The 125,153-nt window shown below is 40.7% G+C and overlaps 2 protein-coding genes across 3 annotated transcripts; both read right to left on the bottom strand.

Moving 5' to 3' along the window:
* Positions 1–9,801: 9,801 nt before the first annotated feature.
* FXN (frataxin) lies at positions 9,802–19,095 on the bottom strand. The gene is made up of 5 exons (XM_088523381.1): positions 19,009–19,095; positions 18,064–18,161; positions 16,734–16,854; positions 13,143–13,240; positions 9,802–10,102 (listed from the first exon to the last, which is right to left on the bottom strand). The coding sequence occupies exons 1-5, from the start codon at positions 19,093–19,095 to the stop codon at positions 9,949–9,951; spliced, it is 558 nt and encodes a 185-aa protein (XP_088379507.1). The 3' UTR covers positions 9,802–9,948.
* Positions 19,096–22,313: 3,218 nt separating this feature from the next.
* PIP5K1B (phosphatidylinositol-4-phosphate 5-kinase type 1 beta) lies at positions 22,314–120,216 on the bottom strand. 2 transcript variants are annotated; one of them, XM_010226316.2, is made up of 15 exons: positions 120,165–120,216; positions 86,916–86,997; positions 85,663–85,731; positions 74,001–74,131; positions 66,284–66,401; positions 62,140–62,292; positions 59,787–60,086; positions 49,205–49,416; positions 46,409–46,492; positions 46,252–46,300; positions 45,663–45,747; positions 40,336–40,491; positions 39,476–39,620; positions 28,825–28,942; positions 22,314–22,439 (listed from the first exon to the last, which is right to left on the bottom strand). In XM_010226316.2, the coding sequence occupies exons 2-15, from the start codon at positions 86,916–86,918 to the stop codon at positions 22,437–22,439; spliced, it is 1,626 nt and encodes a 541-aa protein (XP_010224618.1). In that variant the 5' UTR covers positions 86,919–86,997; positions 120,165–120,216; the 3' UTR covers positions 22,314–22,436. The 2 variants fall into 2 exon arrangements, with proteins under 2 accessions (XP_010224618.1, XP_088379500.1); XM_088523374.1 differs by lacking the exon at positions 120,165–120,216 and having other exon boundaries at positions 86,916–87,126.
* Between the last annotated feature and the right edge of the window lie 4,937 nt (positions 120,217–125,153).

Raw genomic sequence — 125,153 nt, 5'->3', positions numbered from 1 at the left:
TTAATTAGCTGTGGAGCACATTTCACATGGGAGCTGATGACAGACACGTGATTCCATCTTCAGTCACCTCAGATCCAGCTTCGGAGGAGAGAACCACTGCCCAGAACAGCCACAAACAAGTGATTTCCAGTATTACTTACAGGGCATGTGTGTTTTGTTGCTTGGGCCATACAGCTAATAAACACACACGCTGAGATTGTTCTGTTGGAATAATTTTGAGGCAAAGGACCACTAAGGATCAGATTTTTTTTTCCCCTCTGCGGGAGAAGGCTACTTGAAAAGAGCAGGGGAGGACATGGGAACCCTGTTTGCACCACTTTGCCAACCCTCCTGGGGGAAGGTCCCCTGCCTGCGTGGTCCATGTGTTCCTGGAGATCCCCAGGATCAGCTTATACGAGTTGTGCTAGGGAGGCTAGAGACACCAGCAGCCAAATCTGCTGGCTACTAAACAAAGCGGGACGATGAAGCAGATGTTAGGAGGGAGCACGCCAGCCCAACTAGAAACGGCTGCTGCTAACAGTGACGACATGCAGCATTTAGGGGTTTTCTCCAGTGACTTCTCTTTAAAAACGGCTAGAGCAACAGCAGAGGGTCTGAACAAACTCGTGGAACGTGGCTGCGGTGGAGCTGGGCACTGCTGGGCTCGGCCCAGCTCATCACTAACGCGGTGCGGGCCGATGTGATAGGAGTGCTCTGTCGTGACAAACCCAATGACATCTCACCCTGCTGAGAGAGGTATTGCTGAGCCGCTCTGAAGAATAATCCAAACGGACCCAAAATACCTGAACTGGCTCATGAAAACAGGTCGACGCTTCAGGAGAGATCCTGAATCATTCCCATACATATCTAGGCCACACCTGAGATGATCTGCAAGCCTCTAAGAAGTGAAAAAAGCACTATTTCTCAAAGGCAAGTCCAGATTGCTGTGGAAAATAGAAAATAGTGGCAAAGATGACAGCAAGGAAAGCGAGAAGGCACTGGGAAAAATCCAAACAAAAAGCAGTTCTTAAAGGCAGACCTACCTTTATAATTTTGTCATACACTTATAATTAACCCTACTATTATGTTGTGGATTCTTTTTGTTTAAAATATTGTACATATGAACCCATGAGTTTCCTTTTCTCCTCAGGTCTAAATTAGGGACCGTGGTAATCTCTGAGGTGCTAAGATCCAAATATACAATGACAATATTGACCTAAATTCAGGAATACTTGAGTAACTTCTGTTTTCTGAAAACAAGATGTGCAGCTGATGAATACACACCTGGGAAACACAAAACAAGATTTTCTCCTACAGCTCACGCCATTATTTCTAGACTTGGTTCACAGACGTTATAAATATGTTCAGAATCTCAACAGTCATGCAATGGTGGATAAAAAGGAGTTGCTGTGAAGCCTGCATCCTTATTCCGAAAGGAACAATAAAAACAAACAAGCAAAGCCCCTAAAATATTCCAAACACTCTGAATTAAAAAAAAAAAACTGATGAATTATTAACGTGCTGGATTTTCTTCTTTGTTCTTAATGAAGTGACCTGTAGCACTCACTGCTGCATGAGCTGCTTAATTCCCACACTGCAGTCAGCATTGTGTAATTATGCATTGCCTAAGCCAAAACAACCTCGGCACTTTAATTGTTAAATGCATTTTTTTTAATCACTTTCCAAAGTGGCGCATAGCTGTAAGGAAATCCTGAGTCCTGGTGAAGTGTACTGACTGTTAAAAGGCATCAGAAAAAGCTGAAAACCCTGGGGAAAGCAAATAAGCTTGCTTTGTAAGTGAAGAGACACAAAGGATCCAACACAGGGCCCTTTTTCTAAGGTAGAGGCTAGGTTGAGATGTTGAGAAAAGCACCCTGCGGTTGGAACAATTTGGCTTTGACAAAAGCTGCAAGCAGAGAAACCTGCCTGGGTAGTAACTCTAAACCCAAGTGCTTCTCTGAGGTTCACAACAAAACAATTCCTACTTACGGGCCGCGGGACTGAAACCAAACCTCAAGGTGGCTGCACGGGTGCACCTTGCATGGGCACAGGCGTGCAGATCCTGCAATATCCGCTTTGCAGCTCCTTGCTTTTAAACACCCTGCGCTGTGGCAACATCCAGAGGAGAAGACGGACCTAAAAAGCACTTCTGTATCCTTGTTGTCATAAATATTTTGTTTTATAAATGAACTGTTTTTGAGAAGCCATCTAAAGTTCACTGAAGTTCACTGCAATTTGGGATTAAGATTCAGAGGCCTTATGCAGTTATCTGCTACCAAAGATCTGTCGTCAGATTTAGTGAATTCATTTTGTCCCAGTAATCTTAGTGCCTTCCTACCTCTTTGAAAAAAATCAGTTTGAAAATACCTAATACTGTAGCTGTTTGACCAGGTCTGTGCTATGTTTTCCCTGTAGCAAACCTTCAGGATTGCTGCAACAGGATGAAACTGACTCAGCCGAGACATGGCACAAGTCACACTGTCCTTACGTATGCAAATAATAGTATTTCAGCAATTACAGAGGAATAGTCTTGTAATAAGAGATTTCCTTTCCCCTGGAAAGAGGTTTTGGAGATAGATTAGCATTGGTAACTATTAAAACACAAACATGCATATGCACACACACACACACACGTGCAGTTCTCAGGATACTTCAAGCTATATGCAGATTTGAAGTAGTATTGGAAAACATGTCAATACTCCGTTCAGTATTAGTACGACACATAAAACTTCTAAAGCATTTAAGCATCTATATTTTATAGCTGTGTAGCACATCCCATTTTGTGATCTATGTCAGTACCTACATACTGTTTTAACGGCCAAGGAAGATTTCTTGGTTGTCCTTACAAGAACCAGGAAATGGGGGATTAAGCAATCGAAAAAGTATCTGGCACTTAATTACTTGGAGATCTACTGAGATTATACTTTTATACAACATATTGGATCACTCTAACCTTACTCGGTAATTCACAATACACAGTCTACAAAAATCCAGTACAGTTGTGCCGAGTACAGTAGCAGTTATTGATACTGCAGTACAAGATAATAAAAGTTTGATCCGGTTTCAGTGTGACTTCAGCTCATAAAGGAAGGAGTCACTAGAGTCACTACTGCTACTTGGATGTGATACTGGGGACATGGCAAGATGTTGGCATATAACAGTCCGCAAGCAGTTACAGCAGTAAACTCACCTGAAAGTCAAATACATGCAGCAAACTTCCTCAGAAGCTTGAAGAAAGCGCTCATAAGGATTAGGTTAGAGAGCTAAGCACAAGTCTTACTGCCTGTCTCCAAACAGTGCACACATGCAAGCTACACGCAAACACCTGCAGAGCTTTTCCCGTTACCCCACACCCTAGCAATGAAGCTTACAAATTTAAGCAAACTCTCAGCACTTTCTAGTCTCCACTGCTTGTCACCCAGATCTTGACAAGGATCATTGCCCAGAAAAGTTTACAGACAGAGCCTCGACCCGTGAATTTTCCGTAAATAAATAAATAAAAGCAATTTTATCACTATTGCATCTGCGCTCTTCTCTTCCCCCCCTGTTTTTTGACCTTCCGCTGAACCGCAGCTGACTCACAGGTCAAATATTACCTTTAAAATCCAGTTTTACCGGGCGAGGCCGAAGGGAAGCCGCCCTAGCACGTCCCAACGCCGCCCTGCACAAGGGAGGCCGCACAGCGCAGACCTTTGGTGGCCTCTGCTGGAGCGGAGCCGTGGGGCTCAGCTCCCAGCTCAGCCCCAGTCTTTTAGAAAGAGAAGCTGGTGCCCAGACGGCTCAGAGGTTTTCGCTGTTTTATGTGGAGGAGGGAAAAAAAAGAAAAAACTACTAGAGAGCAATTACATCTTAGGAGCATCCCGACAGATCTCCGTTTGACGCAGGTAAGCTCGGAGAGCGAACAGAGTCTGGAAAAACACGCGGACGGAGCAGGTTCGGGAGGCGGGGGGAGTTCAGCCCAGACCCCTCGGTTCGGCAGCTCCGCGTTAACGCGAACCCCCGGCCCGGCTGCAGCCCGCGCAGGATGCGCCAGCGCGAGGGCTTGGAGAGTTTTGTGCGCAACAAAGAGCGCCCCAACCCCAACGAGGAAAAAAAAAAAAAAAAAGGAAACACAAGTAAACAAAAACCCTGATTCATCGGTGACACCTCTCCCGCGTCCCACGTAGTATCGTCCGGAAAGTGCTCGGCATGGAGAGGAAAGGGACCCCGCTCGGCGCCTTCGCAGGAAGAGGGATGCGGGCGGCAGCGACGCGGGAAACCCCCGCGTGCGCCCGCCCCGGGAACCGGGAGAGAGGGACGAAGGGGAAGGGGGGAAAGGGGCGGGGAAACGGGAAAAGGGAGGGAAAAAAAGCGGGGGACGGGGGGGGGGGAGAAAATGAATACAGAAAATAAGATTAAAAGAATAAAAATGAGAAAGAGTGAGAGAAAGAGAGAGAGAGAGAGAAGGAAAAGGAGCAAAAAATGAAAAGGGCAAAAGAAAAGGAACAAAAAATAGAGGGGGGAGAAAAGGGGAAAAAAAGAGGAAAAGAGAGAAAAGAAAAAGAAAGAGAAAAAAAGAGAGGGGAAGAGGAAAAAGGGGAGAAAAGGGGGAGAAGAGAAAAAGAAAAAAAAATGAGGAAAACAAAGAAAAGAAGAAATGGAAAAGCGGAAAACAAACAGGAAAGGCCGGGGCCGCACCTGCCGTGCTGCCTGCTCGGCGCGGGGCCGGCGCTGGAGCCTGCGCTGCCGCCGGCGACGCTGCGACTGCGGCCGCGCCGCTTCCGCCGGGGCGGGCGCGACGGGCCGGGCCGGGGCGGCGCGGAGCGGGGCGGGGCGGGCTCGGCCGCAGGTGCCGCCCGCGCCCCAGGTGGGGCCGGGGCCGGCGGGGCGGCCCCTCCGCGGCCGCGGGCGGCCAGCAGGAAAGACCGGTCGGGCGCGGAGCGCGGCCCCCCCGCGCCCGCTGAGTCACCGCGGCCCGGCCCGGCCGCCCGGCCCCGCCGCGAGCCGCCCTCCACCTTCCCCCTGCTCTGCTCCGCGTCAGCAGCTCGGTAAATTCCTCGTGCTTTCCGGAAAAAAAGGAAAAGAAAAGGAAAAAAAAAATAAAAATAAATAAATAAATAAAGGCCCCCAGCACACATGGTGCAGCCCCCTGCACACTCCTGGCCCTGCGTTTCACTACCTCGTGTCCGCGGTATCTCCCCATGGTGCGCACCGAGGTGCTCGGGCCGTGCTGGCTGCACGTGCCATCGCTCGCAGACAAAACGCCCGAGAAGCGCCAACTAGACCCGCAGCCCAGGCCAAAACACACAGAGCCGCTGGGAGAGTCTTAACCAACACTGAAACCTGAACTTACCGAAACCGAGCCAGGAATTCCGCAGCTATCGGCTTTCTGGTTCAGCCAACGTCCTCCAGCAGAGATGGGAAAGGCCAAACAGCCCCAACTGGATTCTCCAGAGCCCCTTGCAAAGCCCTAGATCCACAAAGAAATCCTAATCTCCGTGGAAAACCCAGCGTGAGCCTCTCCAGGAGCCACCACAGGGCTGTCTGCAGAACCAAGTCACTTTCACACTCAGGGCTTTCCCGATTATCTGTTAGTTATTAACCACAGTTAATTATTAATTAGCAATTATAATTTAGCCAAACAGGTGGGTTATTTTGCTACAGATTTTAGGTTCCTAGAGCTCAGCCTGAGCGTTTCCCTCCCTGCTAGGCGAGTGTAGCGGCTAGGTGTAGCCGCGATCGAGATAAGGAAGGCAAACAGCAGCGTGGGTGAAGCCGCTGGACTTTGGAAGCAGGCAGGGCGGGCAGAAAGCGCCTGCTTTACTGACAGCAGATACCAGAACACGTTCAAACGTTACTTTGAATGTTTGCCTGTAGCTCCGGCTAATGATCAACCCTCATGTGCATTACAGACCGAAAGTCCCAATCAGAAAAAAAAAAAAAAACAATAAAAATCTCAATTATAGGTAAGATCTATGATCAATAAGTCATGCAGTATTAAAGCATACAGGCTGAATGAATCACGGCATGAGAAGTTGAAATTCAGTCTTACTTTCAGGTATGTGTCACCTTCCTTCTTTCTTTCTTTTTTTTTTTTTTTTTTTTTTTTGCTTTACATGGTGCTGAATCTGTTTCTTTAATGAATAATAAAACTCCATGTATTACTTCTCTCACTACAGAAAAAAAGAAAAACCTTTATGACGCTTAATTAATGCTTCTATAATACTCTGAAGAGGAGTATTACTGTTGACATATGTAAGGTATTTCTTTTTTTAAGTATTTTGGTGGAGAACACTAATGAATAATAAAAAGAACCTAGACCTGGAAACCAACAGTGCTTACAACATTATTCATTGTAATACTGATCACATAGCCTAATTACTGAGAATAAAACTGCGAAAATTGGAGACCGGAGAAATCCAGCAAATTGGAGAAGGCAGCAAAAGAAGGAAGTAGCTTGTTTTAAATACCTTTTTTAATTTAGTCACCCCTTAATATGAACACCATACAAAAAATAGTATCACTTACAGAATTCTCCTGCCCGTTCCCAGCTCTGCATACTCTGTGCCTAGGCAAGGGTCTCCTCCACGGTTATCTTCTTCCACGGAGGTCATGAATCTTCTCTTGGTCCATGAAATTTGCAGAAAAGAGAGTTTGCAATAAAGGGTAGTATCGCTCTGAACAACTTTGTTTTTGCATATTTATATGGGAATTTAAAACAAAAAAACATCCCGGCAGAACCTCAGACAGGTACATGCGTGTGACTGGTAGCAAGTGGAAGCAGTGGTGGGCACAGTGCGCCTGAAACAGCAACCCTGAAGGTGTTGGGCGCTGCTGATCCCTCCTGATGGCCTTTTCTTCTGCTCTCTCATGTTTCCTCCCTCGTTTTGGATGTTCTTCCAGACATCCTGGCAAGTCTCCGTCTTCCTCGCAAGGACTCACCCCTGGCTGCAGGACTGCTCCGCACCTCGGGACCGAGCACCGCGTTCAGCCCTGGCTGAAGCCAAACAGCAAACCTGCGTCCAGCAGTCAGGTACGGGCCCCCAGGTGCCCCTTCCCTTACCCAGCTATCGCTCTTCAGGACAGGTCTTCATCCTATTTAAGTAAGTGCTAAAGCACTTACGGGTTTTGAGGAAAGACAAGCTGGGATGACTCCACTAGAGAGCAGCTTCGCTGGGAAAAGGTAAAACCCCTCAGGAGAGGGAACAGAACCAGCCAACCCCAGGAACGGAGGCACACGGCTCCCGGGAACGGCAGCGTGCTCTGTGACAGGGGCAGCCCCAGGGCAGTGCCGGGGAGCTCAGCTCAGCTGTGGGGGCCGAGCAAAGGGCGCCGAGAGCCCGACCGCGCGCGGGACGCGCGGCCTCGTCTCGGGGAGAGGCGGCAGGACGGGCGCAGGGGCCGGCGGACACCCCAGCACCCGCCCGAGGGTGAGGGAAGCCCCGGTGAGACCCGCTTGTTGCGCCAGGTCCCTCCTCTGAACGCCCACAAGAGCTGCCAGTGCCCACACTTGCCTTCAAGGGCTTTCAGCCCGCTCCCCTGGGCTGAGGAGGCGGCAATTTGTTTTGTAGGATAAATGCTGCCAGAACTGTGACAATTCTCCTTGTTACTATTTGCATCTTTCAGGTCTTTATTTTTAGAGAAGCCAAACCAAGAAAAACCCTGTCATGATGTCAGGTGCCTAACTATGGAGCAATTTGTTAGCGCAGAGATGACACAGAAGCATAAAACACTGCGGAAGACCTGTCAAAATCTGACACCGGGATCAGAGCTCCTCTTGGCTGACGGAGTCCTTGCCCACACTTACAATCTGATGCAAGCCCTGGAACAAGGCAGATTTCCTGCCAGATTTTTTTTTCATATTGTGCCTTGAGATGAAATCCCGACATTCCAGTTTACTGAATTCACCTCCATCATCTAAATCAAACCCACTTTTTACTCAGCTATCTAAACCCAGGAAACTTTTTGCATAAATCACAGTAATATTATTGTTGAAGGGAAAGCATCTCAAAAGGGAAGGTCTAAAAGCTGGTATAAAATCCATGTTGCCTAGCCAAATTTTGAACAGATTCCTTGCAATAAGCCTCTTAAGAGACCGAAAGAACTCGAAACAATATGCACGGCTGCAGTGCTTTTCCTTTATCATCACAGACTGAAATATCACTTCTATATAAACGAATTCCAAATTCTGCATGCAACTTTATTGTGGTGTAAAACAACTGTTCAAGACAAAAGGGAATTGCAAATGATCCTGCAAATAAGTGTCAATCATTGTAAATTGCATGCAAATCATGTAACAAAGCAGTTTTTGAAAAGTCAGTCACCAAAATAATTGCACAAGTTACACGTGACGAAACCAAGGAGGAATAAGGAAGTATCCTTGTTTCAAATATAGTTAATTTCTATCTATAAAGGTGTCTAAGTAAATCTTGCTTTTTTGAATTACTGTTTTTCACATGCTGCAAATTAGTCTTACTGTTACAAAGATAAATTAAAAAATCTGATTTTAATCTTGCTTTGTAAAATGGCTTCTTTTACTCATATCAATTGCTAGTCATTTCAGTCCAGTAGAAATGACTTTTCAGATAACTGTCATATTTTTATTTTTTACTGAAAATCAGGCAAATATTGTGTGCAGAATTAACCATCGAGAGCTGGCTCCAAAGCAGCATTGCTTTTGCTGTAATTAACGGTGGGAAACAGCTGGAAACAGGATTTCCACGTACTGGGCAAGGACACTGTACAGCTATTGTTTATCTACAACAGATTATTGCACCTGTAATAATTCTAGCCAGTCAGCCAAGGTAAACACAAACATCAGAGAAATCAAGAACTGGGGAAAAAAGTCTACCCCGGATATCTTTCCATACAATGATAAAATTTAAAAGAATCCGATTTAACTATTTTCTCAAGAATCGGTGAAAAACTTTGTGCTCCCATTTAACAGGCATTAAACCCACCATTGGTGATACTACAACAGTGCCAAGTGCTATACTGCTCTTTCACAATCTTTTTAAAAGCTGGAGTATATAATTTATTCCATCACTTTTTCTAAACAGTCTGGAGCAGATTCAACTTCATCAATTCTAACAGGCAAAAAGGCAAATGTCTCTCCACCAGCATGGTACCAATGGAATCCTTGCATTATGGTAAAGGAAAAAAAATATACACTCAGTTACTTATGAAAAACAGCAGTACAAAAACTAATGCAATTTTTTTGCTATCCTGAGAGAATATTCATTTTGCTCAACAGTAAATTTTGTAATTTTACTCTTCAAAAAAAAAAAGAAGAGAATATAAGAAATTCACAATAACAGAGTAAAATGTTTGTAAAGTTGTTGCTGCACAGATAAAATGTGACCCAACAGCTTTTTTTCAGTTCCACGTACTGCTTACAACCACACAGACAAAAAGGAAATTGAATAAGGGACTAAATTCTGCAAAGCTGAGAAGAAAAACTCCTACTATGGCCATTACCCAATGTGAAAAAAAAATCCTCCCTGCCAGGCTCATTTCCTTTACCCTGTGCTGGATTAGGCCGTGGTGTCTTACTGGCCTGCCTGCAGCAGCCTCCCTTCCCACCCTCCTGCCCGTCACAGCGCCGCAGCTCCGGCCAACGCGGCCCCTGGCATTCCTGCTTCTGGCTGAAGAGGTCTGGCCACAGCCATCTGGTCAGGAGGGACCAGGCAGCCCAAACAAACCTGCAGACGACGGAAATTCATGACTTACTTTTTAGGAGTAGGTTCCTTAGGAGTAAGAAATGCAGTGATAGGAATGGACACCTGAATCATCTGTCCTCCACGGGCACAAATTGAGGCAGAGACACAGAAACCCAAACACTGATCGCTAAAGAAAAATATATTATTTTTCATGTTGTTACACAACACAGTGATGCAAAGAAAAACAACAGAATTAAGCTTAGGTACTTCGGAAACCTAGCAAGGGCTCCTGGTTAAAGTCTTTCAATTTCCTTGAGGTAGAAAATGATCATCAAGTATCTTCTTTCCCAGAATATATTAAGCAGGACAAATCTAGTTTTGTTTTTAACGCTGTGGAAAGTTCTTTTGATAGAAGCTCATGAAGGGAGACGCTGTCGTGGGAATACACCCAGCTCCGTCCAGTCCAGTCGTAGCGCTTGGGCCCACTATAAAACAAAACACATCATCTGAGTGCAGATCATCACGGGGAGCTGCCGAGGGCAGTACGCGCAACGCAGCCGGGACGGCGCCCAGGAAAAGGGAATGAACTGCACAGAAAAGGGAACAAACTGCACAGAAAGGGCGGGCGGGCAGCGAGGGAGGGCGAAACCCACAGCCAGGCCTGCCAGGTGCTGCCGCGCCACCCGACCGGTGCATTTGGGTGAAGACAAGACCTATCAGTCACTCCCGGCAGGCAAGACTCCCTCCTTCCCTTCCTCCTTCCTGCGCTGCTCCCCGGCGTCTTCCCCTGCTCTCTCATACTCTCAACCCATAATTCTGTTACACACAGGGAGTAACAACAGCGTTTGTACGAGGCTGAATTAGGGCTGTTTATTAACTGCAACAGCAGCGTCGCATGCAGGTAGGCTGAACAGAGCCACAGACCGGCCTCCTCGCTTCCCTCTCCAATGCAATAAAGGGATTTGACAGCTGAAAGCACAGGTATTCCCGGCTGGGAGCCTCGTCCCTGGAAGCCTAACGTGCAGCTGCGGGCGGCCAGACTGATCCTTCCAGCCCACGGTTACGGATCAAGGCAGACCCCGCTCCAGACCCTCCCGTCCACCTAATCAAAACGTTCACCAGCTTCCACTGGAGCCTCACTTGCTGCGGGTGAACTGGCAACTGTTCTGAATCCAGTTTATGTCTGCAGTTACTTTGTTATGCATTTCTTACTCTTTCTTGGCAGAAAAACAAACAAACAAAGGCATGTTCACACTGTCCTCCTCCTGGGAAATGACAGAATGGGAAGAAACTACAGAGATATTCAATCAGCACATATACAGAAAAAGAATGCACTGATAAGTCATGTCAACTCTTTTTGTGCATTTTTTAGTAAATACCAGTGATATGACTGACATATTCAATAACTTAGTTCTCTGAATCTTCAAAATGGTGGACAAATACGATTTTCTCAAATTTATCATGTCAACAAGGACCTTTGGCAAGTCATTTTACAACAAATGCCTACAAAGATTAAATACAAAGTAAATATATTTCTCATTGAAAGTCTGAATATCCTTTTAACATAAAAGAGAAGAACGAAAATAACACATGAAAACATTATCACAGGCACTGTGTAATGTTTAAAATGCCTTTTTAGTTTAATGAGCCACAAAAAAATTAATGTAACCACAGTGAAGGCAGGTTACACACCTTTTCTATTGTTTTTGTTTTGTCAGCTAAATAAAGCTTTACTCACACAGGCTTTATTTCATCTGAGTGTATACAACAAAGTGGAGCAAAGCAAAGGTTAAAAGGATGCATGAGAATTTCTGCTTTTCCCACCTGAAGCAGTTGTCTTCCTCAGGCTATGTTCATAAAGACTCAAAAATTCTACATTTACCATTCAGTTTTCCCAGATATAACATTGAAACCCTTCTAGTCACTGTCAGTAATGTTTGTTTCTTTCACTTTTTAGAACACTGCATGTAAGAAGCATGTCACTCTGGAGTCACATGTATTTGATGAACTATCTGATGAAGCTGGACCATACATTTTCACAAATTAGTAAATAAGTGCACATTTAGCTGTTTCTTCCAAGAAACACCAATATTTACCATACTACCAGCCAAGAAAGCACAAAACTGAATGTTTGTTGGCAATCATATCCCACCACAGACACTGAGAAAACCCTTAAAGAAAGTTCAGCTTGTTTATTTTATTGTGCATTTTCCTCAACTGCAGGAGCAATCATAAAATGAAAACAGCTGACACTTCACACAAATGCAGTATTCAGGGCTAGAGTTGGCTCCAAACATATATAAACTCTCTGAACTTTGGTTTCCAAAAGTAAATTAAAACTTTGTTTCAATGAAACAAAACCCTACAGGCTACTTAAGCAATATCATGGTTCTTGATATTGCATCAAATTATACTTGATGCAAAAAAACCCAGAGTGAATAAATCATGATAGGCAGCCTCCATCTGTCTAAACATAACTATTTATTTATTAGCCCAGTGCCTTGTCAAGTCAGACGCCTGTTAAATAAAATATTTAATAGGGAAAAAAAAGATTCTATGAGGAAAAAAAGTTAGCAGTGAAAAATGACTTATCTAATATGTTGTGCCAGTATAAAAGCATACCAAGACAGAGTTCAAATTTTATTCGGGTGATTTTTATTTCCTAAAATTGTAATTTCCTCAAATTGCTTATCTTGGAATCTGGAGTTCTGTTGAACTTCTTTTTTTTTCCCCCCTACTTTGAAATCCTGCTCCTGCAGAACGGCTCCTGGTGTGGAGGCACCTCCCGGAGGTGTCCCTGCCGTGAGGGCTCCTCCGCCAGCAGCTCTGCTGGGCTCCCTCTCTGCTTCCCCCGGGACAGCGGGAAAAAAACACAAATCTCGGGGGGAGGCAGCTACTTCCACACACATCTGGCTGCCCTCCCAGCTGAAACCCACCAGAAAACCTGGAATGGACTCAGCCACAGAACTAGGGAAGGCAGCGGGAATGGCAAGCCCAGGCTCCTGTGGAGCACAGCAGCTCAAGAAACAGCCCATCAGAGAGCACATAAACACATGACAGCAGCTCAAGAAGCAGCCCATCAGAGAGAGCACATAAACACATGACGCAGGAAATCCCACAGGCTTCAAGGGGAAGGAGCCACCCTGCTTAAACACAGAGAGGTTTAGATTGTAACATCATCACCTCCCTTTTCCCGACAGAAGTTTTGTTTTGTTCTTTAATTATGACTGTTTATTCTTCATGTGAATAGGCTCCCTGTATAGAGGTTTTGGCCTGGAACAGAATGTGAAAATTCTGTATTGAACATTTACTGGATTAATTAGGGTATACCAGTACACTGCACTGTGTGACGAACCGCCACAACAAGGCCTTGTCACACAGTTTGGATAGATCATGTTTTGAATATATAGTGAGGGAAAGAGCTATTTTTGAAAAGGATTATTACATAGTTCCAAGGCAGCCTGAGGAAAAGAGGAAATACATTTTAACCCAGTTTTCAGGCATTACATACGACACATAACTTACCTAGTGGGTGAGGAGAGCCAAATCTGTCGGTTTGGTGTTTGCTTATTGATTACATATGTTCCCATGTCTCCACCCAGTTTAACTGTTAAAACTCCACTCTTGAATTACAAAGGAAACAAACAGATGAGAAATTAAGGAAATTACTTGACAAGAATGACATCATCCACAACAGGCAAATAGAAACTCACATGCTTGCATCATATCCTCAACCATTTTCCAAGCACTATTAGTTTGGGAGAACTGTCATCAGATATCAAAAGCTTCCATTAACACCTGTGACACCCTGCCTATTTTTGGGTCTGATCTAGACTTTAATCCCTTCTGTTCAGGGTATGATTTGGTGTGTTTGCACTAGTCACAGCAGCCGTATGTAAACAATACTGTTCAGTCCTGACCTGTCATCCTGAAAGGACAGACAGCTCATTCTGCAAAGGCTACAACACCACAGCCAGTAACAAACCCTCTGTTCTTGTACACTGCAAACTCGCTGTGCTTCAAGGTCAAGAAGCTTCTCGTGTCACGACTGAATTTGTGTGCCATGCAGCTCCACCTGACCTCAAGCAATTGTAAGAGTTTCCAGGTGAATAAGCAAAATCCCTGGTCCAGTAATTCTGATCAAGTGTGCAGAGGGTGAACTGTTCCTCAGGAATGTTTCTCACTGAAACTCTTTGAGCTCTGCTTTGTTATACTTTCTGCTAACTCTCGACCACTATTTTCTCTTACTCACTTTCTTAGCCACAACATGATTAGTATGTTTACGGTATTTTCATAAGTGTATTTTGCAGAGCATCTTAACTCTGACAGGGATATTTCTGTCCTATTTTGAAGAGTAAAAGAATGACACTACTCAGATTTCAGTTAAACTGCAGATGATCTGAAATACGCTCGTTAAAAATTACATAACGTAATTTGATGACTCAGGTGATAGGTTAAGTCACATTTAATCTACAGCTTCCCAAACACATCACACCCGGCAGCATGGCACAGCACATTTTTGAATCCTCCCTGCCTTAGTCAGAAGATACTATTGTGAGAGCTGCAATTATTGCTAGGGTCACTTTCTATGTATAGACATTTAAATGTGGGGAAAAAGATATTTTTACTGATGACTACCTACTACCTGCCTACAATTTTATTCAGCAGCACAGGCAGTAGCTTAGACCTTGGCTCCCTTATGAAATAATCCAATCTTTTAGGTTTCTGCCATATCTCAAGAAGTATCGGCAATGAAGTAACACTCCCAACGTTTGAATTCTTCGCTCCACTCTCAATGCTGTTCTGTGCTTGATAATGGGTTTACATGCTAGCAATAAAAAAAAAAGCATCCTTCATTAATACTGCCATCAAATTGTCCTGCAGGGTGCATTAAATGGATATTATTTTAGTCTAAAGAAGAACAAAACCAAACTACTTTTCTGACTGCCAAAATTCAACCTTTTCTATAACTCAGCAGTCTCTGATCTGCAGAGACAAAGCAAAACAGGAGATAAGAGTGTGTTGGGAACATTAATCCTGAATAGCTGAGTACCTTCATAATGGTGTTAGCATTCTTTTATGTGCTAATTAGAGCCACACGCATCAACTCAATATGATTAATGTTATACTGCACATTCAATAAGCACTATTTATTTATAAGTAACAGGCTTCAAAAGCATTAACAAAAAAAGTTCACTGTTGCTTATATTATATGTCAGTGACTGGACAGCATTATTGCTCTATCAAATCTAATTCAATAAAGGTTAACTTCTAATGCAGGGTAAAACATTTATCCAAATGGTTTCCAATACTTTTGAAATATCAGAAAACACAGCTGGAAGTTTTAGAAACTAAAAATGTATGACATTTTAACCATATTTTGAGGAATAACTCTGCAAGTTTCTTGTGCTGTTTTTGAGTGCCTGTTGGTTATAGCACTGTAAGTTAATGAGCGCCTGTTAGTTACTGGTAAAAAGAATACTTTTCACACCAGATTTCTTTCACCTGTATATTAAGATATAAGTATCTGCACAAAGAAACAAAGTTTGCAAGACCTCTCAGCAGAAGTCAACCTTTACCAAGCTCGCCACCTTGTGGCTTTCTGAACAGTAACTTCCTTTTGTTTGCAATTAACTTTGGTAACCTTGGCACCATTAAATCTTTTACTCTGCACAGAAACTACAACCTATTTCCAGGTAATCCCACAACCTGTGCAACACAGGATGACTGACGCAAGCTGGCTGTAAAAGTAATTCCCCAGAGCCTCACAGTGACCAAACATCAAACACAACCCACTGTAAATTTACCAGAGATAAAGTTATGATATTACTCCAGACTTTCATGTAATGAAGTGTATAAAAATATTGAAAGGGAAAACACTTATCTTTGGTAACTTTCGCGGTAAGATCTTTAAGCCTGCCTAACAGACACTTAAGTAGTAACAGATATAGATGGTGATGGTTAAACAATTTATGGCTGTTCATCAGCTAAATAATTTGCTATAACAGTAATTCTGTATGTAATTACAATAATTAATGATATTTGCTAAGCGCAAAAATAGGTTGCTGTCTTCTATTCTAGTCATATGAAATAAATAAGAATGTTACAATCATGCAAAGTTATACATGAGCAGCTCTGCAACATATAGCATTTTTTTTGCACAGTGCAACCCCAAGCATCTGCTGCCCCTGAGCATAAACCCACACCTGACAGGGCCAGGACAAGCAACCTCCCCGTGGTACCACACGAACTGCAAGTCACGTTTATTCAGTTTATGAAAAGAAAATGCGTTGCAGACGGCAGCAAAGGGAGAGCCTGCATCCCCTTCCATGTCATGCAGCGAGCTGCAGCATGTAACCAGCCTCAGGAATTTTACTCAAGGAATTTATTAACTTTATATAAATAGAATTGTCACTCGTTTGCTTTCACAGGGCTGTCAGATTCATTTTATGATTATAATCTGAGTATTATTCAGATTATGAAATCTCATGTGAAGCACTGAACACTGTTAATGCTCAACTATCAGGCTCCCCACTGTGACAGCAGCCTTCACCCCCAGCATGTTGCAACCTCTCCTCCAAACATCACGGGCTCTTCTGCTGCTCTGCATCACAGCTGGACCACCAGTGAAGCCAGGACAAACACAAATGCTGCCTGGCCGCCTCTCAGCACCCACGAGTACCAAGAGCTGCTCTAACAAATGTACCTAAGCTATATGTGACACGTGGCACATGCCTGCCCTTGCATTTTTCTAGAGGGAACTCTCTGCTGGTAGCAGAACTCCAAGCAAGAGTAGAAAGTTTTAGGGACCACAGTGAAGTCAAAAAAGTTTCCACCTCCTCTCATGCTGCTCTATTAATCAACATTATATCCTTGTCTACGCACTACACATTTTGATTTTCAAATCATGTAACAGTAGGTGTCACTTTTTACCAAAGTAGCTGATACACTAAATAAAACCAAAGAATATTTTTCCTCAGCATATTTTAGTTTTTAAGTAGTAAAAAAACTCACTATAATTTAAATGTAGGCACTAAGATGACCAGTTTAAAATCCTCTTGCAAAGGTATGATCTACCATAATCATAGTGATAATAACAGAAACTTAAAAACATACCCCTAAAGATACATCATAATCTTCTGGGGTAAAAGGCTTATCTGTGAGATCCTCAAAGAAATCTGCTAAGGAGTCCAGCGTTTCTTCAGCCAGTTTTTCGTAAGTGGTCTCATCTAAACAGCTGCAAATGACATATAATCCCATAATTAGAAAAGCTTTCTTTTGGAAGACAGTATTTTCTCTGTAATAAAAACAAGACAAGTCTGTGATCTTGGAGGAAGGAGAGGTGACCTCATGAAACACAAAGTTATTTCTTTTAATATAATGTAGATAAGAAAGCATCTCAAACAGTGGCGAAATTTTGAAGTTAGATGGTAGTAGAGATCACCAACTGAAGAATATTCCCTTCTGTTCTTAGATATACAGACTGCTGAGTACAAGGAAGACAGGGCTGGTTCAAAATCAAGCGTTTTTATAGAGGGGTGCAAGAATTGCTTCATTTTGAAACTTCCTGAATACAAACACTTCCCGTGCAGAGGGTACATGCAGAGGGTATGCCACTTGATTATAAGAAAACAACTTAACTGCAAGCAGAAGTTTAGAAACATCCGTGTCTGCCTCGAGTGCCCTGTCTACATACAGCATTTGACTTCTCAGCTGGAGTTCCCAAAGCAGTCCAGTGCATCATTTAAAACATGCTTATGAACAAACATGTCTACGATTAGCTTCTCCAAAGAGCCTCAGCGCACCGCAGTGGCCATTACACAGGGCTTAATACAGCTGTGAAACCACATTATTTTTGCAGCCATACAAATGTCACGTTTTAACACTGCGTATGCAGGTGTGTGACTCTAGCAACACACAGTCAGGTGACATCATTTCAGTTTTTGTTAACAGGTAGAGCAAGACAACATGACTGCAATTACTAGTTGTACTAACTGTACTAATAAAATACAGCGATGTTGTATTTTCCAGCTGATGATAAAGAAAGCTTCCCGCAAGGGAATACACTCCACATCATCTGTGTTAGGGCCACCACAAAAACACCCACAGGTGGGAAAGGCCTGAAGACCCTCAGCCTAGGATGCAAGATGTGATTCAGGTATTTAATGAACAACATCCATGGGAAGTGTCTTTCAGGTACCCTGTCAAGTCCTGCCAGCCCAAGGCAGGAACCTCATGCACCCTGAGGCTGCTTAGACATCTCTGTTTAGCTACATGAACTATTTCCTAAGGGACTTCACAAATTCATCCAAAACGTTCTCCCACAAACCAATGCTTCTCTACACCATGATGCCAATATTCATATTATATTAGTTTCATGGCCTATTGTGCTGTACTTTAGAATGAACAGCAAATGTTGTTGTTATGAATATCTCATAAAATTTACCTTTTGTTGTTCAGAGTTCCTGTGCTTCTTAAATTCATAAACTGCACGTTCTTGCTCTTTATCTTCAAAGCACGTTCTGACTGCTGTAGCGAAGGATCCTAGCAAGTAAAATAGAGTTACACGCTAAAAAATCAGTTACATATTATATGTCACATAAATAGATTCTTGAAGATCGTTGCATCCTCAAGTCAGTTATTAACACTACAGCGCCAATATATGCAGCAATAGCCCCTGGGTGACTGAGGCAAACTAATATCCTAGCCTCTGTAATGAAGAAAAACTTTTAAAAAAGAAAAATTAAAAAAACTATTTTGTTCATAATGAAATAGGAAAAAAAATCCCTTTTGCTCTGTCACATAATTCCAGAGCAGTCTTGCAAAACTGGTAATGGGCCAATAATTTCACCAGGACCTGTATTAACTCAGGTGCTTTGCTAAGCGCAAATCAGGCGCTGTGTTAGAGGTTCATGAGTGTTTATTTATTTATTTACTTATTGGCTTAAATAAGCTGAAGCCTTGAATGCTTCTTACATAGGGAAACCAGGCACTAGCCTAAGGAGATGCCTTCCAGTTATGATTTTGGTTTAGCAAAAAAAAGGGGGAAAAAAAGGGAGAAAAGGCGAAAGAGAGAGAGAAAAAGGGAAAAAAAGAACTGAAACAAAATAAAAAGGAAAAAAGAGGGGAAAGAGAAAAAGGGGGGGAAACAGGGGGAAAAAAAGGCCAAAAGGGAAAAACAGCGTAAAAAAAATGAAGAAGAGACGAAAGGGTGCAAGGGGGGAAAGAAGCAGAAAGCGCGGGCCGGGAGGAAGGCAGGAAGGGCTCCCGCTCCTCGGCCCGGGGCTCCGGGGCTCCGCGGCCCGCGCGGGCGGAGGCGCCGCAGGCACCGCCAGGCCCCGGCCCGGGCCCGGCCGCGCTCCGGGCCCCGCCGCCGCCGCGCGCCGCTCACCGCCGCCCCGCGCCCCCGCGCCGCCAGCGCCGCCGCCGCCGCCCGCCGCGCGGCGCCCAGCGCCCGCGCCGCCCCCGGCCGCCACATGGCGCCGATGCCGCTGCGGAAGCGCCCGCGCCGCGCCGGGGCCGAGCCGGGCCGAGCCGGGCCGCGCCGGGGCGGAGCCACGCGGCGGCGGCGGGAGGCGCCTTGCGGCAGGGGCGGCCCGCGGCGCGCCGGGCCCGCGCGCAGCAGCGGCGGGAGCGAGCGCGACTCAAAAGTAGCCACGAAAGAATCAGAACTAAATAAGTAAATAAACATATAAATAAAATGCTGCCCGCTCCCCACCTGAAATCGTGAGGCGCGCGGGAGCTGAGCAGCGCGGCGCTGCCGCTGCGCGTGCTGCACGCTGGCACTTGCGCAGGTCTTGCCCGTGAGGGAACTGCTGCCACCTCGCAGCTATCAGGCAGTAGTTACTGAAATTATTTTCAACTCCACCCCCCCAAAAAACAAACAAACAAACAAACTTGTCTCTTCCTAGCAAAGCCTGCACTTGCTTCACGGCCCTGGTCTTGCCTCGGGCCGTGGTGGGTCTGGGCCCTCTCGGCCTTTGATACCGGAGCTCGTCTGCACCCAGCGGCTGTGGATCCCCGGCCGTGGTCCGAGGGCAACCCTGCACTCTGACCGCTTATGGAAGAGCTCAGTTACACTATTTGAGCTACAGGGGCCTGCAAACCGAGCTGGGGTCTGCACGGAGAAACACTAACTCGTTTTTATTTCTTTATTTCTCTCTCTTCAGACCAAAGAAAATATCAGTAAAAATCTAGTTTTTGGTGAGGAGACGGCATGCACTTTATATTTGTGGAAAAGTGTCATGCTTGCTTCCATATAAACAATCCATTCCTATAAAAAGGCTATCAGGTATTTATTTCCTTTGCTGATATTTTCTGGGCAGTTCCATATTGATTTTTCTTTAATCATTAAACATCTTTGTAGGTGTACAGAAGTGTTCGTTTCTCATGTTTCAAAGATACTGACAGATCAGTGAGTTCCTGTAATGAAGTATTAGCACTTTCTAGTATCAGGATTTCTGCTCCCCTTTTCCCCCTCCCCCCAAAAAGTGGACCATGTTAGAGTTAATGAAATTTACAAGATAATCATAGCCAAGGGAATTGTTTCCACCACTTCCGAAGGGCACGAGTTACTGGATACAAGCTTTAACAGTTACTTCCTCATGTTTTGCATCTGTTTTGCCGTCCCTTGGGCAAATGCTGTCCCTGCTGCAGCTCTTTGGTATCCCTTGGCACTGCTGAAGACAACAGGCGGGCAGCAAGGAGCCCAGCTGCAGAGCAAGGTCAGGTCCCGCGCTGTCCGTCTGGGCAGAGCTGGCACCTTCTCGCAAACAAACCCCTTGGCAGGGCTGCAACGGGAGCCCGCGAGCGGCTCCCTCCCACGGCAGGAGGCAGAGGGCACCACAGACTGCTCCTCAGCGCTGTGCTGCGCGCGCCAGGCCGACAGCGAGGGCTCCAAAACCAAGGCAAGCTGCCTGAAGGGTAAGAGAAGGACCAACAAGAGAAAAACATGTTTTGGGATAGGAATTAGTAGTTTCACAATGCTGGATTCTACTAGAAGGTCTCTCCCCCTCCGCACCCCCCACTTAAGGAAGACTATTGCAAACTATTGCAAACAAAGGCAAAGCTCTCTCTCTGAATGTCACTGGATTCAGTTACAGGATCAGATATAAGCAAATTTAGGGTTATGCTGTTTATTTCTATTCCCTATATATTTCTTAAGTGGGCAGCTCAGACAGCTCAAGTTTTGCACACTGATAGTCCACATGCCGATGACCTAATTCTTCGTATTTTGCTCCCTGTGGTGAGTTCCATCTGTTCAGATCTAGAGAAATATACCAATACATCACTTTAATACCACAGGGAGTTGATTACTTGTACCCATGCCTTCTGTGTGCGTTTTATTTTTACTTGACAAGCATTCCCTTACCAGCTTAGAGATGTCTTTGAATGCACTTAAATCCTCAAAGAGCCACTACTGATGCAAACTAAAGAGAAAGCAAATTGCTGCATGAACCATACACATCTTTACAAGTCTCCTGTTCTCTTGGATGCTTGGATTTTTACACCATTTTGTCCATAAGGGAAACTGTCCTTAACATTGCTTAGCTGTAGTCATTGTTCTCTCTCAGGGAAAGCATATATTGATAAAAATTAGTAAATGGACATGCTTCGGAGGTGGATTTACCTCTAGGCTCCATAATCTACAGTGGATTTCCTTTAGAAGTATTAAAGTTTTCACTTATAAATGACCTTTCTTTTCCAAGAGGACTGTACACAGAGGATATTTCCTTCTCTGAAACATTTAGTACAGACACTCTGTTTTTGGACAAAATGGTCACATTAAGTGACACATGGTTACTTAAGTTTTTCATCTTACGGATTCCTGCTAAGGATAAATAATTAAGGAAAACAGACCAGTTTCTATATTTATCTTAACACGATTGCCTGTACCAAAAATCCTGAAACGTTGTAGCCAAGCAGTGCCTGCTGAGTAAATGCCTTTAATATTGTAGTTTAAAGATTCAAGACAGATCCTGTGTGGTTCAGTGGGTTGGTCCATCTCTTAAGGACTTTCTCTTGAAGGTACAGAAATACCAGAACAGTACATCTTGTACGAGTCACAAACAGGCTGATACACCTCAGAGTCTTGGGAACAAAATATTTTATTTGCCAACAAAACTATAGTTTACAGTAGTATTTACTAAATAAATTATATAATTTCTCTTTTACAAGCAATAAACTATAAATCAAAAAATATTTCATAGACTATATACACCACATAAGGCCCTGTTATAAATAACAACTTTCTCTTCACCAACAGTGAAAACAGCTTCAGAGGCTCATTTCATATAGGATGTGCAGAGACTCACCTCAACCCTTGCATGTAATTGATTCCAGTTTCCACCCACATGAACTTAAATGATTAGAACTGAAGGGTGAAAACAAGTTAAGTTAATTTTACTCACCACTGTGCTGATTTTTAAACAGGTAAAGCAGGCACTATACTTTGCTTGTGCATAGTTACAGAATGCATGCGGATGAAGCCACCGATGATAGGTCGATAAGAAAATACCACTTTTGAGTCCAAGAAAGGTGGTTGGCAGGACACGAGGAAACAGCTCTGACAGACAGTTCTTCACAGTTCAGCCAGCGGCAGCACAAGCAGTGTGGACTGGGTCACGTCACATCTGCCAAGTCCATCAATCTTTTCCATGTCTCAAATATCCTGGTGTATCTTAGAGATAAGTTCATTATTTCTCTTTGTCTAGTAGGCTCAGGAAATTCAGCCTTTTTAAACCATGGGGGCAGAGTGAGCTGGTCATTCACTGTGGTTGCTTCTCATCCGCTGTAGTTTTATTCTTCATATATTCTTTATTACTGAAAAGAGAAATAAGAAGCAAAATAGTTGCATGTGTTTTCTTTCTTAAAAAGCTTTAAATGAATCAGCCTGAATCAGAGGTTGAGCACAGTTCAGCAGCATTCTGCCTCCACCTTGCCTCCAAGTCAAAGTTGGCATCTGGTCTCTGCTCTTGTACAATGGCCAACCCCATAGCTTCTGCAAATTTCCCAGCTCATTTTTAACACATGAAATCCAAACATTTGCTGCTGAAAACCACTAAACATGAGCCTATCAGAGAAGAATCAACACCGCTCCCAGCTTGGCAGTTCCCAGCACCTTTTACTAGGTTTACTATGTTACTACCAACCAAGGCTTTTGTTACCTGGAGTGTGTCTGGGAATAAGGGCAGTCTTACTGCAGCCACCTATGAAAGTCTGCTTAGCTTCCTCAGGATGCCTTTCCCTGGATATGAAGTTACTGCTATCTACCAAGTTTCAGGCACAACCAAAGTTCGAATCAAAGTCACAGGAATCATATTCCATCACTAAAAAATTACTTAATGAGTTAGAGTTTTCTACAGTATATCCTCCAGAAATAGTTGTTACACAAAACAAAGGGTCGATCGCTTCTTGGTATCTTTATCGAGTCAGAGGGGAATCAGCAGCGCTGTTCTTTACTAACACACACTTCACCATCATGATTCAAACTGAGGATAAACTGACTCCTGAGCAAATTTTACAGTAAAGTCAAATGCACCTACAGCTACTTTCCAGCTTGGAGGACGCAGAAACAAAAATCAGGTATCAGAAATGACCTCACTCTAAAAAAAATATGTATATATATATATACACATATATATATAAGGAAGGCACAAGTCCCCATTACTAAACTGATTTTTTAGGTCACCTTTAAACTGTATTTTCATATATAAGCGTTTAACTAACCTTCAAACAACTCAACAACAATCTAATCTTGACTATGAACAAGTGTGTTCCTAAGCCATTTTGAATGCTTATCTTAAAAAAATGAAACCAGTAGATTTAAATCAACATTTTGGTTATGACTTCTAGCTCTACACCTTGAACCCTGAAGAACTATATTAAACTGCTGCTGCATGGTGCACTGCTGGCACGAGCAGTTAGGGACTCACAGCCACCAATGGTCAGTTGGCAAAGCACACATTTCTCCAAAGCTGTTCACTTGCTCTAGATAGCTGCGTTATTCTGGCCATGATAGCCTGTGTACACATAAAAGTGCCACAGTAATACAGTGCCACAGTAAAAGTAATACATCCTTAAAGGATGCAGAACAATTAACAGCTAAAATGGATTTGCTGGACAAATCAGTAAAATTAAAGTGATATTTTAAGAATGGAATGAGGCTGAGGATAACAAGAGTGTATATATATTTTTAAAAGAATCAAAGTAGTAAAGAAAGGTTGTAAAATGCTAGTATTATACATGTATATAAGTACTAGTGGAAAGGTATATATAAAATTAATTTCCTCATACAATGCATTAAAAGCTAGGCATACCAAAGCCTATAGTTTAGTGACAATATTATATGCTGTCTTTTTAACACGTCGCTAAGTCAGCTAATGTAATAATTGTAATCTGAAATGACATTTTAGTCTAATGCAGGACATAACTGCAGTGTCTGATTTTGCTGCACAGGAAAATGCCATGCTGCTCATATTTTGTTTCCTAAAACTTCAAAATAAACAATTCTCTATGCCAAACTACATTTAAGCATTGGAAATTGTTTCGCCTTATGCCATGCTTTCATATCTATGGCAGAATTAGACTTTTTTTCCCCTCATCTCTTTTTTAAGATCCTAGGAAGAAGGATGGATACAGGGATAAAATGGTTAACAGAGAAAAGACATGGTAATATCAGTAACGTGAGTTACTGTGACAGGAAGCTCTTTCATAAAACTACCAGGTTTCCTCCTAAGCCTTACTGAGTGTTTTCAGCTTTAACTAAGCAGAAGCAGAATTCTGCTTTGAGGAAAGAGCATTTTACCTAATTCAATGTGTGCACATAGCTGTGATGGACATTTTAGGGATTTAAGATTTGGTTGTCTAACAGACTTTAAAATCTATTTATTTTTCATATTTTTCATACCTCTTTCTCAACAGGTAACTTATGGACCAAATTGATAGTCTACTATCAATATATCTACAGCAATTTTAAGATATGGTTAGTCTCCAATTATATTTTAAAACCTCAAAATGTTATAATAAAATTGGCCTTTAGACATAAAACCACAATGAGTAATTCTGCCTGCAACTGTGTTATCTACACAATTCATCTGACACAAATCACAGTTACACTAACCAGACACTGAATAAGTGGGGTTTGCTGTTTCACTACAGTTATTCCTGTGTTTTTGTTTTGTCAAAGCCATTATCAATCCTTTGACACCAAATTTTCAGTGGTAGGGATTTCTTAGAGATTTCTCTAGCCTGGAGAAGACAAGATTGAGAGGGGTTCTTATCACTAGGTACAAATACACAAGGGGCACATGTAAAGAGGATGGGGCCAATCTCTGCTCAGTGGTGACCAGCAACAGAACAAGGAATAATGGGTATAAATTAAAATTCGATCTCCATGTGAGGAAGAACTTCTTTCCTGTGAGGGTGACAGAGCCCTGGCACAGGCTGCCCAGAGAGGCTGTGGAGTCTCCTTCTCTGGAGATCTTCAAAACCCGCCTGGATGCCACCGTGTGCCGTGTGCTCTAGGTGTCCCTGCTGGAGCAGGGGGTTGGACTAGATGACCTCTAGAGGTCCCTTCCAACCTCAGCCATTCTGTGATTCTAAATTGATAAACACATTGTGTATCTTTCCTCCAACAAAAAGAGGGCAATGCTGTTTCCACATAACTATTTCTGTACCACCAATCTTCCATTATAATCAATATACAGAAGGACCCTTCAAGCAAAAGAGCTTTTCACAGAAAAGCTGTAGGTAAGGAGATAGACAAAGTCCTGTATTTGCTATCAGCTGATTTAACCTGCATAGCATCACCACAGAGCAAACTTTTGAGTTTGTCACTGTGCTATTTACACAGGCATGCTCTGCACTTATGCATAGGAAATCAAACTTACTCTGAACCAATCCGCCTAATGCTTAAACCTCACTACTCTGATTTTACTGACAGTGTAGTTTGTCACAATAATATGACAGCTGCCTTCCTATCAATAACTTATTTCAAGAGTAGGCAGACAAAACAGTCCATAATTGTACTTGCTGTTCCTTCAGAGATAGAAAGCTCAAAAAAAGCTCGAACTTTGTTGTGGAACAGAAGGAACACAGGAACTTCAAGTCATTCTTACTTTCCACATGCAATGACTACTTTTAGGACTCAGTTTTCCTGTTACTCATTTATCACCATGTATTATGATGATACCTTCTGCCTATCTTAAATCACATCTTTATGTTCTCAAACATCTGTTTTACATTTTCATAAACGAAAGAAACCTTTAATGTTTGAGTTCTCTAGAGAGTAACTTTCAAATTTGAAATTACTTTGTACATCTGCATCTGTCCTTTTGCAATTTTAACTTAAATAGTTATAATTAATTGCAACTAGAGTATTTAGTATTCATTTATCACTATATTTCTTAACATTGCTAGAATATTTGGAAATAATTTTGATTGCCTTATACTTACTGCTTTGTGTAGAACATAAGTATGTTTTGTTAATGAACAAGACTTCTTAATCTGATTTAAAACATTTAACATAAAATTAGTCAATGGTATTTTGAAGTAAACTTGGATCTGATGAAGCTCCTAACAATACTGTTTAGAGGACTGGATGCAGAAAATGCTGTTTTGCTGAACTCCCACTTTGCTCAAAACAGTCTTTAAGCTGGAAAATCTAGTAAATTCTGACATAAGTGTCATGTGAACTGCACTTCCTAACATATCATCTTCAAAATTATTATTATTACTTGGAAGAATTTAATTTTTACAGTCTGTCCCCCCACTTTACTAGACTCTCTGAATTTGTACATAACACCATTCAGCTAAAGGCCATTTAAAAGTTGTTTTCAAATAGTAAGTTAAGATAAGGTCATTTTATTACTATCTTTTATTCATTCATGAGATGAAAAGCACATAGTTCATATTTTACTATGGGATAAGAGCTATCGAAGAACTTCAGCATATCAGAGGCAAAGACAGCAAAGGATCAGTGAACTGATTGAAAGCAAGTTAAGGCACTATACTATTCATTATAATATCTATCAGATAAGACTGCAGCAGCTTGTCTTGCAGTAGAAACACAGATAAGGATTATGAACTATGAGCTTAAGGGAGAACTTGGGAAAGACATGTAAGGCTATATTTTTTCCCTGATGCTCTTAAAAGGTCAAAATGTGTCTGATAACGTTTTCAACCAAGGCTGAACCAGCTAATGTAATCACACTTGCATTTGCTTTACTTTTGAGACAGATGTATTAAAAGTCTCTTGATGTAGTTAAGGATGGCACAGGACAGCATGGGGGGCAGGAGCCGTAAGTCAGGGATAGGTCATTTCTCAAGTGGTTTTGCCACCTAAGTAACAACTGCTTAGCCACAACACCCAGTTTCCTTGCAGAGGAAATGGCCCATGCAGGTATGTGCCACTACTTTGTCCCTATGTCTGCATGTTGGGTTTGGGCTTGTTGGGGTGGAGGGAAAGAGCGCTGCCAGGACAAAAGACAAGGTATAATTTCTCCTCTTGAGACCTATTTGTTCTTTCACATCTTTGATCTGGGTGGTTACATCCCTCTAAAGCAGCGTTGTATTCGTTTTTCCACTGATAGAGAACTCTCTGGAATATACACCTACCAGAGTCTCTCGGATACAATAACAAACGTGTTAAAAGCCACAAACTAGCTAAAGGGTCACATTGCACTGAGCCCAAAATGGACAGGACCTCAAGAGGGTACCTCACAGTGCTGAGCAGTAATAATGGTAACCACATTTTTACTTAAAACAAAAATTGTCAAGAAGTTGTGTCTGTGTAGACTGGTAGGCCCAAAGATAAGACGCATACCCATACCATTTCAGGCTTTACAGACTATTCACATCAACATCTTGGTAGCAACGAGCCACACAACGAATACAAGTCCGACAGGAGCAGGTTGGTTCAAGGGGCTACATGAGGTCACAGTTAATTAAATTAATTTCATACCTAATTGATCACTGCTGCTTGCTACGGTGTTATTTCCATGGAGGCTGTAAAGACCCCTCCTTCCCTAGCTGAGTTGAGCTATTAAATTAGTAGCTACTAAGTGGGTACTGCATATATTCAAACATTGCTGGCTTAACAACCTACAGAAAGAATAGCACAGGGACCAAACAAAATTGTGATATATCCTGGAACTCATTAAACAAAATCAGGAAGCTTACAGGTCAGGAAAACAAAGAATACTATAGACCTTATCTAAAAAGAAAGCAATCACACATTTACAAAACATTCATTAGAAACATAATAAACAGACTTTCCTTTTTCCCTCTTCTCTCCAGGGTAATTCCAAAAAAAATTGACATTTCTTTAAGAATACAAGAGGAAATAGGATAACCAGGCTTTTTAAATTTCTGCTCAAGGAAAACAAATGTCAGAAAAACAAACAAACAAACAAACAAACAAACAAACAAACAAAACCCCAAAAAACCTTAACGTGGCTTCCTCCTATTTTTATACCATGATTTTTCAGAAGGGTCCCAAACTGCATACTTGCACTACTGCAAACTGAACTGCATACAAATGCAACTGCATTTGGGTGCCTAATGCTTTTACATATGTGGAACAAGACCTGTATACTTCAGAGGAATACTAAAACACCACCACAGATGATACAAACACAACCAACGATGTGGGCTTGATCTTATCTTTCAGCTCTCAGATAACCTGATTAGTAGGACAAAAACAACAAAGGAAAGGTGGATTTTTAATCATATTCTTCACACTACAAGATAATATACAAACGGTAGATATTAATATGCTCCAAATTCAGCTGTACTTAACATTAATCAATGGCTTCAAAAAGATTAATGTAAACACTAGACTTTCCTCTCTGAGAAAATTTACTTTCTCTATTGTGTAACCTTCAATACAAAGAGGAAAAAAATGTGCTTGTTTTAACTCTCTCCTATATGCATGATAAATAAATAATAGGGGAAAAAAAAAGCTACTGTCAAGGAAGAATTGAAATTAGTGCTGGCATGCTTCCAAAGCATAGTAGTTAACAATCACTTAGACCCTTGTAGGATGCGGTTTGGTGAGGTACTTAGGCATGACATTTAAGTAATACCTAAATAAACTTTTGATTCTTGAAATTCTGCAAGCACTTAAGCTTCTTGCTGAGCCTGGATCAAAGACACTGCTGGGGGAAAAAAAAAAGCCCACAAAACTTAGATCAGTTTGAAAACTTACTAAATAGACATCCAAAACTGAAGCGTTATCATTCTCCATTTCCAGAGTGCTCTGCTCTGAGGTCAGGTAGATGGCACTGTCTTCTAGAGTGAACGTAGAGCTTGAGGGCAGCCCTTTACTGGAAACAGAATGGAGAACACAGTCAACAAAAAATACCAGCGGCAACAAATTCAAAAATTTATGTATTTTAGAACTCATCTATGGTTCTCTCAAATGCTTTAAATACTAGGTAAAAGGAGGGAAAAGGAAATGGGAAACTATAAAATACATAAAATTGTTGACAATTCACGGCTAGATAATGGGGGCTCATTACACTAGCAAGCACAAACTGCAGTGTCTACTGATTTATTTGCATTAACTAAAATTCACATCAAGGAGGAAAACTCCATTGCTCACTGGAAGATCAAAACTACACTACAGTAAACATGGAATAATTTCATTAATTTTCGAAGAAGATAGTTCCGCATTATGGTGGCATAAATTTTGGTGGCATTTTAAAATGTAAAATAGATTAAAAAAAAAAAAAGGCAGCAGTATTCAATCACAATAGCACTGGACTTTCTTATGCCTAGAGGGGATTACTTGCAGCCAAATCTTCAGAAGGAAAGAGTCCAGAGAGGTGTAAGGAGAAAAGTAATTAGTGCAGCTGTGCAAAGAAGGAGCACTTGCAAAACACTGCAAAAAAAATGTATTATTTCAATTGTTAACGTGATTTTCACTATTACAGAGAAAGCATCTGCAGATGGACAGGAACTGAAAATGCAACTGCACAGACTTTTTTTTTTCTTTTTTTCTTTCCTTCTTTTTTAAAATTTTTTTTTGCAAACATGCTTGGAACCTCAAAACTGAAACTCTCAGCTTTACAGGAAGGTAAAGGTGCCCAGTGTGACAGTTATCTTCATTAGTTACCAGAAACAGACTTCCGGTTGCCCTGAAAATCCAACAGTCAGTTTTGCTAAGCCTTTTATTTTTTTTTAAAGTGTTCTTCCTATTTACACACAAGGCTAAAAGCAAACAATTCTGCATCATAACAGAATATGAAAACATGGTCACAGCCACAAGAGAGTTAATTCCCTCCTCCCTCCGCCCTTTGGAAGGCTTCATGGCTTAGCTGTATTTCAGATTGGGGATAGTTTCAAATAGACATCAAATTAAAGTGCTTAACAAAACAATGAGTTCTGGGTGCATTTGGGGAAGCTAATATAAAGGAGAAAGTATAAAGGAGAAACTGGAAGCTCTGAGTCACTGTCACGTTGTGGCTGAAGCCTGCATTGGTGTCAGAGCGAAGGCAACTGCTTTTGCCAGGAGCCGGGCCCTGCCGCGCGTTAAGCTGCAGCGTACTGCTTATGTGCAATACTGTAATATTACAGCTTAGACACACCACCAGCGTGCAGCAAGTGTACACAGAGATATCCTCCAAGCCAAAAGAAAAAATACAGCCTATGGTCAGACAGGGATCACTTTCATGTCAAAATACCACAGCCATCTTGTTTACTGAAATAGCTTGTAACGACATCACTCAGTTGGTTACGTGACTACGAAACACATGAAGGTAGAATTAGGAAGAAAACCAAACAAACGAAAAAAAGTGTCACTTTCCCCCCTTTTCATAGGAAAATGGGAAGTCTTGTTAAAAGTCTCACCCTTAGTGTGAATGCATATCCTATTTTGAGAAGCACTATATTTACTGTCCTTATGCTGAAGTGAGGAGAAAAGCCATTCTCCAACCCCTCCTAAATCACACATTCCAACACATTTAGTTAGAAAACAGGTTCAAGATTTTTCTCTTGAGTAGAAAATAAAATCTTCCTTTCCCAAGGTCCTTGCAAAATGCTCTGATGGACCCTAAGAGAAAGAACCTCATTCGAAGACAAGACAAGAAGAAATTGCCAAGACAAGAAAAAATTACTCCCTGTGGGAGACTACAAACTCCACAGCACTCAGTTACTTCTAGGCCTTAAAAATGGTTCAAGAAATGGAAATTACCCTTGATAGTGATAGTTATTTCTATTCATGGGCAAAGCACTCTACCAAGATAAATGAACATCACTGTAGGTCTTTACAGACTAGGAATCCAAGTCGTAAAATCAGTGAAGTCTGGAAGAGAAAAAAAATGTTTTCTCGCTATGCCATGGGACTACCTACCTATGTAGCACTATAGAAAAGGAAAGATGCAAAAACAGGAGTGAAATTTCTTGTTATTCACCAGATTTTTTTATCAAGAACTTTACACAGTACATCTATATAGACACTATGTAGACATGGTGATGATGGGTGTATGAGTGAACTCGATGATCTTGAAGGTCTTTTCCAACCATAATGATTCTATGATTCTACTGCCAGGCTTCCTTGTTTGGCTGAGATTACTGCACCTGCTTTTAATTCTCACTTGCCATAATATTTAATATTGAACATAAATACCTATACAAAAGGCTATGTAAAATAATCTATTATAAATAGATTCACATGCTTAAATAGTTCAGCAGAGCAGCATTATAACCACATGGTCTAATTAAAATAAATCTTATAACAAATCAACATTTTTTTCAAGAGTGATACATTATTAATTATCTTCTAATGAAATCTTACTGACTAAAGGATTAAGTGCAAGTGGTTGAGAACACTTTACATGGAGAAAGAAGTGGATTTCTTTTTCAGGATATATAAATGCCTCATCAACGCCTTGGTACCAGCAAGAAGGCCTGCTTTTTCACAATTTAAACTGAGCTTGGAGATTACTCAATACTCCTCTATTTTTGAAAGTAACTCATCATACAATCCAGATGTTATTTGCCAGCTATTGGGCAAAACACACTTCAGATTAATCTTTCTTGAGACTATAAACTTTGCAAGATAGAGTTGATCTTACTTGGTATTTGCCTGAGGCATGAAAATTCCACTGGAAATTTAGACATAGAAAAAGCATGAGACATCATCAGTAATATTTGCTTTATACTTCACTTTTGAAGCCAGAGACTGAAATTTTGATTTTGACCTATGTCTACAGCAAGTATTTAAATATGTGACACATTTTCTCTTTGGCTTCCACAAATGCTTCCTAAGACTACTAATATAAACCTGAGTGCTAGCTTTCAATTTCACTGTAAAGGGAAGAATTCTGTTAATTTAGCTAGCTTTATTCTTCTGATGACAAATAGATCCTTCTAACGTAGTCAAGCAATTAACAAACAAGATCAAATTAAATTTATATTAATCTTTTGTCCAGTTTTTTTTAATCTTTATTCAGGACTGTGGGTAGCAGTGTTCAGTTCTTTAAAGCAGTGGTTTCAAATTCACTCCTATGCTAAGCTGACTGCTCTGCTAACATTATTGCAGTATTGTTGTGCTGGAACACGCTGGATAAACAGGTAAGTTTTTACTTGACTAAGTCTAATGGAAACTTTTAGACATTGTGCCTCAGTATGTAGATCTTTGTAACTAAGTACTGTAACTTTAATCCTACATTTGGAAAGAAAACAGAACATTGCAAGTCTTTAAAGCATACAAAGCTCTGCAGGTAAGAAAGAATGTAACCTCGACCATCACATTAATGATGCTGACAAACTACAGCTTTTTCTTGGCAAAATTAATAACTTACAGAGCACCAAAGGAGAGAAAAACAAACAAATAAACAAAAAGCAACAACAAAAAACACACTTGCTCCAACACATATTGGCTGTCAAGCAGCTGGTAAGTGGAAGTTCAAATTCCTGCAGCAGAATCTTCACAGCTGCATTGCTAATCATTCAGTTTTAATGCAGACTTTTGTTAGCATGTTAGAAGACAAACTGGCTGGGGAGACAACAGGAGAGAATGATAGAATATATATATATATAAAAGTCATTCCATGAGAGCAAAACTAAGAAAACTTGGTTCTCTTTGAGACATTCATTACATAACCCTTCCATCATAGTCAAATTTATTTATTTCCCCTGGGGATTCCTCAGTGTCCTGGTCCACCCATCTCTACCATCAGAGCATTTATTTATTCTTTTCCGTTTACTTGGTTGCTTATTTTCATGAGGCCTGCATTAACTTAATTCTCTCTGAATTAAATTCAACCAAATCTGTCCAACAGTTTTAGAAGCTGAAGAGGGATGGGTGGACAGCATATTTAAACACACACAAATCTACTTACCAACTAAACTAGACTGACAGAAGCATCAAAACTTCAGGAAGTTTTGATTGTGTAAGAATGAAAGAAAAAACAAACAAACAAAATCCCCCAAGCCTTCCAGAATTTCTAGTGATTTGCACTGAAAAACGGCAATGAAGAGGGAAGGAAATAAAACAATTGAACAATTGAAAAATACATAGAAAATCAGGGGGGAAAAAAAAGGAACAGGGCAATTCTATAGATAAATTATTCCAAAAAGTGTATGAAATATGGTAAATGAACAAGAATTAGATTTTATACAGATCATTTTCCTGCACTTAAACACAGCAGAATAACTTGTCATGTTATCCTCCCACTGCATCACAGGTTTCTCAGCTCTACAGGCAAGGGTGCAAAGAACTCCCTAACCCACCACACGATGTTATTTGCATTTGTGACTGGAACCTATGAGGCACTCCTGAAAGATATTTTGCAAGGAAACTTTCCGTTGTATCCTCAAACTCCTGTATAAAACATTCTAGGAAGCATGTTTGAAGACAACAACTTTTCTCGTCCCCTCACAATTGCAAAGCACTGTTGATTGACATGCCATTCATACATTGCGACCTTCCAATTTGTCATTTTTAATATAATTCACCAGTATTCATTATGAAACCCTTACCATGGGGAAAAAACCTATAATTTCTGCTACAACAATATTGTCTGATGCCACATACTAACTGTTGCATTACTAGGTTAAAAAGATCTCAAAGAATTGCGCTTGGATCCAAAATGGAACATACACTCTAGCATAAAAAGGACCTTTTGAGTAATAAAGTAGCCCTTCGCCAAATGTAACCTGACTTGAGGAGGAACAGAAAGGACAGATCCACCTAACTATGAAACAGCTTTATAAAACTGAGAAGTCAGTTGTCATTCAACAGAGAAGAAATCCCAAATAAAATACATTGCATGATGTTTGTCTGCATTTTCATTTTATTTCCCCTTTGCAGATAAAACTTCTTTGTGTTGAAAAATATGGCCACCTTCCCTTTCACCATACCCGTTCATTTGCTTTTGCCACTGCCTCTTCATACCACCTTGCCAACATCTCAAGTTTTCTTCCAGTTTTACAAAGCCTGAAGAACAACTTGGCTCAAAACACGCTCCCCCCCCACGCAAAATAAAACACAAAATCAAAGCCCCATATAATCAGCTGGCAATCTGCAGAAACGCTCCTGATTAGTTATACATCTGTGACTGCTGGCGCTGCCTCAGGACCAGGCTGCAGCTCAGCTTAACTGGCCTCTGCTTTGCTACGCTTGCAGCTTTGCCATGGCTGCTGAACCAAGGCCGCCCCAGTGTAAGTCCCTCACCCTCTACCCCACAAGCAGACATGGTGTTGAGCACCTTTTCCATACACAATGGTTTTTTTCCCCCTCCTTAGAAAACGATTGCATTTATGCCTGACAGAGAAAGAGGCATTCCAGAGAAGTGAAAGATGAAGATGCAATCCATGCCTCGAAGCAGTCAAATGCTTTACTACTGCCTTTTCAATCAGGCAAGCAGCAGCATTTGTTGTCTCGCTGATACAGGTGTGTGCTGCTCATTAGCATTACTGGGAGTTAAGGAGCTGTGGTTACAAGGAAGCATTTGTATTTTCTACCTTATGCCAGGATACTGGAGAAGTGGGGGAAAATTCTGTCAAAGAGGATGCCAAGCTATAGTTCTGTTAACTTCAAGTAGATCTTCACAGTCTGTTACATATTTAAACACTAAAAAGCAAGCTTGCATTTGTAGAAAAATTATTAAATCAGGCTTTGTTTTGGAAATCTGCCATTTACCAGAGAAAAACTGCACAGTGATGGGTCCTGCATCATAGCACTTAGTAAACTTCAACAGGAGAAACAGAAAGCATCTACCACTCAATTTGTTGCAGTAGGATGTTTATTCCCTGGCAACATCTTTTTTGGCAAGATAACAGCATCTTGCAACATCTTGCCATTGCAAGATAACAGCAAAACATGAGAACCACCAAAGACCCACATGGTCAAGTTACAGCTGCCCCAGCTAGAGAGAGAGGCACATTGGTTGCCCAAGGGAAGAGGGATGCCCAAGGTGAATTGGAGATGCATGTGCGACTGCAGGGCCATGATCTCACTGCAGTTACTGAGACACGGTGGGACAGCTCTCATGACTGGAATGTGGCCATGGATGGCTTTAGGCTTTTCAGGAAGGACAGACCAGGAAGATGAGGTGGCAGAGTTGCTCTTTATGTGAGAGAGCAACTGGAATGTATGAAGCAGAGGAGGACAAAGCGCGGATCGAGAGCCTGTGGGTGAGGATTAAAGGGCAGGCCCACAGGGTTGAGACTGTGATCTCCCAGTGTGGTGGGAGGCCTCCTGACCAGGAAAGGACATGCATGAGACCTTCTACAGGCAGTTCAAGAAGCCTCAGAATGCCAGACTCAGGTCCTTATGAGGCACTTCAACCACCCTGATGCCTGCTGGGATAAGTACCCAGCTAGGAACTGGCAGTCCAGGAGGTTCCTGCAGAACATTGCAGATAACTTCTTGATGCAGGTGGTAGATGAGCCAACAAGTGGAGGGGCACTGCTGGATCTGATACTAACAAACAGAGATGGTCCAGTGGGAAATGGGAAGGTTGGGGGAAGTCTTGGCTGCAGTAACCCTGAGATGTTGGAATTCATGATTCTGCAAGGAGGAAGCTGGGCAAGAAGTAGGATTGCAGCCCTGGACTTCAAGAGAGCTTGAACCTTTGACCTCTTCAGAGACCTCCTAGGAGGAATCCCCTGGGCCACAGTCCTAGAAGGACAGGACAGGACTCCAGGAGAGCTGGCTAATATTCAAGCACCAATTTCTCCAAGCTCAGAATTGGTACATTCCTAAAGAATGAAGTGGAGCAAAGTGGGCAGGAGACCTGTGTGGATGGAAAAGGAGCTGTTGGGTAAACTTGATGAGAAAAAGAGTATGTAGAATAATGTGGAAGAACGGCCAGGCCACCTGAGAAGAATATAGGAACATTGTGAGAGAATGCAGGGATGCAACAAGGAAGGCCACAGCCCGTTTGGAATTAGAGTTAGCAAGAGATGTCAGGGACAGCGGGAAGGGCTTCCACAAATACAAGAGCTGTGAGAGGAAGCCTAGGGAAAATGTGGGTCCCCTGCTGAACGGGGAGGGTGCCTTGGTGACAGAGGATGCAGCGAAGGCAGTTACTAGATGTTCCTAGTTACTAGTCTTTACTGCTAAGGCCAGTCCCCATGAACTACAGAGCCTGGAGGCAAGAGGGAGAACCAGGAGAGAGGAAGACTTCCTGCTGGTCAAAGAGATTGGGTTAGAGATTATTTAGGCAAAGTGGACACCCATAAACCTAGGGGCCCAGATGGGATGCACCCAAGAGCGCTGAGGGACCTGGCGGCGGTTATTGCTCAGCCCCTCTCCATCGTCTTCAAGAGGCCGTGGAGAGCCAGGGAGGTGCTGGAGGACTGGAAGAAACCAACGTGTAACTTTGGTCTTCAAAAAGGGCAAGAGGGAGGAACCAGGAAACTACAGGCCGGTCAGCCTCACCTCCGTTCCTGGGAAGGTGACGGAGCAGCTCATCCTAGAGACCATATCCAGGTATGTCAAGGAAAAGAAGGTGATCAGGAGTAATCAGCACGGATTCACCAAGGGCAAGTCATGTTTGACCAACCTGATAGCCTTCTACGATGGGATAACTGGCTGGATGAATGAGAGGAGAGCCATGGATGTTGTCTGCCTTGACTGAAGGAAGGCTTTCAACACTCTCTCCCATAACATCCTTATGGGGAAGCTGAGGAAGTATGGGTTAGATGAGTGGACAGTGAGTTGGACTGAAAACTGTCTGGATGGCAGAGCTCAGAGGGTCACGATATATGGAGCCGAGTTATATGGAGCTACAGATTAGGGGTTCACCTGCTGGAAAGCAGCTTCATCTGTGGAAAGAGATTTGGAAGTCCTGGTTGACAACAAGTTAACCATGAGTCAGCAGTGTGCCGTGGTGGCCAAGAAGGCCAATGGGATCCTGGTCTGCATCAGAAGGAGCGTTGCCAGCAGGTCAAGGGAGGGGATCCTGCCCCTCTCCCCAGCTCTGGTGAGGCTGCACCTGGAGTACTGGGTGCAGGTCTGGGCTCCACAGTATCAGAGGGACAAGGAACTTCTAGAGAGGGTCTAGCATGGAGGGATAAAGATGATTTAAGGGCTGGAGCATCTATCTTGTGAGGAAAGACTAAGCGGGCTGGGCCTGGTTAGCCTGGATAAGAGAATATTAAGAGGGGATCTTATCAACATGCATGAATACTTGAGGGAAGGATGTAAAGAGGATGGGGCCAAAATCTTCTCAGTAGTGACCAGTGACAAGTAATAGGTATAAATTAAAACACAGGAAGTTTAATCTCCATATGAGGAAGAACTTCTTTACTGTGAGGGTGACAGAGCCCTGGAACAGGCTGCCCAGAGAGGCTGTGGAGTCTCCTTCTCTGGAGATCTTCAAAACCCGCCTGGACACCACCCTGTGCCACGTGCTCTAGCTGTTCCTGCTGGAGCAGGGGGGTTGGACTAGATGATCTCTAGAGGTCCCTTCCAACCATTCTGTGATTCTGTGAACATTCAAGTTCCTCATAGCACCATAAAAATACATTTATAACTTAAAGTGTGTGTATTTCCTTCCATCAGGAATGACAGTCTCCCCTGCACTAGTGCAGAAAGCAGGGCTGGGAATGAAGCTGAAACAGCACAGAAACATCTTGTGGAAATCAACCAAAAACACGTAGCAGCTCCCTTGAAGTGTATCCAGCATGCTTAGACTTTGACATTAACCAGAGTGTGGTAAAGAGAAGAAAATTAGTCTCCAAGGCCTAGGGGACTTGGCTGAAAGGCCAGGAAAGATGTTGGATGTGAGGGCTGAGCCACCGGCTGTGCGGCAGCTCTGCTGGCTCCCAGGCAAGAACTTGTGTTTTGACACAGGAGATGGAGACGCGCATGTCGGCAAACATTGCCGCACATCTGCCGTGTCAGAAGTCCTTGCTGAGCAGGGCTCAGCATGCACACTTAGGCTGCAGACCCTTCGGCTTATTCTCATTTTATGGCATAATGATGCTAAGGAAACTACATAACTGAAAACATGAGGAAGGTTTGCAGAGTCATACTCACTTGAGAGTACAGTTGTTTCAAAACTGCCCGATAACCAGGGGATCGGGCCCAGCCAACGGCAGGTCCTGCCTCATCAAGCTCATGACCTTCTATGACCAGGTGACCCACCTAACGGATGAGGGAAAGGCTGTGGACATGGTCTGCCTAGACTTAAGTAAGGCCTTTGACACAGTCTCCAACTGCCATCTCCTGGAGAAGGTGACAGTTCATGGCTTAGACAGGTGGACTCCTCCCTGCATGAAAAACTGTCTGAATGGCTGAACCCAGAGAGTGGTGGTGAATGGAGGTGGTGACTGGTCATGAGCAGTGTTCCATAGGGGTCAGTCCTGGGGATAGTCTTCTTTAATACCTTTATCAATGATCTGGATGACGGGATTGAGTGAACCCTCAGCAAATTCGCAGACGACACCAAGACGGGAGGAGGAGTTGATCTGCTTGAGGGTAGGAAAGTTCTAGAGAGGGATCTGGACAGGCTGGATTGATGGGCTAAGGCCACCCATATAAAGTTCAACAAGACGCAGTGCTGGGTCCTGAATGTCGGTCACAACAGCCCCCAAGCAATGCTACAGGTTTGGGTGAGTGTGGCTGGAGAGCTGGTAGTTTTTCTGGAGAAGAGATCAACCAATAACTAGCACTAGGACAAGCGGAAATAGTCTCAAGATGCACTAGGGGAAGTTCAGGTTACATACTAGGAAAAAAAGATCTACAAGGAAAGAGCAGTAAAGCATTGGAAGAGGCTGCCCAAGAAAGTGGAGTTACCATCCCTGTTAGTGTTCAAGGAACATGCAGATGAGGCACTTAAGGACATGGTTTAACAGGCATGGTGTTGAAGAGAGTGTGGTTGGACTCAGTGATCTTGAAATACTTTCCAACCATAGTGATACTATGATTCTAAAAGAACCACTCAGCTTTACATATTGAAAGATAACTTGAAAGTAGATCCCACCAAAATTATGTAAAACTTTAGTCCTGTTTATTCTGTAGTCTTCTTTTGATTATTATTTTTATGGTGCAGAAAAGTTACAACACGTATTTAATACCCTGATCTCAGGGTAGCAGCTTGGTTTGCAGCACAGACTAAAGTGAGAACACACAGACCTGGAAAATATTGATGTCCAATCTAGTTTTAGAAAGTACTAAAAATTTCAAACCATACAGTCATGCATTTAATTTTGGGACCACAAAACAAATACCAAATCTCATGGGTTAACAGCATCCCTCCTTCACTGGACATACTCAACACAGAGTTACAGGGACATGGTCCCTCCTGCTTCTTCAGAGCCAATTTCCACTGAGCACATTGCCAGACTCCTAGCATGAGGGTGTTTGTGGGGAGTCCTCTGCCACATGTATATACAGCCCTTACCTGCTAGAGAAGGGCACACTTTCGTCACGTTGACAGGGCTGATCTACATTCAACGAAGAAGCAGAAATTGTAGTTGCCAAGGAAGCTGCTTCAAACAGCGATGGAGTACTGGGCACTAGGTCCGGCCGGTGTCGTGAACTGAGCACTGCACAGGCAAAAGTAAAGATGAGTCTTAAGAATTTCACTTCAAAATGTATCCAGGGGTGGTTACGGAGTCACATGGTTTTCCCCAAAGTTTTCCTGAAACCCATTAACATCTATGAATTGATGAGGTTGTGATATTCACAACCACACGCCTCCTTTCTCAACAGCAGGCAAATTTCATCTTCTAGGCAGTATATTTAGCAGAATACAGAACAACGTAAGGGTCAGAATACTGGTAGGAATATTTGGTGAATTCATCAAGTATCAGGATCTGTCTCACACCACTGAGACCTGTTTTTCAGGTGGGATTAGGTGGTTCATTTTCCTTTGGGCCCAGCTGCAGAGCAACTCTGAAAGGGGCAGAGCCTGCATCACCTCCAAAGACTCTGGCAATCACACGTTTGTTCAGAGGGTAGAGAACAGGAATGCAGGCTCTGACTGTAAACTGCTACCTGCACTGCACAAACTATTTTAGCATCTCTCCCAAAACACGGAGACAATTAAGACCATTTCGTAACTGTGATTCTGAGCTCTTCTTGCTCTTGGAGATCCATTGTGCCGTGCCAGAGCAACAACTCACTCCAGGAGTAGTGACCAATAATAACCCCACTTGGAAGTTTTAAAAGACCAGCCAGATTGTAAGCCTTTTATTCAGGGCTTACACTAAACACCTTTAAAACATTTAATGTAGGTTTATCATATTCCAAGGACATTACCTTCCTCGTCGAGGCTGGAATAGCTCTGCCCTTCTGCCAGGATGCCATGGCTTTCATCCTTCCACTCTTGGCTGGCTGTAGATACTATCTCTTGTGATGCTGCCTTAAGGGCTGCAATGGAATTGCACCGTTTCTTGGAGGGGGAAGTCCTTAAAGCTGCATCAAATGAAAGTGAGCAATGAATTCAGCTGCTGAATGACATCAACCTGTCATCTTTAACAGCATATGCCAATTTTAAACCGAATAGAAAAGGGAGCTAGCTGTAAGGCTAGAGTTTCTGAATATATACCAACAACATGTCAGATATTAACACATTTATTAAAAAACTAACTTAGAACTAGAGCTGGAGGCATCAGCATCTCAACTATAAACAAAAGCATTTTTGTATTTTATTGTTTTTTGTTTTTTAAAGTGTTCATACAACAAAACATCAGGTCAGTTAACCAATTTTGATATTATTAAGTTACAAATCTCCCACTGAATACTGGACCATGTAGTCAGAGACAGAATAGTATAGAAAGGAAAAAAAAAAACAAAAACAGGAAATAGGAAAACTGAAAGATGTTTTGGACTACTCTGACAGGTTAAGAGCTGTGGACTTGTGCTATGGAATGATACAAGTGGTATACAAGATTTCCCATTCAGTGGGGCTTGTTAAACATCACCTGTGGGTAAAATAAATATTTTGAGAATGTTGATGGCTTATCCTCAGGTAGGATTGCACCTCCTCTGCAATTTGTTACAGGGGTCTGCCCACATCCAGCGGCATCTGGGTGAAACACCATGGTTTGACCATTGTTACTGCTACCGGCCTAAGACCCCTTGTTTGTAGCTCTTCTCCCAAAGGGATGCCAACTACCTTATCCACTCCTTTTGAATTCATGAGCACTAACCCCTGTGCATTGACTGCAATTTTACCAGAACTGTAATACGAATGCTGTGATACGAAATAGAAATTAAAAGCATCAAGAACAGTTGGCTAAAAATTGACATATGCTTGGAAGAGATTCAGATAAAACGCCTCCAGGATATTGTTAAAAATGATGCAGTGGATAGCTGTTGAACTGGCCTCTCACTCAGGCTGAATCTGCTTATTGCATTTTTACTGCTTATCATTATTTATGGAAGCTTTTTTTGTGCTTTAAGGTAAATGGCTACGTTCACAGCAGAACTTAAGCGTTCAAACTGAAATGTCAGACTCAAATATAAAAGCAATGTCCCTGAAGACAGCAACACTCCTATTTGTTACTTTTTAAACCAATGATGTTTTTAAATTACTAATCCATATAAAAGTAGACTAATAGTCTTGTATGCAGAACTGATCAATAAAAGTGCGATAATAAAGCAGATCAACAGTACAGAAAAATGAGACAGACAAATTGATTTCAGAAAGAAAAATAGAAAATTCTTTATTTTACATTGTAGTTTAAACCATGGAAAGCAGCATCTTGTTCAGCTGCGAAAGTAATATATCTCACGCCACACACTGGAGTTTTAAGTTGTCTATTCCTTGCTATCAGTGCAGAAGGGTTCCAGGAAAAGCCTACAGGAATTGCCTCGAACAAAGGAGCTCCCACCATTTCTCTGGGAAGAGGCCATTGCTTTATAGCTTAAGCAGTCTCAGTCTCAGGAGGCGGCTTCTCCCACCGCTCCCAACGCCGCCTCGCCGGGCCAGGCCGGGCTCGCGGCGGCTGCGCAGCAGGGGCGGCAGCGGCGGCCACGCGGCCGGCGCGTGACCAGGCAGCTCATTGGGCGGCCGTGCGCGCGCGGCGCGTGACCAGGCAGCTCATTGGGCGGCCGTGCGCGCGCGGCGCGGGACCCCCTTGCTGATTGGCTGGTTGGTTGCCGGGCTCGGCAGCCTGACCCTGAGCGCCGGCCTGGGGCTGCCCCGCCGCGGCGCGGGGTGCGCATGCGCCGCATTGCCTCACTATTTCATCCTACTAATTGAATTCCTACTACTTTGATATTAATCACCATGTTGTGTCTAAAAGGGTTAATTCTGATTATGACCTTATACGTGGTTTGACTATTCCCCAAGATATTAGTGCCGAGTTCAGTAAGTTGATAGTCTGTAAGTATTTGTTGTCACTTTTCTTTAAGTCCCATTTGGCATGTTTCTCTTTCTGGGCAATTGATGGCAATGTTAAAATAGACCAACCTAACACTGTCAAGAGAGTAATTCGATAAAACACGCTTCATCAGTTTGACACAATGCCATGGGCTCATGCTGCTTTGCTGTGGTCTTCGAATCAGGGTCCATTCAACATTTCAACATTGATACCCAAACCAAATATAGTTACAAAAGAGGATTATCATACCAGACTGGCATCCATTTTAGAGCATCCATTTCTCTATTAATATATATTTGTCAAGCACTGCACTTGCAAGCACTATAAAGCTCTGAAACTCCCAGAAGACATTTTAGAGGGTAAATGTCAGAAAAGTACCTCTGATTAGAAATAGTAAAGAGGGCAATGTTAGAACGTTTAATATGGATGCATATTACATAAACTAACTGGTCTTTATCTTTTAGATAAGGTTTTATAATACCTGGAGTAACTTGAAAATACATCATCACTCATATAGTTATAGGCTGCTCTGTAAGAAAAAGCTGCTAGTCACAGTGAACTCGACCATTTCCCTTTGCATTACTGGTATATTCATCATATGCCCTGCAGACTGCCTTTTGGTGCATACATGGAATTGGTCTTGGAGGCCAACACCATTCTCCTCTGCACCTGTGGTCCTTTAGACCAACTTGCCTTTCACTAGCATGACTGATCCGTACATAAGTTATCAGCAAATTCATTAACATTTTTAAGACTCCCTGAATAGCTGTCTTCATACATACGGAATCACTAATAAGGGTTAGTTCCATTTTTCCTCTTTTCCCACTCTCCTTTAAAGACCTAGTTTCTTTCTCTCTCTCTCCCTTTTTTTTTTTTTTTCTTCATTTGGGCTACTATCAGCCCTCTTTCATCAATTCACCCCTATTCTTATTCATCTTATTTAGAAATTTCGTTAAGTTCCCTAATTACCTATCATCTACTCCTCTGATTTCTTGTTCTTCTTGATCGTGATCGTTTTCCCCTCTTTCCCCTTTTTAGACCTAATCACATATGCTGTTCTAAATTATCATTCTCTCTCCCTTTTCATGGGCAGGGTCACAGTTTAACAAGCTCTCTCCAAACAAGTGGGATATTTCAAAGAACACTTTGGATACTGTTCTTCAGATAGGTGTTAATATTATCTTTAGAGAAAATGCAGAGTAACATAGGCAAGTGCAGTCTGAGGTTTAGCAGTATAAAGCAAACCTGAGCTTAAATTTTGATCGAAGAAGTCTGTAATAAATTCAATCTACAACTAAGTCTTTCCAGTTAAGCTCTTGCCCTAACAATGAGTTAGTGATGATGCGAAGAATGGTTTCAGTTTTACATAGCCCTAAATCACCCCCTAGGATATAGCTGCAAGTAAAGAGGTTAATCAACTCAAATATAATCCTAGAAGAAAATAATTCAGTGACAAGAAATTGGGGTTTTTAGGTCTACTAAATTTTGACTTTGCTTGAGAATGTGTAGCATTCTAAAGTGATTCGCAATTTTTCTCATGTTTCCATAATTATAAGATAGCAAAAACCTATAATTGAAATTTTGTATAGCCTTTGGAAAACAAAAAAAACAAACAAAAAACTCAAACAAGATCCTGACATTTAATTTGCAAAAGCCTTAAGCTATCCTTAAGTACTTGGACAGATATGAACAAATTCCAGCCTACTCCTGGATCTCATGCAACTCATGCAGCTATATATTATAACATCTTCAATTTCACAGGGTATACGAGATAACAGACTTTTGGTTCTTGTTGGAAACTGAAGGTTAGGACATTTAGTTTCCAAACACATTATTTTTGCATACTTCAGCAAATGTGTGGTTCCATCGCAAAGCTACAACTACTCTTTTGTTTTTAATTGGATTCAAATTATTTTTAGATTCTTTTAAGAATAAAAAAAAGAACTAAAATGAACTAATGACTAATGAACTAACCTTTGTGTCAGAATGAGGCTATTTTGATACTACTTGGAAAACCTAAAATATTGGAAGGTCAAGATTGCACTGCATTGTGCTACTCAAGTATGATGCTCCCTGTAAGATGCAGCTATACCAGGATTCTCCTTCAAGGATGGCAGGGAAAACTGTACACTCAGCTGGGCACAATAACTAGCTATGAACATATGAACTTATATTCAAGACATTTTCACTTGATAGCTATTTTTTCCCTGCTGTTTTTTCAGAAGCCGACTTGATGGAGCAAGACTGAAAATAAATCGCTTCCTTAACTATTACAAATTCTTTTGTTTTACTCAATAGCTTGGCCCAAGTTCTGAGAAAAGATCTGTCCTGCTGGCTTTGGCAAATGGACAGGGCTACAGTAGTATTCAGTTGCTCTTTTCAATTTGGAATCAGGTCACAAAATGCAATAGCTATTTGTTTAGTCCTTTTCCTGGAATTTAACTCCATACACCTATACAGAAAGTAGTTACTGCAGCGTTACTTATCTAATACTAAATACTGCTGCAGTTTCATCTGTGACCTCTTGGGAAAATTCAGGAAGGCAACATGTACCTTGAATTACTTTTCTCTCATTACCTATGCCTTAAGAGTATTTTCAGAGTCTATTTTAAATTTTATAAATCAATTCATTTTATTTCACAGAAGTGGCAATATTAATAGAGCTAATAATTATTAGCTAATTATTATTACTGAAATACTTTCTAAGTTTAACTCTTTTGACAACTTTCAGCGAAAATGTTCAATTACAGTGACTATATACTTTTTTTTCTCATTCCTCTAAGTAGCTAATATTAATATATATCTTACCTCTGAAAATCAATTAGAAGATGATGAAAAGGAGATACGCAAAGGTAAAGTAGAAACTGGTGATAATCACAAAGACATAAGATCTTAATGACATTGAACTTCCCTGTTTTTTTTTCCTGATAAAGCACAGAAGAAATCCCTACCAATGGGACAAGCATGCATGTCCTTTCAAACATGCTGAAGTTGGTAGGCAAACAGTCTTTACTTATGAAATACTTACGAAAATAAATCAAATCAATGGGTGGTAATCCTATTAGTTACGCAAACAGGACAGGAAATTTAATTAACTCATTGAATTTATCTTTGTACCAATGACAAAAGAGTATAGCCATTAGATGCTCTTGGTGTGACAAGAGATACATGGCTATATGAATACATTACCAAGACAGCAGTGTTATAAAACAACAATTATTGTACTACCTAGAAAAGTAACAAGGACAACTTTCTTACCTTGAACTTTTTTGAAAACTCGTGTACTCATAAACTTCAAAAATCTGTCAGCATAAAAGCTTGGTCTGTGAACTGAAACACTATCCTACAAGATTTAAAAACGTCTCAGTTACATTCTTTATAAGAAAATCAAAATTAAACTATCAAGAAAAAAAGCCAGACATCTCAGGTAAACTGAACCATGCATTTCAGGCATACTCAAAAATAAAACCTCAAGGCCTTTTCAATTTTAAAGGTCAGCTCTTCAAGATAATTTAATTTACTAAGTTATAAGTTTTGAATTATAAAGCTGTGTTCCACTAAATCTTTCTAGCATTTATGAAAATATCATAATTTGTGTATAGTTTTTAGCTACAGATCCACGGTGTTCTGCTAAATAACTACTGGCCTGTTTAAATAAGGATAATTTGATTGTTATATTTACTTTTTGAAAGCTAAAAAAATAGAGTATGTTTCTGTAAATGTGCCTAAAAAAGTCTCGCTTTCATAGCATTTTGTAGATTACTAAAATATCTCATTTTCTGGTCAGTGGAAGTCAAAGTTCCATTATCTAAAAAAAAAAATCAACAACTAAAAATAATCTACTTACCCCATCATAAACAAGAGCTTTCCAGGAATGTTCCAACTTCTTCATTAACCTAAGCATATAAATATAAGATATGGAAGTTTTGTAGGGCAGTTCTTATATGTAAGTAACATCAAATTAGCTGATTGCAGTAAAAACTTGATATACAACTGCCACTTACCTATAAGACTGCAGAATATCAATAATGCCCATAAATAGAAGCAACTTTTCCCCTTTATGGCTTTTAGCTGGAATACCTCCCATTCTGATGGAAACAACAAGAAACATTGCAGATTATCCTTTAAGACCTCTCTTGATTATCACTTAGCAGATGAACTGCACCTATTTACAAACCCAAACAAAGAAGCACTAGGTGCTACACTATAAAGTCAGCTGAACATTGGTCACTTAGCACATAACTGATTTTAAGTGACAAAAAATGAAGTATGTGGGATAGAGGGGTAAATAATCACTATAAGGAACAATGTTTTGGGATAACTTTTAAATGGAATTATAAATACTCAGAGCTGAAATACTTAGACCTGAAAAATCGAAAAAGTTTAAATCAGTTATTAATAAAGGATAACAAAAAAAAATGCCTAGCTGAAGAATTACCTTGTCCTTTTACTGGCCATTATAATAAAACTGTAGAGAGCCTACTCTTCAAGTTTGAAAATGTTGAGTTTTGCATGTTTTTTACTAAAAATGTACAAATGTATTTCCAAGACTTCCTTACAGACAGATTAGTGATGGAAAAAGTAAAAGCATCAAGTTGGGAAACCTGATTACCCAGATTCCTGCTTGTCTCAGAGCATTTACTTAGCATGACTTTCAAGCACTGATTATTCGTCCTGAGACCTTCTCTACCCACTAAGCATCCCCACCCCCCTCAAAGAACCAAAAAAAAGATGTCCAGCTGCTTTAAGGACCAGAGATTGAAATCTAGTTTTCAGTTTACTTCTGCTAGCTTCTGGTTCACCTTCATGTAGACAGGAGAAAACAAGATGAAAATATTGAAGATGCAACACGTTCAATACTTCTACTTTTCTAACAGTTCGAAGAGCAAGCTCACCTGAGGCTGTTAGCAAAAACAGAATCGAGTGTCCACTCAGCAGACAAAAAAAAATCCTAACTCCCCCAATAAAAATCTCAAACAACTATAATTTGCTAAGTGTCTCAGGAAAACATACATACAAGGCAAGCATTATTTTCCACCACTGTTGATTGTTTCTCAAGTGTGACAATCAGTAAACAGTTGACAGTTCTGTAATTCCCCTCTTGCTGAAGGAACTTGAACTTTGTTAATCATGTTCCCCCAAACTACTCATTCTGCTAAAAAGCACAGGAACCTCCACCCCCCACAGAATAGGACTACTATCTCCTAATTTTTAAAAACCTTGTAAATATTTATTTCAATTTTAGGCACAAAGAAGACTGTGTAAGAACGAACGGAGTCCGACTGGTTGTAAAGCCATGTTAACCAGAAGCTCCAGCTGAATTCACTCCCCAATTACACAGAAGAGTTAAGAGTTAAGTTTAAGTTAAGAGTTAAGTTAAGAGTTAAGTTTAGAAAACTAGCTGCTTTTCCTGAAAGCCATGCCATAGTTTAAACAACAAATTCAATCCAAGAGAAGCAGCATTTCTGGCCATTGCGTATCCATTTACTGATTTACGTGTGTATGGCCCTTCAGTGAACCAAGGCGGGAAAGGGATCGGTCTCCAGTTCATTTATTTATTATTAAGACTTAGGTTCATTTTAACTGACACGTCCCTCAGTGCAATCTGTTGCGCTACCAGTTGTGTGAGCCCAGGTCAGGACACGGCACGAGGGCAGGGAAGGACGGGGCTCTCCTGGTACCGCACTGCCGGAGGAACGCGCTGCGCCCCGTGACGGGGACACGCGCGACAGGTCCCATGCGTGACATCACCGGGACTTTTTTGGATGAATTGTGCAAGTAGCTTAGCTTTTACTACAGGAAACCGGCCAGCACAGCACTTACACTACCATGCAAGAGCATACCATGAAAATTAACAATACTAACTCTTACCATCTTCTATGTGAATGAGAGTGTTACTGAACAAAATTGGCCAAATTCAGCCCTTTTGTCTAAATTTATAGTCTAGGGCTCTTAACAGCTGGAAAATCTCTATAAATATTAAGCATGATCATTTATCCATTTGCTTACATTTAATCACTTTATCATTAATGGTATTTACCTTCCTTGAAAACCCGCAGAAGAATAAATCCTTTTAACGTGAAATTAAATCCTCCTTAGTCCTTATTATCAAAGACTAATTATACACAGAATGAGAATGGTGATCGTAATGGTAACATTGAATGTGTATCAAAGGTAGTTGGTTAACTGTGGTCTATACAAATAAATTTCTACCGTGATTTCTGCTATGCAAATAATATAAAAAATTGCACTTCTTAAGAAAATATCCTGAAATGCAGAACATAGATATCACCGCACTCCAATAGTTGATGATATAGTTCTATGTATCATACTCTATGGAGTCTACTACTCTCAGATGAAAATAACTCCGGCATAAATATCCATTTCAACACTAACAAATAGTATTTGCTTGTGGCTCATAAGGTTGCTTCCAGTTAAAATTAGATGATACATGGAGCTTGTGCAATGTCTGTCTCATAAAACTCATTTATAAGTGAATATACTTGTGCCTACATAAGTTATACTGAACTAATCAAATTTGCTATTCCATCTTTCAAGATGATCAAGCTACTAATCTTTTTTTTTTTCCCCCTGGGTCTCCAGCAAATCTCAAAAAGTGCAAATTTGAAATCGTTACAAAATATAAACAAGCTCTACTCAGCTTAATCTTTCAAATCCTGAAATGCTGAATATTCTTGAACGGTGTGCCAATATCAGGCCTAATATAAAATGGGACAGGACTGAAGAGGTGGAATGTACGAATTTTAGCAGCAGCTTTAGGAGCAGGTTATGGCACTTACGTATTTGTTGCCTCTGTGATGACAGAGTCTCCAGCCTTGCCGGGACCCTGTATAGACTCCATGGCTGTGGAATAGAGAACCTTCTGCCCTCCAGGACGCTTCGCATCAGATGTGCTCTGCGAACACTCCCCGTCTTTCTCCTTCATGTTACTGTCCAGTATGTGGATTCCCAGGAGCAGACTATAATCCATGATCTTAAAGCTTTCTAATACCTATCAATAAAGAAGAACTGGTTGTACTGAAACAAGAAAAAAAAAAAAAAAAAGACTACAGCAACTATCAACTATATAGCAGCATCTTGAGAACCTTGACAAACAAGCCCTAAAATAGAAGTTTCTCTCATGAGAAAAAATAGAAAAACAGTAATTATTTTTTTTTACCCCTACATGTCAATGTGGGGGGTAAATTAGTGCTAAAATACTAATTACCTCAATACACTCTTTACAAGTGGGAGAAGAAGATGCATAGCTGAAATGAGAGCTAACATACTTTGGAGTTAACGAAGATTTCTCTAGTCAGCAATTCTTTTTACTTATAGCAAATAAGCAATTTACAGGTTCACTACATATGATATAGCACAGAAGCACTGTATTAAATATTTTGCATGGTAGCAATAATGAAAAACTAAACCAAATTTTGCAGGAACAACAAGTAAAGAGCAGTACCTTCATGTATGCCAGTTTGTGAGTCAAAGAATAAACATCTTACTGGAAACATTAAGCTGACCTGTGAGCTCTAAAGCTCGTTTTGCAAATCTGAAATGAGATTTGGTGACAATCAGGAGAAAAGTATTGAATGGTTCATGAATTTGTATGAGGAGGAAAAGTAAGTCCAGGGAGACTTAACATCCCTCCCCATCAGAGATAATTTTAACTACTGTCTCTGTCCAGAACATAAGCAAAGAGACGGGAAAGACACAGTCTACTCTGCCTGCATTCCTTATGTACTCTTTGCAGTAAGTACAAACCAAACGTACAATACAGCTGAATTGTCTTCAAGCTCTCATGCTGCAACATGAACTTTTTTTCCTGAATTTCCTGAACTCATTTTTGGTATTTATCTTTCAAGAGGAAAAAGCAAACTACTCTTAGCACCACTTTTTATTTTATTTTTAGAAATGCTTGTGGCTAATAACTTTGCATGTTATGTTGATCATGACTGGCAAAAATTGCACAAAGAATGGATGTAAAGGTGCAGGTTCTCCTCTTTGCTGAATAATTCAACGAAGTTTTACTCAAAATTTCTGAAAAAAATAGATGATGCTGCCATTCAAAATATGTCACAACAGAATGTGCGCAACCACATATTGTAAGTATGTGCTGAATACACTGTAAAAATGCAATACAGTTCAACCTCTCAAAAATACATCCTTCAATAGTATAATCAATAATACTGTTTATGCAATGCAGATTTCACCTGCCGATCAGGCTTGGAAAAAGCACTATCATTTTTATTTTAAAATTACAAAATATCAGCTTGGCCTCTGGCAGTTTTGCATTCGACCTTCTCTTTAGCTCCTTTTTAATAGGAGAGATCACAACTTTATGTACCAAATATGTAACCAACATTTAGGATTGGATGTAGCTTCTTAAATATAATGTGCTGGTTCTTGCCCAGGGACCTCCTTATGACAAAGTTCAGCTTTCCAAATACACATCAATACACTGATTAATAATAACTAACTAATGTCTCTTAAAACCCACTACTTTCACTATTCATGACTTTGTTCTGAGGTCACTGAAAAGCCTCATAAAAAAAACAAGAAGTATCCGTTTTGTTATTCTGGTGCATTATGAAGCTGAAACACCCACATCCTCCCTGGATTAATTACAGCACATATTCCTGCAAGCGGCCTGCAGCCCCTGTCCGCCCACCTCATCCCCCAGACACCCTGTTCTGGGCCCTGTTCACAGGCTGCAACGTACAAGGCAGGGTGCTTTTAACGTGGCCCCTCTTCCGCCTACTGACTGCCTTGGTATACATTTCCAATTTCCTCCCTTCAATAATTTGATAATCAAAATAGCCACTCCTAATGCAAATACTTATCTTTAGGTAGATCTGTGCTATACTGTACACCCCTGTTTGTTTCTACGGAAAACGCTGGTAGGGAAATGATTAACACACACACACACACACACACACCGATAAAACAAACTTCAAAACATCAGTGTTGAACACAAACATATTTTGTCCAAGTTCTTCAGTCTATACAAAGACTTTTATCTCCGTCAGACTTTTACCCAAGCCTTTCTTTGTGTCTAGGGCTTCTTATAATCAGTTCTGCTGATTCTAGATTGAATATCTTTTGAGGAGCATAACTTTCTGTTATAAAGTAACAAGGTAAGGTATAAATTAAGGTGGTGAAACAAGTCCCTGATCTTACGAAGGGAAAACCCTCAAGAGGGTACTACAGCACTGTTCGGTACCATAAGAGCATTCATTCATAGCAAAAATAAGGCAGCCTTCTAAAAAACCTTATGTCAGCCCTGTGGGATTGCTAGATATGGACATTATTCCCCCAAATGCATGCTTGGATAATTAAAGTCAATCTTTAACATGTAACTACCCCAAAATGCACTTTGCTAGCATAACGACACTGGAAGCTTTCAGCAAGAATATGCTTGTTTGTCAGTAGACTGCATGATTAAGTGTTTGTTTTTAACAGAGATGAATGAATGTTCAGTTCATTAACTCTGCATTGCATTGCTCTTCTTGGTATTTGTATAAGTGCTTTTTCCCTAGCAATTTGTATTTTATGAATCCTGCATTGTCACCCAGGCACCACATACTACAAATGGACAGTTTTAGCTGCCTTGACAATTTCCATGGGAAAAGCCTCTCTTACTCCCTTATCTTTGACTCTACTTTGCTCTCATACCATATAAAAATAAAGTAGCATCCTAAGATATGTTATTTTGAACAGGGAAACTCCTTTGACCAGATTTTCTGTCTTGGAGCTAGTCAGATACATTCTGTGAAGCAACTTAGATACATCTACCTTGAACAATCACAACCCATGACTAACAGAACAAACTAAGTATTTCTGCCGTGGGACTTCAGCTTTATCTTAGGTGCATCACAAGCCATACTTGCGCTGTCTGCAAGTGAAATCTGCATTCACATCACTAACCATAAAAAGCAACTACAACTCAGCAGGCCATTTTCATAATGTAATCAAGGAACACATTACTCAACAAAAGCTAATTTCAGAAGTTTATGAAATACAGAAATTTAAACGAATAACTGTGCAAGCAGACATTTCCTCTAAAAACATTTTAGGAAAGAGAAACAGGAACCAACATAAGCAAAACAAGATGAATTTTACTGTGAATCAATAATTAGGCTGCAAAATAAGGAAATATATAAAACACAAGCTAGAACCGTTTGTTACAAAATAAGCATTTCTTAAAATACAGGCCTGATTGAGCAAATATGCCTGATGTTTGATTTAAAAGAAAATCTACTCCAAGAAAGCAAATCCACAATCCTCTTCAAAACACATGGGCTGTCACTTCTGATCTCAGCAAATTTCTGGCAACTTACTGTTAACTAATTGTCCAAAAAATTACAATCCAGTTTCTGATTTTAAAAATAGAAATAAAGAGGAATTTTGGATTTCAAACGATTCTGTACAGGTTGTCATATACACAGACACAAGAGATCTGCAGTGCAGATAGATGTCCATTCTCCTCAAACAAGCTTTTCTGCAGAGACCTTTACCTAAAATCAGTACTTCTGCCTGCTCTGTGTTGTGCATCTGCTGGGTCTGACCTAGGCTGCAGCTCAGCACTCCCGCAATATGGGACCTCTACTGTTTATAACAAGACTCTGTAAAATTAATCACTGAAATTATCCCAGTTAAAGGATAACCTACAATTGTTAAAAAAGTTTTAAAAACCTGTAAATAAGTTCAACCATACCAGTTCTTTATCCCTGTTGCTTCAGTACAACAGTGTTTCACACCATAAACCTTCAGATTTTTGCAGCAATTGTTTAAAATCAAAGTGATGAAAATACCACCTGGACCTGAAATTTCAGAGAAATGACCCTCTTTGACCCTGACACTAAATATCTGTGTCCTTACAGACTCCAGTCAGGCCATCAATGCCACACTTGAAATATAATTTCCTTAGAGAAGTCCATCGTGTTCTTTGCTAACATAATAAAGGGGAAAAAAGAAGCAGAATGTAACACAGAATTTGATTCTCACTAGTAAAAATAGCATGAAATGATTGCCCTATTTTTCAAAGCCACTTGTCACAAACAGATTCACTTCCACTGCTTCTGTGAAAGATATTTTGAAATATAGGCACCAATAAATTAATTGTTCCAATGTAAATTTGCAATGAAAATATGTAACCATCGACTTGTTTAGAATATTTCTCATTCATAAAATTCCTACTAGCATAGAGGGTGCACCTATGAAAAGAAACCTTTTTGCTTTGGTAGATCCAACAACAGGAGTATTTCCAAGGATTCCTGCTGAATGTTAGAAAAGGGGAGAAAACAAAATTGAACCATAACAGTGTTGCACCAAACTAAATAAAAATCATCCTGGATAAAATGGCTCAAATTCCATTGAAATTATTAGTGGGAAAATCCCATAATGCATAAGCGGGACTCGGTTGTTTGGTTTCAGATACTAACTGAGAATCTTGACAGCAATATATTTTCATTCCTAATATCTAGAAAAATCTTGGGCAATGAAGAAGAAAATATTACTCGAACCCTGTTCCAATCACTGAGCCAAAAATTAGATTCGCGAATTTTAATCCTCCTGATTTTGTTTACATATAGCATATATATGTCTTCATACATCAGGAAAGACTTGGGTTTCTTCAGCTGCAGTAAGACATGTCTTAAGGAAAGAGATGAAGAAAGGACTAAAGACCATTTGAATTCACTTCTTAGACATAAGTGTATACAAAGAGAGAATGAAAAACTTATCTGCCCACCCTGCTGCCACCCCTGAAATGGGATGATATATCCTCAATAAAAAGCATAAAACATGCAACATCGCCTAGAAACACTTTGCTTGTTTAATGTCATTAGATCTGTTATTGACAACTTGGAGAGAAAAACAAAACAAACCCACGCAACTCTTCTTATTGAAGCACAATATCTAATTACTTAACACAATACAAAATTCCTCATTTCCTCCACTTGAGTTTGTAAGCCAATTATTAAGTATGGTTCATCAAGAAAAAAAATGTTATCCTAAAGTAACAAATAAAGACCTCTAGAACTCTTATTATAAGCTCTGGTTTGCTTCTGATTAAGCAGAAGTGGGGGGATAAACTGTAACTTCAGTTTTGGGCTGTGACATGTTTGCAATGTCCCTGCAACGTGTAGATTCTATTCCAAATCTCAAGATAAATGGATGTTGTTCACCTTGCATCATTTCCTTCCTCTCCCTTCACAGGTACTTATACACTTCAAAAAAAGTTGCACTGGAGACAAGACGAACGCTAAGAGCTGAGCATTGACTGACAAAAAAACTAACCCACTGTTCAGTCAAACAACCAGCAGCAAAGTAAAGAGCGAGGGGAGCAAGACATGGGAATCCTCCCCATTTTCCTGGGGATGCTGTGTCTGCTTGTAGGTGTGAAAAAAAGATTTACAAACACAAGATCTTGCCACTGTCTATTACCTCAGAATTCAAGTTTCTCCAGTAAAGCTATATTAATTCACTTTGCTATGTAACTAATTGAGAGAGAGTTTGTAAGGCCTCAAGGACTTGTGCTTGATAAAGATTCTCTGTCTGTAGAGTCGTGACACTGACAGATCTAATCTGGGATTTCCTTTTTTGCCCTTTCGACGAACAGCTAGTGCTTTTACCTCTTCTGCACTTCAAGGGACTACAGGGAAGATACTGAGGGTGCTTTCATAATTAAAACACTGGCCACATGCTGATGTTCTGATATAACCTTCCCACAGTAATTTTCAGCAAGTCCTTCCCTAGGCCTCTACCTTTGTTTTCCAAGGGTCTATAACAGACAATCTCTGTTACCTGGTGCTTGAACCACAAACTCCTGTCCCAGGGAGCCCTCTGGGGCCTGTTCCTATGGCTTATGCCCAGAACAGGGTAACCTGTATTTACAGCATTGCTTAGGAGCTCCACTAAAGAGAAGTGAGTAAGTAACAATGAATGCATAGCTTTCCTTGGTTGTATCAACTATAAGAATAAAGCACACTATACTTCTAGTCTTTCTCATATAAACTGGGTTGTGCTGAAGTTACTCTTGCACCTAACACATCACTTCTTCTCATAGCCTACTCTTTAGTCTTATGTCAGCATTCTTCCACACACAAATAATTTCTGCAGGATTCATTAAAAATGCACTAGCATTTAAATTTGACTTTAATTTCAATTTGACTTTAAATTCAATTTCCCAACCTTAAAAAAAATATTAAAAAGTCCTCCAATGCACTTTAAACTGTCCTCAATGCCTTAAATGGCTTTGTGTTTATTTAGCATTTGCTTAGGTGATGCAAAAGCTTTAAAATTCTTTAGTTAATTAAGCTTTAAAATAATTTGTAACTGTATGTGATCACAGTAGTTAACAGTGTGATTAACAATGAACAATGAATGATAAACAATGAAATGTATCTGGTTAAATCAGAGTTATTGAAACAGCACCTTCCAGTGTTCTCAGTATTTACTGTTACACGAGACAGACACATTATGGTTTTACAAACTTCTTTCTTGCCTGAACTGAGAAAGGCTTCCTTCAGTACAAACATTTGCAAGAACTATATTCAGATGACGTTTTTCGTACTAGTACTATTTACTTGTCTTTTCCCCTCAAGCAACTATGATAGCACACACTGGGAACAAAAGGATAAGTTTCAGTGACATTTTGGAAATTGAAAGCTAGTTCAGTTTTCAGTTGTCTGCACCAAAACAGAGGACTCGGAGCAGCTACTGCAGGGATCACCCTAAAAGGATGACCATGAGGAAGCCCTCAGCGCCATCCCACTAACTATAGATCATTTATTCCCCACGCCTGGGGCTGCAGGGAGTGTGTGGCCAAGGGGAACGGATACTCCAAGAGAAGCATCACAGGAGCTGTGATGAGCTACCAGGAGGGAGCCTTTCCCCATGGAAGGGGAAGGAGCAACTCTTGATAAAAAGGATAAGGAAGAAACAGATTTCAACTGTAAAGGAATTAGTTTTTCTATTCTGACATAATATCCTTGTGCTTTTACATTTTACACACTAAGTGATTTCAACAAAAGGAGAGGAAATAACACGATAAGGGACCTAAGCATCACTAGCTCATAGAGGGGTTGGGACACAAATAGCACTGAATAGCATGAAATAGCTGAGCATGAACCCCTGAGGAAACTGAAATACTGTGCCAGGCGAGCACTGAGCAGAGTACAATGGTCACAGTCTGCAGCACATTTTTAGTTATTTTTAGCTCAGTAACACATAGCTTTTAAATGCTACACTTTTAAATTCATTCCTTTTGATTTTTTTTCAAAATGCTAGAAACTATTTTTTTAAATAAAAACTGTTTTATTTAGAATGTAGGCTTTGAAGTTTGCTTCAGGTTACTCCAACAGGAAAAAAGGAAAAAAGGGGGAAAAAAAGTCTTTTATTTGTGAATATACTGAAGAACTCCCTTGGAAGGAAATCAGTTCCTAGACAACCCCAACAAGAGTCCTGCTGGCTTCAGGTCTGCACTGCTGAGCAGTCAGCACTTTTTCCTTTTAACACTTTAAGCTCTAATGAAAATACAATGCTTGACCTCATCCTTGACTTTGCAATCATTTCTCATCGTGGACATGTATTGACATTAGCAACCATGCAAAGGAGAAATCAAGTTCCTGAGGAGAGTAGCAGAGACCAGTCTGCAGGAAAGCAGATTTTGGCTTATCGAGGAACAAGTAGATAGTTCAGGGGAGACAGCTTTGAAGAGCAGAGTTGCTCAGGAAAGCTGGGTTTGCCTTCAGGAGAACATCTCAGGCATGGAAACTGTCCATCCCAATACTCAGCAGATTCAGCAGGTCCTGCTTCCCCAGCAGGTCGTTGGGCTATCAGGGAAGTCATGGCAGAGCTCCAACGTGGAAAGACCCCAGACAGGAGGAGAAAAGAAGGCCAGGCTATAAAGGAGGAAAGTAGAAATGCTGCCTGGGCATGTCGGTGTGGTACCAGGAAAGCCAAGCTCAGATGGAGCCGAGATTTGCGAAGTATGGCAAGGGGTGGCAAGAAGACCTTCCATGGCTCCATCAGCCAGCAAAGGCTGAACAAGAAAAATATGAGCACGGCAGGATGGGGCTGGTGATTCCGTAGCGTTGTTCACAGGTGAGGCTGGGATCCTTGCTGCCTGCTCTGCTCGCTCCAGCAAGGCCTGCCCAGCCCCTGTGCTTGGCCTACCTGGGTCTCGTGATCAAAATTCAGCTCTTCTTTTCAGATAGACATTTGGCTGACAAAACTAGTTTCTGCCTACAACAAGCACAACAAAAAGTTATAGATATTTTATAACCTATCTTTACTAAGGTATACATTACTGAAAGAGAGGTGCTGCACTTATTTAAAGAAATTTGGCCAAGGTTTCAGGAAGATATGTCCATATGGAAACAGACACAGAAAAACAGCCAGTTGTTTCCTAGAATCTCTGTTTACATTAAAACAAAAGCAGGGAGAGAGAGAGAGAAAGACAGAGAGAGAAGTAAGTATTCTTTACTGATCATGACTGTAGAGAATACAAAGGAAAATATAACCCAAATTTAAGTGATGCAACTCAGAATGACTTTGTCCAGAAATACTATCAGGATTAATAATTTCTTCTCTTTCATTACTATTTCATTCCAACACATGCTGTCACTTTCTCATAAGTTTCTCATTCAAAGCATAAGGAAAGAGGCAGATAGACCTTATCATTTTAAAATTGAAGTCAAGTTAGTTATCACTTATGTCAGTTAGTGACTCACCTCCACACAGTCACAAGAAAGCAGTGACAAAATTTGTGTTTTTTCCATGTAAGGGCAGGACACTGGTTTTCTCATTTTTTTTTAATTTGTGAAAGACATACACAGACCAACCTGATTTTTGTCATGTGACAGAAAAGAGTCTGCTACCTTTGCTCTACAAATGGGGGTAGGCTTATTCAAATAGGGGATAAACTGTAAAGGATAAACAGTAGTTTTACTTTTTATATATATTAATGAGATTTAAACTTGAATATTTAAAGATGATTTCCTTTAATAACAATAAATTTTATCAGGAACTCTGAAAACCCCAGACTGACTTCAGAGTTGTTAATTTTATATTAAAAACACTGAAAAAGCACTCAAACAACATATGCCAGGAGTCTACCCAAGCTTTCAAGCAAGGAACCTGCAGGAATACCTGCATCACCTAAATGTCTGATTCTCATTTTGTCTCCTTTTCAGACAGGCTCCCTCTTTTTGACTGTTCACCCGTTTCCACACAAGGGGTCTGCCTGTGCAAGCGGCCCTTGGCAAGCAGGGGGAGGTACAGAAGGAGGCCGGGACTCCCAGATGTGCTGGCCGAGGCCTGCAGCACGGGCTGGAGCTCGGGAGAGGCTCCCAGGAGAGGTGGCAGGAGAACAATGCCAGGAACAATGAGAGGTGGCAGGAGAACAATGCCGGGAACAATGCCCCACGCTGCAGAGACCTCCCCGCCGGACGCACAGCTGAACATTATGTCACTCGGCGTCACGAGCCGAGCACGAGGCACTGGGGACCTCCTCTGTGTTACTCAAACAAGAGGTACCATTCACGCGCAGTAACGAGGCTTTCCATCGCGCCGCAGGTGGCGGAGAGCAACGCGCCCCCGTGCCCAGGATGCCCTTCCATGGATGGGGCTTACCCTGATAGCCCATGTTTTGCTCTCAAACCCTTTGGATTTCCTCCGGTAAATCCAGTCTTTTCTCTCTGTATCCTCTGTGAATCTTGTGAACCTCTGAAAAGCCTGCATAACTCTCTTTTCTTCTTTTCCTTATGGCCTCCTGCTTCTTTCACAGGGGAAAAAAAAAGAAGGCCGTCTGCAGAGAGTTGCTGATCGCCTTTGTCAAAGTCTTCTTGAAGAACAGTGGCAGCCACTCTCTCTTCCCTTGGGAAGCTGGTGCGTGCACCCAAGCACTTCATCTTCCAGCTTAGGAAGAAACGGCTTCGCTCCAGAACCAAACTTGTGCCTGCTGCCTAGGACCCCCACCCATACATCTTGTCAGCTCCTGCTAAGTTACCAAGAGTGGGACTTACCACAGCAATACTGAGCCTGCAGATGCACACACTTTGACATGTCTGCTGTGCCCCAGAAGAATTTATTGAAAGTCTTTAAAATTAAGGGAAAACAAGAATAAACACCCTTCTACCAATCTACCTTCTCCCTAGACAAAAATGAGCTTTATTTCCACAACTGGATCTGATATCTCAACAACTTAACTAAACTACAATCCTTCATCAGTACTTTGACATCTATAGTATTCCTTAATTAAAATGCATGAAAAGATTCAGATTAAGCAATATACGGAGCTATACCCTGCTCCCTGATTTTCTGAAGCAAATCCAGAAAAGGTGTGAATACCAAAAATCATTAAGTTTTACTCACTCTACAGTCCCGCTGCAGCGTTTTCATTAGTGCGCTGTGAGTTTCAGAGTCAAAATACAATGCTTCATGCATGTCTTGCAAGAAATCCAAGTCTTTGAACGTAGGGTTGGATTTCTCCCTCTCTTTTCTTGATGCCCTCCGTTTGTATGTGGAGCCTTTCAAGTCATAGGTGAAATGCATTCTCAAGGCTCGTGGCAGAACATTGTTCATTACAACAATTCTGATATTAATGCCTCCTGACTGAACGCAGTACAGCCCGTAAAACTTGGGTAGGAGAGTCCTTGGATTCTGGTTCAGATTCTAGAATAAAACACATATTATTAAATATGACTTTTTAAAATAAAGTCATAAAGAAAATCCTTAAGAAAAGGATTTGTATGCCAAAGGGAATTAACAACAAGAATACAGCTCATGTTCTCCTATTCTACAATTTCTTCGACCAGTTGCTTATTTGGGAGCCTGTACTTCAGAAAGATCATATAACCATAGGGAAGAGACCATGCCGAAGAGAAACAGAGAAGTCAGAATTGCCACAATTCTAAAGTCACAAAGCTCAGGCCATCTTTCCAGCTTGAAGAGTAAACAGAAGCCCAACAGCAAAAGCAATAGTTTGCTTCCACCATTTGCTTTTAGGCACAGAGTTTCATTCCTGTACTTTAACACGTACTTTAAGCTCCTGCCATGACCATACTCCTTGGCATGCACTGTTCTGACAAATACTACTGAATATTCAACTCTTGTACACCAAAGGCTTGCTTTTTTTTTTTTTTTTTTTTTTTTTTGCCAGGGACTTATATGTGACAGTAGAAGAGCAATAATTGCATTTTTGCCAAATTTCTTTCCTGTGATAAGACTAAGCTGAAACTAGAAACATTGTGAAGAATTAGTTTTCTTATTTTGATTTGAATGTCCTTCTCATTTCACCTGTTGGAAGCAGCTTAAGTCAAAATGTAATTCTCATTACCTTGGCTTGGGTTCTGAAAAACAGACCCCTTGCCTTCATGACGCTTTTCACTATGAGGGTCTGTGCCAAATGACCAAGTTGTCTCAACATGAGTCCAAGGTCCTGACAGAACCTCACTGACCATCAGAATAGAAAGGCGTAAAATGATCCAAATTCCACAACAGGGGAAAAAAAGAAAAAAGAAAAAAACTACACACACACATGAGGATAGAGGAGAGGACAGAGAGGTGAGAACAAAAAAAACCCTAGTTCTGTCCTTTCAAACACATATGTTCTGGTTTTGGCACAGGTAAGAAAGAGAAAACTTAACTTTCCTCCTATAGCTGTATGTTGTGACTTAGTAATTATGTAAGACTTAAAACATTTCCATAAGACACAATCACAGTGATCATACTTCACATTTTTTCAGCCTTTGCATATAGTCACATTGAAGTAACATTCAAGGCAAATTCTCATCATGTTTATTTGGAATAATGGTCTACTCAAACCTGATCATCACAATAGGGAATTAAAAAAAAAAAAAAAAAAAAAACAGCACCTGCCCTTATTATTCTTTTTGATGCTGTCAGTGCACAAAATTCCTTTAAATAAACAGTGAATCAGAGTTACATTAATATAATGCAGACAATACTGTCCATTTTCAATACAAGCAGCTTTTCCAGTGTTTACTTAAGAGAGCACACTCAGAAATCAGGCCAATAGTAACAGGTCTAGTACTCCAAAGTCGACTTATACGAGTCTCTGTTCAAATTACTTCGCTAAGTCATTTGCTTTTGTTAAAAAAGAAAGATTTGTTCTATTTGCTTTGGATCACGGGTCATTTTCCTCACTTTGTGATGACTGATACACATTAAAGCAAGACAACCAACACCGCCTTTCTCCCTCAAAAGCTCTACTTAAACATAGCTTTTGAACAAATTAAAAAGGATAAAAGTATTTTTAATACATCTTTGTTTAATACATGAGAAATGGGGATTAGTAGTCAGAAACAAAAGTGAAACTGACTGGTCTAGTTTCTTTGTCCACTCTGAGTGAATGGCAAAAGCGTAGACAAACACAAATGGAGAAAAAAAAGTGGAATTAGAAATTTTAATAATTTTAATTACGAATTTATTAGAAACAAAATTTGGTATCCAGTCAGAAGATGATCCTTGTTTTCATCTTGAATGCTTAAAAAAAATAATGGCTATCTTAAAATTTATGCTTGAGATATATTCTTTTTGAAGGGTGTAGGAATGCAAAATTGCACAAGGGGAAAACACTGTCAAACATATTGTGAAAAATATGGATGAAGTCACTGAAAGATTAGAGAAAACTAATGAAGTCAAATTTTGAAAAGCAAGATGTGAAATAGAAAAAATATAGGTTATGATTTATGAAGTTACTTACCATATAATACCCCGGTAAGAGCTTCTGAAGAAACTCGGCCTCTTTGTGCTGAACTGTTTTGATGATGAACTCATCATCACTAGTCACAAAAAAGAGGGACCCACTGGCACCTGGATTGGACAACTCAATCAAAGGCTCGCTGCAGATTGAATACTGGAAGAGAGACAGAGAGTGAAAGGGGAATTTGTAAGAAACACAAATAGATGTTATTTGACACAGAAGTTTAATACAAAGAATTGTGGGTGCAAGTGGGGATCTGGGGGCCTGCATCACCAGTCTGCGGCAGTCCCTACAGAGCAAAGCAGGTCCAGCCATGGTTTGGCTTGAAACTTTCACAACAACCACTTTAGTATAATTCTGATGTAGTTCTCTAACGAATTGTTGGATTAAAACAGAAAAAAATAAGTCAAGAGAAAAAAAAACGGGGGGGGGGGGGGGACTGGAAAATACTTGTTTTGCATATGTAGACAAGCTCTCTTCCACAGGCAGCTCTCTCCCAAACATCATGTTTAGTAGGAAAAGGACAACACTTAATGCTCTTTACTGGTAAAACCAGGTCTCACACACTTACATACATTTATTAAGCCTTCATTAGTTCACACTCTGCCTTCTATTTGAAGTAAATGGAAAAGAGATGCATTAAATTCAACAACATGGAAAAGTCTGTTTCTATTAAATGCAAGAGCTTGATTAAAACATACTAACATAAAACTTTTGTTCATAACCTCTTTTCCTCTGTTCAACATCAGCATCTTTCCACAATTGCAAATTTAGTGTACAGTCCAATACTCTAAAAGTTCAGTCTTTCAAAGAACAAAACTGCAAAAGACCTGACCTATGAGCAGCATAAGCACCCTGGAATTATTCTCAGCAGAACAGTATGTCTTTTGCTCTTCTTGCAACAGGAATAACGGTTTCAGTAACAAAATATCTGGATTATTGGGTCAGTGCCTAGGATGAATTGAGCAATTCCACAAGAAAAATCCCTTTATTTGCTGAAAGTGGCTTTTATTAACTTTAGCCAGTCTTGCCAGTGATTTTAGAGGGTGGTGATAGCAAAAAAAAAAAGGTATAAGAAAACAGATTGAATATGCGCTTTTGTGAGCACTTGAACTAATGAAGCATGTTTCCTACGGACTCAAATCAGTGCCTTGATGCGTTTTACTATACTGGCTCCAGCTGAGGTTTTTCCCATGCTTGGAACTTTTAAAAGGTTTTATATGGTATGAAAGTTTTGTTTGTTTCTCTCCTCGTTTCTCCTGTTAGATCAGTTCTGCTTAGTAAGAGACAGTTTTCCATTTAAGCTTACAGCTTCAATTGATTAAGGATAGATCATCATTAGTGGTCTATAACACGACAGGCCTTAAGTGCAAATCAGCATCTGTGTTACAACCCCAGGGTTTTTCTTGACGAAATATGTAAAGCTTCATCAACAGTTTTCATTGCTGTAGGCATTTGAAATCAATTATCTAAAGCATTCAAGCTCAATAAAATAGCATGAACTAGAGTTATTAATCTATACTGTGTGTTTGCCATTTTACAGTTGAGTTCATTTCGATAAAATAAAGCATACCAAAAAGGGCTGCAAAACAAGAGTCCACCTAATTTTGCCTGGAGATTTTTTTAAAAAAATCAATGTCCAAAGCAGTTAAATACTTCTTGAACAAAAAAGTTTCACTCCAAGACTTTTAGTGAGTGTTTGATGCTATTAAGTGTTCAAGTACATTTAGTCTCGTCATTGTGATCAATCCTACAGAGCAGTAATGCTCGGCCTTCTCGGAAAAGGTGAGGTTGTACCTGGGCTTAGTCAGTGCAAACAGTATAAACACCGCACGCGCTCGCTGCAATTTTTCCTCCCTTTCCTTCTGTTCCCTTTCTCCTCAGTCTGGATAATCAGTTGTCATATTGTTACACTGATGGGTCTGTTACAGATACTGAATTATAGTTACAATCACTTCATGACAGACAGTGGCAGATCCAGATTCTGGAAGATCCAGATTCTGGCAGATCCGGATATTGGAAGCATACCTTTAATTAGTTATTTTGGTAATAACCAATAGGAAAAGAAGCTTCCAAGCTAAAACTAGTTTTACTTCTTGATCACCAGACCCCTTTGGTCACATCTCCCTCTGGGCTAAACAGAACCAGTTGTGAACTGCCCTGCTTATACCATGTTGCCTATTTAGAGTCAGGAACTATAGAAATGGGTTCTAATTTCTTCGTAGAGTAGGCATAACCCTAACAAAGGGCTGTATCAATAAAAACAGTCACAAAGAGAAAAAAAAAAAACAAGCAAAAAAAAATCCCAAACCAAAAAACAACAATAAAACACCCCACTGAAATTCCAGCTACTATTTATTGAAGGAAATCCACTTTTGTATATGCAAGTAGTTGAGCTCAGTTTTAAAACTGCTCAACCCTCAACTCTGCAACTGCATCCAGCCTCCCTCTAACCTAGGGAAGAGGAAGCTGCTGCAGCTGGGGAAGCTGCACCCCAGGTACATTGCTCCAGACACGTGTGTCACACCACGATTTAGAGAGAGCTCCATTCTGTTGTCTCACCAATAATGAAAAACACTTTCCTAAAGTTTCTCAACAGCTGCCCAAAGCACATGCCCAGTTGGAAATAAAAAACATGCCCATCTGTGGTGTCTGTGTGCAGTTAGTGACCCTCCAGCTTTTGCCTAGAGACCTGTTCCACTGGTAGATCTTCGGGAGATGTCTCCCTTTCGTTGTGCAGGCATTGCTCTGTCACTGCGCTTAGCAGGGCAGAGGGGAAAAAATCTGCAACAAGTTACCTCTACTGGGAGTTTCCTCAGGGATTAGTCATCTTGTACTGAATGACACAAACCCCTATCAACTGCAAACAAAGTCTGTATTTAATATTTTCTTTTCACTGCTGCAAATGTGCCTTACAATGGAATAGCAGCTGCATATCTCAGTTGCTTTTCTTTAGGAAGTACAAATTTTTCAGCTGCTGACTACATATCCCAAATTCTCTATCTCCATGCAGGCCCATAAAAGGAAACACAAAACCCAACATAAGGGCATTTTTACAAAACACGAACCCAAGAGCATTTTATTGCAAATAACACTGAATCATTCTTTTTGAAAGAAAAGTTTTGCCCTGAGTGATAGTAACATCTAGTGGCCCAGAACATAACTTAGAATATTAATGTTCAATAAAGGCAAAATCAGCTAAGTTTTGTTTTTAGGCTCATTGCTCAAGAAGGTCTTAAAAAAACTCAAGAACACAAAAAACCACACTTATAATGTACCCCAAAATAACAGAAGTCAGTTCAAGATTTCTGTTAAGAAATATTTCAGTTCAAATCTACTTTTACTTCATACTCATTCAAATTATTATGTTTTTAAAGAAGCTCAGGTATCATCAAAACCAGAAATATCTAAAAAAACAGACTTATCAGTAAGCTTTTGAAGCACAAAATAGCTAAACTGTGCTGAGACTAAATCAGTATAACTATTTATTTAGCACTAAATTGCTAAATGGGACAGAGATTTTTGGGGTGGACTTGGATGAGATGAACTAGTCACCTAGCAAACAACCCAGCTCTTAACTTCCAGACTTCCTTCTAGAAGCAGAAAAACAGGAGAAGTAAAATAGTGGATCCTTTTCTCTGGCAGTGCACAAAGTGGTTCCACCAAGTAAAGCCTACTCTTCTGCCAAGTGCAAATTTTCCTTTCATGTAAGCACTTGTGTGTGGAGAAGCACCAAGGTCTGGGTTAGGAGAACAAACGAGATACTTTGTAAATGCTTCTTTCCTAGGCCTGCCAACTCTTACCAAGACTGCAGGAGTGAATGTTTGAAGGCAAATGTCTTTCTAATAAAGGGACTAAATAAAAAAAGAAAAAAAGAGGCTCTGTTAGAACTGAATCAGTAAAATTCACAGTTAATTAAAACTAGCAGAAAGAATGGCCTGAATAAGCAGTAACAGTCATATTCATCTCACAGTTTAACAACTACAAAGTTTAGTCAAATGCTAAAAATATTCAGTAGTTACAAACCAGTCTGCAGAAAGTCTACCATCTCCTGGAACATCATTAAAGCATCTTTCCTATTGCTATGAAACTGGTATTTACATTATAATTATTGGTAACTCAAAGGAAAAATGCAAGCTCTTACCAAGTAATCATCAGGCTTGATACCAAAAAGTTCTCTGAAATAGCGGAAGGCAAGAGGTGCATACGTCTTAAATCTGAAGTCAGGATAATGATGAGCAGGCGTGAGATTGCTTCCTTCACTGAGAACAAAAATAAAGCAGACCCAGTTGTTACTGAGCAATTTGAAGCAACATCCTTCTCCTAGCTAGTTTACTTTAAAGACGGTTTACTTCAAAGTATTTTACTTTAAGCTTCACTGCCAGTCTCCTGGGTAAAGAGCAAGAAATTCAGACAAGCCTTGGCATCACCTTTAATCAGTGTATCGGAAGTGGCTGCAAGAGGCAGAACACCTCCAGCAAACTCCCTTCTCCCTCCTCCAAGGACAGGACAAATGATTATTTTCACCACCAATACCCACTTGCATAAATGTTGTGTTCCAACTAATTTTACAACTTTTGACACCCTTTAAACATAAGCTGGTCTAATAGCGTACTGACACAGAAAAGGTCACCCTCTGCACTTCACATGAGCAAGGATTTGGGAAGTTAATCTGGCAAAAAACAGTTTTGTGCTGTTTGGGTGATTTGAGTGGGTTTGCAGGGCAGTCAGTCAGACACTAGAGGTAGTTCTGCCCCTTCTGCTGTGCTAAGTGGCCAGAGGCAGGGAAGTGGGGCAAAACCTCTTCTCTGGTGCCAGCAAGCTTCAACTGGCTGCTTCTTTCCTAGGAAATTGCATCCCCTGCACTATTCTCTGTATTACAGTACAGTATCTTGCTCGTCCTTGCTAGTACAGTCCAGAACTGGAGAGTCACTGGGGGACTTTGCAGACCCTTTCTGACTGTTTGCCTGCCACATTGCATGTTTTACTCCACCACAGCTCAAGCCAGCGTTATCCTGTGTGCTTGGCTGGTTAAATAGAAACGCGTGTTATGGACTCTGCTGGGAATTCAGGAAAGCAATACGCTCAAGAAACAGACAAAACGGGTGACTGGCCCATAATTCGGCCCATCTGTTAAGGGGGGCTGCTACAAGAATGTGGTCTCTTTAGTTCTTCTCCTTGTTTCATGTTTAAAAACTCTTTTGCTGTGTTACTAGACTGTAGTTGTAAAACAAGAGTTGAAATGTCTGCTCCAGGAAAACCCTGGCAGGAAAATGCTATCAGAAAAACAAATACATAAAAACTGCCCGTGGACATGTTTATGCTGAAAATTAGAGGAAGGCTTTTGACCACAAAAATAAAGTTCTAGGCTATAATTTCAATACAAGCAAGAACAGCAGAAGGACAAAGCTTGCCCAGTCTGTGAATGCAGTGATATGAAGTTGAGTATAAAAAAATACAGAAGACCGGACACTGTGGCCAAAGACAGCTCTTCCAATAGTACCTCACCCTGTTTAAGTTCTTCAGTCACACAATACGTACCTGTATACTTGGCAGTAGGAATATCCAAAGAATACCAAAAATCTAGGAAATCTTTTAAATATAAAAGCAACGTTCCAAAAGACTAAACCAAGTGTGTGAATATATTTAAGAGTATAATTCCCGAGCAATTAATGCTTGTCATACCAGCTTTTCGTCTTCTGCTAGTACAAATTTAATGGTAAAATTTCATCCAACCCACCAAGCTGCCACCAGTGTTCATACCACTGAAGCCAAACAGAGCTAAACTGCTGCTCATCAGGAAGTGGGAGCTGCAGAAAAGATTTTTGAGGTTCCATACACTTGATGCTCCTGAGCAGTAAATCAAAGGAGGAAAAAAAAAAAGTGACCTAATATCTGGCTAGAAATCATAAACGCAAAGATAATTTTGGCTGACTAAAGACATACACAGACACTATAGACACTGGTCTTTTCCTGCATACTAAACCATCAGCTAATGGAGCCTGCTTAGTTCTAATGAACTTTTCTGCATGGTTTATAGCACAAAGTATCACAACGCTTAGACATTAAAATCAGATCCACATGCATTTTGTTGTTCATTTTATTAAAAAAAAAAAAAAAGGAATCAGAAGGTGTTTCCTTACAGCTATGATCATCTGATGCTTTTTCTTACACAGTCTTTTCAGTTGTTCAGAACATGGCCCATTCCATTTGTCATTAAATTTTATATAGCTGGATGTGCTAGACACTGAATTTTGGGTAGTGTAAGGATGGCATATCAGCTCCAGGTTGCATTCTTCAGACAACTCAACAGCCAGGATAATGTATGCGTATCTCTGCTGGGAACTTGATCCCATAATTGTAAACACATTTAATTGCAATAAGATGCGGACGAGAATAGAACAGAGGTATCTCTCTGCTGAAGCATCGCATCATTGTTAGGGAAGACTCATCACCTAAACTTTACTAAAAAAACAAATGAAACTCCATACACTCTTCCTTTTGGGTCCTACATACCTTTACAAAATCTGCCTCTTCCAGCCATAACTCAACAGCCTCTTTGGCGGAAGTGTGATAGTGAATACATTACACATCCCGAGTACACCAGAACGTGTACCATTGTGGAAACTTCCCTCGGGTTCAAACAAAGATTGGAGCCCTTCTATGCTGACATCGAGGGCCCAAGCCGCTTCTGAAACATCTGAAAATCTACCGACAGTGAAATGAATTGTTGTGAATAGCCCTGCAGGGGAACATTAATCCTTAATGAAGGGAAATTTATCAGAGGCTAATTGCAAACCAGAGCAGTTTTTGTGGGCTGATGTCTACAGGGAAAGCAATTCTATGTACTTAGAGCAGATGAGCTTGCTTTGTCACAGCTCTGGTAGTCAATTTCACTATGCAGGAAAGTTGCCTTAATCTTTGCAATACGGTTTTTAAGAGTCTCCTTTTACCAAAGGTCTTCAAAGCTTCTCATCATACTCAGCTGTTTTTATTAATTATATAGATTAGTTGCATCTTTGCTGACTATTAGAATAGCTTACAGGATCAAAATCGGAAGCTCTTCTGTGATGCCAGAACTAAGCTTGACATAAATTTAAGATTCCCTGGTTATGTCCCTGGAAAAAAGTCACCAAGTGTTTTGCTGTTATTTTTAACAGGAAAACCATGCAGGAATAAGTAGTTTTCTGCAGTAAGGGAACCCCTTCTAATTCCTTGTGGTTGGACATGCCCTAGCTCTCACTGTACAGAAGAGAAGCTTCCTCCATACAGAGCCTGGGTGTAAGTACACCTCAGCCTTGTCTGGGCATGAAGCACCTACGATGTGCCCTGGAGCTATCGCCAGATCACTTTCAATAGCTGAGGATGCCACACACACTGTTCTGGCAAAAGCATCCTCGAGATACACACATTAACACTAATTAAGAGTTGCAATTCCAAGATAAGAAAATTCATCTAACCTCTCAAAAACAGTACATATCATTCTCCGCCCATATGTTTCCAAGACGATGGATTTTCTGCTTTCTCCTCACTCTTTCTTGGGACATTTTACAAGGGCCCAGACATTTCACTGTTTGTATTTAAGTACACGTGCAAACCACTAGATAACTTCTAACCAAGCCTAACAAGGGAGGTTCCCAAAAAGGATTACTTTTTTGCAGACAATTGGGAAAAGTATCTGTTATTTGTTGAAGAAAAGCTTAATCTGCAAAACTGAGCTTTGGATATATGAGAGAAGTGTGCTCTATAAAGAAAGGAGGCAATCTCAGAAAACTTCCCTCTCCTTTTACAGCACAAGTCTAGTAGAAAAACGACTGACTTTTACTATTAACTTTGACTCCTGTGACCTTCAGTAAACCAAATCTCCTTACACAAGGTATGAAAAATAATTTAGGCTTTGGAAAGATTATGAAGGAAACAATAATAATCTTAGCTTTAAGACTACACAAAAGCAAAAGATTGTTAGGTAGTACAGAAAAGATTAAGCTTATCATGCAAGTTTGTTTTTAATACCTTAAATACTTTTTTTAAGCCAAAAGCACCTAAAATGAGTATCCTCACACATCCCTTCCCGTACATGCTGCGGAATGATTTGCAGTGGAAGTGGTGCGATACCAAGCTAACCATGAACTAACACAATTGCATTTTTAAAGGCAAACCCCATGCCTTGTGAAAGCATTGCTCAGATGGGCTCAGATGGGCAGCCTTGCCCTGCTGCGGCCTCACGCTGCAGAGCGGCGCTGGGGAGACACCCTGCCTATCTGCAGAGGCAGGGCAGGCTGGCTGCACCTCCCGGGGAGCAGAGACAAGTTATCAGGCGCTGCTGAAACCTGCTGCTGACCAAAGAAACTGTCACACGGCTGTCTGGGGATCATGTATTACCGCCCCTCAGATGTGGGGTAAAAAGAGCAAAGAGGGAGAACAGGAGGAGGAGTAATACCTGAGTTCCTTCATGTGGAACCTACTGTCTTTTTAATCTTCTGAAAATCAAAGCATCCAAAATTAAACGCTCTTGACATTAAAAACTAACAAAGAGTATTCAACCTGAGTTTCATTATTCTTGGAAAATGCTACTCATCTACAATGCATTAAAACATGTTTAAATGCCACAAACTGAATACGTAAGCAGACCAGTGCTGATGTAGTTCACGTACTTCTTTTGCATATTCATCTCCTGCATATTATTTCAGTTAAGCAATTTTTTGCCTAACTACCTACATATCTACAATGAAGTAGGTATCACAGGGATCTGTACAAATAGCTGTTATTTTACTTTGTGGGATAAAATCCAGCAGTAATATCCTTACTTCTCACTGAATGCTATTCTGCACACTCCATTGCTGTATGCTGTATGTAAGAGGTACCATATAAAGGCTGCTTTGAAATACAGTTGCATATAATATCCTCAAAACAAATCATAACGGTCACATCAGTAATAACTGAATACACAGGCATTTTTCTTGTTTATTGTGACTATTTAAGAAGAAACTGGGGATAACATTAATGCAGGGATCTCAGAACATTTTAAGAATAGGTAAGTATGTCTATATATACACAAGTATCCAGGTAACCCAAGTTTACCAAGAATTTGATACTTGGCAGAGTGGCAAAGATCAATAGTCCATAACAAGCATGTCTTTGCTTTTGTTGTCACAACTATTTCCTTTCAAATGCTGTTTGTTTAGCAAATAGAAACAACTTCGTCCTGCTGGAGCTGTCACTTTACTCACTAGCCCTAAGATGCGTGTCATGAACTTGGGTCATCCCACACTAAAAGAGCAAAAATAAAAAAAAAAGTGCTTTATCCAAAACTTCAGGCCACTTTCTTAGCTGTCTTGCAAAATTGCAACTGGAAACAAATATAGTGCCACAAAGTAAGTAAAGTAAATTTTAGCGTGAACATTTGAGTATCATTGACACACAGCATTCAGAGTACTGAATATATATATTTAATTACAGGAACACTAGTATCATAGTAACCCATTGTGCAGGTTTGGTGTGAAGACCTTTCCAAGGGCAAGTGTCAGTTTTTCTTTTTTTTCTCAATCATTCCTCAAAAACATACTGCAAAACAGTACACTTTTGTCTTAAATATAGGTTAAGACCCAGATTGCTTAAAATATATCCAAGCTTATAATTTTCTCAGTAGTTTTGCCTACTCATTTGGGCTTTTATCCAAATGCTATCTTAAGACAACATTAAGCTTTTGACATTAAACAGCAGGAAGCACTGAATGATCTTTCATTAGCGAAAACCTCCAAAGAAACAAATTTGCACTTCACTTGTTCATTTTTTACAGTCAATGGTAGCAGCAGGGTGCCTATAGGTGAATGGCTTCTAACGGACTTACCAGCTTAATTAGAAACCCCAGAAAACGTTATTAATACTCAGGGTCGAGACCCCAAGCTGAAGCCTGTTAGCAGGGGAAGTGCACAGGACTGTTAAGAGCTTTCTGCAGGAAGGTCAGACTCGCAGCAGCCCTTGGCAGAGGCCTCTGCTCAAGGAAGCACAAACGGAGGCAGGTGGAGAACACGCTGCCATGCCCCAAACGCTCCCTCGCGCCGAACCCGTGCCAGGCAAAGCACTAATGCACCCGCGCTGCGCAAACAGGCAACCTGGGGACAAAACGTGCTCCCAAGAAGTGCAGCCAGAAGACAGGGTATGGGTAGCAGTTTGCCAAGCAGTTTCTCACTGTTCAAGATGTTAGGCTGGTCTTCTGTGCCCTGTATCATCAAAATCAACTGGGTCAGGGTAGTCTGCACTTTTCTGCGTGGTGCCACTGAGATGCTATCTGGGCTCCAGCTCAGAGAGCTCTTTCACCATGACCCCTCCTAACAGCCAAGTTAGCTCCCAGAGGCAGTTTGTGATAAATGTCTCTGGGCCGTCCTATGAGACAGGGAAGAAGAATTTTCTCTTTGTGAATTTTCTGAATTTTCTGTTTCGCTGCAGCGTGAAACAGAAAATAAAGGCACGCCCCACCCTGTCCCCTGCCAGGGTGCACAAGTGAAAGCAAGCAGCTTTGCAATTCAAATCCTCTCACTGTGCAGAGATACCAGTGTTTTATTGAAAGTCGCTTTAAAGCAAGCACCTAAACTAATCTGGGTTAAACTCTGATCCAATTCAACCCCATTACAAACTAACCCTGGCTATGCTTAACTTGCAATCCGTAGAGGTATTCCTGAAGAGCAACAGTAACGCACCAAAATAAGCTGGCCAATCATGTTCTATTTTTTCCACTGCCAATGTCTCCCTCTCCTTCATGAACTCTGTGCGCTGGTTAAAGTATTTTGCTATGGTTACCAAAGCAGAGGTATAGTCAAGAGTAAAGCTTACCTCAGGGTTTGAGAGACAGGCAGAGGCTATTTCTTTTCAGTTTCCAATTATATTTACAAAACACTGCTCATTATTTTTCCCCCCTAAGAGTGAAAGATGTTTTTTCCCTTGCTGGAATGCAAGCTGCTGTTTCACTGCATTTTTATTAGCTCAGGTCTATTTTATAGGTGTCACTGGAGCAGTGCTCATCTTGCTGTTGAAAGAGCAGACATGCTTATGGCTCTGCAAAGCAACCATCCTCTTACCTCACTGCCCCATCACCCCAAGACCTGGAGGTGTCAAGCACGCATGCAGCACAGAAAATACAGGAATATGTTAGAGCAGGGCAGCTTAAAAAGGACCAAGACTGCCCTGAACTGGCTACAGCAAGTGGGGGTTTGGTTTGGCTCAAGTTCGCAGCTAAATTGTATATACTGAAAGCTTATGAAAAATGCTGTTTCTTGATGGACAAGTGAGTACGTGCTGCAGCACAAGGTTCCCTTCCAGATGCTGCTATCCTGTGAAAAGATTACACACCACCACTTGCTTCTGGGTGCTCATCACCTCACAGTTGGAGGTATTAGCTCCAGGATCTGCAGGTGAAACTGTTCAACCAATTTCTTTCAACCACAGCAGTTAAGGAGAGGAAAGGCATTTTCTCTAAACTGGATTACAGCTTTAAAGCTCAGCTGCATCTGGAAAGGACACACAGCTTGGAGTTTTAGTTTTGCTTCCAGCAAGGGTAATGAGGCTACCAATAGAAAGACTGCAGAAATTGTGTATATGCCTATTCCTTTCAATTGTAAAAATTGCTTGGGTAAATCAAACCATCACAATTATTTTCCTTCCCTAGTTGGCATAAGCCTCAAAGTTGCAGTCTGCATTTTCAAAGATAATATGAATATGATATAATTTTCCATTTCTCCTAAAAGAAGCTTATGCTAATCCAATTTTGCCAGAATGGGAAAAAAAATCCTTATGTAAAATATTGAATTCAACTTCCACTATGAAATTATTCTAGAAAATAAATTGAATGGGCTTGTCCTTACCTTGGTAGAAAAACACTTTCCACTACATAGAAGTCTTGCATAAGGACGTCTCTGTCTGGTTTTGATGTAAGCTTTCCTACAGTATAACCAATTCCCAGCTGGATAGCACCTTTAATAGCTGAGGATGCAGTCTGCATAAAAAATAAGAATTCAAGCATCAGTTTGTTATAAACAGATTTCTGTTCTTTATCAGCAACATTTTATAGTAAACTCATAATCATTTCCATAAAAATAATTTCTAGTTATCTTTTACTTTCTCAGCTTGGAGAACAGAAGAAAACATTTAAACAAAGATGGCCACTTTTCAGCTGAATGATTTGAAGAAATACTATGATGCAGCAAAATGTTAAAAAAAAAAAAAAAGTCAACTTTCTGATTGTATAGACTGAGGCATTTTTAAATTGCCCAAACAGTTTGGACGTCAGATTCTAACCTAGACACTTCAGACTTAACTAGGCCTTCAGAACCCTTGAGTAGTTTTGAATCAGAACAGGGAAAGAACTGCGACTGGTGCTGTAAGCACATAAATTGAACCCACCTCTGAAACTTTTGTGCTGAATCCTTCTTGTTGGATTAAAATGCTAGGACCAAGTCAAAATAAGAAATTACTCATGAAATGAATTTGTAAGAAAAGATGGAATTGGAAAACAGATCATTGGGAAGGATAAAGGAGACTCACAGTAGAAGGAACATACTCCCATAGTAAAGAATTTTCACTACTTTGTAGATACAATTTCAGTGTCTATTTTCAGATTTTGCATCTCATCTATTCAACAAACAAGAGATGAAATTAAATGAAGAGCATCAAAAGCTCCACAGCTAGAACTACAGGAGCACTTGAACAAAAATATTTCATAAATAGTAACTTGGAATTATATAAGAATGGGTTCAAGTATACCTATCACTTATTTTAGTTCTCGGAACAGCATATGCTAGGGTGACTGCTTATTTTTAGAAAAGACAAGAGATATGTGACTCTTAAATAATTAAGACTGCACAACCAGCACCGCTTGCATAACAGTTCAGAAGAGGCGATTTGGTGGGAACAAACAACACAGTCATTCTTAGAGTGCTACTTTGATTATTACAAAGATTTGGCTTGCATGGTAAAAAGATTCCCATTTTTCTTTTCTTGAAAGGCCTCTATTCATGAATGATTAATGCCCAACAAAAGGAGTGATTATGCAACTTCGATCAAACCAATGCACATACAAATAGAGCTTCTGCTTCAGAGCTGGACGCACACCTTGCTCATTGCTAGAGAGAGGATAAAGACTGAAAAAAACATCAGAAAATCACAGAATCACAGAGCGGTTGAGGTTGGAAGGGACCTCTAGAGATCATCTAGTCCAACCCCCCTGCTCTAGCAGGGACTGGATGTGGCTAGGATAATACAGCATTTGCCTTTGACTAACAACAGAGGACAAGTCAAGCAAGAAAACAGCAGGTAAACTGGTGATATGATTCCAAAAGAACAACTCTGAATCACTTTTTAGGCACATAATTTCTGTAGGTTTTCTGCACATCCAAAAGAATACATACAGGTTATAGAGGACAGAAGGTAGGGCTTTCTAGTAGTATGGTACGGATCTTACCTAGAAGATTTTGCTAATTTCCACTGATAGTCAGGAACGTGCAAGCAAATCACCATTAGTAATCCTCAGCATTTCTGTAGCAATCAGAGCAATGGCTTTAACAAAAGCAATATTATGAAACCATTCAGGATATTGTACATCTTTTTTTAAAACAAACTGACAGAAGATTTAGCATGCTGACCCTAAGCCCACCTATTTGTGAATCACTATTCTGAGCTAACATTCTCCACAAAGGGTAGTTATCCAAAACTCCTTTACCAAGAGACAAGTTTTTATTTTCACAACCCTTAAATGAAACAAAACAAACCTTGGAATCTCTCAGTGCAAACGCTTGTTTAGTTTATTTTATTATTTTGTGATCGCAAACAGAACCTAAGGAGAAGATAAAGCAGCTACCACTCAAGCCCTAGGGGAAATGTTGTTCTTGATTCATTCATTTTACTACTACAAAAATATATTCCTTAGAAGTCAGTGTGCCAAATGTCAGTGGAAAAATTCCACTCCCCCCTACATTTTTTCTTGTTCAGACACCTCTCTTACTGCACACACAGGCTGAAAAGTCTACTTTCAAAGCTAAACCCATTACAACTTTCAATTCCACTTCAGTACATTATTGCTGTAGAGCAAGCAATAAAGCTCTGCAACATTTTATGCCAAGATTTCTCCCTTTTAGGGAGAGAAATCATTTTTTCTTTACATTAATTACATGCAGAGGTTCAAAAAAAGACCCTGGACCTATCTATCAAGCATAACCTCACAGTAATTCTAGGATCATTTAACCTAGTATCAACATCTTCTAAAGCTCTAAGAAATGAATGGATGAGAAAAAGCAGCAAGATTAACAACATCAGTTCATGTATTTTATACTGAGGGATTTTTAGCAAACTGTGTGCATTCTGAAAGCAGCTGTATTTTCTACAGAGAAGGGCACAACAAAAAGCTCTATCCCCCTTTTCCTGATTAGGGTGTTGCTGTTTACTGCACAAATGCATTGGTGGGTTTTGAATAGTTAATAAAGATAGAAGCCCATAAAACTGTTGTCAGTTTGAGATCAGTCAGATGAGACTACTTCTTTCAGTGGCTCAAGTACTGCAGACCCTAAAGCATCAGCCCAGGATCAGCCAAGTACTACCACTCTGCTGGATCTTCCAGCAATGGCATATACAAGCCACAGAGCTGACACAGCTGTAGTTTTTGGCACGGTTAATTCCCCAGTTCATGGGAGCAGTACCAAGAGACTGCAGCAATTGTATCCTCATAGCAGAAAGTGGATTTTGGTGAGTTTATAGTTGTGGCTTTACTGGCTGCAGGAAGGCAACAGAAATCTGAACCGGTGGAAAGCCTACCTGCTCTAACCTCACGGGCAGTTATTTTCTGAGCATAACTTAATGAACAATGAATTCAAGCCAGATCAGTGCTTTGTGTCACACAGCCACACACATCCTTGGTTTGACAGAGGGGCCCCTGGATTTACCCTCCAAGCCACAAGCAGAATCAGGTACAGTTCCTCCCTCTTTGGGGTTTCAACGGACATTATTCCAGAAGGGATAATTAAGACTGTCACTTGTCTCCAAACCCAGATTAAACTGCACCTTATGTACATTCTGAGAAGGAAAGCATAAAACTGTAGCTATATTGGTAACTATAACATAAGTTATGGCTCCTGCAGCCACAAGCACCGAGTCATTGCCATGACTCATAATCCTGCCCTAACTTCCTCCATGTATTTTCCCAGGGGGCCCATATTTCAAAGCAGGCTGGGACACTTCCACTTACATGAGTGGCCCATTTAATGGTCACAGAGCAGCACTGGGCAACAGCTGCATTCCACTGAGACGTGTGCTTCAGCAAATAAAGTGCCCCAGCAAATCGTAAAAACAGTGACAACAGGCGGATATACGGCGATCCCTTTGTTATTTCCCTTTCAAGCTATAAAATTCCTTCACTATATTCCACTCTTTTCAAGTTACTACACTTCAAATGTGCCCAAATTTCTTATTCCAGTCATAAGCCTGTGCTGAAATCTTCTAACTAAGTGATATGCAACCTATGTCACAGTAACAGAATAAACTGGAACCTAATATCCAATTTGAGAGGACTTAAATTTTCACATAATCCCATGAATGTAATAAGTAAGGTTTTAACATTTATAAATTAGTTCCATAATTTTTCTTTTACATATTTATTTCAGAAAGGTGTTAAGCAGACACAAGGTATGCGAAGGCAGTTTGCATTCAGCTAACAAATCCAACTGAGATGAAGCTGCCTAGCAGCTGTGCAAGTTCACTACATGGTTACGAAAAGCAACTGTATCTTAGCAAAAGGACAGTCCTTAATAAAAGTGGAAAAAAACAGGGATGACAAAATGTAGTTACTCTAGCTACTAGAAAGCACATTACATTGACAAATAATTATTTCCATTAGAATGTGAAGGTCATTGCCACTCATGTAAATGTCTGGAAAACCTAACTAAACACTGGTTTGATGGTAAGGGCCTGGCTCTGGGCACACAATACCCAATAAACCAAATAGGCTTATTGTTTTAAACAAGTTTTCTTGCAAGTTTCACATTTTATGAGATCGAAGAAACAATTCCTTTAGAAACAAACCATAAATAAAGAGTAACAGTGTTGGCCATAGGCTTCTTTTATTCTATACGTTCTAAACAATTTCCTTTTGCTCTCATTCATGCAGTTATTTTCTCACTCTTCTCTCTCAACTACTCTTTGCTAAGGCTTTATGTATTGCCCCAAAGCAAGTCCTGGAAAATTCAGCCCATGTCCCTGCCTCCTTTAAAGGTAGCCAACCTATAGAGTAGATAGCTGAAACTAGCTACATGACGGCTTGGGTGCAAACCTTGCCCTCGTTTATCTGTCCTCCCGGTTTATCACTCTTTTTATTGTAACTGAAACTGAGCTTGTAAACTTTCTAGGGCAAGGATAGCAACTCTTCCAGCAAACACCTGGCTTATTGCAAGTGCTATAAAGCAATGAAGAGAAAAAAAACTCCTGGGCTCCGAAACTCTACTTCATTATCAGCCTGCGAATTGCAGACAATATTTGCTTTCTGCCACCCTCTGAACTACTGTCATACAAACAAACATCAGTAAAACAGTCCAGGTTTGAAATCTACCTAATAAAGAGGTAGGGATGGCTTATTTATCCTAACTCTGTGTAAGCAGTGGGGAGCAGATGGGATTTGAGAAGGAACCAGGCCTGATGCATGCAATCCTGCAGCCACGCTTACTGCAAGTGTCTGTAGCTCCTTCACCCCTCTCTACTGCTTAATCCAGGAACTGGTCATCTGCTTCACAGCTCTCCTACCCACCAAACCCAGGTCCTAGAGCTTGAACAAACTATGATTCTTTAACATTAACGGTATGAATGCACTGGCATCAATAAGACTGTAAGCGTGTTAAGATAACCTGACACCACAGTAAGTAGTGTAAAGAGCTTCTTCTAACTCATATTACCCAACTTGAGGCTAGCAGTATGGGAAGAATTCTTGAAGAAATGTTTTCCTTGATTTTTGATTTTAAATTTAGACACATGCTACACACCTTAAAATTTTTAATACACCTGCTCTGCTCTTGCGGTCATGGGCAATGACACTTGAGAAAGGGACGAGTGCAAATAACTTGTATATCACAGCCTTCCTACAGGCAGAATTATCACTGAATTTAAAATGTGAAATCCACAGGGATTTACTCAAAAACAATTCAAGTCACACGGATTAGGATTGATTAGAGTCACATTCCTGTCCTAGGAATTTTCTATTACAAGCAAGCGCTTGTTCTTCAGTTATACCAGTTATCGTATGTACCAGGAATCTACACACACTACCACTCCCATGCAAACACAGTTTATCTTTTCCAGACTTCTGAAAAGAAACTAAGCTTTATAAATTTTGTAAACCCATAAGCCAAACCACCCGAGGAAAGTGACTGCTGAAAAACACTATTTCCTCTTGAAGCTACATTTAAAGGAAGCTCTCTGAATAGTAAATAGTTACAGGTAGATGCATGATGTACGTGCAGCTTTTTCCTTGTTTTTTGTTTTGTTTTGGTAACAGCCACATTGAGTCAACACTGGCAGAAGTTTCAGTTAAAAAATCTTCTGGAGGTGGCTTCCCCACCTCAGTGCACTCTCTGCAGTTGATACACTCCATCCATTAGTTTCCTTTTATACCAAGTAAAATAGATACAGAGATTAAAACAGAGAGCTCCTAGAAAACCCCAGTGGCTGAACCAGTCTTACTGTTCTCCACAGCTGGTACCGTGGGCCACTCCAGCCACAGTTTGCCTGTACTACCCTTGCATTTCACAGCACCTCTCTGCTGGTCCCGTGGCTGCAGACCACGAGTCATGGTACTCGACCTCTGCAAGGAGCCCAGGATGCTCAGGAACAAACTCCCAAGCTGCTCCCTCTCACAGAAAGGACTCAGTGCTACTAGTCTGCTATTCAAGTAGCAGCCCTGACCTCCAGAAGAAATGGCTATCTCAACTTTTTTTTGTCATAATAAAGCAATCTATTACTCAAAAACAGAAGGAAAAAAAAACACCACAGTATCTGTTTTAACAGGGTATTGCAATTAGGGGATTGTCATAGATAGAGAAAAGTATGGGTCAGCAGCAATGGCAGAGAGGCAGCTGAAGAGGTTAAAGTTCAGCAGAAATACCTAGATACATCTGGCTCTTACAAAGAGCTATTTACTGCAGGGGTCTATGCCATGTCCTTGGGCTGCTCTTTTCCACTGCATCCTGGAGTCCTGCTTGACCACAAGCTAATGCAGTATTACATGCCGCTCTCCAGGGTTGGCTGGGCTATTAGTCATTATCAACAGCACTTTATTAGAACAGGAATAGAGGATTGTATGCTTTTCCAGTTTCGGTTTGCTTTGGTATGCTTTGGTTTTTGTCTATCTTTCTCTGAAAAACAAATGGATTTCTGTAAGTTTGGCAATAGCCATTGCTCCAAGCAAAACTGTAAGAGCCACTAACTTCAGTGTCCTTCAAAGTCTGCCACTGAAAGCAGGTTCCAATGGAACACAAACTCCAGGATGGAAATTTCAAAGTCTGTGAGATTAAGTACCCTACTTGCAGACATTAGACACAGCAGACAAGCCAACGCAGAGATGTAGCAGTACTGCTCATAAACCTTTACATTTAGCAGCAGGTAGCTGATTTCCCTTATCCAGGTAAGCTCTGTTTGCTGCAGGGCAAAGTGACTCCACAACATGCAATTTTGAGTAGGTTATGTAAAGCGCTCACAGTATGCTAAGCAGAACAACCGCAGGCTATGTAAGAATGCAGCACAGCCTAATTGCATATGTACACGACAGCCTTCAGTCTACAAGCAAAGATCTTGACAATCCAGCAGCAGATTTCCACAGCACGAGCACAACGAGCATCTGCCTTGCTTTCTGGTGTGACTTTCTTCTATTTGCTTAATATGGTCTAGCAGATCTGTCTGTGCCTCAGGCGTGCCACCAGCCCAGTATTAATTGCCAGGATCCTGCTTAGATTTGGTTTACCCCTAGGCAGAATTAGGATTACAATACGGTCTGAGGACATCACAGTGCAAAACCTGCATGTAGTAATTGGAGTCAGGTGCAACTATCATGATTTTCACAAAAAAAGAGGTTGCAAAATATTGGGAGGAAATTAGAAGTGTCTAATGTATCCTCAAGATACAACAGGGACAAGATTGTGATGGATATTCAGCTCAGTCTGGTGACTGCTTTGTGTTGCCATGGTCTTTTGCCTAGGATTCCAAACATGAAATGGAGAAAGCATCTAGAGCTTCTCTTTTTTTTTCCTCCTTATTTCTTTCTTTGGGGAGAAAACAACAGCAAAAACAACCACACTCAAAAAGCTGGCCACAGTTGCAAGATTTCAGATTTTTTATACCCAGATATAGGTGCAGTGGAGTTTTCTATGAATTTCTGGCTGACTAGCCAAAATCTTTGAATAGAGTGATTGAAAATTTTCAGATAATATCTACATTCTTTGGAAATTCAGACACTTCACGAAATTTGAAATATTGAAAGAAACAGCTGGGCCTACAGATTAAAATGTTTGTAGTGAAGGACCACACTGAAGAGTCTTATAGACCCACTTCCAACAAGTCCTTTCTAGAGTGAAAATATTCAAGGAAAAGCTTTGGTTTACTAATGTAATAATGTCACAGAAAGTTGTGTTCCAACATTTCTCAAGAACATTTGCGTCAGATAGCAGTGGCAGGAAAAAAATTATTATAAAATATTACAGCTCAATCGATAAAAATGATTCAGTACAGAAACCATGCCATTGCCTTGGCTTAGCTATGCATTTCAGAAAGTGTACAGTATCTGAGGATGTTCTAGCAATGCTTGCACAAGGCATCTCACAAGCTTTTAGCAATCCAGGATATTTTCTTGGAGCTCCCAAGTATTCAACACTCAGGCATGTGGCAAGTCTGATTTTCCTCTGCCATGAAAGCGGAGCAAACATGAATATTCATGTTTGAATTTCATGAATATTGAAAAAAGAATCAATATTCATAGAACAAAAACATAAAGAAAATATCTCAAAAAATTAAGTCCAGGAATGTAACTGATAGGCCTACAGAATACTATTCTTCAAAGTCCTGCCCTGGATGAAGTTTGAGATAATTGTGTCAAGAAAAGCTCCTTTCTAACTACTTAACTACATAAATTCAATGCTTGTTTGGAACATACTACTAAAACAGAACAAAAATACCATAAGCCTGAGGGAAAATGTTTCCATTATAAACAAATTCCTTTTCCTGGAGGATGCACAGGCAAGTAGTGACCCCTCTGCTAGCTCTGTCAGGGCCAAACTGTGTCGTAAAGAATTACAGCAGGCCAAAGTACACTGGAGCACACACACACAGAGGACATCTGGAAGGAAACCACATTTTGAGGAGCACCCATTTTCACCAGCAACGCTTACAAGTCTCTCCTCTTGACACAGACCTGCAAATTCATTTATCCCCTCTAGGCAGTCCTCAGAGACGAGGTGCACTAGATGAGAACATCACTCTCAGCAGTGCACACTTTGACTGTACAAACAGAAAGAACGCAAAGCACAGAATTAGAAAATGAAGAAGAAAGAACAGAAAAGGGAGAGAATTGAAGGGTCTTTGCCTCCCCCTCATCTCCCAGCTGTTGCATCTAGTAACATGGTACTCAATAGCTACAACTGCACAGCCCAGCACCTTGCACCTCAGCTATGCCGGTTCAGCTGCCACTCAAAGCTCTGCCGGCAGCATCTGCTCCAGGGTCCTCAGAAATGAGGAGGAGAGATCTGAGACAGAAAGAATGTGAAGTTTTTCTGCATGCCTCAGCAGAAGAATGTTTTTCCTCAAACAGCCATCAGAAATCATTTGTTCTCTGATGAAAATAGGTTTCAGTTAGCCATTATTCATCCTTGTGTCAATGGGACAGATTGCATTGCACTAAGGTAAGCAGTTTCGTTTACACTCCATAAAGCTACCTCTTTCTCTAGGTTAAAATACTAGTTTTTCATACTTACATAAAATAGATCTAAACAATAGTATCAAGGAATTGCAATTATTTCTCTAATATTCCTCCATGTTTCCTTTAATGTTCACAGTTCTTAGTAAGGGATATTTATATTTTCAGATCAAGCAACTACAGCATATTATTTAATATATACTAATTTGTAGGCTTATTTCTAACACAGAGAATCTGTAAGATCTGACACACGGCTTATAAAGCCAGGACATTTACATCGTTTCATTTTGCCTTATGGGTCGTCAGATCTTACATCACAGAAATATTTTCCATGCATCACTTTCCCCTTTTGCATGTACTTTATACATATGACTAATGCTGAACAAACATAACCTCTACAAGATGACTGGATAAAGTATATAATTAAGCAAAATGCGAAATTCTTTGAGACACAACCTATTATTTTGTTTTTAAATCAGAATTTGAGGAACGTCTTGGTATTTTTTCCTCAGGCATGAGGAAAACGTACCCTTCAGCAGGGCAGTATCAGAGCATTACTTATCCTAGAAATTTAATTTAGTTTTGGCATTATAGACATGCCAGCAGGTACCTGAATATCATATAATTTTTGACACAAAACCACTTCAGACTCCTAATCGGGAAGTTCCTTTGAAGATGCTAAGACAAAAAAGCTAAAGAGGCACTTTGGGGCACCTGCTCTATAAGACAAGGAAGGGCCTTCATGTTGCAACATGAACAGCAGAAGCTTCTTCATCTTTATTTTGCATAAAGAAAAAAAAAAACAACAACAACAACAACAAAAAAAAACCCCCAAAAAACAGGGAAGCAAGCCCTTTGAGCTACAAGGGTGGGCCAGAAGTACTTATCAGCTTATCAGTCAGGACCTATGTGAGTACCTTGCCTAAGTGTTTCCGCTGGAATCGATGGTGGGATGGGAACGGGAAGTGCCCCAGGAGCTGAGCAAGCACCAGCTGAGGAAAGAGCTCAAGGAAGCCGCACAGGAACTCACAAGACAGAGCTGCACACGTTTTCCAGCCAAAGCACTGACGGGCAATAATACATGACTGGGGAAATGCAAATGCAATACCTGCGTAAGTGCAACACCCTGCATCAAGCAGGGTTGTGAGCAACACCAGATAGATAGATGGGTCTGATCTTAAGTGTGAATGCCTGTTCATAAGCAAGATCTTGTAGGAGAGTTACCAAAAACAGGAATTAAATGGGAGATGGTATAAGATGGTTCTGTTAAACACAGGTCATGACAGTTCACCTCATAGCCAACCTTCTAGACAAATGCAACTGGCTTGCCTGCAGTTCAGTAAAAAAAAAAAAAAAAAAAAAAAAAAAAAAAAAAAAAAGTGAAATGGCATTACCTGGGAAATCTAGAGAGGGTGTGAACCAACAGAAACTGCAAAGTATGTAAGGAGCTTGGCTTCCAAGCAGACACCTTATTAAAGTGGAAAGCATCAGGTGAAGTAAAGTTCTTCATAAATAACTTACGGGACCAAAATGCATGAATCTTTTTATTATCAACATTCACAGAAAAAGCAGGAGCTTACTAACAAAATTTGCTGCTAACACTATGCTCTGGAGGATCTCCTATACAGGATCTCACACAGAGTACACTGGGGGATGTGAGCACATGAACAGGAATCCAACTAACTAACATAAGATAAAAGAGCAGAAAGCCAAAAACTCAGGGGAAAGCATAGAATTTGCTGCAATTGCTAGGCTTTGTCGGAGACACATTTCCAGGAAAGATACTGGTGCCAAAGTGATTATGCTTTACAAGGCTTCCCCTGGAATATTGTGAATTTAGCAGTTGAGAGAGGAAGAGGGAAGGAAGCTCACATGGTGAGGAACTACCCAGATTTGTCTCATCTATTCTAGAAATATAAAGCTGCATGTGTGTCTACCCCAGACATTGAGCTTTGTTCCTTTCTGGTACCATATTTCAAAAACAAGTTTGACTTCAATATTTTAAAGTCAGTTCTGAGAAAAACAGCTGAAACTTCAAGGCAAGAAAAATGCTGACAATGTGTCTGTCAACAAAAGGGACTGGAAGTAGTTTATTATTCTCCTTGACTTAACCAGGCGTACTGCAGATGATACGCAGAAACCTATCATATACAGCAGAGGCATGTGGATATCTGACCATTAAGAAATATTATTTGATTTTTTTTTAATGTTAAAAAAGCGCACACAGTAGGTGCATATTGACAAAGTGATGACACTTTGGCACTAATGATTTTGTGCTCAGAGAAATCTCAGTTGCTAAAAACTGAGCATTTTCCATATACAGCAAGTGTGCATATTTTAAAGATGCCGTAAGTGAACTAGCTTTCTATTAGATGGCCCTGCAGAAATGTCTTATGATTTCACAGGAAGAAAAAAAACAAACAAACAAACAAAAAACACACACACACACACTTTCAGTTGAATCATAGCACATCCTTTGTTCATTTCTGTATTTCTGTATTAGTTGGTTCTAAAGTATATTTCACTTACAGTATGTTTCAATTATCCAAAATGAAAGGTAAAAGGTATAGAGAAAAGTTAACGTGTCTTACCTTTTTATATGTTTTCTCTTCATTCGGCTTTCTGGCAGAGGCATCTCCATTTTCAGTAACAGACGACATCTAACAACACAAGCTTAGGTTATAAACATGGTATTTACATTAGAAAATATGTGCGCAGAATATACAAATCATTAGCCAGTTTTTGCTAAATTCAGACACTTCAGAGGTCAGCTAGCAACCAAGATCAGGCACATTTCATGTTGCTCCTCTTCCAATTAAGTTATCCTTAGTTTTCTTCTTTTTGAGATCTCTCTGTTAAAACAAAGTCTAGAAAAGCTGAAGATAGTATTTTATTATTACTAAAGTAACCTGCTTCTCTCTGTGTAGGGGAAATTTGCATCTGCATTGACATATCCTATTCTCCTACTTATTCTGGAATTCAACCATCTGAATCAGTGAATTCATTGCTAATTCAGCTATTATCTCTTTCATAATATCTTACTTTTTTTTGAGCAAGTAGCATATCTTCAAGTATATACAAAATCTTTGCTCCTGATAATCCCTGCTCCTCTATCTTTATCCACTCCTGCGTAACATCTCAACTTTAGTTTGGAGGCCTAGCCTTAGCCCCATCAGCAGATCCCATCAGCACCAATATCCAAACCACACCTCCAGTTTCACTTTTTCTTTACTAAAAGGGGTTATTTTTTGTTATGAGCACTGATTCTACACCTGACATAAAAAAAAAAATGTAGGTGATGCAAATTATCCTCCACCTGTCCTATCTACTGTCAGTACCTTACATGCCTGCAGGACAACAACAGCACTCACGTTATCCACGTAGACTAAAAGGACAGTGTCGTCTCAGCATGAAGGGTCACATCGCCCTTTCCTGCATCTTTCCTCATCACTTTGTAGCTACGCAGACAGACTGACACACAGTACAGTGTGTCAGAAAATCTGTTGCCCTGTAGATCCTGTGAGATGAGCTTGAGGGGCCAGGCATGGGCAAAAGTGTGAGGCTTGTGCATATGAGCCAGACTCTCAGGGGCATAGTTCAACAGCACAAGGACTTTTTCTTCATTAGTTTACTGCATCCGCCTCGAAGTTGCAAGGAGGTATTTGACATTACATCTTACCATTGCTGTGAAGCAGCAATAGATCAAGAATAAATCACTAAATTACAGATTATCTGGGTCAGTCACTCTCAAGAGCAGCTGCCAAGGTTAAAAAAAGCTACAAGAACATATTCTAAAAATTGCTGCTAGATTTTGCCAACAGTTTCATAATGGAAGCATACATACCATTCTGAACTGCAGGGCAAGTCATCTGGAGCTGAGAGCTGGGGTCAACTCATTCATTGGTGCTGTTAATATTTTCCAGGACCTATTAAAACAACAAAAAAGTCTGTTATCATTATGCCATCATAGATTTATATCTCAAGAATAGCTTTAGAATTCCTTGTAATACTATTTCTTGGCCCCAGCAGGCAAGAACCCAGCTAGAAGTGATGCTGTTCAAGAGACTTCTCATATATCTTGGTTACTCGTTGGTTATTACACACACTTAGAAACAAGCAGCTCTACCCAGGATAAAATCAGTGCAACCTAAATTGCCTTTGCCCTAGATCCTGCCACTACTGTGGCAATAACAACACTAATATGGAGCAATAAACACACATACTGTGCAGGATTGTGTAATTACACATGCTCTTCTATGAGGAGTTAAAAATACCAAAAATTAGAATCCCCACTCACATGGAGCATCCCATATTATTAATTCCATCCAAGGAAAAAAGCTGAGTGACAGAAGTGAGCATCTGGAAGACTGAGCACTGTTTGGTTTTAAATAACAAATCTGGAGGACCAGGCCAAACTCTTTTCCATCGTGGTCAGTGACAGGACAAGGGCTAATGGGTACAAGTTGAAGCACAGGAAATTCTATCTCCATGTGAGGAAGAACTTTTCCTGTGAGGGTGACAGAGCCCTGGAACAGGCTGCCCAGAGAGATTGTGGAGTCTCCTTCTCTGGAGATCTTCCAAACCTGCCTGGATGCCACCCTGTGCCATGTGCTCTAGGTGTCCCTGCTGGAGCAGAGGGATTGGATAAGATGATCTCTAGAGGTCCCTTCCAACCTCAACTACTCTGTGATTCTGTGAAACAAACTAATTTTGGAAGTCTTCTCTAATAGTAATTTCTATACAATATAATTTTTGCAACTAATATTCTTCAGGTGAGGTATTAAAATGGTTGACTACACATATGGCAGAACATTAAATATCCAGACATTGTTTAATAGCTCTTTGGAATCAGCTTCTTCCTCCTCGCACCAAATTCCTTATCATCTTTAAGCTCTCTACCAATACAGCTATTCCTCCAGATTCAAAAGCTTTTTTATAGAACAGTTCAAAACAGCATTTCCCCTGCCTCAGCTAGCTATACTCTTTATTGTAGTCTTCGAGCAATTAATACATCTTAATTAAAAAATCCATTACTTGCCTATGTATTTCCATCATGCTACACTTTAAAACTCCTACTAGAGACAATGACTCAGTTTAAAGATCTTTTAAAATTGACTAAAATTTATCCAACGTATCTATATTGCACCCTCCGTGGTGGCGCCGCTCCTGGGGCGCGGAGGGCGGCAGAGAGAAGCGGGCGGCCTCTGTCCAGTGGTGGCACCGACAGAACCAGGGGAAACGGCCACAAACTGAAACACCAAAAGTTCTGCAGGAACTTAAGGAAAAATGTATTAGCAGTGAGGGTGACGAAGCACGGGAACAGGCTGCCCAGAGAGGTTGTGGAGTCTCCTTCTCTGGAGATCTTCAAAACCCACTTGGACGCAGTCCTGTGCCACGTGCTCTAGGTGACCCTGCGTGTGCAGGGGGGTTGGACTAGATGATCTCTAGAGGTCCCTTCCAACCTTAAGCATTTTGTGATTCTATGACTCTATATTCATATATTTTATATCACTAGGTAACACTAACCCAGGTTTGCAATTATGGATACAAGAAAACAGACATCCAGCACTCTTGTTAAATCCACTTTCTTAGGAGAAAGGTTCATATTTCAACTTAATCACCAATAGTACAAAAGCTGATTAATTGGATTGACCTCTAGGGAAAGCTCTCCCAAAAAATAATCCATATCACCCACTTCATTCCTCTGCTCTCACTCAAATGATCATAGCTATGGTAATATCTCCTGCAAACCTCCTGAGATATGATCATACTCAAAACGACTGTGCATTTATTACAGTGTGGGGAAATTATCTTAACTACAGCACTGGATGACTGCATGTGTCTGACCGAGGACAGATTCACAACAAAATAATGTTGGGAGTGGGGAGAAAAAGCCTTTTCAAAATACTGTAAAAATTCAATGCAAGACCGGGCTATAAAGACCTCTTGTTAGCACCCTAGCTGGTGCTAAGGGAAACATTAAAGCACTGTAAAAATATAAAGAATGTATTTTTTCCAGAATTGTTTTGGAGAAAAAGCAACCCGACCTTGAGTCTAATCTGCAGCCAAAACTCGTGTGACATTGGTTGGTTCCCAAGACACTCATCCAAAGCCTTGAATTCCAAGTGTCAATAAGCTTGTCTGAAGTGCAGATTAAAACAAAGCAAAACTAGAGCTGTTTCAAATGAAAACACGTGTATTATGATTTAGTTTCTTACTGGAAATGTCAAATCTTGCACTCCCTAATTTCATTCAAGCAGTAAGTCTGATTTTCCCACCACACAGTCAGAGTTTGGAAAACAAGATGACTATGATAGTTACTGTGACAGTAAGTAAGTGCGAGTTTCCCATCCAGCTTCTCTTTTTTCCTTGAATTTGTAACTGCATATTTCTTACACTTCAGAAACTTGTATTTTAGTGAGAATAGAAAGCATTCATATTGCCAGTTGGTAAGTAATTACCTGTTTTTACATAACATTATTTTCTAAGCTACAGCTCATAGAAACAGGTACTACTCTTTCTTCAATGGTCAATTTAGCTCAATTTTCTGGGAACATCAGCATTTCCACAAACTTCAACAAATTAGACATCCATGACAAATGCTAGTTACATTCTCGCCAGCTTCACCTGCAAATTCAGCCATCCAGAAACGAGTTTGGCTTTCTTTCCATTATCAAAATAAATGCATAATAAAAGTCTTCCACTTGAAGAACACATTTTTCAGTATCTTCTGATCATTTTTAAAATAAAACATTTTTGAAATACACACACACAAAATACACTGCTTAGGAATCAAGTTTCACATTTTCCAAGTGTGATTTCTAAATGTGGATTTTTCTCCTAGCTTTCATGGAAGCATCTCAGATGTACTGCTAATAATTTTCTGCACTAGGACATGGAGAAGGTGAATTTTCATTTGAGTGAAAAAGTACTCCTATCTTTTCATCTATCATCTTAAATATGAGGAGTGAAAAAATAAACGAAAAGCAAAACAAAAGGACACTTAAAATTTCTTAGTGAACACAGGGAGAATAGAAGAGTTATGTTTCTTTATGTCTGGTAAGATACTAATACCCATAGACTATTTGGAGACACATTTTGGATGCTTAAAAGTCTGAGACAAACACCTGAGTTTTCTAGAAACACCAGTAAAATTTTTCTAATGAATGCATTAGGATGGCACTTAAAATTCAGGAATCAATCCAGAAATTTGGTTCTCCAATGTTTATGCATTTCAGGTAAGGTATTTCTTTAAGATGACCACTAATAAAGCACTCGCTCTCCAGAAAGATACAAAATAGCAAAAATACAACAGTTACTTCCTTGAAAAAGCATATAATTTGCTTATACATTTTCATATATATACCATGCATTTCATATTAAATTCATATAAAACTCAATAAATTAGCATCAGACAGAGGGAAGTATTTAGGGTATCTGCCCTAAATAACTAGAAGTATTCTTGACAAAGGTAGCTTGTCAGAACTACTTGCAAAAATGTCATAAACAGCACTTTTACAAAGTTACAAAACAGAATCTGTAATGTCTCCCATTAAAGAGAGTCATCACAGTCACAGCCTATGTCATTCCTCTGTTACTGTGGCTTTAAAGAAGCATCTTTTAAGAGCATTATGAAAATCACTTGTTGCAAAATCCACTTTTACTGTAAAATTTGCTCAGCCATGCTTTTTCTTGTGGTAGTAGTTGTGAAAGTCAGTTCCTCAATTCACTAAAAAGACTTTCAGATCTGTATGGTGACAAACTTCCACCAAACCTTGAGGCACAATGTCAAATTCTCAGACTTCAGCTCCAATGTAAAACTGGAAATCATTGTTATGCTGTGATGTAGAAAGGCAAGAAATCTCCAAACCAAAAATGATCCACAATGGAAGAACTCCAACAATACATTTTTGATTATATAAAAAATACTTTCTTTCTAAATACTTATCTTGAATATTCACTCCTATCCTGAAATCATTCCTTGGATTCTACCGTCCTCTTCACCTCCACAGGCAAACAAAGAAGCATCACATATTCCCTGTCAAATGTGCTTTTCTCTTAATTTCTCCTGCTTTACCAAATTCTTACAAGATAAGTTTCATTGACCAGATGACACACTTGAGATGCAATTTCCATCAGCTTTTTCATTTTTTTTTATCTCTCTGCTACACTGATAGACATCCAGAATCATTGGCTCAATGTAGAAGATTAAAAAGAAAAGCTTGTGTGCAAAAAAAGGTCTTTGAAAGATATTGCTATTTTTCTCACAACACAAAGTATAAGAAAATAGTTGCAAGAGAAAAGGCACTATTGAAACTAACTTCCCTGCCTATTTGGGTTTTAAGGTGGCCAAGACTAGAGCTCACATCTTCTTGGGCACTGAACAAACTTTTTCTCACATTTGATTTATTGGTGCATTTATAATTTTACTCTAATGCGGATTCTCTGCTGCTTGATACCAAATTACTGTTGGTAACAATTTTCCCAGCTGGAGGTCATCTCCACTTGTCTCTTTTCCCATTAAATTTGCTGAAATCCTAGATTATTGGCAAATTTCATTGACACTGCTGAAAAGATTTCCTTTTCCCTCTCTAGGAAAATTTGAATAGTAGGATTATTTAGAAAATTATCTGCAAGGGAAGAGCCTCAGAACACACACACACACACAAACAAAATCACACACATGAAGCTTGCCTGCCTACATCTTGTTTCCATAGGAAAACCAAGTTAAAAATATCAGCATGTTTTTGAGTGTCCCTGGGAACAGGAGCTGAAGAAGTATTTTTTTTCTCCTCCTCTCATTAATTAAAGAAAAATCATAAAACAAATGAATTTTTAACATAAACGAATGTCTGACCCAAATTCCTAGAACTTGTCAAGACTAACAGTACTCCTAGAAATCATATTTTAACTTATTCCAGAGTATTTTACTATGCTTTAGGACCACTGACTATGATCTGGAAGGCTTAATCAACTCCACTGTGAGGTGACCAAACAGATTCAGAGTACACAGGAGCCTGCAAGCAATGCTAAGCAGAGCACCACTAAGCAGATGTCAACAAGCAAAAGGAAAATTTGGTGTAGCACACAGAGCAAAAAAAAGAGGGCAATTCAAGAAACATCCTATAGCTTTCTCCATAATTAAGAATTAATCCCTGCTCTAAAAACCTTGGAGCAGGTTAGTCATATATTCTCATGTACACCTTAAGTAAAGACTGAAATAATTTATTTGGTCACTTAATTATACAGAAATACCTACACAGTTCAGACTGTTTTTTTTTTTTCTTTTTGTAAGTATCCAAGTATCCCAGACACTAGTTTGTGGAATAGATTCAATTTCTGACAGCAGAAGCCACGTAGCCATCTAAGGTCAAACATGTCCCTGTGTTCATATACCTGATATACTCAAGGAGTAAAAACAAAGCATTTTAGGCTTACATGTCCTGAGAATGAAATAAATGCTTACATGTTGTGATGGGCAACCACTACACATTCTAGAAAAACTTTTTTCCCCTCTTTCATAAATTCTCAGTTTCAGAGCTTCCAGCTAAGAATCTCAAAACTCAGTAATACCATCAACAAAGTTTGGTTTGCTGAGATTTCTCCACGATAGCTGGTGCACTACACGTCTAATATCTGCTGCCATACCTTGAAAGGTTTCAGAAGCACCAGATACACCTCTGGAATCACTGCCTCTTTCCAAATACCCACAGTAAGAGCTTTCTACTGCAAAGGAGTTGCCATTGATTTGTCCTGCTAAAAACATGGCAGCAAAAAATTCTCATATGCATGGCAGTGGTTAGGTCTGTTATTTTGGCAAGCTCTCCCACATCCTTTTTTTCTTTTTTAATTTTTTCTTATTTATTTATTTGTTAGATGACTATGGAGGTAGAAAGTGTGATTGAAAGTCAAACCTGCAGGGTGAAATCTTCTCACACAGAACAGTGAGGGTTGTTCTACCAGCAAGACCTACCTCTTTCAATTTTCAAATATTAATATTAGGAAACAATTTCAGATGTGATGTCTTCATTAAGTTAAAAAAAAAAAATCACGTGACAGATTGTAAAGCCTGTTGTGTCTGGCAAAAAATGGATTATTTTTCAGACATCCCTACAGTCCAGCTCATTTTGGACAGTTTAAAGGTCCTATTAACCTGCTAATCTTTCTAATTACTTTTGCTATTTTGCTTCCAAAGTTAGAGGGACATGCAGACTGCAATTAGTATCCTAACAGTAATGAAATCCAGGTCCGAGACAAAATGTAAAAGGGTGTTTTTTTCCCTCGATAGTCCTGTCTTCCTGGACTTCAACGACAGGACAGCACAAAGGCTGCTTCTGAACTACGCAAACACGAGCACAGGCAACGCGGAGCTGCCGTTCAGGCTGCTCACCTCCTCTACACCGTTGCAGCCGCCCACATCACCTTCACTCACTTGGCTCAAAAACTCATATTGGTTTCCATGTCTTGCCAGATTTTCTAGGCTCTCAGTAGCTAGACTAAATACAGTGCTATTATTTGGATGCTGTATGATTCCTTCAAAAATATTTATTCTCAGGAAGTACAGTAGTTGAATGAAAACTAAAAAAAAAAAAAAAAAAAAAGGCAATAACAGGGGCACAAGTCTTTTCTCAGTTTGCAAGCTGAACTTGAGAATTAATTTATTAGAGGGAGTAATGTATGCCTCAAAACTACATATGTTTAAGTTTTGATGATGTGATTTATAGCAAGAAGTACCAGATGATCATCTATTTTCCTTTTCTTTTAGCCTTCAGAAAGGAAAGTACATAAAAGATAAAAAAGCATCAGCAAGTATCACCTCCACCCCAGTTTACAAATACTTACAATAGCACTGTCCTGCTTGAAGAAGTGCCATTAGTGCTTTAGCCTGCTCTCTGATGTGAGACAGACTAACCTACAAATATAATACACAAGTCACAGAAAGAGGCACAGTCGTATCACAAAATATAGCTGCATATTATTTTCTCTTTCTACACAACCTTATACAACCAAACACAATCACATCCTTTGTTTTGAAAATAAATGCTATGATTTTTTTTCCAGGTGGATACTTGCTTCCCACTGCTTTTTCATTAGAGGAAATGAAACATACAATTTTTTGGAAACACAGAATACAGTGTTCCTCTGGCAAAATTCCTTTCCATTTGTAATTTGGGTATCTTCAAAATTTTGCATCTTACAGATAACTTGGGAGTCCTGTAGAGAGAATATGTGCACATCAATGCCCCTAACAACTATGCGACTTTTCCAAATCACTGGTCCTAGACTAGCAATCAGAAAGAACAAACATTTGATCCCTGACATGATTGACGTCACACTGTGTACTTTGCAGAAATTGCTAACAGGACCTCCTTTTATATAGTGAAAAGGCCTCATTAATTTCTTTTTCTTTCTTCTTTTTTCTTTTTTTTTGTAAGAGACTGAAAAGCATGCAAAGCAGAAAGACACATTTGTAGAAGACCAAAGGAACAATTCCTAGTTCATTCTTGTAGTTTTGTAATTGAGATTTCCTGTGCCAACAACAGCTGCTCTTAAGAGATCATCAGTCTCTTGGTAAAGTCTATAGGAGTTAGCAAATGAATAAAACTTGTGAGATGAGGTCCTGAAAAAAAGGAGAGAATTTTTTCCAGAAATTTTCTCCAGAAAATAAAGGAGAGAAGGAAATGCCTGAATGCTGTATAGAACAAAAGTTGCTGTGAGGAAGGGCATGGGTAAAAGACATCTCACACCTAGAACCACACCTCGGCCTCAACACTTTGCACCTTTAACATGACAGTGGTCTGAATGCTACTAACACACACCAGACACAGGACTTGAGATAACATTATCACACAACTGTCTGACAAATTGCTGCAGAGTGTTAGGAAAAAAATTAGTTGTGCAAGTAGAAAAAAAAAAAGGGAAAAAGAGAGAACAAGAGAACAGTGGGGAAATATTTTCTACGTTTGACTGACAGCACACGGAAACTAATGGCAGGGATCACACGACAGCTAACAATCATGGTTTTTAGAGGAAAAGCCAGGCAAGCAGAAGCACTTGGATAATTGGTAGGTAAGATCCAATGGAAATGATGTTTCACACAAGAGGAAAAAGAGCTCATGGGAAGTGTTGCTTGCTAAAGGAAAGACAGAGAGCTACAAACAAACGCAACTTGCTGGGAGAAAGGAATATGATCAAACCAAGATCTTTCGTGACCTAAATTCCAGAAAGAGCCATTCCATGAATGGAAAATAGGCCAATGGCTTATAATAAGCATAAAAAGCATAGCATGAACATATAGGAGTAAGCATTGAATAAGACGTAAATAGCCACATGTGAAAGCAGGCAGCAAGAAAATATTATTTTAGACAAAAGGAAAGGTGCTCCATAGTGCAGATGCGGAGTCAGACAGCAGTGATGTGGTCTGGGACATAATGAAAGAGAGAAGCACAAGCATCATGCCTGCTTTTAGTACGGAAGAGAATGACTTAGAAATCTGTGACAATTTAATCCATCTTCAGTTCACAAGCTGTGGGCTGCAGCTTGTACATACTCTCGTTATTAGCGGTTTTATAGGTAAGAAACACACGGATTAGAAGAGAGGAAGTCAAGTCCAACAAAGCTGTTTTTCTTCATCTAGGAAGCCAGCCTGTGGAGTGGCTAGGAGGTCTGCGGTGCAGGCAGTAAGATCTCAGCAATGCTTTCATCAGCATCCCCAAAGCACTCGTAAACAAGCTGGAAAAGACCATCGAGGTGGTGCTGCTCTAAAGCATGAAGCAAGATCTCAGCTGGAACACTTGTCTCCACTTGTGACTACAGTTCTGCACAAAACACAGGGACAAGCTGGTGATCATCAAACAACAACAAGAGGTTTAAAACATGAAAAGTATGTCTGAATATGTAAAAGAACTGGAATTCAGTCTAAGTTACAAAGGAAAAAAGACTGAAGAGAGATACAGTGATTATCTGCAAACTCATAAAAAGAACAAACGGCCTTGCTCTCACAGCCAGCAAAGCAATTACTAGGATAGGAAGCTTGTATAAAATATTGAGAACTGTTTTAAAGTTGTAATGTTCTATTTTGACAGCTTAATCTTCTCTACTTACCCATCTTGTTCTATTTCAGCAGAAGCACAATTATACGTATTTTTCTAACCATTTGTCTCCTCTCTTGTTCCAGTACTAACGCTCCTCTGATTCCAGAGGAACTCATCCAAGCAATTAAACTAGGGATCGTAAGGGCGGATAAACACCATCAAAAATTAATCGTAATGGAACTGCTTTTAAATACAGCCATAGCTTTTGCATGGGCTGCCCTAAGATCAAGCAGAAATTTGGAAGAGGATGAAGAAGGTGATGCAACATGTGAGAACTCTGGCCTACACCAAACAAGAGATCCTTTGTTTCAACTGTTTCAATCCCTCCCATGCTTTCCCACAAGCTCATAGTTGTGAGCACCCTCATGGCCAAAGTGGGAAGGAATACCAAGGAACAGATACACACAGGTATTACAGGTGTCCCAAGTAGCCTGGGCAAAAGCAGCAGAGGTAAGCTCAGAATTAAATTTAAGGGAAAGATCAGCAGAAACATATGTAGAAGGTTAGGCTCCCAAATGTATATTTAAGCAGTGACTTGTCTTTCAGGTGCTTAGCCTACCGGTAGAAAATCAGGTCACATAGGAATGGATATACAATGGAGTGATGAAAGCAAATTTGAAAGTCATGTCTAAATTCAGTCAAGAGACTCTCTAATTAGGTAGTATATTGAATAATAAAAGTTATTATGAGTATTAAAAAAAAAAAAAAAGCAATATCCCCTCAGGAAAGCCAAGACTGCAATTAGCAGAAGCTTTCCTTGAATCCGATCATTTTCACTTTTGTTAGAATTTAACAGATAGCTGATTTTATTCTTGGAAAATAGTAATAAACTCTTGAATCATTCTCAGCAGAGAACAAATATCGCATTAGTAAAATCCTTTGACTCAGTTAGCAAGTCTCAGCTTCTCTGAGAGCAAAGGTGCTCAAAGACCTTTCCTCACACACAGGAGGCCCTGAAAAGGGAGAGGATTTTCCAATTTTATTAAATGGTTCGGAAAGTATAAAAGCTAGTCTGCCTTGTTCAAGTCACTCTTTTTTTTAAAAAAAAATAAATAAATAAATAAAAAAAGAGAGAGAAAACTTCAAGGGCGGGAAAAATAATTTCAGAAGCTGCATCGAACAACAGCCAAGAGCTGTTAGGGAAATATTTGCTCAGCACATAAGGAAACAGCTATTATTTTTCACGGCTGCTGTCTAGTTAATGTAGAACAGAGGCAGCAAGTTTTTAGCAACTGGAGTAGAACTACAGCATAAAGGACACCAAAATGACTGCTAATATTCTAAAACTTTATGCCACTCTGACTATGTAGCTGCTTTACACTTGAAGGATACTACTGTATTTAGTAGGAACTGTAACCTCTGGTTCTTTCTGAGTCAGGCTTACGTGGGCAGAAGAGAATAAGCAAATGACTACTTTTTTCCCTGATGGCAACAGACAGAGCACTGATTTTAATTCTTGTCTGAAATTACAGTTGTGATGTACTTTAAGAAGCAATTATTCATCAGGGTATCTATGCATCCTACTGACATTAAAAAACATTAGGTATACAATATAAAGGTTTGTAAAACATTTTAAAACCTCAAAGTCTTTTAAAACCAATTAATACAATGAAATTCATTTCAAACAACCTTTCAGCTGACAAAACTAAATTAAAAAGAGACTGTCCCCAAGAATTTTTAGCAAGAAGAAAGTAAAATGAAGCATTTTTTTGGCCTGTTCCCAACCTCCCCACTGATTTTCAGATGCTGCTCTTACTGTTCAACGTTATACCAGTACTCACATTTCTCTGTGCAGATAATTCAAGTTCATAAACAATATGTAAAAAAAACAATCACCATTTTCTCCTCTTCTTCAAAGATCTAGTAAGTGGCTTCAGAGATCTAGCAGGTGCTGTCACTGCTATCAAAGGATATATTTGCACACAAATTACTTTTAAATAGTGCATGGAAGCTCGTGCAGGTAACACGTGGCAGCTATAACCTGAAGGCACCTTCTCTAGGCGCTGCAGGGCCCATGGGCGAGCGCCCTGCAGCAGGGCACGCGACACTTGGCACTGCTGGGCCTTCAGCAGGACCGACCAGGACCTGGATGCTTTTCTAAAGAAAAACGACTGCAAAGTCCTTCCACAAGCAAAGGGGTCCCCAGTTTCTTACCGGGTCTGAATGAGACTCTGCCTGCCCCTCAAAGCAGCCCTCTGAAAGAGCAGCGGCGTCTTTCTGTGCAGCTTTATAACCTTTAGAGAAGACATGCAGTGTTATCTGCAAATCATAGCTTTCAGCATTAGGGAAAAGAACTCATTCATCACTAACAGAATTCAGTCCATTTCCACCTAATGCACTCTCTTTTCATGAATCATTAGTTAAAGAGAACAAAATCCCAACGAGGTAAAACACAGAGACTAGTTAAGAATTCACTCATTTACGCTTAGAAAAAATAAATAAAAAAAGATGATGAATTAAGTGTAGAGGTTCTTCATAGGAGCAACAGACTGCTCTTATGATTTAAGCACATGATACTCCACTTTCTGATAGTTCTTAACCCACATGGATGAGCAGCAATGTCCAATTACATAAGTATCTTTTTCAGCAAAGTGTTGTACTTGTTATAGGATTTTTTTTTTGTCCAAGAAGATAAAAATATGCATGAAGAACCGCATGCATATATTAAATATATTTATAAAAATTTGCCTTTCAGTAGCTGCTGTTAGCAGTGTGGTCTTATTACCTTATAAACCCTTCATTTTTGTGTCCTCTCTGAGGAAGAAGTCTGATGAATAGTTATTAATTTAACAGGGCCACAAGGGTGATCAGGGGCCTGGAACATCTGCCCTATGGGGAGAGGCTGAGGGAGCTGGGCCTGTTCAGTCTGGAGAAGAGAAGGCTGAGAGGGGACCTGATCAGTGTCTATAAGTACCTCAAGGGAGGCAGTGAGGAGGATGGTGCTGGCCTCTTTTCACTGGTGGCCACCGACAGAACTAGAGGTAACGGCCACAAACTGAAACACCAAAAGTTCCATAGGAACTTAAGGAAATTTTTTTTAACAGTGAGGGTGACAGAGCACTGGAACAGGCTGCCCAGAGAGGTTGTGGAGTCTCCTTCTCTGGAGATCTTCAAAACCCGCTTGGACGCAGTCCTGTGCCACGTGCTCTAGGTGACCCTGCGTGTGCAGGGGGGTTGGACTAGATGACCTCTAGAGGTCCCATCCAACCTTAAGCATTCTATGATTCTATGATTCTAATGAGTATTCCTTTTCACTTACATATTTTGGATGGGATAGCTATGCTTTTACTCTACAACAAATGAAAAAAGAATGACTTGACCTTGCTTGTAGTATGACCTCATTACAGGAGCATTACTGAGCAGCATTGCAGCCCTGGAGAAGTTCCTAAAGACCAGAGGAAAAAAAAAAAAGAATAAAACAGACCTCCCTATTTCGCTACTCTTTCTCATGATTCTGGCTGCATGCCTGGGCCACAAAAAAGGCAGAAAAGGCCCTTATGGTCTCCTCATCGCAGAAGCAGGGTCAGCGGAAGGTTATAAAATTGTTAGTGGTGGTGGGGACAGTTTTCTTGCAGAGTGCAGAATTATCTCAATGTGTGTAAGGAAAGGCAGCCAGGGTAAGGACGTGATCAGCTGAAGTGCTCACCCAGTGTGCAGGTGAGATGCTGCAGGACACCTCACGAGCACAGATTGAAGGCACTTTTCCATGCAAAACCAGCTGCTATTCATCAGCCATGGTTCGTCCTGCAGAAAAGCCAAGAAAATGGGGACAATAGTCCCATATTCCTTCATAGCAAATAGCTTCCAGCTGAAAGCACCGGTTTAGAAATGTAGAACTAAGATTGCACCTTGGCTGAAGGGGCTAAGGGATCTACAGGCCAAAGACACAGAGCCTTAACTCAGGAGCTGATGGCCATCACCAGCACCTTCAGGGGTAACGCATAGTTTGGGAAGGTACCCCCAAACCGTTGCGTTCATGGTAGTACAGGTACCCTGCACCACTAACACAGCTTCTGAGTGCTCACACACCCCAGGGTAGATGGAGGAGGCCTCTCTTGAGGGGCTATACACGTGTGTGACAGATACCTTACACTGGGGCAGCATCCACGTTTCTATCCTAGGAAAATAGCTATGCCTATGGAATCCTGCCCCTCTGCACCAGTCTTCACCTTGCTGGTTTCCTTTGCTGTGCTCATGTGCTTACAACAGGATGCAGACTAAAACTAGCGGAGGAGCAGCCTTAGCTTTACTTTGAAGTCCTACCAACACAAGAGAGACGGGAAGGGGTGTGAACACTTAAGCAAGCCAATGAAGAGCAACCTGGAACAAGGAAAATGGAGAAGGCCAGGAAAGCAGCACGGGGTGGTGGCAGCTTGGCAAGAGACCACAGTCTGCTTAATTGGTACGAAAAGCAACCAACCAGTCCTAACACAGAGCAGGTGTTAGTGGCAGGACTGACCTCTCTGACCAGCTCCTGAGCTGCAGCAAGGCTGTGAGAAGTGGTGTCTGCAGAGGACCACAGACCCAGCTCCTGCGGAGGCCCGTTGTGGGTCAGCAGAGCACCCGATGCCGCATCGCTTCTGCACCCGTCCAGCTGCCGGGGAAAGGAAGGACTGGTCCTGCTGGCTGCACTGCATTCACAGAGACTAGCTATTGTTATGAGGAACTACGAATTACAGGGAGAAAGTTAGCTTTTGCATTCAGTGAAAAAAACATCTTGCTCTTCTCCTTTCTTCCCACCATATTATTTCCTACAGTGTGGCACCAACCAGCAGTTGGTGTACCTGTGAAACAGTGATGCTTACGAGCCTTAACAGTGCACATTGGTACTCAACTTTGTGCTCCCAAACTCTTAGATAGAGTTTTAATATACATCTCATAAAAGGCATAGTGCCATTATAAAAAAATGGTTGCAGTTTTGGAAATGGTTGCCGTTCTAGGCAGCCAAAACAGAGAAAAAACAAGCTCTTAGCATGTCTCTTAACTCATGACCTTTTCTAATTACCAACATGCCTGATCTTTCAAAAGGTAGTTGAATAATACAGGCTTGAAGATAATCACTTTATTCCTTATTATTGCCACTTAAAAAAAAAAAAAAAAAAAAAAAAAAAACCTCTGAGCCACTGCAAAGAACGAACAACTGAGTGAGGAACACATTAAGTAGGGGAATATTTGCAGAGGGATCCAGCTAAGCTATTGAAGTATAAGCTAAGCTATATGAATAACTTCATCTAAGAAAAAGAATTCTGATACTAGGAAAACAGAGTAGAAGGAAAAGAACAGTTCTACAGATTACAAACAGATGTAACCTGCAAAAAAGCAAACAATTATACTGAGGAATTTAAAAAGATTTTAGTCACTTCCTCTGAAGCCATTAAGCATGAAGTATTGCAATAGTATTGAAAAAACTAAATTATAAGCAATAGTTTTAAGGAAAACCTTGTCCTTTATTCAAATTAATATGTCACAATTTTAGAACTGTTCCTATTCTTTCATATTATTGTGCTATTTTGCAATACCTACTTAATGTACTATGTCAACATGTGGAAACACCATCCTTCATTGTTCCTGCAAATATACAGGTCTTGAACTAGAAGAAGTTGGTAAATCGAAAAGAAAAAGAAAAAAAAAGTCCTGTGAAACCTGTAAAAGTCGTGTTAAAAAGCTAAAGTTGCATTACTATCCACATTTGTGACGACCTTCCGAATGCTGCCTTAACAAGAGAGAGCTGAAAGTTTAGGTGCACACTATTCTGCATGCAGAAAAGAGAGGGCTTGCTCGTTCTCGGAGTGCGATAATTTCAGGGTTACAAAAGGAGTCTTTGAGCTACAGGAAGCTGTCAAAGGAATGAGATGAGAACCTGACCTACTTGAACCTGTATTTGTTTTGCAAAGTCCTGTGTTACTTTGTTTGTTGTTACTGCACTTACAAAGGCAAGTATTTCAGCCCGTTTCCTATCCCTGTTACCAGAGACCAAAACCAGCGGGAAGGTGAGAGGCACAACCTCTCAGAAAAATACTCAAAAAATTGAAATTACCTCTGCAGTGTGTTTTTTATAACATTTTTGTCAAGGACAGCTAGGCATGCCATACCTGCCTTTTCCCCTAGCACTATGCCATACAATGCTGATCACAGATTAAACAGAATAGAAAATCGAAAGTTTGTGAGCAGAGTTTACTTTTTTTCCCTAGATCACATAAAAGTTTACCTACAGATGGAAATACACGATATTGTTATTGTGATACACCTACATTTACACTGCATGACCACATTTTCCTTCTTCATTTTAACAAATGCCTTGTGAAAAATTTATTACATCAGTTTACAGCTGCTGCAGGAGCACACCTCTTGTGTTCTGTGGAGACCTCACTTGCACTCTACTTTATTGCAAGGCCCCACTGTGAAGTACCACATTCAACACAAAGTGCTTGGAAGGAGCTTGTATTCCTTCATCCCACAAGAAAGGATCCCATGTAGAAGCCCATATTTCTGTGTCTCATCGTGTATGATCACATAACTTCTAGCTATATCATCCATCAGGCTTGTTACTTCATGTATCTGTTGAAATTGTTAAAAGGTGATTTTTCAGAGTATTCTTTGCTATTCATGGAGCAGACTCACCCTAACTTACCATTTCAGAAAAGTCCCAACCCTACTAGTCAGTTTCTAACTTTACTAGCCTACAAGTTTAGCAGACTTGTATTTCATAATTAGGTGAAAAAAGACAGAATGCAATTTTCTCCCTGACCTGTGGAACACTGTGTGCCAGAAGAAGTTTTTAAACATTTTTAAACTTTAAGATAGTTCATAAATTCATTCTGCCTAGGCTTTTTGTAGAAAGCACCATTTTGTCAATGTCAAATTTGAGATATGAGACCAAGAGCTACCTTTGCAGCTCACTAAATCAACACTGTGTTGATTGGCTTGGATGCTGCAGGACGCACGATCTTCTATCAGCAAATTTCACCACTACATTCTTGCACTCCAGCTTTGTCCCCACGCACTTGTCCAAATATAGCTTCCTCCTATCATTTGGCACCGCACAACATTATTTCCATGGGCCTGCAATATTTGCAAAAATACATCGATAACACCAAGACTGACTGCAGTGAATGAACAGCCAGCACCCATTCCCTCGACATACTTTTCTGTATAATGTTTAAAAAACATGTACAACCAAGGTTAAGGATGGCATCAGGTGGCCCAGGAAGGAGGGCAATCTTGCAAATCATTTCTGAAGACAGGAATCTCCCCTAGCTTCCTGCATTGGCCTTAGTTTGGATTACTTCACCTACACACGTATTATATGCATTCGAGACGTCATAAAAATGTGACAAACTCAAAGGTAAGGGAACCAGTAAAACCAACAGCAATTTTACCCACATTTTATGACTCTATGAGAGTAAAATTCTTCTTGTAGTTAACTGTTTGAAGAATTACATCAGTTTACAGCTGATGTAATTCACCATCGTGCTAAAAAAACAATAATTGTAAAGTGAACAAAGATGTTTCCTTTACAACAATAGCTACAGAAGCATACTCACCCAATAGGGACAGCAAGACTTAATCATAATAATAATAGATCGACAGTTTAACATTGTCTATAAAGGGAACCTTGCACACTTTCCTAAGTGTAAGGACAGGTTTACATTTGAAATCTCAATTTACTGAGAAATTCTCAAACATTATGACACCAACACTCCAATCTTCAGATAAGAAGCAGCTGCATCTCTTATGGGAAAGGATTCTGTATTTAGTCAGAGACAGAACAATAACGAAAACACACAGCACAAACATCACAGCACAGATTATCCAACATCCTTTTTCTGTTGCAGACTTCAGCATGTCAGTCCTTCTGCCACTTTTCTTATTCCTTACCTGAAACAAAGGAAATTACGGCCTAGCCACAGATCTGCAAGGACCATCTATTATTTTAATATTTTTAAAATAACATTATTACTGCTATTGCCTGTCCTGACTTTGCTTTGGGAGCAGTTAGAAAACTGCCAAAATTGAAGTGCATTGTGAACAGGTTTAAAACACTGAATTCTCTCATACTGCAGCAAGTATAACCACCTTGTTCTGGGCTAGACTTTGCCAGAGCTGTGATTTCATTCCTTGTAGACTCCTGTAAACAATTATGCAATATGGCATGGCTTCAAAAATAACACCAGAAGCCATTTTTCCTTCCTACTGCTTGCTTATTTGCAAACTCTGATGGTGAATTTGAGAACAAATGCCTTATTAGTCATCTCTTCCCCTGCACCTATTTTGATTTTCAGATGCCCATTTCTGTTCCATTAGCTCTTACGATGTGGGTTGAACTGGGTCAGTACCGCTCACCACGCAATTGGCCACCACAGCAATGAAGGCAGCAGCATGCTGACTCACAAGTTACAGAGTTTGGAAGATGTGTGCTGCAGAAGAACATGTGTTCCATACCAGGTACAAGTCACCTAGTGCACCATTTTGAGGGCTTTTGCAATAGGCCTTAAAATCAACCCAAAAGAGTGAGACAAGTAACCGAAGAGTCATACACTGTTCCAATTACTTATATATCTCTCTATCAAATTATTTTAGTATCATTTTGACCTTAGAAACTAGGATCTTGCAAATGCTTGCATTTCTAGGAGATGCTTGCAAATCCCTCCATCCTCCAGACAGAATTCCAAGCCACTTGGAATTTGTTCAGGATACATTTTGCTAAATATGTATATTCAATTTGATTTTACTTAACACTAATGACAACAAAGAAACTGCATATCATATGGAACAGTACTTTTAATCTTCATTTAAATGTCTGATTTTAAGATTTAGATTTAAGATTTATTTAGACAGATCTTGGAATCAGTTGTAATATTTACCTACAAGATCAAATTCAGAAAGAAGGAAAAGTTACATTTTACAGCATAAAAACATTTACTTTCACAAATGCTGTGGGGGAGAGAACACTAAAAGCCTGGCGATTAGACTCAGGCCTAAGTTGCAAACATCAGGGATAAAAGTAGTTCTCAAATTTCCTTTACAACAAAAAGTAATGTTACAATAGCATTTTGTGGCTAATTACAGACTGTTTTGAAAAACAGTAAGAATAGTTACATTTTATCAAGAGACTTATTAAAAGAAAGATGTAAAGTTTGACACTGAGGACTTTCCACAGGTTTCTCTAAGTTCTTTGCATATGTCACCTTGCTGACAAATACACATCCATTTTTTCACTAATAATTATGAAAATAATTAAATACCACTACTTACAGTCTGACAAAATTCAGACTTCATGATTTTTTCTATAAAGAGAAATTTTTACTAAAAGTTACTTTTATATGATTATGCGTACATCAAAAACTTACTTCCTTTTATAACTAACTTTTTTCCCTGACAATTCAGGGCATAAATAATAGGATTCCTGCCTTCTACAAGCCTTTGCAGACCATCAGGGTCTCTGTAAAATGTTGCCCCACAAAAGTAAATTATTCAAGTCTTAAGGAAATAAGGAAAACTTGAAGGAAAACACAAAATGAGATGCAGCTCCACTGTCTTAGGTGCTCATGGAGGTAGAAAACTGAGCAGGCAGGGTCTTGTGCTCCCACAAAGCAGAAGATCCATGGAAAGCATATGGGGTTACGAAAATCAACTGATTTTTTTTTTCTCCCACCCACTTTAATCAGATACTATCTCTCCTTAAAAGACGTCCCAATGCTAAAACTCATTACTGTTGTGCCCTTTGCATGAGCGAGCAATAGCCAACATCTCTACAACAGACACTTCATGTCCTGTCCAGCAGCAGGTGAAAGTAACACCAAGGCAAGAATAAGGGCAGGTGGTATTTAAGGGAGCGCTTTATGAAAGAAAATCCAAGCTACCTCACATGAAAGCATTTTTTAAAAGACTACTTTCTTAACTAATGACTACTTTCTTTACTACTGAACAAGTAGTTTCTGAAACTGCTTATAGTGTGTACTCAGAATAAGTGCAGTCCTGCTGTTAAGAAACACTGTTTGGAACAGCTTGCTTACTGGGTGGGGGGAAAAAAAAACCCACACCACCACAAAAACATAGCCCTGTAAAGGGCATCCAGCCCCCAACAGAGACGCGACTAACCCGTATCACTTTCTATAACAGAGAGCCAACAGTAAATGTATGAGAAAGTTAAACAGACAAAGAAGCTCCATTTCTTACAATTCTGTAAGAAATTAATGTGCTTTGACAGCTTTAACTATACTTGTTTCAAGATTTCATGAATTAAATGCTGCATGCAACAGTATCAAGGAACGAAGAAGTTTTCCCCCAATATCACATATTACTGCTTACTGACAGGATCCTACACGTACCAGATAAATATCTATTTGCAGCCTCTCTGCATTGGGGGCTGGATGAAGAGGGGGAGGCTGTGAGATGAAAGCAAGCCTGACTGAAAATAAAACCTCTTGTCATTCTAGGTCACTGTTTTTCCCAGCCTTACAGTTTGCTTCAGCTTTTCATTAAGCCGATACACTGTGTAGCTTTGCAGACAAGGAGAAACTCTCTGTCCGCTCCAGCATACTGGGCAATAACATTTGAAGGCCAGAGCAATACAGAATCACAGAATGGCTGAGGTTAGAAGGGACTTCTAGAGATCATCTAGTCCAACCCCCTGCTCCGGCAGGAACACCTAGAACACGTGGCACAGGGTGGCATCCAGGCAGGTCTGGAAGATCTCCAGAGAAGGAGACTCCACAACCTCTCTGGGCAGCCTCTTCCAGGGCTCTGTCACCTTCACAGGAAAGTTCTTCCTCATATGGAGGTGAAATTTCCTGTGTTTCAATTTATACCCATTACTCCTTTTCCTGTCACTGGCCACCACCCAGAAGAGTTTGGTCCCATCCTCTTTACATCGTCCCCTCAGGTATTCATGCATGTTGATCAGATCTCCTCTCTTCTCTAGGCTAAATATGCCCAGCTTGCTTAGTTTTCCCTCATATGATAGATGCTTCAGCCCCTTAATCACCTTTGTCACTCTACACCGGACCCTCTCTACAAGTTCCACACCCTTCTTGTCCTGGGGAGCCCAGGAGTGCACACAGTGCCCCAGGAGCAGCTTTACTAGAGCTGAGTAGCGGGGCCGGATCCCCTCCCTTGACCTGTTGGCAACACTCCTCCTCATGCAGGCCAGGATCCCATTGGCCTTCTTGGCTATGAGGGCACACTGCTGCCTCATGGTTCACTTGTTTTCAACCAGGACTCCCAAATCCCTCTCCACAGATGGAGCTGCTTTCCAACAGGTCAACCCCTAATCTGTGCTGGTGCCTGGAGTTATTCCTCAGGTGCAGGACCCTGCACTTGTCCTTGTTGAACCTCAGGAGGTTCCTCTCTGCCCAACTCTCCATCCTGTCTAGGTCTCTCTGAATGGCAGCACAGCCCTCAGGAGTGTCAGCCATCCCACCCAGCTTGGTGTCATCTGCAAACTTGCTGAGGGTGCACTCTGTGCCCTTGTCCAAGTCACTGATGAACAAGTTGAAGAGCCTTGGCCCCATACCGACCCTGGGGGACACCACTTGCCACAGACCTCCAACTAGAGTTGCCTTTACCATGACCCTCTGAGCTCTGCCATCCGGCCAGTCCTCAATCCACCTCACTGCCCACTTATCTAACCCACACTTCTTGAGCTTCCCCATGACGATGTTACACAAGCCTGTCATTTCAGCTCCTTTGTCGGTAGCAGGGAGGGGGTGGACAGACTTCATAAGAACACAGAATAACCATCCATGTAACCACGCTTCTACTTGGGAAACAACCCACTTCAGAGAAGTTGTGGACCTGGTGCAGAACATAAGCATCTGGCAAATTTCACCTCCCAAATTGTAGATCCAAGGCTACAGTTGCCCAAGATCCCTTACAGGCTACATCACCTTCTGCTTTTTAGGCCTAAATGAAAAAGAAATTTTCATCAAGTCAGCAGGGAACAGGTTGCTATATGTTTTCACAAACAGAAGCACTGCAGGTTCTAGCACTTCTCCCGGCCACTTGCCAGAGATGGCAGGAATGGGTAGCATTGTTATGGATGCATACAAATGTTATGAGGGGGTATGCAACTTTTTCTCCATGGGTTTATACTTGGTGAGAAAGACAGCAGGGAAATGCTTCCCATCTTAACTCTCTTTGCTTCAGTACTAACTCCTTCGGCTTAAACACCAAAATTTGCAAGTGCTTAGGGCACATTTTGGCCTAGTTTACTTGATAACTGAGAACACAGCACAGAAAATATGCTATAGTATCATGGTACCACAGCAAATCTCTGCTTAGCAGTTCAACAGTTTAACCTGAGAGGGTATTTTCAATTCCAGTATCTTTGTTGCAAAAGGCCATAGCTCCAGCTATCTAGCTGCACACAGCAAGCTCTTGCTTCTGTTATATCTTCAAGATCCTATGCCCCATAACAAATATCCTAAAGATTTCCTTCTAGCAGTGGGACAAGTAGCAAAAGACAGTGTCCACTGTGAATGATAACACCTATAGCTAAGTCAATCAGCCTAGGCAGTCCAAAAAGTTTCCACAGTTAAAAACAAACAAACAAACAAAACACTAAATCATGCACAATGCATTCAAATGTCAACATGATGAGAATAATGTTGGAAAAACACTATCCAGTTTAACCTCCATTCTCATTGCAAAAAAGTATGTAACTTGAAGTGACTTCAACAGCCCTTCTTTCCTCACTAGTACACAGTTAAAGACAGAAAGAAATACATACATATATCAAAAGCTTTTACAGGCTTACTGTCATCACTTCCATCTCACTAGAAATAGATTTGGCTGTGATTCCTCTAAGGAGGATGCTATTTACTTTTGAAAACAAGAGAAAACAGTATATGCTTTTTATCTTAGTAAAAGTGTGAATTTAAACAACATGTAGGCATATTAGTCTGAAAGGAGATGCACAAAACATAAACCCTATCCAGTTCCAGAAATACCTTTCAGAAGCTGAAAAATTTTTTAAAACATGCATATATGAGTTACACATTCATATGTTTATTTCAATATGATGTGTATATGGAAATACACACACAAATATAAGTATGTGTAAATATAAATATGTAAATATGTACGTAAATATTTAAATACATATGCATAGACAACCACACATCTCTAACATTAAAATGAGAAAACAGATAACCGAACAGAATATAACATCAGGAAAAAAAATCCCATATAAGTCTCTCTTACTAAGAAGATTGACTGTTTATATTGAAGGATTATGTTGAAGTATCAGCATGCTTTTCTTGCATCAGAAAACTAACACCATTCATTACATAACAAGAACACACATTCTCACCATTTTCGGAACAGAAAGTGCGTCAATGCATTTGTAAAAATCATATAATAGGAATCGCGAATTAGTAGGGTCATCTCTCCAATATTGTAACTTATATTGGAATTCTGTGACCTTTCCTAAGAAGGACTTGCATAAGCTTAATTTTATACTATATTTAAATTCAACTTTTTTTTTTAATGTCACAGAAACTCAGTACTAGAACTAAAGTACCTCTTGCTTTTCCAACATCCAAATCTTTAGCGTAGTAACTAAAGACAAACCTTCAAATCTTTAGCATAGCAACTAAAGAGACATATGACTTCATGCTACATTTGTATAATGCCTTGTTTACCTCAACTCAACTGAGGATGACTGGCATTCCTGTATAAAAGGAATGTATTCCTGTATAAAAGGAATTTTTTATGTTCCATCTTCACAGGAATGGAGAAGGCAATAGTTCTACTTGCCCACAGTCTCCTTTGTGCAGGTAGGAAAGCTTAATTCTTTAGATAGCAGTCATTTCCTCCAGGAAGCGTGGATCTCATTAAAAAAAAAAGGCATAGGGGATGCTTGGAGCAGGTCCAAACCAATTCTATTCTGGCTGAGCAGAAAAGGGAATTTCATTGTCCAGTGAAACCCAGATTTCTGGATATACAGTTTGCCTCTGTACACAAGCAGAAGACTTCACTAATGTCTTTTGCATTAACTTAGTGGAACGCAACATGGTGAAGGATATTTAATTTCACACATAACATGCAAATGAAGCAAAAAATAGTACCACCTATAGAGTACTTCACACATATATATTCCTGTGAAAATGTTTGAATGTTAAGACTTAAAGCAATTTAGAGGAACTAAAACCTAAGTTATATTCACAGCACTATTGTTACCACTGCAGCAGCTACCAGGCTTGAAGCTGTTACGGTGAAAACTGAGCAGAAGGCCTCCAGCAGCCAGCCTCAGAAACTCACACAGACGATCCTCCCTAAAAGCCATTAGAGGAAGTTCTAATAACAAAGTACATTAATGAAGGCTCACTAGCCTCAGCAGGGGCTAGCTTGGAGCCAAAAAACAGGGAGGAGGAGGGCCTTCCAGGTTGGGGTTCAAGTATTTTGGTTACTTTATCCCACATCCAGGTGAAAAAGGACCCTGAGCAACATCACTCTCTGAGACAGCAGCTGAGAACCGGAGATCACCGTGGTTATTTTCTCATCCTAAATCCTCCCCATCAGCAGGGCAGGGCCTGAAGCTGCTGCAAAAGGAGAAGCTGGTAGCAGTCCTTGCAACATCAGGAATGTCTAAGCAGAGCACAGGCACTAACTGAACAGTATCCTTGTTCATGTAGTCAGCAGCTTATTAACTGGCTTACAAGTCTGACTCTCTTAACTGCAAAAGGAGCTGGCATCTGCATATGAAGTACTTAAAACCAGATGAAGGATTTGAATTTTAAATTTCTTTTCAGGGTCCAGACAACAAAAGCATTCTCAGACTAGTGTAATAGTCCTGCAAGCAGGCTTTTGCTAGTGTTGTGATCACACTTGTTATTTGCCACCTGCTTACACAAGGTTGGAGCTGGAACAAATGGAATTATATTTCTCCTCAATATTTAATAGCTATTGCTATGTTTAATAGGCATCTGAAATGATTGTTCATTCTGTGGGTTAAGTTCACTGCAGTGAGCACTTGTGCTGCAAAAAGCTCTATGCTTTTGAATATAACGTAAATGAACAGATGGAAGGAGTGAGATTGACCTTATAACTTCCTGACACCACTGCTCGCTATGCTAATTATTCAGCAATGGCCAAGTCCTACTCTCAATTACATTCACATAGTCCTGTGAGTCAATGGAAGAGATGGGGCAGAGTAAAATATAATCCTCTCCTTTTACAGATACCAGGAAAATATCATCTACTAGAATACGTGCCATGAAATACGTTGTCAGGATCCATCAAAGGGCAAAGTTGCATCAGTTCTACTCTATAATATTTATGTTTGTAACTTTATATTTAATGCTAACAGGCAAGACACAATAGCAGGCAAATCTGAGAGAAGCTATGAGAAAAGCAAAGGATTAGTTTACTTTCCAAATTTGGGGTCATAGCTGCAAATCCCTCCTCCAGTATATTACCACCATACTTCCATTCTCACTTTGCTCATACTTACTACCATATTTCTCTGTTTATGAAACACATACATAAATAACATCTCCAGCTGGAACGTGGAAGCAACAAATTCACCAAACGACCAGACAGTATACTATATACAGCAAATATTTTGGAGGTCACAGAGACCTTGACCCCTCCATTCTCCTAAGTCAAGAACTAATACTTGTTTCAATTAGCAGAAGTTCAACACACCAAATCAAGGTCTACAGTCTTCAGCTCCCAACTCTTTCAGGACTCAGCTTGGCTGCCTCTAATGATAGTAATAGTCCCCACCATTTTAACTAGCTTCTGCACAAGGACTTAAGGTAAACAATACAAAATAAGCACTCTGGGCTAACTGTGAAATATATAATGTGGTTGCTACTGCAGCAACATTTTAATACTAGCAGTCACTAAATTCTAATCAGAGGTTCTGTAGTTACCATTGCAAATGTAAAATTTTTTGAAGTCTCATGTCTAATCTCACTATTTAAGCTTACTCCAGCCTCCCTTCACTTTACTTCATGACAACATTTACGTTTCTAAGACACGTGCTGCTTTAGCGCATTATTATAATGTGGCAAACACTGAAAAAAAAATGTTTGCACTTCAACAAACTAGTTCAATCCAAGGAGAAACTTATTCGTTGTCACTACACCAAATTTTTAAGCTAGTTCCTTCTATTATGAAGTTCTGTATAAGAATCCAAAGTATGAAAAAAAAAGAAAAGAAAAAAAGAAAAAGACCACCAACAACAGCAAAAACATCCTAAGGCATCTCTTGTTTTTAACTCAACTTCCATGAACTGGACTCTTAATTTAAGAGAAGAATAGGTATTTTCACGATGTATTTTATCATCATTTGCAGGTATGGCAAAATAAAGCTCACTTCTTCTTCTACTCATGCCAAGCTGTGACAAAAATAGTTTTTACTTACAAATTTTTACTTATAAATTACTTCATACCACAGTCAGTTATTACATACCTAACTTCAAATGAAGGCAGTTGAAATTGTCTGTACAAAATAAGGCGGTTAAAATGCCAGTGGCAGTCTAAAAGTATGCTTTGACATTTGCTAGAGCTTATGATGCTGTCCTGACAGGAACAAAGACTGGACACAATGAAAACAAACCTGCACAAGCCAGTAAGTATAGAAAATCAAGGGAATTTCAGACTGCAAGTTTTAGGTACATAAAATTAATTTTAATTCAAACTTCTGTAATATCTATATGTATAGTGTATACACATAAAGTATATAATGACAGATTAAATCAAACCCTGATTTTAGATCCGAACTCTTCTTCAAGCCCCTCGCACCAGAAAGGAGAGAATCTCCCCCCTTTTGTAAAGGTTAATGAATTGCCTGACTTTACAGTTTCCTACTGACCTCTAAGGACTTTCTGATCATAAAGGTAGTCTGGCACTAAGCACACAGAGATGCAGCTGAACATCAGTAAGAATCAACTGGAGTGGAGCAGGCATAATCCTGGACATTTAAAAGAAAAAAAATGATAAAAGTCTCTTTAAAACTTAATTGCTGCAGTGCATATTTCAGATTCAAAACACTCAGGTGTTTCAGTAATGCACCTCAGGACAGAAGATAAGCAAGTTGTATCTCCCTTTTGAAAGGCGAAGGTACAAGCAAGCTAGGAATATGATCTGGCAAGATACACTGCCACTTAAAACAACAAGGATGAGTGACTTGGCTTCCCATGCATAATTAATAAGGAAGCTTGTTTTATTACTAAATTCTCTGAAAATGCCTCTATTTAATAAAAAGGTATGACTGTTCATTATTCATTTTGTTTCAAAGAGAGCTTTTAGTTACTGAAGCATAAGCCAGACATGAACGGAGTGCAACACACAAAGCTACACTCACTACATAAAACCGCAGGGTGACCAAAGAGACCAGACAGTCCCCCAGCACAGGTGGCTTTTACAAGTGAAACACAGACTGAAAATTGCTGGATATTTTGTATGTACATGAGCTCTTTATTGGGATGTTTGAGACATACCACAGATACATCACACCCCAATACTGACCAAGAAGGCAAGGCTGCCCCTGGGGAGGTTGCTAGCAGGGGCCAGATGGGTCTTTGCCCATGCAAAAAAAAATACATTGAGAGCAAGCCTGGAAAAGCAGTGGCCAGGCATAAGCCCCATTTCAAGCCCTGCACTAGGGCACATGAGGATGCCCACAGTAACCCCAAGTCCCATACCTGGACATGCACCTCACCACTGGAGCAGGAGAGGCTGTAGACAAGAAAGCCTGCAAGGGAAAATAACGAAGGGAGCACCAACAGCCAGTGAGCATAGATGAGTCTTCATCCGTGCTCACACACAGGCAGCTGCTTCCTACCACATTTGAAACCAAGTACAAAGCAGAGAGATGCAAAGGGCAGTTGTGAGTGACAGGTCATCTTTGCAATGCACACACTCATCCTGGGAGGAGTCAAGGCAAGTGCCAAGGGTGACTGCAGTAATTGTACAGATGTTCATGACTGCTTACTAGTTAATGATTGACCTCCACATAAGGTCAAGCATCTGCTTATAAACTTCTCATTCTTAAATCGCAGGTAGATAACTTCAAGCAGGAAAAACAAGAAGCAGGATCCTTTCATGAAGAACACCTGCTTTTTACATACAGACACACACACAGTGAAGTCACAGTCAAATCAAAAATCCATTTAAACCATGGTCATCTTTCTTGAGCAGGTTGACAGATGACTGTGTAGTACACAAATAACACAGGCATTCTTACACAACTTTTCTGCTGGATAAACTAAAGATCACTATCAGAAGGGAGTTTGTACAAGTCATTCATTCACCTTCTCAAGCTTCGGGTGAATCTTCCACCCTCTTGAGTGACTATCAATCAGCTCTACAACACAAACCACATTAAAAAAAAAAAAGAAGTTCAGTAGGATTCAACAGTGAGACTTGCCAGAATAAATGTAGAGCTCAATAATATGCATAGTTGAAGTACAATGGCATTCATATCTCAAGAAATTCAGCTAATTCTAGAAACAGGAGACTGAGGACAAAGCAGGGCTCACTTTTCTTTCTGAACAAGATGTTTCAAACTATTAATGTGGTTAAAAAAAAAAAGGAAAACAAACAAACAAATAAAAAAAAATGTCCATTACTAAAAGTTAGACAGATAACGATTTCTTTTTCTTCTTCTTGCAAAATACATTCAACTGACAGCACCACCAGGCTATTTAACATCAAAATGGCATCTTCTAAATTTAAGAACCAGGAAAGAAAAAAGTGAGAGTACTAATTAGCTCCAAACAATCATTTAATGATTGCTGGTATAGGAAGGAATCAGTTCAGCTGCTATGAGAGCCTAATTTGAGGCCGCACAGGAAAAGCCAGCATCCCTGAAGAGTGGTTTGAAACATTTCTTTCTTATGATGGAGCTTTGGATGCTGGCTTATTGCTACTCACAGCTTAGCAAGAAGGTTAGTGCCCACAAAATAATGACCTGGCTGCTGGCAGTGAGGCAAACTGAAGTAAATCAGAGCAACCCTGGATTTGTTGGTTTGCTGGCGTCCTGAAGAACTCACTCACTGCTTAAAACCCCAGGCACTGCAACCGGTTGCTATTCAAGTAACACAGACAGTGCTAGGTGAGGTATACCTGTCTGCAGGCACCCTTCAGATTCCAATGTAAATGTATACAAGTGCACATCAAAACTCTCACTGAGGCATCCACCAACACACAACAAGAACAGGAATGTTCTCTGGCACTAGAGCAACCTAAGGAAGCTTGAAGCAACCCTGTAAACCCTAAACAGATATAGCGCAGCCTTAAAAATATGAGGTCTGACTAGGTACTGGTATGCTCTTAACCTATTTGGCATGAGCACAACATACATTGAATCTGCTGTTGAACATGGAAAACTTTGAAAAACTATATTTGTTTGAAAAAGTGAAGAAAAAGTGAATTTAACAAAGAACATTTTAGAATGTATTCCTACAAAAATTTAAAAACTGACCATTTAAGTGACTGCTGAATTACTGAATTGTCATGTTGAAGATCTCTAAAACTTACAGCTTCCTTTTCAGACTCAGCATCAGTAAAAATTCTTCTAAATCAATTGTTTCAAAACCAATTACAAAATAATTCTTTAAAATACACAGAAATTTGTTTTTGTTTTGGGCATTTTTATTATTGCATACTTAATTCCAGTATTTGCACACAAAGCAATGACAGTGTGTGCACAACTGCCTCTTTGTCAATGTGGTCTCTGCTTTCTGCAGTATGTTGAGAAAAATTATGATACTGATATGGCTCAAAATTGTTCTAGCCTTAGCAACACCATGTCTCTGCAAGCGACTACAAATAAACATCTCTGAAGTGTGACAGCCTGAGAAAAGGCCATCATGAGACAACATGATCCTTATCCACCCACACTCCCAAGTAGTTTCAAACTGTTTTGTAGTGTAGACTGCCAAATCCTTGAAGCAAAGTAAGGTTCCTGTTCAGGTTTCTATTGCCAATGGCAAATACACAGTAATATTCTTTTCTGTCTGCCAGTGCTTTTGGGCTCTGGTGTAGCGATCTGTGAATAGCTGGTGAATAGCTGGCAAAACTAGCTGATAACATTTTATGTTATCAAGTTTTGTTGAAATGTATCATTATTTAATAAGATGATTTGTTACATCATCATGTTTGTATTAAAAACAAAACCAGAAGCTGGGGAGTCAAATGAAAAGATCTTCTGTTTCCCAGCCAAAAACTACTTCATAATACTTCCTTTGTTTCTATGCTGAACGAAGTGTGCGAACTTGGTTGGTGGGGCTTCTCTCTTGCCTCCCCTTGGCACTGTGAATCTGAAAACTTCTTGTCAAAGAGCAGGTGACAGAAACTCAGGTTGAGCACAGAAGACAGAACTAAAGCAGCGGTTCATCAAAAGCCTTCATGCTTGGTAAGACACCTCATACAATTTTTCCGTATCAACTTTCCCATCTGTTAAAAAGAAATCAAGCCAAGGCACAAGTCTTGGTAGAAGTGGGTACCCAAATTTCACTTAAAGGTCTGCTTCTCTCCTCAAGACAGCAGAAACATGCCTTTTTACATCTAGTTTCTCTCCAGACTGCTCAGCCAGGGCATAATCAAGACCCTTTGCAGCCACAGACATGCATTTTATCCCACTATAGCCTAGTGACCGGTAGTGGATTATGAGGCTACCTGGACTGCAAGCAAACCAAAATCCCTCTGCTCTCTTAAAGCACTCTTAACAAGTTTACCAGAAAGAAAAACAGAAGAGATCTTAATCAGCACAAGCAAATGTGGGTCTCCTCATCATGCTTGGTGTTACAAAAAGCATGAAAATGCAGTCGTCACTTTTATCTTGACTCATTGGCCAAAAGATGACACTGCATGGAAAGCTCTCCATAAGCGCAGAAGTTAAGTTTTCACTCCTCCATGCTCAGATGGATCACTCCTAATAGGGTTAGCATGCACATATGGAGAAAACCAGCCTCTCTAATATACTGTTGAATGGGATTATTATTGCCTTAACAATAAGTTTTTAGAATTACATAGACAAAAATATTTCTACATTCAAACATGTCCCCAAAGCCACTCAAATTTATAAACTATTAAACCAAGAGAGAAATACATCATGGCAAAACTCCATAAGACATCTAACTCTTAATAATTGTAAATGCCAGAACTGATACTGAAGTAGCTTTAAATAAACAGTAATCTAAAAAACGTAGTTCATATAGCATTACTGAAAACAACGCTCAGTGTTGTTAACTGTGCCCTAGATGTTTTGTCCCTCTTTCAGAGCAGAAAAAGTCACTTTACTATAGTTACCAAAGAGAAAGTCAAGAGAAGAAAGTCAACTTTATACCACAGAAGATCCACAGCTTTCAAAGAAGTAGGAAGCCTCAGCAAGCTGTATCTTCGTACCTGCTGTTCCATCAGCCTGGGCATGATTTCACACAAAGATCTGCCTTACTCTTGGGAGAAAAACAAACAAACAACAACAACAAACTGACACAAATTAAAACCAAGAATTTACTTAAATAAAAAGGTAAAAAAAGACCTGCAGAATCTTTCAAGGGCAGAAAATTATCTTAGTCATTTCCAAAGAATCTCAGAATCTTTCCATTTAATTCAACCATCCTCAGAGGATTTTGTTGTGAAGTCTGAAGAGGAAGCATAAGAAATTTTCAGCTTCTTTTTAAAATAACCCTACAATTTTGATTAAGAAATGTTCATAACCATAAAAATCACCATGCTGATCCCAAAGAAACATTTTCTTTAGACTTCTCATTGGGGATGGGTAGCAGTGGTAACTGTATGGGATTTTTAAGTTATCCAAATAAAAACTTAGGTACTCCCAATTTCTTTGGATCCTTAGGGCAGTTTAATTCCACACCTGTGGAATATTTGTGGGGAAGAAAATAATAAACAAAGACAGCGTTTCCCAAATTTGGTGAACCCACAAATTGGAAGACATCTTCTGAAACACTTAGACCAGACACCATTTGTAAGCTAAAAAAAAAAAGCTGAGACCTTTTCATACAAAACCTGTGTCCCTTTGAAAATCATTAATAATCAGCAAACCACCATTTGAGACAAACTGTCTCCTGCAGTCAGCCAAGCAGAGGACTCTCACATCATTCCCATGGCCTGTGGGTAGGAGACCTCACGAGAGCCTTCATGACCAACAGGAGCATGACTCCGGCTCTTGGAAGCTTTCCTGCATGCGCCGGCACCGGGCTGGGAGACAGAGCCCGACTCAGGCCACCACCTTGAGCGCCCCCTCTGGCACCTCTCCGCTCACCAGCTGCCACCGCTGGCGCTACAAAACTGTCATTTTGGGGCACAGGTGTGTCCTCTAGCTTGACAGTACCCAGGCCGGCCTGACCTTGCCAAACATCAGCTCAGGTGAAGAAGGAATGAAATGACTCCCATACGGACAGAGATGGGAGGCACTGGATACACGACAACTTCAGTTGCTCCCTAGCCTTAGTAGGCCCTACTCTGCCCATGGGAAACCATAGCTCTCAACACAAGAGGAAGTCCTCAAAAGGTACAGCGAGCAAGAGGCAAGATGTGGATCAGGCCTAGGGTGCAGAGCAGGAATGCAGCATGGATCACAGCTCATAAAAGCAAGTGCGTTTTCCTCTCTTGGCCTCGACAAGGAGACACTGACAGCAATCTCACTATGGTTTTCTCAAGAGCAGAAGAAGCTAAAAGGCCTCCATCTCCTACTGTCACTTCCCCAATGCAGTTCACTTATCCTCTCGGTTTCACAGCATAATCCTATAAATGATCGTATCAGCAAAATGCTTCAGTGAAAGACTCTGCTGAAACCAGCTTCCTTCTACTTTTTTTTTTTTTTTTTTTTGCTTTGTTCTTGCAAAGTTATTTTTATCCCAGATCATTTCCATGATCCAATTTTACCACACAGGCTCACCAACTCTTGTTCATCCAAAGCCAAAAAAGTGACAAATTGCCACAACAGTGGTGGTATTTTAAGTCAGCTTTGGTGGTGCTGAAGGCAATATCCCACTCAGTTACACTGCTCATCAAACTACTACAAACTTGATTGCTAGCAGTTTCCTTCTGTTCAAATGATAGGGCCCTGTGTTTCTGGACTTGCAGACATGCTTTAATAACTGCATTTTGAAATTACAGCTACAATTGTACTGTGGAAGAGTACTCAAATTTAACTACTTGTGCAATCAAACCATCTCCGTATTTGTGACCATCTCACTTAGGATCATTCCAATCCACCCACTTACAGCTTTAGTCAAAGGGCTGAAATGAGTCCCCTAATTTATATTAGAGGCAGAAAACTGTAGCTCAGGAATTATGTACAGAAGTACTACAAACCAAGCGGAATCAGATTCCCGATCACTAGTGCTTCATTCATAGGACAAGTTTTATGATTCACAGTGAAATATTCTCTACTAAGAGAGGATAAAAATCTTACTAACACTGGACCACGACCAGTAGACACATGCTTCTTACACAAGATTAGGTGAATCTTTCATCCTTTATGCCTCAGCACTGCTCTTTGTAATAAGGATGTTCCTCCAGCTCAAAGAGACACTTTAAGTGAATATCACTTTCTACAGAACTTCAAATACTGCAGTAATAAGAGTAACATCAAAAACAAGGAGTACAAAACCCAAGGGGCTGAGTGGTACGTAATACCATATGACATGAATTTCAAAGACCAAGCTAACTATATAAATAAGCATTGTTAATTAGACAGCACACTTGCTTTACGTGAGCATGCACATATACAATATCACAAGCAAGATTTTACAGAGAACTTCTCATACCTTGACAAGATATGAGGGTCATTGCAGGTCATTGCTGTGAAACACTGAAGAAGTTAACATTGGCCTGCAATTACTCTGAAGTGTAAAAAAATTGTATTCTAAAATACAAAAAGCAAGCACACCTGGTTGATGGCAGAGACACACAAGGACACTTCTAGTATCTGCAGCTTTCTCCTACCTTGTTGCTTACAAATAAGAACTCCTCCTCCTTGCTGCAAAACTAGTTAACAGGAAAATGGTAGACATGTACCTTGCAACAGGTTCAAATTTTCTAGTTCACAACTGGAGAATAAAGAGGGAAGGCAAAGATATTTGGGCTTCCAGCTCACAGCAAGAGTAGCTGTAGTTGCTTGCCCCAAAGAAGAAAAAAAAAGTTGTTTCTGGGTTGTACAAAAGTGAAGAATAAGACAAGATACATGACCTCATAACCACAGCAGGAACCTGCGATGACAAACTAGACACTTGATCTATTTAGGGAAGATAAATTCACAGTGTCAGTGGTTGCAGCCCACAGCAAGCAACACAGCACAAGATGGATTCAATCACAAATTACACCCAGCAGATGAGAAATGGTCACATAACACTGAGTGGCAGGGAAGGTACCAGGTTGCCTCTTCTCAATACCCCCCCAGCATTGTCAGCGGCACTTATTTTAGAAAAGCATCTTACTGAATTTATCTTGGGCAGATTTTTTCATTTGCTGATAATCTTTGCGGCATTTTAAATATTTCTACCATACCTCAAACCTCTCATCTCTATGCTTCAAAGCACACTACTTTATTTAGTTCATTTTTGTTTACTTGGCACGTGTATTTTGTTCCGTCCGAGCGGTGACGCTGTCCTTCCAGCTCCAGCAGCACGCAAGCGCACACCGCAGCACCGCGTAACGACCCGAGGCACACGCTCAAGGAACCACCAGGACACACGCGGCCGGCACGGCGCCAGGCTGTGCTCATGCTCTCGGCACCAGACAGCTCCCGCCTGCAGCTCCCGCAGGATGCGGAGCACGCGGCGCGCTGGGGCGCGCAGATGGTGAGCGCACGGAGCCCATGGAGACGAGAAGCAAGTGCTACGTGCACCACGCTACGCGAGCCACCGACAGAGCAGGTTCATGGCTTCTAGCTCATCCTGCTGGTCCCCAAAGGAAAACACAGAAGTCTTCCTTAACGGCATGCAGGCTACACAAGAGACACTTTTTTAAAGCCTATCCCATAAACACGCACTTATCGCAGCAAACCATGTAAGCATGCGCTTGCTTGCGAGCACCTGCCTCCATTCCCCTGATACCGGCCAGACCTAAACACACAAATTAAAGATCGCTGGTCTAAACTGGCACCAGCTGAACTCAGTGAAATTACTTCACCTACTGTTTTTAACTAGTCTAAGGAACAATCCTTAAACTTGGTACACTGCTTTTTTCCACTCTACACCTATACAACTGGTGGAGGAAAAGAGGAAATACAATAAAATAAATGCACACTTTTTTTTTTCCCTAGATATGTTAATTATCAAAAGCCAGGCTTTAAGAATAAAACCAATACTTATCTATCCCTCCTTTTTTATGCCATGAATCACTTTTTGAGATGGCCACATGGCAAAAAAGTTAATTAAATGTGGTAGAAAGTACAGAGGTGGAGGAAGAGATGTGACAAATTCAGAATTAAAACTTTTCCTTAAGTTTTGAAAGAGCCAGAGTGGCAGCTCTATCAGCCATTCATCAGACTATTCTTGGCTTTGAAGATCAAAGAAGTTTGAGAGACCATTTAATGAATTCTAATAAGAAGCTTCTGTACTATACTAAGCCATGGGACAAAATATCCTAATAAATTTATGCTTAGCTTTAAGAAAAACCCTAGGTGTTGCAACAGACTTTCATGAATTCACAAACTGCCAGTGCTCCTTATACGAGGTTCAGTTTAAGAAGAGTTTCTGTGTTTTTCTTGTTTTGATCTGAGCCCCCTCCTCCCCCTTGCATTGTCTGAAAGCCAGCACATAACATTTACATAAACATATAACTCCCTGCGAAAACAGAAAGTGAGCAAAACCTGTTTTTTCATCTTAAACAATACCCTTTCAGAAAGGACATGAGACACATGTTTATATTTCCTTTAGGAGATTCAAAGTAACACTTCCAAAGTAGATTTCTTTCCCCTAAGCAACAGCAAATATTAACAGGTCGGCCCTAAAGGAGTCGTGTTAAAAAGAAGAAGGGAGAGGGGAAAAAAGTTAAACCACCAAACGCGCAGGGGGAACTCGGCTGTTTCAAGACCCAAAGGGGACGAGTATGCCCAAAAGCTGCCCCCTCCAGGACATTATTCAGCAAAATGAAGTCGCGTGGTCAGAAACGCCTCGACCCACCCCCAGCCCTCGCAGAGGCTCGGAAATAAGGGGAAAAAGAATAAAATAAATAAAACTAGATAAAATCTCGCCGCTGCTCCCGCAAGACCCTCCGGGGGTTCCTCGGGAGCCGCCTCTGCGCGCCCAGCTCCGCACCGCGCGCGCCGCCGAGAAACACCGCGGAAATAAATAAACCAACAGGCAGAAGAAAACCCTAATAAACACGAACAAACCACCAACCCGGGCAGCGCCTCCGCACTGACACCCTCCAGCCCACGGGAAAGAAAAAAGAAAGAGAACATAAACAAAAGCAGGGAGGGTAAGAGATGAAAACAGCATAGGCGGGTATATATACGGGTATGTAAACGGGCACACGCACTCACATATACACAGATACAGGCACATACGTGTTTTTGGCTGCCGACCGGCCAGCACGTCCCCAGCAGCGCTGCGGGCAGCCCCGCGCGAACCCCCGCGCCCCGCACAGCGCCCGCAGCCGCTGCCCGGCCCCGGCCCCGCGCTCACCTCCAGCACCGGCACCAGCGCCGCCCGCCGCCCTGGCCACGCCCCTCCACAGCACCGGCCACGCCCCTCCACAGCACCGGCCACGCCCCTCGCTGCCCTGGCCACGCCCCACTACGGCTCTGTCCCCGCCCCTCCCGCCCCTGTCCCCGCCCCCGGGCCCGGCGCCATTTGCAGGTGCCGCCGTTGCGCCCCCGGCGCCGCGCGGTTCCGCCGGGCTCCCGGGCGGACCCCGCTCCCGGGAGCCGCCTGTGGTGGCGGCGGTGGCTCCGGTGCCCGGGCGCGCGCCAGGTCTCCTGGCCGTCGGGGCTTTAAAGTGGACTCTTTCCCATGCGGCTTCTCCCTGCAGGTGTGGGTGAGCGTCCTCACGGAGCTCGCTGTGAGATGCGTAGGAAGACAGGAGGTAGCAGCAACTACATGTCTACAAAATATATATATACATGCATTGCATGTGTATAATATGAGTTGTACATATCGAGTGGGCATCACCAAATCCCTGTCCCTGGCAGAATGTCCCATTCTTGTTTCAGCAAAGCAGCACCTAAAAGAGGAGGGAGCTCGTCCTCCTTGAGGCTCAGCAAAACAAGTGCCCTAAGGTGCTTTTGGCTATGGTTAGGTGCATCTCTGCATGGGTGCGCATAAGAGCAGGCGGTGAAGGAGACATTGCTGATCTTGACCATGTTTTGCTGCTCGTGCTGCTGAGGAGCAGCGAATGGGACTGGAGTCTTGCGGAGGCCGAGCTGGTTTTCTGCAGTGCTGGTGGCCGTGGCTCGCGCTGCTCCACGTCCCTGCTGCCCCGCATGGTTTGGTTACGATGCAGAGTCTGCAGCTCCAGGTGCTAGTCCAGAGTGGTTTTCTTCACCTAGTAACTGCTGTTAGGTGGAGCTGATGGCAGCATTTGGGCGAAATGCCTGTATTCTCCAAGTTATCAAAGAATCTCATAGCCTACAAAATTCTTCAGCAGGATGTCCGATAAAAGTGCTACTCTTCAGCCTTGTAAACGGAAGACTCAAGCCATGTACTGTCGGTACACTAAACTCAGTTTTAAGACCCTTAGCTCCAGGTCGAAAGCTTTACAGCAGAGTGCTGATCTGGCATCTGCTGGTCCAAACTCCTCGGGATGGTTTGTATGGAGTCGCGAAACGGTGCCGAGCTGCTTACTGGGTGTGAGCCCTTCCCTCCCACGGCCGCAGCGTCCGCAGCTGGGGAGGACAGAGGTGCAAAGAGCACAAATATCTTTCATCCCCGGGTGGGACTGAGCTTGCACTACCAGGAGCATCAGCGGTGCGCAGATACTGGGTTAATTTTCCTGAAACTGTCTGTAATTGCAGCCAATGTTCTTGCCATGCAGAACATTTAAATGGTGTGTTGCCTCTTAACATTGTCAAAGCATCTGCATAAGGATGGCTGTGCAGGCAGCTCAGGCACTGCAGGATGCTTATGTGAGATCTGATAGTCCCTAGCAGAGATGAAAGTAACTCTCCCCGCCTCAAAATCTGGGAGCCTGTCCTGATTTCAGTAGTACATTCAAGTGAAACAGCTTGACCTATGGAGTCCCGCAGCTTGCTTGAATAGTGTTGCAGGTCTGTGCAACACTAATTTCACTTTTACATTCATGTTGTTTTGCAGTAAACAAAGGCAATATTGTTTTTTTAAAAAAGTCTCATACAGGGAGCTTTCCCCTTCTCTACATTCAAAAGCAGAATCTGTGAAATAATTTCCAAAAGTCTGAAAATGCAGAAGGGGCCTCAGAGCAATGGAAGGGCAACTTAGAGCCGCTTAGAGCCTCCTGACGAGAAGTGGCAAGGCTTTCAACAAAGGCTTTCTGCATCAAAATCTTCTCTCTAGATCATGGTTTATGCAAAAGTAAAGACTAAATGGGCTTTTGAAAAACAACATTCTATGGTACGTTAAATTGAAGAGAATTATTTTTTTCCTAGAAACTTATGTAGAACTACAAAGCATTCTAATTCTTCTTGTAATTAAAATAAGTAATTCTCTGCTCTATGATATGCTCAAAAACATCCTGTCCCTGTCCCATGTCTAGACGCCATGAAGAGTCTAGAGGGATATATTTAAACAAAACCTGTTCTCCAGTACTTGTGATTCGATCAGAATTAATCCTATTGCTCTGAAAATAACTGTTTCACTTTTCTGGAACTAAAAATATGTAGGAAACTAATTCCCTGCCTCATTTTCTGTAATCCACAACGTAATAAATGTAATTTCACTCTTTTGAGATTCCTCATCCTTGCCTCTATCCTCTTAGCCATCAGCAAAACCATGCATTTTAAAATCCTTCCTAATTTTAAGAAGTGAAAGAGGAAAAGAGGAGGAAGTGTTTGGGCCAGTTAAAATACCATCACTGTCAAACAGAAAG

This window comes from Tinamus guttatus, unplaced genomic scaffold (genome assembly GCF_059628265.1).
Source record: "Tinamus guttatus ecotype Peru unplaced genomic scaffold, ASM5962826v1 Tinamus_guttatus_pri_ptg000185l, whole genome shotgun sequence".
NCBI classification, from domain to species: domain Eukaryota; kingdom Metazoa; phylum Chordata; class Aves; order Tinamiformes; family Tinamidae; genus Tinamus; species Tinamus guttatus.
The sequence above is the reverse complement of the archived record's forward strand: the minus strand, read 5'-3'. Positions and strand labels throughout refer to the sequence as shown.

What these genes read in the sequence shown, in the direction of transcription:
- FXN (XM_088523381.1), bottom strand. Translation starts at nt 19,095, where the DNA reads ATGTGGCGGCCGGGGGCGGCGCGGGCGCTGGGCGCCGCGCGGCGGGCG. An exon ending in GGAACTCTGAACAACAAAAG is followed by an intron (nt 16,855 to 18,063) that starts GTAAATTTTATG and finishes TGTCATTTGCAG; the next exon opens with CTGTTTAGATGAGACCACTT. An exon ending in ATTATGATGTATCTTTAGGG is followed by an intron (nt 13,241 to 16,733) that starts GTATGTTTTTAA and finishes TTGTAATTCAAG; the next exon opens with AGTGGAGTTTTAACAGTTAA.
- PIP5K1B (XM_010226316.2), bottom strand. An exon ending in TCAAGCCTGATGATTACTTG is followed by an intron (nt 62,293 to 66,283) that starts GTAAGAGCTTGC and finishes TCTCTCTTCCAG; the next exon opens with TATTCAATCTGCAGCGAGCC. An exon ending in AGTTTTCAAAAAAGTTCAAG is followed by an intron (nt 40,492 to 45,662) that starts GTAAGAAAGTTG and finishes CATTTGATGCAG; the next exon opens with CTTTAAGGACTTCCCCCTCC.